Genomic DNA, 121,896 nt, shown 5'->3' with positions numbered 1-121,896 from the left:
GGATGACTTGCTAATACGTAGCTCAGTTATTACAGCCAGTCAATAGAATATTCTGTTGTCTATTTCAGGTCTGCACCCTCTCCTGGATTTGAGGATGAGATAGAGTCTGCCTTATCCACCACATGGGCCGAGAGTAGAGAGTGGCTTTCCTCCAAAGAAACACCAGAGTGTTGCCACTAGAGAAAGTGGAATGGATGTCAGCTCATCACTAGTGATCTCACCTTTACCCTGACCTAAAGCCCATCTTCATTGTTCTATCACTTGAGGCCCAGCAATTCCAATTCTCTTCTCTGGTCCTGGGAATGGCCTTCTAGATATGTGAAGATGCTTCTTGCGTAACTCTAGAGCCCTCCTGTGTCCAAGACAAAGAGATCCTTCAACTGTGCTTTAAGGGGCTGGCTTCTATGGCCTTTATTTTCCCTGTGATTCTCATCCAAACTTGATCAGGTTTATTTGTATCTGTTTAAGAGTACTACCAGAATATTTCAGTAATTATATAACCTCTTTCTTCTGAAAAAAAAAAAAAAAAATCCTTCTAGAACTATTAATCCTAGAGAAAACAAATAACATTAGCACATTTAGAACATTTGTACTAAATGTTCACTGTATTTGTGTCTATAATGGAAACTATATGTGCATCAGTGAGAAACTGATTAATCTATGGTGCATCCATTCAAAACAACACTATGAGATCATGAAAATGGATGAAGAATTTATATAAGGTATCACTTTGAAAAAAGCACAAGATACATTGTTAAGATAGAAAAGGTACAGACTAATATGTATGGCATGATCCCATTTTTACATAAAAGTATTTTGTGTCTATATTAATATGTATGTCTATGTTTAGGGCAGTGTCAGAAAGCTTCCATATCAAACTTCTAGCAAGGAATTGGAATTTTGCTTTTCATTTATAATTAAAACAGAAAATATTGTGGGAGGATTTTTTACTTTCTAATTTATTTATTTATTTTACTCTAATTTCATTTATTCCTCTTTTGTTCTCTCTGCCTTTACTTTCCAATTTAATCCCAATGTTCATCGCAGCATGTTTATAATAGCCAGGACATGGAAGCAACCTAGATGTCCATCCGCAGACAAATGGATAAGAAAGCTGTGGTACATAAACACAATGGAGTATTACTCAGCGATTAAAAGTAATACATTTGAGTCAGCTCTAATGAGGTGGATGAAATTGAAGCCTATTACACAAAGTGAAGTAAGCCAGAAAGAAAAACACCAATACAGTATACTAACGCATATATATGGTAACGCATATATGGGAATTTAGAAAGATGGTAACAATAATCCTGTATGTGAGACAGCAAAAGAGACACAGATGTATAGAACAGTCTTTTGGACTTTGTGGTAGAGGGTGAGGGTGGGATGGTTTGGGAGAATGGCATGTGAAACAGATCGCCAGTCCAGGTTCAATGCATGATACAGGGTGCTCGGGGCTGGTGCACTGGAATGACCCAGAGGGATGGTATGGGGAGGGAGGTGGGAGGGGGGTTCAGGATGGGGAACACATGTACACCCATGGCTGATTCATGTCAATGTATGGCAAAACCAATACAATATTGTAAAGTAAAATAAATAAATAAATAAAATTGTTAGCCTGGAAAAAAAAAAAGTCCTCATCAGAAATAATTGGTTTGATTCATAGAACATAGAGTACAGTTAAACTGTGGAGCTTAGAAAAAATTTGGAATACCTATAAATATATATTTAATTATATTTAAATATTTATATTTCTGGTGGTTGTTGCTGTTCAGTCGCTCAGTTGTGTCTGACTGTTTGTGACCCCATGGACTGCAGAACACCAGGCTTCTTTGTCCCCCACAGTCTCCCAGAATTTGCTCAAATTCATGTTCATTGAGTTTGTGATGCCATCCAACCATCTCGTCCTCTGTTGTTCCCTTGTCTTCCTGCCTTCAATCTTTCCCAGCATCAGGGTCTTTTCAAATGAGTCAACTCAGGGCAAAGTATTGGAGCTTCAGCATCAGCATCAGTCCTCCCAATGGATATCCAATGGATATTCAGGGTTGATTTCCTTTAGGATTGACTGGTTGGATTTCTTGCTGTCCAAGGGGCTCTCAAGAGTCTTCTCCAACATTACAGTTCAAAGGCATCAATTCATTGGTGCTCAGCCTCCTTCATGGTCCAAATCTCACATCCATACATGACTGCTGGAAAAACCATAGCTTTGACTAGGTGGACCTTTTTTTGTAAAGGAATGTTCCTGCTTTTTAATATGCTATCTATGTTGGTCATAACTTTTCTTCCAAAAAGTAAGTGTCTTAATTTCTTGGCTTTAGTTAAAATCTGCAGTGATTTTGGAGCCCAAGAAAATAAAGTCTGTCTCTGCTTCCATTGTTTCCCCATCTATTTGCCATGAAGTGATGGACCAGATGCCATGATCTTCATTTTTTGAATGCTGCGTTTTAAGCCAGCTTTTTCACTCTTCTCTTTCACCTTCATCAAGAGGCTCTTTAATTCCTCTTTGCTTTCTGCCATTAGGAGGGTGTCATCTGCATATCTGAGGTTATTGATATTTCTCCCATCAATCTTGATTCCAGCTTGTGCTTCTTCCAGCCTGGCATTTCTCATGATGTACTCTGCATATAAGTTAAATAAGCAAGGTGACATACAGCCTTGATGTACTCCTTCCTGATTTGGAACCAGTCTGCTGTTCCATGTCCAGTTCTTACTGTTGCTTCTTGACCTGCATGCGCATTTCTCAGGAGGCAGGTAAGGTGGTCTGGTATTGCCATCTCTTGAAGAATTTTCTCTTGAAGAGTTTGTTGTGATCCACACAGTCCTAGTGTAGCCAATGAAGCAGAAGTAGATGTTTTTCTGGAATTCTGTTGCATTTTCTATGATCCAATGGATGTTTGCAATTTGACCTCTTGTTCCTCTACCTTTTCTAAATCCGTCTTGTACATCTGGAAATTCTCAGTTTACATGCTGTTGAAGCGTAGGTTGAAGGATTTTGAGCATTACTTTCCTAGCATGTGAAATGGGTTCAATTGTAAAGTAGTTTGAACATTCTTTGGCATTGTCCTTCTTTGGGAACTGGACATGGAACAACAGATTGGTTCCAAATCAGGAAAAGAGTATGTCAAGGCTGTATATTGTCACCTGCTTATTTAACTTATATGCAGAGCACGTCATCAGAAATGCCAGGCTTTATGAACCTCAAGCTGGAATCAAGATTGCTGGGAGAAATATCAATAACCTCAGATATGCAGTACACCACCCTTAAGGCTGAATGTGAAGAGGAATGAAAGAATCTCTTGATGAAAGTGAAACAGGAGAGTGAAAAAGCTAGCTTAAAATTCAGCATTCAAAAAATGAAGATCATGGCATCTGGTCGTATCACTTCATGGCAAATAGATTGGGAAACACTGGAAACTGACAGGCTTTATTTTCTTGGGCTTTAAAATCACTGCAGATTGTGACTATGGCTATGAAATTAAAAGACGCTTGTTCCTTGGAAGAAAAGCTATGACCAACTTAGCATATTAAATATAAGAGACATTACCAGCAAAGATCCATCTAGTCAAAGCTATGTTTTTTCTAGTAGTTACGGATGTCAGAGTTGGATCATAAAGAAAGCTGAGCACCAAACTGATGAGCAGCAGAATTGAAGCTTTTGAACTGTGGTGTTGGAGAAGACTCTTTAGAATCCCTTGGACTACAAGAAGTTCAAATCAGTCAATCCTAATGGAAATCAACCCTGAACATCCTTTGGAAGAACTGATGCTGAAGCTGAAGTGCCAATACTTTGACCACCTGATACGAAGAACTGACTAATTAGAAAAGACTCTCATGCTGGGGGAGATTGAAGGCAGGAGGAGACAGGGTGATAGAGGATGAGATGGTTGGATGGCATCACCAACTCAATGGACTTGAGTCTGAGCAAGCTCCAGCAGTTGGTGATAGACAGGGAAGCCTGACATGCGACTAAGCAACTAAACTGAACTGAACTTCTTTAGGATCAGAATAAAAACTGACCTTCCCTAGTCCTGTGGCCATTGCTGAGTTTCCCAAATTTGCTGGCATATTGAATGTAGCACTGCAACAGTATTATCTTTTAGAATTTGAATTAGCTCAGCTCAAATTCCATCACCTCCACTAGCTTTGTTCGTAGTGATATTTCCTAAGGCCCACTTGACTTCACATTCCAGGATGTCTAACTCTGGGTGAGTGATCAAACCATTGTGGTTACCTGGGACATTACGATCTTTTTTGTATAGCTCTTCTGTGTATTCTTGCCACCTCATCTTAATATCTTCTGTTTCTGCCAAGTCCACACCATTTTTGCCCTTTATTGTGCCCATCTTTGCATGAAATGTTTCCTTGGTATCTCTAGTTTTCTTGAAGAGATCTCTAGTCTTTCCCATTCTATTGTTTTCTGCTATTTATTTGCATTGATCACTTAGGAAGCCTTTCTTATCTCTCCTTGCTATTCTTTGGAACTCTGATTCAAATGGGGATATATTTCTTTTTCTCCTTTGCCTTTCACTTCTCTTTTCTCAGCTATTTGTAAGGCCTCCTCAGACAACCATTTTGCCTTTTTGCATTTCTTTTTCTTTGGGATGGTTTTGATCACCACCTCCTATACAATGTTATGAACCTCCATTCACAGTTCTTCAGTCCATAGTTCTCCATCCATAATTCATAGTTTCTGGTTACAAAACTAAAATGTATTTTTACTGAAAGGAGCCAACCATCAGATAGGCAAAAATAATAATCACATCTCATCTCAACCTTCATAAATAATTAATCTTAAGATTTATTTTACTTTCTTCCAGTTTTTTTTTTCAGGAGTTAAATTTAATATTTAATTGCAATAATAATTTCATCCCAGTTCCTGGATCATTTACCACCTCTCACCGCTACACAGTTTCTAATCTTTATTTTTGTCTTAAATGTTAACTGTTTTGTTATTTGTTTGTGTATTTAATTGCAAGCTTATTTAGTGTAACATCACAGACGTAAACATACAGACTGAGATGGGATTTCTCATGGCTTATAAATGTAGCAAAATCGAAAGCCAAGAGAGAGAAATTGTCATAAGATGGTGAGAAGCAGGGCAGAATTTTGGCTCTGAGTGGGGCCAAATATGTTGGAGGACAGAAACAAGAAGGAAACAGAAAGTAAGTAGGTGGAGAAGAGAGGTGACACTTGTTGGATCATAATGTTGAGAAATAAAATTCTTTAGATCACCTGTCTAGCTTCTTTCATCTATACCAGCTCATTTTCTTTTGAAACCTAAGGCAGAAGCAAATGGATTTGCATAATGGCCCTCAGGGAAAGAGTCTAGGTGACTGTGGTCTTTTTTGACAGTCAGAAGGTAAGGCAGACCTCAGGATGACTTCCTGAAGTCCTAGGTGCCCAAGGCTAACCGCAGCTCATCCCACGCCATATCGGTTTAGCAGTGCCAACACCAAAGGACTGTGGATTGTATTTTAGGCCAGGGGATTTACCCAGTACATACATACTCTGTACAGTATGGAAATCTCCCCACCCTCACATCCTGCCTAGCTCACAAGGCCCTCTCAGGTGGCATGCTCTTTGAAAAGGCTATATATAGCTGTCTGCTTGCCTTGCTTTTCAAAGTGATAGTTGGGGAACAAAAGTTATTGACTTGAAACCTCTTCCCCATGATAAACAGGTAGACCTCAGCCATCTATAAACTTTCATGTCTATGTTACTCAGTACACCATATACAATATTTTGTGTTTTCATACTTCACGCCTCTTCAATCTTAGGGCAATTAAAAATGTACCCAAAACTGTCCTTAGAATTGTGGTTCTGACAGTTTCTCTTCCTACAAAACATTGTTGGTTTTAGATATTGTGAAGTGAAGTGAAGTCCCTCAGTCTTGTCTGACTCTTTGCGACCCCATGGACCGTAGCCTCCCAGGCTCCTCTGTCCATGGGATTTTCCAGGCAAGAGTACTGGAATGGGTTGCCATTTCCTCCTCCAGGGGATCTTCCCGACCCAGGGATTGAACCCGGGTCTCCCGCACTGCAGGCAGACGCTTTACCATCTGAGCCACTAGGGGATAAGCATTATCATGGCTTTCCAGGTGGCTCAGTGGTAAAGAATCTGCCTGCGAATCAGCAGATGTGGGTTCGATCCCTGGGTTTGGAAGATATCTGGAGAAAGAAAGGACAACCCACTCCAGTATTCTTGCCTGGGAAATCTCATGGACAGAGGAGCCTGGTGTGCTACCCTCCATGTGGTTGCAGAGTCGGACATAGCTTAGTGATTGAGCAAGCACGCAAGTGTTATTGAGTCCATCCATTCATCGCATTCACTGTTACTCTATCATGTGTTTAATTGCCCTACTCTACTGTTCTCTGCCTCTTCAGGGTTCTCCTGACTGATAAGCTTTCTAAAGTTGGGGTGGTGGGTTATACATGCTTCATTATAGTCCTTATTAAGAAGAATTACCAAAAATGTATAAATAGAAAAAAAATTATAAGATAGGTAATGTGTACTTTCAATGTCCTATCAGAGCATGGTTTACACATCTGCCTGAGGATTATGTGATTTTCCAAGAGAAGTAAGTAAGACAATGAGATTGGATTAATAAGACTGAAGTATTGCTTTCTGTTACTTTTAATAGGCTTATTGAGATACATTCCACATACCAAAACATTCATCCATTGAAAGTGTATAGTTCAGTACCTTTTTTCATATATTCACAGTTATGAGATGATCACAATGTAACTTTAGAACATTTTCAGCACTTCAAGAGGACTATCTATTGTTGATTAAAGTCTCAGACTCTGGAAAGTTCTGTAATAAGTTACAGATTTTCATTCAGAAGAGATGTGAGTGATCTCATTTAGCAAAAAGGATAGCCCCAAAGTTTATGATTTTATTGCCCTGTAGACATTTAACCAGTTTTGTGTCTAACCTGGCAATGTTAGTCTAACATCCTTTCTTTAATGCCAATGCCTAGTCTTCGAATTCTCTGAATCAGCTTTATCATCCTGCTGATTTCCTCACTGATGAGTTAATTAAATCTCTGACATGTTTTCATTGTATATTTGTGTGAGAATTATGTTTTCAGATTTTTGAAACTTACAGTTTGACAACCTGAATGTTCTTAGCTTAATGGTAGGCACAAAGCTGGCAATCAATAAATACATCTTGACTTACTGATCTCCACTTTTTTTTGATGGGGATGCAGCAGACTTCCAAACTTTGGAAAGAGAATAATTTTACAGAACTTTTAGAAAAATCAGAAAATGAATTTTGAATGATATTTTGTGTTTTGGTTCTCAAATTCTAAAATTCTGTGCCAGAGAGAGTTAAATTTGAATGAAACTGTTTATTTAATAAGGTCTGAATTGACAAATAGCCTAAGAATATAATTTTACTAGCATAATATTTTTATAAATCTATAAAGTATTATTTATTTTTGTGCAAGTAGTGTATGCAATAGAATAAAATCCAAAAGGTATAAAAGAGAATGTTCTGGAAAGATAAGTCTCTGTCCCACCATTTTCCTCAATCAACAAACTACTCCAAGATTATTCTTGGTACCAGTTTCCTATGCATCTGTTCACACACACACACACACACACACACACATACACACACACATTTTAAAACTTTTTAATTAAACAATATGTGGCATATTATATATGCTCTTTTGCAATTTGCTTTTTTAAATTTATTAATATTTATTGAAAATTGTTCAATACCAGCATACATATGGGTACCTCAGTCAAAGCATGTCTAGTAGCTGATCACTGTTTCCACAGCTCCCACATACATCTTACCTAACGTCGTCTCTTGCAGGAGCTACCTAATCTCCCTTTCTGCCCCCTCACACCTCTACAGTCTCTCTGCAACACGGCAGCCAGGAATGATCCTCCATACATGTAGCTCCACACATGGTCTGCTTTCCTACTGTCCCCACAGTTGTTTCATGGTCTCATCTCCAACCACTTCCCCTCACTCCACCCTTGTCTCTGTGGCCCCCATGGTGTTCCTCTAACACACCAGGCACACTCCCAAATTAGGATCGTGGTCCTTGCTATTCCCTCCGACAAGAGCTTACTCCCCAAACACCTGGGTGCCTTCCTCCCTGACTTCCTTCTTGAGATCTTTGCTCAGAGGTTGCTTCTCAACGAGCCTTCCTTGACCACCCCCTACAGCTCCCTTTCCCATGCACAGACTGCCATCCCACTTGCCTATTTTATCTTTTTCTACAGCACTGGACATATCATTTATTTTACTGCCATTTATTGTCTACATACAAGCTCTGTGAAATTGAGGATATTTTTCTGTTTTGTCCACTGCTGCATGCCTAGCAACTCAAACAGGGCCTGGCAAAAAGTAGGCACTTACTAATATTAATTAGAAGAACTGATGAATTTATGCAGAATAGTATGCGTATATTTGTGTTCTATTTGTGTGATACAATGTAGTGTAGTTTAACCATTGCTGTATTTGGGGACTTATGTTTTTAATGCCTTGTGACCCCAGTAAAGTTACTTAACTTCTCTGAGTCTTGATTTACCTTTCTATAAAATAGGAATAGTAGCTGTGCTTATGTTTTATAAGGCTGTTTGGGGATTACATTTTGAAAAGAACATAAAGTTTTTAGTACTATATGTAAGTACTTTAGGGTAAGTACTTTAGTGTAAGTCCAATGCCTGGCTTATAGAAAGTTCTTAATAATAGAGTTATGATTTCTCTTTTAATCATTCTTATTAATCATTCATCAAAAATTGATTTATGAAATGAATAGGTGGCTGAGAATATAGAAACTTATTTAAAAACCTAATGGTGTTACCTTTTAGTGATTATGTCCTTACAGTAGAGTATAAGCCACTTTATTTTTCTGGAGAAGTCATTTAACATCTTCAGAAAAAATTTTTTTTTATCTCTTCAGAGGTAAGGACCTTTATCTCTGTATTTTTCTTTTCTAGCTGGTCCTGGAAATAGAGCTTGCTCAATAAATTTTGTTGACTAAACAAATGGAATAATGAATCTCAGTGGGCATAAGCAAGTTCATATTTATTAAAAAGCTGCAATTTCCCAGGTATTGAAGCAAGCAGTAGGGATATAAAAAAGAACATTTAGGAGATGAAGTTTATTTCAAGACCTTTACATAGTAATCACTGAGTTTGGGGGATGTATTTTTATTTCAAAAGTAGTCTTCTAACTGAGGGAGGGGGAATTTGGATTCATCACCTTGTGCAAAGTACAAAAACTCCACAGATGTCTTTGCCATAATTTCTCTGAAGAGCTTTTCAAAGAAACGAAACATCAATGGTTTATCAGGTAGACATCAAGAGCAAGGAAGCAGGCAGACCAATATGGGAAATCCTATGGTGATTCAAGACCTCAGTGAATTCCTGGGGTCCCCACACATATTGCTAACCATGAATGATTCCATATTTGATACAGAATGAGAGTATGATAGTGAGCCATGCAGCTTGAGAGAAAGAAAATGCCTGACCTGAGTTGCAAGATCAGGGCAGAATCCATCCAGCTGCATGTTCTGACCTTGAGTAAGATAATCCTGAACCTCAGTTCTTCACCAGAAAATTATGGTTTAAAAACCTTTCCTCCTTTATAAGAATGTATAACAGGAAAAAAATAGCCGCTTCATCAAGTGGTGTTGAGAAAGTTGGACAGTTCAGTTCAGTTCAGTTCAGTCGCTCAGTCGTGTCCGACTCTTTGCAACCCCATGAATTGCAGCATGCCAGGCCTCCCTGTCCATCACCAACTCCCAGAGTTCACTCAGACTCACATCCATCGAGTCAGTGATGCCATCCAGCCATCTCATCCTCGGTCGTCCCCTTCTCCTCCTGTCCCCAATCCCTCCCAGCATCAGAGTCTTTTCCAATGAGTCGACTCTTCACATGAGGTGGCCAAAGTACTGGAGTTTCAGCTTTAGCATCATTCCTTCCAAAGAAATCCCAGGGCTGATCTCCTTCAGAATGGACTGGTTGGATCTCCTTGCAGTCCAAGGGACTCTCATCTTCTCCAACACCACAGTTCAAAAGCATCAGTTCTTCGGTGCTCAGCCTTCTTCACAGTCCAACTCTCACATCCATACATGACCACAGGAAAAACCATAGCCTTGACTAGACAGACCTTAGTCGGCAAAGTAATGTCTCTGCTTTTGAATATACTATCTAGGTTGGTCATAACTTTTCTTCCAAGGAGTAAGCGTCTTTTAATTTCATGGCTGCAGTCACCATCTGCAGTGATTTTGGAGCCCCCAAAATAAAGTCTGACACTGTTTCCACTGTTTCCCCATCTATTTCCCATGGAGTGATGGGACTGGATGCCATGATCTTGACCCTGAGTAAGATAATCCTGAACCTCAGTTCTTCACCAGAAAATGATCATTTAAAAAATTTTCCTCCTTTATAAGAATATATAACAGGAAACAAATAGCCTCTTCAGCAAGTGGTGTTGAGAAAGTTGGACAGCCTCATGTAAATCAATGAAGTTAGAACACACCCTTTCACCATGCAGAAAAATAAACTCAAAATAGCTTCAACACTTAAGTATAAAACATGACACTGTAAAACTCCTAGAAGAGAACATAGGCAAAACATTCTCTGACATATATCCTACCAATGTTTTCATATATCATTCCCCAAGGATATAGAAATATAGGAAAAATAAACCAATGGGACCTAATCAAACTTATAAGCTTTTGCACAGTAAAGGAAGCCATAAACAAAGCAAAAAAACAACCTATGGAATGGGGGACAATGTTTGCAAATGATGTGACCAACAAGAGCTCAATTTCTAAAATATACAAATAGCTCGTACAACTCAACAACAATTAAAAACAACTCAGTGGAAAAATGGGCAGAAGAACTAAATAGACATTCCTCCAAAGAAGACATGCAGATGACCAAGAGGAGCATGAAAAGATGTGCAATATCATCAGTTATTAGAGAAATACAAATCAAAACTGCAATGAGGACTACACCTGTCAGAATGGCCATCATTAAAAAGTTTGGGGACTTTCCTGGTGGTCCAGTGGTTAAGAATCTACCTTGCAATGTCAGGGGATACAGATTCGATCCCTGTTCAGGGAACTACGATCCCACATGCAATGGAGCAACTAAGCCTACATTCTGCAGCTACTGAGCTTGCACGCCACAACTAGGAAATCCATACTCCAGCAACTAAAGATCCTACATGCTTCAATTAAGATCCAAGACAACTAAATAAATACATAAATAAAAAACATTTTAAAAAGTTTGTAAATAACAAACACTTGAGAGGGTATGGAGAAAGGGAAACCCTCCTACACTGCTGGTGGAAATGTAAATTTGTGCAGCCACTATGGAAAATAGTATGGAGGTTCCTCAAAAAAACTAAAAATAAAGTTGCCATGTGATCCAAGAATCCCACTCATAGGCATATATCTGAACAAAACTGTAACTCAAAAAGATACATGCACTCCTACTATGTTGGTAGTTGCACTATTCACTTTTCAACTAAGATATGGAAATAACCTTAATGTCCATCAACAGATAAATGGGCAAAGAAGTTGCAGTACATGTATGCAGTGGAATACTACTCAGCCACAAAAAATGAACTAATGCCACTTGCAGCAATGGGGATGGATTTAGAGATTATCACACTAAGTAAAGTACGTCAGAAAGAGGAAGACAAATATCATATGATACCACTTATATGTGGAATCTAAACTATGGCACAAATGAACTTACCTATGAAGCAGAAAAGATTCACAGATAAAGACAACAGACTTACAGTTGCAAGGGAGTGGGATGGGGGAGGGATGAGTTGGGAGTTTGGGGTTAGCAGATGCAAACTATTATATATAGCATGGATAAACAACAAGGTCCTACTGTATATAGCACAGGGAACTATATTCAGTATCCTGTGACAAGCCATAATGGAAAATGAATCACTTTGCTGTACAGCAGAAATTAACACAACACTGTAAATCAGCTATACTTCAATTTAAAAAGAAAGAAGGAAAAAGGAAAGCCAAATTTGAGGCACCTTTGTGGGAAGGGAGAGAGCTGTGCTTGGGAGGGAGCATGCTGAAGAAGGGCTGGCAGTGTTCTATTTCTTGCTCTGGGCAGCGGCTACAAGGATGTTCACCTTCTTATTACTCATTAAGCTATATATTTATGCTTTGTGCACTTTTATGAGTGTCTGTTATATTTCACAATGAAAGCTGTTTCTAAAACTATAAAGTAAATAAATACAAATAAAACCCAGCCTCCTTGAAATGATTACATGGGTGAGAAAATTCTCCATACCCTGGAAACCACTGTATAAGTAGGACTCTGGTTCTGACAGATAGCACTCTTTGTTAAGTTCCTGTCAAAGAATAACCGTCCCCATAGGATGACTGCCCTTAACAAGCACACTGCCTACTTTCAGGATTTTATCCCCACAGCACAGTATTCAGCAGATGCAGGAAGATGATCATTGCAGGGAGATTTGTAACTACAAAACTGGAAGTCATCCAAATATTTATAGAAGCTGAATGTTTTTCATTAATTATACATCTTAACATTTTGATCAGGAAGAATATCCAGCCTACCCACGCTTATATCTTATCAGGGTCAGCCTATTCCTGATGGAGAAGATGGTTTGTTGTTGGTGATGATGTTGGGGAGGGTTAGTGAGCCTGCCCTGAGCTGGTGGCTGCTTGGAGGCTGAATAAAGGGGTGTGTGTTGGCGACAGGTCACAAAGGACTGTGCAGGATAAATGTGGTGATGCCAAGAGACTTAGGCAGAGCCCTGCAGGGAGATGGGCAGTTGCCTTCACTCCCTCTCTCTCTCAGCGATTCAATTTGTGGCTGGTGGTGCTGTCTTGGAAGAAGAGAACCATGAGCAGTGAGTGTTTGTTACCTTATTACACGGCCAACAGCTACCGTTCAATGGGTGTGTTCAATACCTCCATGGGGGACCTGCAACGACAACTGTACAAGGGAGGAGAGTATGACATTTTCAAGTATGCACCCATGTTTGAAAGTGACTTTATCCAGATCAGCAAGAAAGGAGAGGTGATTGACGTCCACAACCGCGTCCGAATGGTGACTGTGGGCATTGCATCCACCAGCCCTATCCTCCCACTACCTGATGTCATGCTCCTGGCCCGACCAACTAAAGTCTGTGAAGAGCATGTCAGACACGCCCGGACCACCAAGGGGAGAGGTCGCAAGCCCACGAAGACCCTAGAGCTCACCAGGTTGCTTCCCTTGAAGTTTGTCAAGATCTCCATCCATGACCGTGAGAAACAACAGTTGCGCCTGAAGCTTGCCACTGGCCGTACTTTTTATTTGCAGCTGTGCCCCTCTTCTGATGCTCGAGAAGACCTCTTTTGCTATTGGGAAAAGCTTGTCTATCTCCTGAGACCACCGGTAGAGAGTTGCAGCAGTACCCCGACGCTCCAAACTGGAGATGCGAGAATTCTGGAGGGTGACAAAAGCCTATTGGTAAGAACCTACAGAGACTCAAAAACACAGGGCAGATTGCTTTGGGAGAGCAGTACAAAGCTGGTCCTTCAAAGGGGTTTGATGCTCTCTGAGACTCACCTGGGAAATGCCTTCCCATGTCAAAAAGTCTCAGAACCAAATGAGCCATCACTATGGGACTCACACTGGAAAGGTTCCAAGCACTTCTCTACATTGTCCCACAGGGCCGAGTTTCAGAGAGCCCTTAGATATTGTATCAGCTGCACTGGTCTCATCCCAGGGTTATAATCCCCTCTACAGCAATCCTGATTGTCTAGTCTTTTCTTGAGCACTTACCCAAAGCCAGGTAATCTCATCAGCGGTAGAATATTATTCACAATTAGAAGTTCTTCATTGTCTCCCCATGACTCTCATATGCTGACTAAAGTCCAACTCAATTGTGCATCTACTCATGCACAATTCATTCTAATAGTCTCCAAAACATAGAATGTATGTGTCCCTTGACCAAGCAACCCCACTTCTAGGACTCTGTCCTGCAGAGGTAGAAGCACAAGGGTATAAAATTAAATGACCATGGAGAACTGTATTAGTATCAATGCTTTCCCTGGCCTTGGGATTGTTCAAGCAAATGGAGTGGCTGTTTGACAGGGACATGGTAGATGGAATCTTTCATTCAGTGGGAGCTTAGACTGGATGATTTCAAAGGTTATTCTAAAGATAAACCCTTGAACTGGTCAGCTTCAGGATGGGAGAGGAGTAGACAGCTCTGATCTCATTTTCTGTGATCTCTATCTTACCTGTTTCTCCTCCCTTGGCACAGACCGCAGAGCTCCATAGAGAAAGGGATCATGACGCTGTGGGGATTCACAAGCTTGGTGATGTGTCGGGAGCCTCGTCTTGTGCTTATGTTGGTGGAGAGGGAGCCTATCATGCCCCCCATGGCTCAACTACATCCTTGAAAAGTACTGAAGGAGGAGCGGCAGGGACAACCTCGGGCCTGGCCATAGCAGGGACAACAACAAGCTCTGGAGGAGGCGTGGCAGTTGCAGGGGTGGGAGCAGGCTCTGTAGGAGGGGCTGTGAGCTTGGCTGCAACTAGGAGCAGCAGCACCAGCCAGGTGAGCACCACCTTGGCAGGAGCTGCCACCAAGGGTTCAGGAGAAAGTGGATCCGGCAAGGCCACTGTAGGTGCTGCCAGTATATCCTCAGAGGGCACGAACCTGGTCTTGGCGGGTGCTGCCAGCACATCCTCGACGGGGGTGGACAGTGCAGACAGCAGCATGAGCGTGGTGTTTGCAGGAGCAGCGACGACTGGCAAGGCTGCTGCTGCAAGTGCTGAAGGCCGGGTTGTAGCCCCCCTGGTCTCCACCTTGCAGAGTGAAGGCTACATGTCTGAACGAGATGGAAGCCAGAAGGTCTCCCACCCCAGGGATGAAACTCGGAAGGAAAAAAAGGAAAGAAGGGAAAAGAAGGACAAGTCTTCATCTAGGAAAAGTTCCCGTCACCGCAGAACAGGGGAAGGTCATCACAGGACAGGAGGGGACAAGACCCGGAAGTCATCCTCCCACCGGTCCGTATCAGGCCATGGAAACAAGAGAGATGACAAAAAAGAAAAAGGGCAGAGTGGCACCAGGGGCAAAGGACACAGCCCTCACAAGAGTGGCAGCCATAGCTCATCTGGCAAGGAGGGAAGGACAGCTCGCAAACCGGGGAAAAGCAGGTCCAGCACCAGTTCAGGGACTTTAAATAAGAGATCCAGTAAGATCAGCACTTTCTTCAGAAGCTTCAGAGTCATTCCTGGTTCAAAACCAATGGTCGGACATGACAGAGAGGTAGACTTTGTGGCTAAGACGGTAGAGAAACGCAACGTAGAGGCCAAGGTGGAGAAAGCCCCGGTTGGTGAGGACGTGGAGATCCATGGAACTGTGACATCAGAGACGATGGAGACCATCATCATTGAAACAAAATCTGTTTAAATAGGAGCCAGGGCAGGAAGCTTCCATGGAGACCCAACTTCAGGAAAGGATCCCTAGAGAGTCAATTCCAGCTTTCTTTAATAAAGGAAACCATACAACTCCAAAAGAAAAGCGCTGTTCTGTTTGAATTTCTATGTCCTCCTGCCTGGTAGTGACTTCACAGTGGTTTCTGTGATGTGAACTTTGCCGAGACCCGTCAAGCAGAACCCCAGCTCCCACCCATGTCCAGCAGAGCCAGCATTAGTGCCCTTCCTTGCCTCAACCCCTTTCTGCCTTTGGTTTCCTCAAGACTATGGCTGTAAGTCACAGAGTATGTGCTGGGAAGCACCACCACCACCACGTCCCCATGCCCTTTCTCTTCTCCCTGAAGACTCCTGAATAAGGTCATTCAGTCCAGTCCATAGAATAAGACAGGACTCATGTCTCCTCTGGGGGTAATCAGGTGAGAAAAGAAAGGGTGCTTTAGCACTTGCAGGCAATCAGAATAGTGAAGTTTATCATCTTGATCAGGAACTGGCAGCCTGAGGGTCAAATCTTGCCAACAATCTGGTTTTATAAGTAAAGTTTTATTGGAACGTAGCTACATCCATTCATTTCTATATTGTCTAAGGCTGCTTCCCCTGGAGGAGGAAATGGCAACCCACTCCAGTATTCTTGCCTGGAGAATTCCATGGACAGAGGAACCTGGTGGGCTGTACAGTCCATGGGGCTGCAAAGAGTCGGACACGACTGAGCGACTAACGCAACACAAGGCTGCTTCCACATTAAAAAGACAGATCTGAGTAGCTGTGTCAGAAACCACGTGACCTGCAAAGTCTAAGATGTTTGTTCTCTGGTATTTGGCAGAAAAGTTTGCCCACCTGGATGTAATCTTAAAATTCTTCTTCTTCCTGGGTATACACTCTGGAGAAACTCTCATAAACACTTTCCAGGAGACAACTAGGAAAATGTTTACAGTAAAACAATCTGTAATAACAAAATCCTGGAAACTGTCTACATATCATCAAACAGGAGAACTGATCAAATGTGGTGTATGCCCACAGTACATATTACATAGCAGTGAAGATGAATAGAAGTTGGAGAGGTTAGCATGGGTGAGTCTCTTGTAACGTTGAATAACAAAGCATCATAAAAATACATGCAATATAGCACCATTTGCAGAAAAAAATCAGACAATAAGTGTGGGAACACACGTTCACTAAATGTGTAAAGGAAAAACAAGGACGTGATAAATGACAAATTCACAACAGTGGATTTCTATAAGGTGAAAGGAATGGAGGGGTGGCCTGGGAGGTACATATGAAAGCTTCAACAGAGTGGGGATTGTTCTATTATGCAGTGTCCATGGGGATGTATTATTGTGTATATTTATTTTTATTTTAAAATAATTCCATTCGTCATTCCATTCCATTCGTCATGTGCTGGGTCTTTGTTGTTGCACAGGCTTTTCTCTAGTTGCTGGGGACTACTCTCTAGTTGCAGTGTGCGGGCTTCTCATTGCAGTGGCTTCGCTAGTTGAGGAGCATGGGCTCTAGGGTGCCGACTTCAGCAGGCGTCAGCAGTTGCGGTACGAGGGCTCAGTAGTTGCGGCTCCAAGGTTCTAGAGCACAGGCTCAGAAGTTGTGGTGCACAGACTTAGCTGATCCCACAGATGGCATGTGGGATCTTCCCAGATCAGGGATCAAACCCATGTCTCCTGCATTGGCAGGTGAATTCTTCACCAATGAGACGCCAGGGAACCCCTGTGTACATTCTATTTTAGTTTCTCTGTTATTAGGATGGTTTTTATATTGCTGTCAGCCAGGTGGCAGTCAGTACCTTAAAAATATCTTAACCAATGTGTTTCACGTATGTTTCCCTTTTAATATATGTGCAAGAGATAACAAAATATCTAGGTCTGGAAAATAATCTTTCAATAAGTATAAAATTTAAAAAATCTAAGTGACATACTCACTATCCAGGAACACAGGAAAGGCTTGCTATTTTGTCTGTATGAGCCTGGGAATCATCTGCTAGTCTTGCAGTTCTCTGCTCATTCTTCTCTGTGACAACAGTCTACTAGGACGGAAGCTGGGTTTCCAGTGAAACTTAGGGACTTTCTCTGCAAAGCACATGTATGTGATAGAGGTGGAGGAGGTGAGAAATAAGATAGGGAGGAGTGGTGGCTTGGGAGGATGAAGGGAAGCCCTTCTCAGTTGCTCTGGTGGGTGGCTGGAAAATCCCACCTCATGATTTCCGATAAGCAAGATCAATCAATTCTGGGGATCAATGTGTCCTTGGAATTAACTCTTGAAACAGTGGGTCTTGGGAGAAAGAAATCAAGAGGCATGTTCTCTAAGACCTGAGAGGGATTTGGGGGAGGCCTTCTGGAAATGTGAGGGGCAATGTGCCAGAGGAGAGTGATAAAGGGGAACTCTTTCCAAAGCCTTTGACTCTGAGCCCCAAATTTTCACCATGCCAGAGGCCAAATCAGCCTAGTCAAAATTCAGTCTCATGATTCTGCATCCCCTGGCTTTCCCTTTGGTCCTTCTTATCCTGTTTTATGCATTCTCACTCTCTCACTCCAAAGGGCTTCTCTAATGTCAACCTAGTTTGTCCATTATGCAGGACATTAATTGAACAGACACAATGTACACAAATGCCATCTAAGAAAGCGCAGGTGAGGACTTGCCACCACAACATGCCCTGCCTGGTACTTTCTCTGCATTTCCTTTTCTATTTTGACAGTTCATCAAGAAATGCATGTTCAGATACATACATATTTCAATGCAACAGGCATCTTCCTCTGGAGGGAGCTATCAATTGGGGCATCAAGTCAATAAACCCTATCAGATAAAGGCCAATATTTTTGACAGCAATATTCATCTCCATGGTAACAATTTGGCTGCTGCACAGGCAATTAGGCAATGGATGGTTGGTTACTGACTAACTGGCTTCCCAAACTTCAAGTCTAGCGACACACGTACACACTAGAGTTTTTGCCTACAGCAAAGTAAGGTCATTCACAAGATTGTTGTGATCAAGTGGAGTCTTTCAGACAGAAGAAAGATGTGTGATAGTGGGAAGAAACAAGATGCCTCACAATATTGGAAGCAGTGTCGTGGCTGGCAGAGCAAGTGTGATGAGATGCTGGGGAACACAGCAGGGGCCAGGCCGTACAAAGCTTTGTGGTCCGTTTAAAGGATTTTGATTTCAGACCTTGGAGTCATGGAAAGCCATGGGATGTTTTAAGTAGGGGAGTAGCTTGATCAAGTGTGTACTTTGTGGAGGGCCCTGTGGTTTCTGTGAAAAGAAATATTTGGTGAGGAGATCATTAATATGTGACTTTATGTCACTTTCTATGTTGGCCACAGAATCTATAAAATGAGGAGACTGGAGGGTATGTTTTGAAAGATGGTTTTCCATTTGAAATATCCACATGAGGTGGACATTCCTTCAGTGAAGGACCCATGGCCCCACCTGGTGGGGGTGCGGCCCACAGAAAGCCTTCAGCTGGCGGTGAGTTTGAAAGTTGCCTAGGTTCCTCATCCAAAGTGCATAGGAAGAACTGAAGGAGGTAAAGGCCTGGTGTCACAGCCCAAGGTCACTCTGGTTCAGGAGCTGCTGGTGGGACCTGTATCACAGCTCAGTTTCTCCCTCTGTGCATTCCTGCTTCTTCCTGAGGAGGTGCTCCTAGGAATTCTCCTTATTGCTCAAAACTCTATCTCAAAATCTGCTCATTGGATAATACAATCTGTGACACTATGTTAGTGTAATGTGCTGTGGCCACCTCCTCTAGAGAAGATAATAAGGAGACAAAGGAAAGTAGGCTCAGAAGAAAGATAATCAAGTCCTGGGCAAATCACAGAGACCGGAGTCTGCATGGGGTAAAGCAGGCCATAGTGATTTAAATACATAAAACCTGCCTCTGTCCTTTGGAGGCCCAAGGTTCTAGGAGAAGTTTATTTTGGACCTGAGGCAGGAACCAAGTAGGTAAAGACTTTCTCAGATAACTGCAGAGGAGCAACATCTGGGCTTGCAGTGGATTGGACCATACTATTTGCAGCTGCGAGGGCAGTAATTGACATTTAGTAGACGAACAATAAAAAATGGATGAGTAAACGAATGAAATAATTAGAAAAGGAATTCATCATTAAGCTCTAAAAACCTGCCTGAGAGTGTATTGTCCCTGATGCCTTCAGGAAAATAATTCCATTCTTTGAATGACATAGTTTCATGAAAAGACCCCTCCTGTTTAAATGGGTGGTATGTGGGGACTTCCCTAGCACTCCAGTGGTTAAGACTCTGTGCTTCAGGATGTGGTTCAGGATGGGGAACACATGTACACCCATGGCTGATTCATGTCAATGTATGGCAAAACCACTACAATATTGTAAAGTATTAGCCTTCAATTAAAATGAATACATTTATATGAAAAAAAGACTGTGCTTCCACTGCAAGGGGCACAGGTTTGATCCCTGGTCAGGAAATTAGGACCCCATGTGTTGTGCTGCTGCTGCTGCTGCTAAGTCACGTCAGTCGTGTCCGACTCTGTGCGACCCCATAGACGGCACCCAACAGGCTCCTCTGTCCCTAGGATTCTCCAGACAAGAACACTAGAGTGGGTTGCCATTTCCTGTGAGGTAAGTCCAAAAGTTAATAAAAACAAATTCACTTCAGTTCAGTTCATTCGCTCAGTCGTGTCCAACTCTTTGCGACCCCATGAACCAAAACACATCAGGCCACGCTGTCCATCACCAACTCCCAGAGTTCACCCAAACTCATGTCCATTGAGTCAGTGATGCCATCCAACCATCTCATCCTCTGTCGTATGCTTCTCCTCCTGCCCTCAATCTGTCCCAGCATTAGAATCTTTTCCAATGAGTCAGCTCTTTGCATGAGGTGGCCAAAGTACTGGAGTTTCAGCTTTAGCTTCAGTCCTTCCAATAAACACCCAGGACTGATCTCCATCGGGACTGACTCATTGGATCTTCCTGCAGTCCAAGGGACTCTCAAGAGTCTTGTCCAACACCACAGTTTAAAAGCATCAATTCTTCAGTGCTCAGCTTTCTTTATAGTCCAACCCTCACATCCATACCTGACCACTGGAAAAACCATAGCCTTGACAAGACAGACCTTTGTTGGCAAAGTAATGTCTCTGCTTTTTAATATGCTGTCTAGGTTGAACATAAATTTCCTTCCAAGGAGTAGTGAAGTGAAGTTTCTCAGTCATGTCCGACTCTTTGCGACCCCATGGACTGTAGCTTACCAGACTCCTCATCCATGGGATTCTCCAGGCAAGAATACTGGAGTGGGTTGCCATTTCCTTCTCCAGGGGATCTTCCTGACCCAGGGATTGAACCCAGGTCTCCCTTATTGTAGGCAGACGCTTTAACCTCTGAGCCACCAGGGAAGCCCTCCAAGGAGTAGATGTCTTTTAATATCATGGCTGCAGTCACCATCTGCAGTGATTTTGGAGCCCCCAAAATAAAGTCTGACACTGTTTCCACTGTTTCCCCATCTATTTCCCATGAAGTGATGGGACTGGATGCTATGATCTTCGTTTTCTGAATGTTAAGCTTTAAGCCAACTTTTTCACTCTCCTCTTTCGCTTTCATCAAGAGGCTTTTTAGTTCTTCTTCACTTTCTGCCATAAGGGTGGTGTCATCTGAATATCTGAGGTTATTGATATTTCTCCTGGAAGTCTTGATTCTAGCTTATGCTTCCTCCAGCCCAGTGTTTCTCATGACGTACTCTGCATATAAGTTAAATAAGTAAGGTGTCAATATACAGCCTTGATGTACTCCTTTTCCTATTTGGAACCAGTCTGTTGTTCCATGTCCAGTTCTAACTGTTGCTTCTTGACCTGCATACAGATTTCTCAGGAGGTAGGTAAGGTGGTCTGGTATTCCCATCTCTTTCAGAATTTTCCGCAGTTTATTGTGATCCACATAGTCAAAGGCTTAAAAAAAAAGGTGGAATATAAACTGCTGATCCTGACTATTTAAAATTGGAGTGTTTTATCCATGATGGATTTTTTCCTTTAATAGTTGTTTTTAAAATACTGTAATTATTTATCTTGCTTACTGAGTTTTTCTCCTTTTCCTTAATTTTACATCTGAGGCTTACGTTGGTTCCAGCTCTAATGTAATTCTGAAAATTGGAAGCTCATATATGTATACAACTGTCATTTAGGAAACATTAAATTTTTCTCATTTCTTTTGATTTTTGTTCAATATTCATCTTTCCACTTTTTTTTTTTTTTTTGCTACATGGCAAAGTTTGTGGGGATTTTAGTTGCCTGACCAGGGATTGAACCCGGGCCACATCAGTGAAAGTCCAGAATCCTAATCACTGGGCAACCAAGGAACTCTTCACTGATAGTCATCTTTCAACAAAAATATATTCAGCACTGGTTATATTTGAGGCAATGCTAGAAGCTGTCAGAGCTAATGCACAGATAAGTTGGGGACTTAGCTACAGCCACAGAAAAAAAAAAGCAGGTACATAATGACAACTCAAGAGACACTACTTTGGGGAAGATACCTGTGTTCTCCTTACTTGCTACAAGTAATAGATCCTTCCTTTCCGCCATCCTTCACAAAGAGAAAAAATGCAACTTAAGGCAGAGAAGTGCTGTAAGTATAGAAAAAAGGCTGTGAGTGGATATAGGGGTAATTTTTATTTTGGTGAACTCAGAGAAAACTTTTGAAGAAAATCATGTTTGAGTGGACTTTAAAAGGGTTGGATACAGGCCAGATCTTAGAAAATAAATCAAATAGCCAATAAAATTGATAGATTCTATGATGATTCCAAAACAGGTATGATAATGGCGTTTGTGCATACTAAGTCACTTTAGTCGTGTCTGACTCTTTGCAACCCTGTGGACTATAGCCTACCAGACTCCTCTGTCCATGGGATTCTCCAGGCAGGAATACTGGAGTGGGTTGCCATGCCCTCCTCCAGGGGATCTTCCCGCCCAGGGATGGAACCCTCATCTCTTATGTCTCCTGTGTTGGCAGGCTGGTCCTTTACCACTAGCATCACCTGGGAAGCCCATGCTCATGGCACAGCTACCTTTTCCTTGGTGAAATTTCACATAGTAATGTAAATGTAGATTTTACATTGTAATGACAGTAATAGTGTCAACAAAAGTTCAATAACTGTAAAGTTAAGAAGAAAATAAAGAAATTTTATTTGAGCCAAACTGACGATTATAACCCAGGGAAGCATATTCTCAGGAAGCATATTCTCAGAAAGCTCTGAGAACTGTTCTGTTAGCAGTCAAAGGCATTGTCATATACATTTTTGAGACAAAGGATCATACATCAAAATCATATACTGATATTTTACATAAAATTCATCAAGGATACATGGTCCAGGTAAACACATAAAAGCAAACATCAAATCACCATGACCCCCTGTGGAGCTGGAAAAGTGCCGGGGGCCAGCGTGAGGAATTCCGCCCATGGCAAAGGTCATGAGGAAGGAGGCTTGGCATACGCAAAGGCGTGATCAAGCCTCAGGAAATCCCCTGTTCCCGAGCATCTACCCCAAAACCAGAGTCTGTTTTATGCTCTCACCTACACCTCTGACTTTACGGGGGGCTCTCCCCTATAACCGTTTCTCTCTGAGAAGGAGTAAACGTGCAGCTCCAAGGCAATAAAGGTTCTTGGGCGTGACAAGAGTGTTTCAGCTTACGGACTCCTCTGAAGGTTATCTAGCCCACCTGTATAGGTTTGTCCGGCCATAGGTGATTGTTTACAGCCTCCCAATCTGAGAGGCACGAGATGTTTTAGACTTATTAAAGGCGAATTCTTTTGGGGAGTTAGAAATTATTAGTATAATGGGTTGGTTAGGAATTATTTGGTGAAGGGTTCTTCATTTGTTGTGTCAATAATTGCTGCTAATTCCCTGCTCTGGGTGGGACAAGGATGTCTCAGGTCAAACCTCTCTGCTGACAGACTAGCTTGTGTGACAGGATTATCCTTACTGCTGCCACTAGGCACATGATTGTTTATTACCTCTCAACCATAAACAGCACAGAGAGTTTTGGAGTATTTTGAGAGTCTTAATTAGCATAGGACTTTTTCTTCTTGTTGAGTCAATGATCGCCGCCAGGCCTCTATATCCTTAGGCACCTGGGAATATATTAATCAATGTATTTGGAATATAGCAAAGGAAATATGGTGGCTTTTGATGTTAGCAATACTAGACTTTTTGAGTTAATGGATTTTCTCTTTTGTAATAGATCACTGTACTTATAAATCGCTGTGTCCTTGCTATGTAAAAATGTAACTATCATATCTTAAGACTAAACAGATCTTAAGAGAAGCATTGGTGAAAGGATTTTCATTTGTTGGGCTGATGTTTGCTGCTAAATCTCCATGTTCCCTACTGTTATAATGAATATAACTAACATATAGGAGAAATAAGTATTAACCTTTAAGCATATAGGAGAAATAAGTGTTAACCTTTAAGACTAATCATGTTAACCTTGGGTTAAATAAATTCCTTTCTTGCTTGTAACTCACTACACCCTCACCCTATAGGAATGTAACTTTATTTGGAGGGTGGTGCCTGGTTTAAGAAAAAACACCCTTGGAAGAAATAAGTTTTTTTGGTTATCAGAAAGAAAGGATCATAAAATGTAAGCAGGTCTCACTCATGGCCAGAAGATGATGTAATATTCCTAAGACCTTTTTTTTATACATTTATGTGAAGCACCTGATTTTGATAAAGGTCAGGACTGCTGACCCCCACGTGACTCTGTATTCAACCCTATGTGTAACAAAAGGTATATAAGCAAACCCCAAAATAAAGAAATCGGATCAGTTTCCGGAAAGACTGATTCCCCCATGTCGCTTCTTTCTTGCTCCCATTTTTCTGGCTGAATTCCCATCTGCAGCATGATGCTATTCCACGTAATCCAAGTTATTCAGCCTCCTTTTCTCCACTAATCTTCCTACTACACTATCCATTTCTAATCTCTGTATATCTGTGATTAAATATGTATTTTTCCCAAGACGCCGACTCCGTCCCCACCTTCGAATCACCCTGGATCCACCGGGGCTGGACCCCGGCAGGAAAGAATACCATTCTTTTAAGAAGTTATATTGCTAGCATCAGAAGAAAGAAGAAAAGATGTTCACTGTTGAGCAGGCACTCTGAGCGGCATTCCGGTCTTTGAGGAGCTCTGGTTAATGTATAATGGGAATGCACACTGCACATTAGCAAGACCCAAAGAAACATACAGAGAAAATGCCATGTTTAAGTTTCTGTCCTGCCTTAAAATATAAATTTTATTAATATTTCATCAGTAAGTACAACAAATAAATTAAAAGACCGTCCCTGCCTTTTTGTACAGGATTCTACATCCTTTTAACTGACGTTGTTTCTCAGTGGGATGTCGTATGTGGCACACTGATCTTTCTGTTACAAAATAAGTGTAAACTGGCGTTAGTTCCCCAACGCAAGGGTTAATGCTGCCCTCTGCTGCTACAGAGAGGTGTAGCAGCCATAACAAACTAGAGACCTCCTTCTGGCCCATCTGCTGTACACAGGTCTGGGTTGTTGAGACTATTATTAGTGATAAGGTTATTAGTACCCATGAGACAACAGCAAGAATGAAAACAGTGATTAGGAATTAAAACTACACAGCAGACTGCAGAGAACAATATATTAGCGATGATTCTCACTCAAAGTGCATTGTTTAAACAGTATAGACAAGCTGATAAAAATCTTTTGACAGGAATAAGCAGGGGCTGGAGATGAAGAATTTAACTTGCTAGCTTCCATGTTTTTCTGTATGGGCTTATTAACAAGTAGAGACACAATGTAATTAATTAATAAGAGTTCAGAGATTACTGTTTATGAACCTGTCTACCAATGACAAACATAGCAAGACCAACGTAATGAATAGGGTAAATTTTCTGGAATATTTGGACTTCCACATGCTAAAAAAATATGCTAGAAGAGGGGAAAAAGCCTCTGTGACCTTGAATTAGGCAAAAATTTATTGAACAGGGCATAAAATGCATGACCCATAAAAGAAAACAATTGGTAACTAGTATATCATCAAAACTAAAAGCGTCTGCTCTTTGAAAGGCACTGTAAAGAAAGTGAAAAGATTAGCTACAGGAGAAAATCAATAAAAATAACAAAATACATTTCTGACCAGGGTCTTTTATGCTGTGTGTGTGTGTGTGTGTGTGTGTGTGTGTGCATACACATGCATATGTGTGTGCTCTTACAACTCAATAGTAAAAAAAAAAATAGGTTAATTTAAACATTTCAAATCCTAGAAGACGATGCTCTGAAAGTGCTGCACTCCATATGCCAGCAAATTTGGAAAACTCAGCAGTGGTCACAGGACTGGAAAAAGTTTTCATTCTAATCCCAGACAAAGGCAATGCCAAAGAATGTTCAAACTACTGCACGATGACACTCATCTCACACGCTCCAAGCCAGGCTTCAAAAGTATGTGAACTGTGAACTTCCAGATGTTCAAGCTATATTTAGAGAAGCCAGAGGAACCAGAAATCAAATTGCCAACATCCGTTGAATCATAGAAAAAGCCAAACAGTTCCAGAAAAAATCTGCTTTATTGACTATGCCAAAGTCTTTGACTATGTGGATCACAACGAACTGTAAATTCTTCAAGAGATGGGCATACCAGACCACCTGACCTGCCTCTTGAGAAATCTGTATGCAGGTTGAGTTCAGTCACTCAGTTGTTTCTGATTCTTTGCCACCCCATGGGGGTTGCCAGGCCTCCCTGTCATTCACCAACTCCAGATTTACCCACACTCATGTCCATTGTGTCGGTGATGTCATCCAACCATCTTATCCTCTGTCGTCCCCTTCTCTTCCTACCTTCAATCTTTCCCAGCATCAGGGTCTTTTCCAATGAGTCAGCCCTTCGCATGAAGTGGCCAAACTATTGGGGTCTCAGCCTCAACATCAGTTCTTCCAATGAACACCCAGGACTGATCTCCTTTAGGATAGACTGGTTGGATCTCCTTGCTGTCCAAGGTATCTCAAGAGTCTTGTCCAACATCACAGTTCAAACGCATCAATTCTTTGGCATTCAGCTTTCTTTATAGTCCAACTCTCACATCCATACATGACCACTGGAAAACCATAGCCTTGACTAGACGGACCTTTTTTGGCAAAGTAACATCTCTGCTTTTTAATATGCTGTCTAGGTTGAACATAACTTTCCTTCCAAGGTGTAAGTGTCTTAATTTCATGGCTGCAATCACCATCTGCGGTGATTTTGGATCTCTGAGAAATAAAGTCAGTCACCGTTTGCACTGTTTCCCCATCTATTTCCAATGAAGTGATGGGACCAGATGCCATGATCTTCGTTTTCTGAATGTTAAGCTTTAAGCCAACTTTTTCACTCTCCTCTTTCACTTTCATCAAGAGGCTCTTTAGTTCTTCTTCACTTTCTGCCATAAGGGTGGTATCATCTGCATATCTGAGGCTATTGAGATTTCTCCTGGCAATCTTGATTCCAGCTTGTGTTTCTTCCAGCCCAGCGTTTCTCATGATGTACTCTGCATATAAATTAAATAAGCAGAGCGACAATATACAGCCTTGACATACTCCTTTTCCTAATTGGAACCAGTCTGTAGTTTCATGTCTGGTTCTAACTGTTGTTTCCTGACCTGCATAGAGGTTTCTCAAGAGGCAGCTCAGGTGATCTGGTATTTCCATCTCTTTCAGAATTTTCCTCAGTTTATTGTGATCCACACAGTCAAACTTCCTGATGTTCAAACTGGTTTTAGAAAAGGCAGAGGAACCAGAGATCAAATTGCGAACATCCGCTGGATCATGGAAAAAGCAAGAGAGTTCCAGAAAAACAATATTTCTGCTTTATTGACTATTCCAAAGCCTTTGACTGTGTGGATCACAATAAACTGTGGAAAATTCTGAAAGAGATGGGAATACCAGACCACCTAACCTGCCTCTTGAGAAATCTGTATGCAGGTCAGGAAGCAACAGTTAGAACTGGACATGGAACAACAGACTGGTTCCAAATAGGAAAAGGAGTACATCAAGGCTGTATATTGTCACCCTGCTTATTGAACTTATATGCAGAGTACATTGTGAGAAATTCTGGAATGGAAGAAACACAAGCTGGAATCAAGATTTCCAGGAGAAATATCAATAACCTCAGATATGCAGATGACACCACCCTTATGGCAGAAAGTGAAAAAGAACTAAAGAGCCTCTTGATGAAAGTGAAAGTGGAGAGTGAAAAAGTTGGCTTAAAGCTCAACATTCAGAAAATGAAGATCATGGCATCTGGTCCCATCACTTCATTGGAAATAGATGGGGAAACAGTTGAATAGTGACTGACTTTATTTCTCTGAGATCCAAAATCACTGCAGATGGTGATTGCAGCCATGAAGTTAAAAGACGCTTACTCCTTGGAAGAAAAGTTATGACCAACCTAGATAGCATATTCAAAAGCAGAGACATTACTTTGCTGACTAAGGTCCGTCTAGTCAAGGCTATGGTTTTCCTGTGGTCATATATGTATGTGAGAGTTGGACTGTGAAGAAGGCTGAGCGCCAAAGAATTGATGTTTTTGAACTGTGGTGTTGGAGAAGACTTTTGAGAGTCCCTTAGACTACAAGGAGATCCAACCAATTCATTCTGAATGTGATCAGCCCTGGGATTTCTTTGGAAGGAATGATGCTAAAGCTGAAACTCCAGTACTTTGGCCACCTCACACGAAGAGTTGACTCATTGGAAATGACTCTGATGCTGGGAGGGATTGGGGGCAGGAGGAGAAGGGGATGACAGAGGATGAGATGGTTGGAAGGCATCACTGACTCAATGGATGTGAGTCTGAGTGAACTCCGGGTGTTGGTGATAGACAGGGAGGCTTGGCATGCTGCGATTCATGGGGTCGCAAGAGTCAGACATGACTGAGCAACTGAAATGAACTGAACTGAACTGAACACAGTCAAAGGCTTTGGCATAGTCAATAAAGCAGAAATAGATGTTTTTCTGGGACTCTCGTTTTTTTCGATGATCTAGTGGATGTTGGCATATGATTTCTTGTTCCTCTGCCTTTTCTAAAAGCAGCTTGAACATCTGGAGTTTCATGGTTCATGTATTGCTGAAGACTGGCTTGGAGAATTTTGAGCATTACTTTAATAGTGTGTGAGATGAGTCAATTGTGCCATAGTTTGAGCATTCTTTGGCATTGCCTTTCTTTGGGATTGGTATGAAAACTGACCGTTTCCAGTCCCGTGGCCACTGTTGAGTTTTCCAAATTTGCTGACATATTGAGTGCAGCACTTTCACAGCATCATCTTTCAGGATTTGAAACAGCTCAACTGGAATTCCACCACCTTCACTAGCTTTGTTCCTAGTGATGCTTCCTAAGGCCCATTTGACTTTACGTTCCAGGATATATGGCTTTAGGTGAGGGATCACACCATAGTGATTATCTGGGTTGTGAAGATCTTTTTGTACAGTTCTTCCGTGTATTCTTGCCACCTCTTCTTAATATCTTCTGCTTCTGTTAAATCCATACCATTTCTGTCCTTTATCGAGCCCATCTTTGCATGAAATATTCCCTTGGTATCTCCAATTTTCTTGAAGAGTTCTCTAGTCTTTCCCATTCTATTGTTTTCCTCTGTTTCTTTGCATTGTTCGCTGAGGGAGGCTTTCTTATCTCTCCTTGCTATTCTTTGGAACTCTGCATTCAGATGCTTATATCTTTCCTTTTCTCCTTTGCTTTTCACTTCTCTTCTTTTCACATCTATTTGTAAGGCTTTCTCAGACAGCCATTTTGCTTTTTTGCATTTCTTTTTCTTGGGGATGGTCTTGATTCCTGTCTCCTGTACAATGTCATGAACCTTTGTCCATAGTTCATCAGGCACTCTATCAGATCTAGTCCCTTAAATCTATTTCTCACTTCCACTGTATAATCATAAGGGATTTGATTTAGGTCATACCTGAATGGTCTAGTGGTTTTCCCACTTTCTTTACTTTCAGTCTGCATTTGGCAATAAGGAGTTCATGATCTGAACTACAGTCAGCTCCTGGTTTTGTTTTTGGTGACTATATCCAAAAACAAAGCTTCTCCATCTTTGGCTGTAAAGAATATAATCAATATGATTTCAGTGTTGACCATCTGGTGATGTCCATGGGTAGAGTCTCCTCTTGTATTGTTGGAAGATGGTGTTTTCTATGACTAGTGCATTGTCTTGGCAAAACTCTATTAGACTTCGCCCTGCTTCATTCCGCATTCCAAGGTCAAATTTGTCTGTTACTCCAGGAGTTTCTTGACTTCCTACTTTTGCATTCCAGTCCCTTATAATGAAAAGGATATTTTTCGGGGATGTTAGTTCGAAAAGGTCTTGTAGGTCTTCATAGAACTGTTCAACTTCAGCTTCTTCAGCGTTACGGGTCAGGGCATAGACTTGGATTATGTGATATTGAATGGTTTGCCTTGGAAACGAACAGAGATCATTCTGTCATTTTTCATCCAAGTACTGCATTTTGGACTTTTTTGTTGACTATGATGGCTACTCCATTTCTTCTAAGGGATTCCTGCCCATAGTAGTAGTATAATGGTCATCTGAGTTAAATTCACCCATTCCAGTCCATTTTAGTTTGCTGATTCTTAAAATGTCGCTGTTCGCTATTGCCATCTCCTGTTTGACCACTTCCAATGTGCCGTGATTCATGGACCTAACATTCCAGGTTCCTATGCAATATTGCTCTTTATAGCATTGGACCTTGCTTCTATCACTGGTCCCATGCACAACTGGGTGTTGTTTTTGCTTTGACTCCATCCCTTCATCTTTCTGGAGTTATTTCTCCACTCATCTCCAGTAGCATATTGGGCACCTACCGACCTGAGGAGTTCATCTTCTGGTGTCCTATCTTTTTGCCTTTTCATACTGTTCATGGGATTCTCAAGGCAAGAATAGTTTGCCATTCCTTTCTCCAGTGGACCACATTCTGTCAGACCTCTCCACTATGACCTGTCCATCTTGGGTGGCCCCACAAGGCATGGCTTAGTTTCACTGAGTTAGACAAGGCTGTGGTCTATGTGATCAGATTGGCTAGTTGTCTCTGATTGTGGTTTCAGTCTATCTGCCCTCTGATGCCCTCTCAGCACCTACCATCTTACTTGGGTTTCTCTTACCTTGGACATGGGGTATCTCTTCACGGCTGCTCCAGTAAAGTGCAGCTGCTGCTCCTTACCTTTGACATGGGGTATCTCCCCATGGCTGCCATTCCTGACCTTGGAAGTGGGGTAACTCCTCTAGGCCACCACTCCTGACCTTGGACGTTGGGTATCTCCTCTCGGCTGTGGCTCCTGACCCTGGACATGGGAACTCCTCTCTGCCGCCGCTCCTGACCTTGGACATGGGGTATCTCCTCTCGCCGCTCCTGTGCCATGCAGCCTCCTCTTCTGCGCCGCGCAGCAGGTTAAGAAGCAACAGAACTGGATATGGAACAACAGACTGGTTCCAAATTGGGAAAGGAGTATGTTAAGGCTGGATATTGTCACCCTGCTTATTTAACTTAATATGCAGAGTACATCATGAGAAGTGCCAGGCTGGATGAAGCACAAGCTGGAATTAGAATTGCTGGGAGAAATATCAATAATCTCAAATATGCAGATGACACCACCTTTATGGCAGAAAGTGAAGAACTAAAGAGCTTCTTGATGAAAGTGAAAGAGGAGAGTGAAAAAGTTGGCTTAAAACTAAACATTCTTAAAACTAAGATCATAGGATCTGGTCCCATCACTTCATGGGAAATAAATAGATGGGGAAACAATGGAAACAGTGACAGACTTTATTTTGGGAGGGGCTCCCAAATCAATGCAGATGGTGACTGCAGCCATGAAATGAAAAGACGCTTGCTCCTTGGAAGAAAAACTATGACCAACCTAGACTGCATATTAAAAAGCAGATACATTACTTTGCCAACTAAGGTCTGTCTAGTCAAAGCTATGGTTTTTCCATGTATGGATGTGAGAGTTGGACTATAAACAAAGCTGAGCACTGAAGAATTGATGCTTTTGAACTGTAGTGTTGGAGAAGACTCTTGAGGGTCCCTTGGACTGTAAGGAGATCCAGCCAGTCCATCCTAAAGGAAATCAGTCCTGAATATTCATTGGAAGGACTGACGCTGAAGTTGAAACTCCAATACTTTGGCCACCTGATGTGAAGAATTGAGTCATTGGAAAAGACCCTGATGCTGGGAAAGGTTGAAGGCAGGAGGAGAAGGCAATGACAGAGGATAAGATAGTTGGATGGCATCACCAACTCAATGGACCTGAGTCTGAGTAAGCTCTGGGAGTTGGTGATGGACAGGGAAGCCTGGCGTCCTGCAGTCCATGAGGTTGCAGAGTTGAATATGACTGAGCTACTGAACGGAACTGAATTTAAAAAATGGGCAAAAACTTTTAACAGAGCATTCACTAAAGAAAAGATACATATGGCAAATAAGTACCAAAAAGATACTCAACACTAGAGAAATGCAAATTAAAACCACTACTTAGCCAGTAGCATCACAAAAAGGAAAATAGCAGAGCAGGGTACAGAGTAACTGAAATTCTTATAGTTTTCTGGTAGAAATGAAAAATAATGTATCTTTTATAGAAAACTGCTTGGCACTTTCTTATGTAGTTAAATATATACCTATATTATAAGGCCTTGCAATCCCTTAGTTATTCAAAGAAAACTTTATGTCCATACAAAGATGTGTATGTGATACATAGGACTGGAAATAACCCAAATGCCCATCAACCGATGAATGAATTATGGTACATCCATACGATAGAATACTCCTTCTCTGTAAAATGGAATAAACTATTAATACATAGAACAATGCTGATGGACTTCAGAAGTTTTAAGCTAAGTGAAAGAAGTCAGACACAAAAGTCTACATACTACAGGATTCCATTTATACGATATTCTGGAAAAGATAAACTTATGTGAATGGAAATCAGATCAGCAATTACCAGGGGCTAGGGATGAGGGAGGGGAATGAATACTGAAGGGGTACAAAAGGAATTGCTTGGGATGATGCAAATATTCTATACCTTGATTCTGGCGATAGTGTTTAGAAGGCAGAATATATTAATCAAAACTCATTGAACTGTCCACCTGAAGTTAATTTTACTTTATGTGAATTATGACTCAATAAACCTGTCAACTCAATGGACATGAGTTTGAGCAAACTCTGGGAGATAGTGAGGGCAGGGAAGCTTGGGGTGCTGCAGTCCATGGAGTCACAAGGAGTCAGACATGACTGAGCAACTGAAGAACAAACAACCTTAAAAAAATTGACAGGGTGTAGAAAGAGGGTGACTATTTCTGCTTGCCACTTAGGGTAAAATTATAAAAATGATATTCTTTACAATGTGCCACACTCCTAAAAACAGCCAAGATGCTAGTTACCATGGACTCCTGCCCGTAACTGCCCCTTCATCTCCTCCCACTCTCCTTTTGCTCTTAGTTGTGAAACACATGGGTTCCCTTCCTGTCTAACTCAGAGGATCACAGCAGCCTCAGACTCTTCACACTTGCTGTCTACAAGATATTTGCACAGTTGACTCCTTCTCATCACTCGTCTTAGCTCCAAAGTACCTCTTAGCAGAGGCTACCCCAATCACCTTCTAGAAAGTAGCTACCCATCCACCTACATAGCTATCACTTTATTTTGTATTATTTTTCTCTCCATAGCAACTTATCACTACTAGAATTATTATTTTTTTCTTGTATGCTGCTGTTTGTATCTCTCTATGAGAAGGCAAAGCTTTTGTTTGTCATTTTTACCATCCAGAACAGTGCTTGGCATAATAGATGCAATAAAGACTTACTCAACAGGTGTAGCCCTTATTGGGCTTCCCTGGTAGCTCAGATGGAAAGAATCTGCCTGCAATGCAGGAGACCCCAGTTCAATTCCTAGGTCAGGAAGATCTTCTGGAGAAGGGACAGGCTACCTACCACAGTATTCTTGGGCTTCCCTGGTGGCTCAGCTGGTAAAGAATTTGCCTGCAATGTGGATGACCTAGGTTTGATCCTTGGGTTGGCTACCCAACTCCAATATTCTGGCCTGGAGAATTCCGTAGATTGTATAGTCCATGGGGTTGCAAAGAGTCAGATACAAATGAGCGACTTTCACAGCCCTTGTTAAGCTAGAAAAGGCACCTTTAAGAGAGAAATTTTCCATTCAGATTCCAGGTGTAGCCACATAAGCGAATGTCTATTATACACCATATTTTCACTAGTTCCTCTCATGATGTGAATTTTACACCATTATTCATTTGTAGCTTATTGTAAAGAACACTAGACTAACAGTCAAGAGTCCCAGATTCTAGCCTTGATCCTCCCTTTAACTGTAAGACACTGAACTTTTGGGTCCAAAATTTCATTTCTAGAAATTTATCTCAAGGAAAACATTGAACAGGTACACAAACATATACATGTGCACCAAGAACTAGGGTACTCATCCAGTATATTCACAATAGTAAGAGTTGGAAGGAAGATAATTTCACATAACAGGCTTTGGCTATATAGACCCTGGTTTATCCATTGATGTCACACTGTGAATTCATTTGAAAATGATTATATTCATTTTGTTACTTATTCAGTGGACGTTCATTGAGTACTGGCCAATTCCAGGTATTGTTCCAGGTACTGATGCAGAAGTGAATGAACCGAAGACCCTATGATGATGAATCTTTTATTTTGATGGGGAAAAAAAGACAATGAATGTAAACAAATCATATACTACATAATATGATATCAGATGGTAACACATTCTATGAAGGACAGATAATACATAGTAAGGAAATTAGGGACATTCCCCAAGAAAATGATTGGGGCATGCCACTTTTGAGTATCCAGGAAAGACCAATCCGACAAGGTCACATTTGACCAGAAACCTGTATGAAGTGAGGAGGTGAGGCATGTGAATATCTGTGGAAAGAGAGTCCTAGGCAAATGCAATGGCCTTTAGGCAGAAGTAGACTTGAAAATTTCAGGGGAAAAAAAGAAACCTTGTATGTGGAGAAGATTGAGCATAGAAAAAAATGGTAGGAAGTATTATTGGGGAAGTAGCCAAGGACTAGATTTTTGTAGCATTTCCTATAGGCCATGGTAAGGACATTAGATTTTATTATGAATGTGAAGCCTTGGAGAACTTTAAGAGTGGCCAGATCAGTCATATTTTAAGACAGTATGATAAAATAGGCTTTGTTGTTGTTGCAGTTCAGTCGCTAAGTCATGTCCAACTCTTAAATAGGCTAAGGAAGGACAAAAGTGGAAGCAAGGAAACTATTGACATTTAGGGGGTTATTTCAGAAGTCAGGGGAAGATTATGGTGGCATGGATGAGGATGGAGGCAGTGCGGATGGTGAAAATTAATATTTTGAACTTTTACTTATTTCCACATAGAACTAATACAAAAGACTGATACCTTAATTTTGAATAGAGTATGGGAGAAAGAGGAGTGAAGATGAACTGTTATGTTGGAGACTTTGCAGTCGAATAAAGATGTGTAATACTGTTGGTTAAGAGGGTCTGAGTGCAAGGGACAGGGTGTTGCCAGGATCTAGATACCACTTGAGTATTATCACCTGGATGACATTAAGAGGAGAACTCAGTCCGGGGGCAATTCAAATGATCAAGTGTGCCAAATGCTGCTGAAAGTAGACCAAGATGAGGACTAAAGAATGCCCACTGGAGGTCACAATTTATGTAACATTGGTCTCAATGGAGAAAAGCCTGACTGGGGTATGCTCAAAAGTGAACAAACTTCTTCAACAAATAAATTGATTGTGGGTGGGGGAGAATGAGGTAGAGGAAAGAAACTACAGATTAAAAGATGATTAATAGATACATCCAGTATCAGACTGATACAGACAGTCACAAAGGGGTGGACTTTACTGGATCCTCAGATAATTGGTATCCAAATACTGACTTGATTTTCACAATATTAAATAGCTGTCGTGTCTGACTCTTTGCGACCCCATGGACTGCAACACGCCAGACCTTCCTGTCCTTCACCAACTCCAGGAGCTTGCTCAAACTCATGTCCTTTGAGTCGGTGATGTCATGCAACCATCTCCTCCTCTGTTACCCTCTTCTCCTGCCTTCAATCTTTCCCAGTATCAGGCTCTTTTCCAATGAGTCAGTTCTTCACATCAGGTGGAAAAAGTATTGGAGCTCCAGCTTCAGCATTGGTCCTTCCAGCGAATATTCAGGAAAATAGAAAAAGAAAGCAAAGAATAGCTACTTTTAATAGTAACACATTCTTCGCGACCCCAAACCCTGTGGCTGCTGCAGAATCACGGAAGGGTGGGAGGTGCCAGAGGGAAGGTAGGAGGAAAGGGGTGGCTGGGGAGAGGGAGTATGCGCCCGCGAAACGGTGAGCCAACCGTCACAGAGGCGGGACTAGAGCCTCGGTTAAAGGACAGCTCTTTCCAGCCAATCAAAGGACAGTATCAGTGGCTTCTTCCTGGAAGTGGAGGCCGGAAGTTGGATTTCGGCTTGAGGTGGAGAAGGCGGCTGCTAGTGTAAGCCCAGAGCTGAAGTAAGTGGGCGGCGACGGCTTGGGCCTCAGTTCCTCGTACATTTCTTTTTCCGGACCCCGCTGCTTCCTTTGGGAGGGCTGGGAGTCCGGGGAGGCCTGGTGCTGAGTACGTTCGTCCGCCTTCCTCTCCGGCGTTCCTCAGAGAGCGCGACCTTCCCCGCAGCTCGCGAAGCCGGGGTCAGGGGTGGGTGGGGGTAGTTGGCCTCTCGTGGGAAGGTACCCTCTGCGCGGCGGGCTCTAGGCCGCCTCCGGGGGGAGGCCGAGCCCGGCCGGAGGTTGGCACACCTGAGTTCTAGACCCGCTCCGCTGGTTTACCGAGCTGTGTGGCCTCGCCACGTCTTCTGGCCTCTCTCTGGCCTTGTCCCTAACCAGTCTCGCCCTTCTTCCTCAGGGAGCATTCCTGAAATCAAAAGATTTAATGGGAGACGGGGAAGGAGGTAGGTCCCAGGCGTCATTCATTAGATCTTCTGGGGAGGTTTTAAAGCTACATTCCAGCAGCTCCGTTTACAGTAGATAAACGAGTCGAACGTCTGGAGATAAGACCCTACAATACCTTTCTTTTTTGGGTTAAATCCGTCAGAACGGAACAAACACTAGAAGATGATCTTGAGTCTGATAATCAGCTTTGATGCTTGACGCATGTCTTAGGAAAAACCTCCATTGCCTTTGACAAGTTTAGTCTGGAGAAGTGGTATAAACAAACATGATTTCTGTTGTATGTCAGTTTCCATTTGTACTCTAAGATGCTTCATTGTTTACTGATTTAAAGGAGCTTGTGCTGTGCAACCATAACAGGCAAGGTTGAGAGTTCCTGCTATGCCATTTCCTGGCCGTTTGATCTGGTTACAGATACTTCTTGGTGAGACAGACTTGGGACCCTCATCTCTAAAATGAAATTGATAGTAGTAGTAACTCATAGAATTAGTTTGAAGCTTAAGTAAAAGAGAATATAAAACAATGATACCTGTCATTTAGTTGCCCTTTGGGGATTGGCAGTTTAAGTAGAGGATTACACAAGGTTCTGGGAAGCACAAAACAGGAATTCCAATCTGAAAAGGCTTGAAGGGGTGAAACCTAGGCTGTATGAAATTTATTTTGAAGTACCAGATGATTGCTAATTCTCTGATTTTGTTAATTATGTGGTTCTAAGAGGACATTCTTATTTGGGTCTACCCACTGAAGTATTTTAGATAAAGAGATGAGAGACCAATAAGGCAGATGAGGGAAAATGTTAACATTTGAAGAATCTGAAGAATATGGAATATTATTCATAGACTGAAAAGTCTGAATTTTTGAAAGTTTTAAAACATTGGTTATAACTATTTGCAACTATCATAAGTGTGTTGTAAATAAATGAACCAGTACACAGTATTTATAACCCTCCATTCCATGTACTTTCACCCCTTTTTTTCTTAGTGGCCATATTGTGTATATATAGACATTTTATCCAAGGCCTCATATGGGTGAAGGTATGGATGAAGGTATGGGTTATTTCCAGCTTTTCCTGCTCTTTTCAAACAGTGCTGCATTAAATATCCTGATACACAGATTTGTGTACTTCTACCAATATTTTTGTAGGATAAATTTCTAGAAATAGAATTGTTGGGTCACCAGTCAGTCCTAAAGGAAATCAACAATAAATACTCATTGGAAGGACTGATGCTGAAGCTCCAATACTTTGGCTACCTGATGCAAAGAGCTGACTTATTGGAAAAGACCTTGATGTTGGGAAAGATTGAGGGCAAGAGGAGAAGGGGGAGGCAGAAGATGAGATGATTAGATAGCATCACTGATTCAGTGGAAATGAATTTGAGCAAACTCTGGGAGATAGGGACAGGGAGGCCTGAGGTGCTGCAGTTCATGGGGTCGCAAAGAGCTGGACACAACTTAGCAACTGAACAACAGCAACAGTGTTGTTAATCAGCTATACTTCAATATAAAATAATAAAAAGGATTGTTGGGTCAAAGAAATCAGCATTACAGTGTTTGATACTGTCACATTAATTCCAAGTAAGCATATTTGTTTCCTATCAGTTGTGTATGAGAATTCCCCATATTCTCTTGGTGATACTGGCTTGCCACCTTAGAGTGTTATGGTGGCTGTGATGGTGTTTAGTGGGACCTCAGGGCAACGGATGTTTTCCACTGCAGAAGACTTCCCTGCAGGGCCAGATTAGCTAAGAGCTTGCTTGTAAAATTGGCATGACCACTCTGAAGAAGCTGAAAGGTAGAGTGTGATCTGTGCTGGAATCCAGCACCTGCCACATAGAAAGTGTTGTTTGTTAAGTGATGGAGTATTTGAAATCTTGATAGTCTTATATGGATAGGATCCTTTTTTAGAATTTATTTTTAATTGAAGGATAATCGCTTAATTGGCAACTGTGAATCAGCCATAAGTATACATATGTCAACTTTCCCTTGAACCTTCCCCCCGACCCCCACTCCATTTCACACTTGTAGGTTGTCACAGAGTACCAGATTTGAGCTCCCCATGTTATACAGCAACTTCTCATTAGCTATTTTACATATATGTGGGGATTTTTTGCCTTTTTTTTCTTTTTTTAATTGGAAGATAATTGCTTTACAGTATTGTGTTGACTTCTGCCATATATCAGAATCATGAATCATGAATATATCATGAATCAGCCACAGGTATACATAAATCCCCTCCCTCCTGAACTCCCCTCCCATCTCCTACCCCATCCCACCCCTGTAGGTTGTCGCTAGGTTGAGCTCCTTGTGTCACACATCAGATTCTCACTTGCTATCTATATGGTACATTTACATATTATAATGTACATGTTTCCATGCTGTTATCTCAGTTTGTCCCTCCCTGTGCTTCCCCCACTGTGTCCACAAGTCTGATCTCTATACCTGTGTCTCCATTGCTGCCCTGCAAATAGGTTAATCAGTACCATCTTTCTAGATTCCATACGCATGCATTAACATACAATATTTGACTTTCTGACTTCACTGTATAATAGGCTCTGCTGCTGCTGCTGCTAAGTCTCTTCAGTCTGTGGGCTACCCCACAGACGGCAGCCCACCAGGCTCCCCCATCCATGGGATTCTCCAGGCAAGAACACTGGAGTGGCTTGCCATTTCCTTCTCCAATGCATGAAAGGAAAAGTGAGAGTGAAGTCGTTCAGTCATGTCCAACTCTTAGTGACCCCATGGACTGCAGCCTACCAGGTTCCTCCGTCCATGGGATTTTCCAGGCAAGAGTACTGGAGTGGGGTGCCATTGCCTTCTCCAATAATAGGCTCTAGGTTCATCCATCTCATTAGAACTGACTCATACGCGTTCCTTCTTATAGCTGAGTAGTATTCCATTGTGTATATGTGCCACACCTTCCTTATCCAGTCATCTGTCAGTGGACGTCTAGGTTGTTTCAATGTCCTAGCTATTGTAAAAAGGGCTTCAATGAACACTGGGGTACTTGTGTTTCTTTCAATTATGGTTTTCTCAGGATATATGCCCAGTAGTGGGATTGTTGGGTCATATAGCAGTTCTGTTCCTAGTTTTTTTAAGGAATCATGCTGTTCTGTGTAGTGTCTGTATCAGTTTGCATTCCCACCAGCAGTGCAGGAGGGTTCCCTTTTCTTCACAGGCTTTCCAGCATTTATTGTTCATTGATTTTTAAATGATAGCCGTTCTAATTGGTATGAGGTGATACCTCATTATAGTTTTGATTTGCATTTCTAATAATGAGTGATGTTGAGCATCTTTTTATGTGTTTGTTGGCCATCTGTATGTCTTCTTTGGAGAAATACTGTTTAGGTCTTCTGCCCACTCTTTGGGTTATTTGTTTTTCTGGTGTTGAGTTGCATGAGCTGCTTGTATATTTTGGAAATTAATCCTTTGTCAGTTGTTTCATTTGAATTATTTTCTCCCATTCTGAGGGTTGTCTTTTCACCTTGTAAAAATTTTCCTTTGCTATGCAAAAGCTTTTAAGTTTAATTAGGTCCCATTTGTTTACTTCTTTTTATTAAATTTTCATTACTCTAGGAGATGGATCAAAGATGATCTTGCTGTAATTCAAGTCAGTGAGTGTTTTGCTTATGTTTTACTCTAATAGTTTTACAGTTTCTGACTTTATGTGTAGGTCTTTAATCCATCTTGAGTTTATTTTTTTTTTGTATGGTGTTAGGAAGTGTTCTAACTTCATTCTTTTACATGTAGTTTACTGTCTGGTTTCCCCAGCACCATCTATTGAAGAGGCTGTCTTTTCTCTTATGTATTCTTGCCTCCTTTGTCAAAGATAAGGTGCCCAATAGGTGTGAGGATTTTTATCTGAGCTTTTCTTCTTGTTTCTTTCATCTGTATTTCTGTTTTTGTGCCAGTACCATATTGTTGAGTATTATAGCTTTGTGGTATAGTCTGAATTCAGGAGGGTTGATTCTTCTAACTCCATTTTTTTTTCCTCAAGATTGCTCTGGCTATTCAGAGTCTTTTGTGTTTCCATACACAAACTGTAAAATTTTTTGTTCTAGTTCTGTGAAAAATGTTGGTAATTTGATAGGTAGTGTGTTGAATCTGTAGATTGCTTTGGGTAATATAGTCACGTTCACAATATTGATTCTTCCAGTCAAAGAACATGATATATCTCTCCATTTATTTATGTTATCTTTAATTTCTTTCATCATTGTCTTATAGTTTTCATTATACACGTCTTTTACTCTCCTAAGGTAGGTTTATTCCTAGGTATTTTACTCTTTTTGTTGCAATGGTGAATGGAATTGTTTCAAAAAGGATTCTTTTAAAAATTTGCTCTTAGCAGGGTATTATTCTGAATATTTTCTTGCTTTTATTCAGCATTTGCATTTTCTTCATCTTTTGCCTATTTTTCTGTTATTTTTTTTAACATCAGTTCAGTTCAGTTCAGTTGCTCAGTTGTGTCTGACTCTTTGCGACCCCATGAATCACAGCACGCCAGACCTCCCTGTTTATCACCAACTCCCGGAGTTCACTCAGACCCACGTCCATCGAGTCCGTGATGCCATCCAACCATCTCATCCTCAGTCGTCCCCTTCTCCTCCTGCCCCCAATCCCTCCTAGCATCAGTCTTTTCCAGTGAGTCAACTCTTCGCATGAGGTGGCCAAAGTACTGGAGTGTCAGCTTTAGCATCATTCCTTCCAAAGAAATCCTAGGGTTGATCTCCTTCAGAATGGACTGGTTGGATTTCCTTGCAGTCCAAGGGATTCTCAAGAGTCTTCTCCAACACCACGGTTTAAAAGCATCAATTCTTCGGCACTCAGCCTTCTTCACAGTCCAACTCTCACATCCATACATGACTGCAGGAAAAACCATAGCCTTGACTAGACGGACCTTAGTTGGCAAAGTAATGTCTCTGCTTTTGAATATACTATCTAGGTTGGTCATAACTTTTCTTCCAAGGAGTAAGCGTCTTTTAATTTCATGGCTGCAGTCACCATCTGCAGTGATTTTGGAGCCCAAAAAAATAAAGTCTGACACTGTTTCTACTGTTTCCCCATCTATCTGACATGAAGTGATGGGACCAGATGCCATGATCTTCGTTTTCTGAATGTTGAGCTTTAAGCCAACTTTTTCGCTCTCCTTTTCACTTTCATCAAGAGGCTTTTTAGCTCCTCTTCACTTTCTGCCATAAAGGTGGTGTCAGGTTAAAAAAAACTCAGTGGATCCTTATTGAGGATTTAGCTTCTTCTAGCCATTGTTTAAGGTACTAGAGGTAGAGTTGTGAATAAAAGGCAATATGAAGTCAGTGCTTTTCTTCTCATAGGGATGGAATCAGAAAATATGTTTTAAAAAATCATAATTAAATTTCTAGTATTTACCCCTGTTAGCTTGCATGCATTCTTCTTCCAGAAAAATAGGCTTATCTTTTAATTTTGCTTCTGATGTATTTTCCCATATGGAATTTTTAGATTGATTTTTGGTGGTCAGATCTGTGGGTCTTTTGTAGTACCCTTAAAACGTACAGTTATTTTTTGTCCGTTTTCCTTGATAGATTGTAAGGAACACTAAGATGGAGTCAGTGTTTCTTATTTATCTTTGAAAGATAGTATAATGTAGTGTTTGAGATCTTTTGGCTCTGGCTACTTCCTTTACACAAGTTGATCAACCTTTCTGAGCCACAGTGACCTCATCCTTGAAATGGAAAGCTCACCTTTCTTTTCTCAGATTTCTCACAACCGTGAGAGAAGTTTAGAACAGTCCCTGGCAAGTAGTATGCACTCAAGTATTACTTGTCATCATAATCATTATTGTCATATATTAGACAAACATTAAATACTTGCAGCAGGAAATACACATTAAAGATGTTTGTACCTGCTTTCAAATTCCCTTTGACTTGAAGCTTTTGTGTAATGAATGGAGCTACCAACAAATACTTATGAAGCTTATGTGCGTGGTTTTGAACCCAGTGAGAACTGTGATAGTCATAGTCCTTCCCTTCATAGAGTTTATAGTCTGGTTGGGGACACAAATCAGATACTGATGAAGAGAATAAAAGGGGGAAGACAGGTTCTGCTTTTGATGAATAATCAGAGAAGTTATATCTTTAGAAGTGACATTTTTAAGCTAGTGCCTGAAGCAGGAGGAAAATCACATGAAAAGACCTAGAGGCAGAAGAGGTTGGTATAAAGAATTGTATGAGAATACTTGAAGACAGTATTGCTAGGATATAAGTAAAAGGGAATGTGGTATGAGAATTAGACTGGCTATTATATGGACGAACTGTAGTGGAAACAAAAAGATCCCTGCGAAGCCACTGTGTTCCAGATAAGAGGGAGTGGTGTCATGGTCAGAACCGATGAATTTGAGATAGCAAGGGTTTGGAATCAGCATGCCTGTGTGCATGCTTGGTTGAGTCCAGCTCTTTTGCAACCCCATGAACTGCAGCCTGCCAGGTTCCTCTGTCCATGAATTTTCCAGGCAAGAATACTGGAGTGGGTTGCCATTTCCTACTCCAGGGGACTCTCAGGACTTGGCAGTGATGGTGAGGAGAGGAGGTTAGTAAAAAAGGAGCATTAAGATAAACTTTAGGTTTCTGGCTTGGAATACTAGGTGGAAAATGGGGACATCTTACTGAGATAGGAAAGATTAGAAGCTTTAGAAGCTATGAGAGGAGCAGATTTAGAGGGTATGTATTGTAGATGGAATCAAATTTTTTTTTTTTTAAAGTTTGCATGCCCTATGAAGTATCCACAGAGAGCCCAGAGGCAGTCTAGACTGGAGATCAAAACTCATGAATCAAGAGAAAGACAGATATTATATGATATCACTTATATGTGAAATCTAAAAATAATACAAATGAATATATAAACAAAATAGAAACAGACTCACAGACATAGAAAACAAACTTGGTTGCCAAAGGGGAGAGGGAGAAAGAGGGGTAAATTAGGAGTATGAGATTAACAAAGTCTTATATATACAATAAATAAGCGGCAAGGATTTGGTATATAGCACAGCACATTATATTCATTATCTTGAAATAACATATAATTGAATATAATCTGAAAAAAACTGAATAACTTTGCTGTATGCTTGAAACTAACACAATATTGTAAATCAAGTATACTTCAGTTAAAAAAAAAACAAACCCAAGACTCAAATAGAGACCAAGATTTTTCCACTTTGGCACATATATTGACACTTTGGATGGGAAAATTCTTTGTGGTGGGGGACTCCCTGCTGCATTATATGTTTACAGCATTCCCAGCCTCTACCCATTAGAAGCCAGTAACACCCCTTTTCCAAGTTGTGGCAACTAAGTATCTCCAGACCTTGCTATATGCCTTCTAATTGGAGCTGACTGTGGCTCAGATCATGATCTTTATTGCCAAATTCAGACTGAAATTAAAGAAAGTGGGGAAAACCACTAGACCATTCAGGTATGACCTAAATCAAATCCCTTATGATTATACAGTGGAAATGAGAAATAGATTTAAGGGACTAGATCTGATAGACAGATTGTCTGATGAACTATGGACGGAGGTTCATGACATTGTACAGGAGACAGGAATCAAGACCATCTCCAAGAAAAAGAAATGCAAAAAAGCAAAATGGCTGTCTGAGGAGGCCTTACAAATAGCTGTGAAGAGAAGTGAAAAGCAAAGGAGGAAAGGAAAGATATAAGCATCTGAATGCAGAGTTCCAAAGAATAGCAAGGAGAGATAAGAAAGCCTTCCTCAGTGATCAGTGCAAAGAAATCGAGGAAAACAATAGAATGGGAAAGACTAGAGATCTCTTCAAGAAAATTAGAGATACCAAGGAAACATTTCATGCAAAGATGGGCTTGATAAAGGACAGAAATGGTATGAATCTAACAGAAGCAGAAGATATTAAGAAGAGGTGGCAAGAATACACAGAAGAACTGTACAAAAAAGATCTTCATATCCAAGATAATGATGATGCTGTGATATCTCACCTTGATCCAGACATCCTGGAATGTGAAGTCAAATGGGCCTTAGGAAGCATCACTACAAACAAAGCTAGTGGAAGTGATAGAATTCCAGTTGAGCTATTTCAAATCCTGAAAGGTGATGCTGTGAAAGTGCTGCACTCAGTATGTCAGCAAATTCAGAAAACTCAGCAGTGGCCACAGGACCGGAAAAGGGCAATTTTCATGCCAGTCCCAAAGAAAGGCAATGCCAAAGAATGCTCAACCTACCGCACAATTGCACTCATCTCACACACTAGTAAAGTAATGCTCAAAATTCTCCAAGCCAGGCTTCAGCAATACGTGAACCGTGAACTTACAGATGTTCAAGCTGGTTTTAGAAAAGGCAGAGGAACCAGAGATCAAATTGCCAACATCTGCTGGATCATCAAAACATCAAGAGAGTTCCAGAAAAACATCTATTTCTGCTTTATTGACTATGCCAAAGCCTTTGACTGTGTGGATCACAATAAACTGTGGAAAATTCTGAAAGAGATGGGAATACAGACCACCTGACCTGCCTCTTGAGAAACCTCTATGCAGGTCAGGAAGCAACAGTTAGAACTGGACATGGAACAACAGACTGGTTCCAAATAGGAAAAGAAGTACATCAAGGCTGTATATTGTCACCCTGCTTATTGAACTTATATGCAGAGTACATCATGAGAAACGCTAGGCTGGAAGAAGCACAAGCTGGAATCAAGATTACCGGGAGAAATATCAATAACCTCAGATATGCAGGTGACACCACCCTTATGGCAGAAAGTGAAGAAGAACTAAAGAGCCTCTTGATGAAAGTGAAAGTGGAGAGTGAAAAAGTTGGCTTAAAGCTCAACATTCAGAAAATGAAGATCATGGCATCTGGTCCCATCACTTCATTGGAAATAGATGGGGAAACAGTTGAATAGTGACTGACTTTATTTCTCTGAGATCCAAAATCACTGCAGATGGTGATTGCAGCCATGAAATTAAAAGATGCTTACTTCTTGGAAGGAAAGTTACGACCAACCTAGACAGCATGTTAAAAAGAAGAGACATTACTTTACCAACAAAGGTCCATTCCATCTAGTCAAGGCTATGGTTTTTCCAGTGGTCAGGTATAGATATGAGAGTTGGACTATAAAGAAAGCTGAGCACCAAAGAATTGATGTTTTGAGCTGTGGTGTTGGAGAAGACTCTTGAGAGTCTCTTGAGAGTCCCTTGGACAGCAAGGAGATCCAATCAGTCTATCCTAATGGAGATCAGTCTTGGGTGTTCATTGGAAGGACTGATGTTGAAGCTGAAACTCCAATGCTTTGCCCATCCGATGTGAAGAGCTGACTCATTTGAAAAGACCCTGATGCTGGAAAAGATTGAGGGCAGGAGCAGAAGGGGACACAGAAGGTGAGATAGTTGGATGGCATCACTGACTCAATGGACATGGGTTTGGGTGAACTCTGGGAGTTGGCGATGGACAGGGAGTTTGGCGTGCTACAGTTCAAGGGGTTGCAGAGTTGAACATGAATGAGAGACTGAACTGAGCTGGCAAAAATCACACCTGGGCGAGAACCACTGATAGAAATGCTAATAAAAGCTATGCAGTTGACTGAGGTCATCCCAAGAAGAACATAAAACAGAGGCCTAAAACTAGTGGGTCGCAGACCACAGAGGTTGTTAGAGATAAATTCTTTTTGACTTCACAGTACTTGACAGATTCCAGAATTAATTGCTAGTATTTTTAAAAACTGAGAAATTCCCCATAAAAATCTGGATTTTTCCTTCCTTTCTTGAAAAATCAAGACTAAGGTGCAGTGAATCTTAATTCATGAGTGAATGGTAGTGGCTGGAGGCTTTGAGGTCTGGCTTGGAGTTGCTCTGTTCTCTCTAATCCCTGCCCCTGCATGTGTAACTCTATATTCCGTGTCTTTTCCCTTTGGCTTTTGAGTTTGTGACTCTGTAGGACACTCCTCTATGCATGCCAGCATTAAAACTTGGATAGAGAAGGAGGAGCAGTAAAGGAGACTGAGAGGGAGCCTCCAGTAAGGTAGGAGGAAAACATAAATGTAAGATCACAGACGCTGAGGGAGAAGGGGACTTGGTTGAAAAGAAGAAAATGGTGCTGAGAGATTAAGATCACCTTAGAAAAATGTCCATTGAATTTGGTCATGTGATTGTTGATTAATTTGATTAGTATTTGTGGAGGAAGGAGGTTGATTCCAGATTGGATATTGATAAAAATGGATAAACAGAAAGCTAGTAGAGCAGTGAAGTGTAGCTTGGTATAGTTAGAGTAACTCATCACAGTATCCAGTTGACTCCCAGTAGTATCCAGTTCACCACTATAGGTTGGTGGAAACTCAGGACTGCCCCATAGTTGCCCTTAGTAACTCAGAAATTCCAAGTATGAATCTGCCTCCAGTATATTACTTGCTATCTCTGATGTTGGATTGTATAATTAAATCTTGAAAATCTGGTAAGATTAGTCGAAATGAGCACTCAGGATCTTCTCATTTTATGATATACCTAAGCTTAAAATGGAATAGATAGAGGTTATTGTGGTTATTGAAGATATATTTGAGTTTGAAACTTCTGTAGTGGATGTAGAAAAGTTAGTGAATCTATAAAAATTTGTAAAGTATATTGTAGAAAAAAAAGAAGTTGAATTGGATCACAGAAGCTCAGATGATGTGAGTTTGTTTAGACTAGAGCAGTGTTAATTTTGTCAGTGTTCCTTAGAGTTACAGGTGTTTGTTTTGGAAATCAATCTGTAATATAAAACAAGTGATTATAACATGGAGATGGGGAGACAGCATGTGTAGTTTGGCTGTAGAGAGGATAGAGAAATGAGGCATAACTGGTGAGGGGTGTGGAATCCAGACTGTTTCACTTATAGATGAAAATATAGTTGACCCATGAACAACTGGGAGGTTAGGGATGCCCAGCCTCTGCACAGTATAACTTAGAATTGACCTTTTGTATCTGTCATTCCTTCTTATTTGTGGTTCTGCATCTGAGGATTTAACCAAACATGGGTCTTGTTTTTACTTATTTACTAAGTCATGTCTGACTCTTGCAACTCCATGGACTAGCCCGCCAGGCTCCTCTGGGATTTCCCAGGCAAGAATACTGGAGTGGGTTGCCATTTCCCTCCCCAGGAGATCTTCTTGACCCAGGGATCAAACCCACATCTCTTGTCCTGGCAGGTGGGTTCTTTATCACTGAGTCACCAGGGAAGCCCCATAAATCTTGTAGTACTCTAGTATTTACTATTGAAAAAAATCCACATGTGAGTGGACTTTTGCAAGTTCAAAACGATGTTGTCCAGTGATCAGCTATATCAGTTCAGTTCAGTCGCTCAGTCGTGTCTGACTCTTTGCGATCCCATGGACTGCAGCACACCAGGCTTCCCAGTCCATCACCAACTCCTGGAGCTTACTCAAACTCATATCCATGAAGTCGATGATGCCATCCAACCATCTCATCTGTCGTCCCCTTCTCCTCTTGCCTTCAATCTTTCCCAGCATCAGAGTCTTTTCAAATGAGTCGGTTCTTCACATCAGGTGGCCAAAGTATTGGAGTTTCAGCTTCAGCATCAGTCCTTCCAATGAATATTCAGGACTAATTTCCTTTAGAATGGACTGGTTGGATCTCCTTGCAGTCCAGGGGACTCTCAAGAGTCTTCTCCAACACCACAGTTCAAAAGCATCAATTGTTCGGTGCTCAGCTTTTCTTTATAGTACAACTCTCACATCCATACATGATTACTGGAAAAACCATAGCTTTGAAGGTCAGCTGTATACTACAGTAGTTTTTTGTGCTGATGAAAATGTTAAGTAGAGCTGGAAAAATACTTGAATGATTGAGTATATAATGCTAATTAGAGAAGGATAGCAGCTTTTCCCTGTTGTAAATGTTAGTTTTAGAGATGACGGAGATAATTTTTGTCTTGGGCACCGAACAGCCATGGGAGAATAGGGAAAATATTCTGTCATTAATCACTGAATGTGACAGGTTTGTTTTGTAGCTCCACTCTCAATCTTTGGTCTCTTTGTGTGTGTGTGTTTGTTATGTTTTGTTTTCCTCTTATTTTTTGTTTGATGGTTTATTTCTGTAGGTTCTTGATCTTCCACAATGGGTGAGCCACAGCAAGTGAGTGCCCTCCCACCCCCTCCGATGCAGTACATCAAGGAGTATACAGATGAAAATATTCAAGAAGGCCTCGCTCCCAAGCCTCCACCTCCAATAAAGGACAGTTACATGATGTTTGGCAACCAGTTCCAGTGTGATGATCTTATCATCCGCCCTTTAGAAAGTCAGGGTATTGAACGACTTCATCCTATGCAGTTTGATCACAAGAAAGAACTGAGAAAACTCAATATGTCTATCCTTATTAATTTCTTAGACCTCTTAGATATCTTGATAAGGAGCCCTGGGAGTATAAAACGAGAAGAGAAGCTAGAAGATCTTAAGCTGCTTTTTGTACATGTACATCATCTCATAAATGAATACCGACCCCACCAAGCAAGAGAGACCTTGAGAGTCATGATGGAGGTGCAGAAACGTCAACGTCTTGAGACAGCTGAGAGGTTTCAAAAGCATCTGGAACGAGTCATTGAGATGATTCAGAATTGCTTGGCTTCTCTGCCTGATGATTTGCCTCATTCGGAAGCAGGGATCAGAGTAAAAACTGAACCAATGGACGCTGATGACAGCAACAATTGTATTGGACAGAATGAACAACAAAGAGAAAATTCAGGTCATAGGAGAGATCAGATTATAGAGAAAGATGCTGCCTTGTGTGTCCTGATTGATGAAATGAATGAAAGGCCATGAAGGATGTTTCTTTTCCTTTCCCGTTCAGTGAATGGTAAACACATTAGTTAATTCACTTTTAGAGAGTTTCAAAAGAGAGATAACTAGAAAGAAGTCTTGCAAGCAGCTTGATTCTCCAACTTTCTCAATTGTGAGAAGTCATAGCAGTAATTTCACCTTATGGCAAGCATAGGTAAATGAGTGTGCCTACATTAATTAAGAGTGATCCCCTTAAAAAGCAGAGTGCAGGTGTTTGTGGCATATCCTTGTTTCCAGAGTTGCAGTGAATTTTGAAGATATCTTCAGTGATAGCAGGTTTCAACCCTGGGAAGTAGATTTGTCATTTGCTTTAAGAGTGATAGATAATAAAAGATATCAGACTTTATAAATGAAATTATGAAATCTTTGTTTCACTTAAAAACTTGCTTAATCTCTAAAAAAGAATAGTGTAACATGTTTAAAGAGAGGAACCCCAGAGTTGTAAAAGTTTCATTTTTTCTCTTGGCTGTTCTTGCAAACACTGTCTCAGCCTCTTACCCCTATCCTGGATGGGTCCTGGAACTTTTATCCAGTCACTAAGAAGTCCTTTGATCACTTTTAGTTACAGACATTCATTTTAATCATTAAAATGTCTATGTAAATTATCTGTACTACATTTCCTAGATTCAGACTTGCTTAAGGGTGGAAGCCTGCCATGGAAAGGGGGTTTGGTGGCAGAGATTACTGGATGTCCACCAGAGATTCTTGCTCCCCTGAGACATGCTGCCTTGCCAGAAACTGCGGTTCTCCATTCCCTGTGCATCTCTGTGAGTCCATGTGACTGAATTCTTAGCAGTGGAATATGATGTAAAAATCCAGGCCTGCCCCATAAAAGTTTTTTATATCACCCACCATTCTCTTCTCATCTGGTTTGATGATCACACCCAGGAAAACTTTGGAAGCCACTTGAAGATGGCAAAAGTTTGGTCATTTTGGGTCCTTGAATGCCTGAAGACCAGGACCTCCTTTCATTTTAACTCCATCCTCCCCACCGTCCCACCCCTTTCCTTACCCCTGCTGATTTAACTTCACCATGTGAATAAGAAGTCAACTTACTGTTGTTATTTTGTTGTTACTGTTGTTTTGAGCACTGAGATTTCATTTCTGCACTTCTCTTTTCTCCAACCCCTCTTCCACTGAAATCTTGATGGAGAGTCTGCCTTGTATATGAGGGTTTCTCCCAGCCTTTCTCTTAATAAAGCATATTTAGAAATATGCTTTGAGTGATTCTCAAAGCATAGTGCTAGACTGGCAGCATTGACATCACTTGGGGACTGGTTATGCAAATTCTCAGGTCCACCCCAGGCATGTTAAAGTGAATTCTAGAAGTGGGGCTCAACAAACTGTGTTAAAGAGCTCTCAGGTGATTCCCATGCAGGCTCAAGCTTAAGAATCCCTGATAATGATAAGGCTTTTGCCCAAATAAACAGGCGAAGTCCGGTTTAAAGTGGCCATGGGTCAATTCTGTGTGTGAAACACTCATTTATCCTTTTCTTTAAAATTCTGGGGCATTTAGGCTGTTCCCAAGTAGATAGCCTGTTCTGCATACTCTCTTGGACTGGGCCTAAGCCATGCCAGATGAGGGACAGATGTTCTTGGCAAGTGGGGCCAATCTGCTGTTTCTGTCCGTGGGCCCCTTGCCTGTCAAAAAATATTTGGCTTCCCTAGTGGCTCAGTTGCTAAAGAATCTGCCTGCAGTGCTGAGTTTGATCCTTGGGTCAGGAGAATCCCCTGGAGAAGGAAATGGCAACCCGCTCCGGTACTCTTGCTAGGAGAATTCCATGGACAGAGGAGCCGGGCAGGTTACAGTCCATGGGATTACAAAGAGTCAGACACAACTGTGTAACTTTCAAGTAGATAACCTCTCTGTTAGGCAGATAGTTGGCAAGTCTCATTTGTTTTTTCCTCATATGTGTTTGGTATTGATTTTTTGGCTCCATAGACTCCAGGAGACACAGTCTGGGCTCTGTTAAGTTTAAATTGAAGGGGGAAGGAAACCCCTTCATCTCCCTATGGCAGAATAAGGTATAACACTTTGGCAACTCTCCAAAGGAATCTCCTTTGAACACAACCCTCTTATAACACTGAAGTACAAAACCAATTTTGCAAATCCTTGCATGGAAAAAACTGAATCACATTATCACTATCACATCCTTAAGAGAGTCACAGCATTATTTGTATATAATGTTTGTTGGAGAGAAAGAGTAAGAGATTAAAATTTCATGTGAAATCTTAAATTCTGACTTTGAAGGGATATGATCTTGCAGATCTGTCAGGGTGGAACTTGACATAAACTAATGAATTCTGATGTGAACTCCTGCTGTTACAATGGAAAAAACACTGGTGAAAAAACACCAGTGGTCTGATAGTTGTTACAGATTTCAAAGTGTATGTAAAAACTCTAAGTATTAAAATACATCTTTGCACACCTGATCGTAATGAATATTCCTTATAAATTGATACCTTGAAGTGGAATATCTGAAGGTATAACCAGGGCAACTCTTGAGATTACCAGTGCTGGGACCCAGACTACAAGGATTCTGGTTTCATTGCTCTGGAGTGGGGCCCTGAGATTGGGTTTAAGAAGTTTGTAGGTGACTGCTGTGCCATAGGATAAAGGATTGCATTACTCAGTACTCTATACTTGTACTAGTTTAAGCAAAAGATGAATTTGTTGAAAGGATTATGAAATCCTTTTAAATTTATGAGATGAAGGATTTATGAAATCCCTAACAGGATTATTGAAATCACGTGTTACATGATTGAGGGGTAAGTTAAACATCCAAACCATGAAGAGGACTTGGAGGTTCTTTAGGGCAAGTGGGACTCAAACCTGACCCAGAACGCTTTGTCCCTCCTTTCTGATTTTTCTGTTAATTTCATTCTATACAAACCAGCTTCTTTGATGGTATGAGTGGAGAACATGTGTGCTAACAGTTCCTGGGTGTTAAGTCTTTCTGTACTACTGTCTGGGAGTTGTCTCCAAAAAAAAGGTAATTGACCAGCTGGAAGGGAGAAGTTAGGGGTGGCATTCCTGACTTCAGCTGGGCCATTCAGCTGGCGGGGGACGGGCGGGGGGGGGGGGGGGATGGCGTCAGATTCTGTAAGAATATGACAGATCCAAACATGTTAATGTATGGAAGGAGGTCGTCCACCCCTCTGTTTAAGTCCATTTATTTGCTCTAGTCATTTAGTGGATATTGTGGTCCTCTTTATTCCTGACACTGGTTTAGTTCCTGGGGGTATGAAGAGTGGGAATGAAAATGAAAGAAACAGGATCACAAATAGGTTAATTTTTGAAGGCATAAATTCTTGCATTAACCAGCCATTGTAACAAGAATCTTGCTTCCAATATATTTCTATTTCCTACTCAAAATGCCTTGTCCACATTATTTTCTCAAGTTGTTTCTGTGTTTGAAATTGTTAAGGGTTGTGGAAGACCATTTCAAATGTGCTGTGTTGTAGTTAAGAGAAAAGGCCTGTCCTGAGGTCACAGGAAACAGCAAGTACGAGTGTCTCTTGAGACAAAAGTTGGCATGATTTTGAGGGAAAAGGCTGCTAGGGCCACACCATAGGGAGGGAGGCGGTTGAAGTTAGAGAAGCAGATGGTGGTAGGTTACAGGACTTAGAAGGCCAGGGAAAGGAGTTTGCTCTATCCTAAATCTGATGGGAAGTGTTGGGGAGAGGGGAATTTCCCCCTCTACCCTTCTTGAGTTCTTGAGATTGGACTGATAATAAAACCGACACAAGACAAATTGATAAGAGAAAATTTTAATTCCTATACACAGAGGTCTCAGCAATGGGGCCTAAGAAGTAGCCAGAGCATTTATATTCTTTAGACAAACACTGAATTTGTGAGGAATTGGCATGTGCTCAATGAAGAATCTAAACAATTTGGGCTTGGAGTAATAAAGAGGTAACAAAGTTTATTTATATAGGCTTTTGAGTTCAAATTCCTTATCTCTGGTGATAAGGGTGTCCTCTTCCCTTCACTGTGGTGAGTGCACCTTTCATGGGAGAGGTTTGTTTTTTGCTTTGGGGGAAATCATGCAGGGGTGGGTTGGGAGAGGGTGGTCAGAGTGTCGCTCTTGTATTGGCCACTTCTTAGTTCAGTATGCCCTTGGAAATATTTTGGGGCACCCTGCCCTAAGTTGTAACATACATCAATAGCATGCATATAAAGCGCTTAGTTGGCACTGTTCTAATCAATATACAGAAAAACATTTTATCCTCAAAACAACCCATTAAAATCATGTTTTTTACACCATATTTCAGATGAGGGAGTGGAGACTCAGAAGGGTGTCATTTATCCAAAGTCACCAAGCTAGTGAGTGGCAAAGCCAGGATTGAAATATTCTAGTTTCAAAGCCTAAACCTTCATCCTTTATTACCTTTCTGCTGCTGTTGCTGCCCCATCATGTATTTAATAAACCATAGGTAGTGAGTAACAGAGTCAAAAGTGGAATCTGATATTTTAACCCCCAAGTTCTTATTTTATACATCACATGGTATTAAACTGAGGAAGTTTGCAGATGGAAATTATGAGCTCCTTTTGAACATTTTAAAGCATTTATGTCAAATTTTGCTGCTGTCTCGAGATACTGTGCATTTAAGCCCTAACCTTCCTAAAACTCGCTCTAAGTAGGTATCACCCCCACTTTATGAAAGTGGGGATCAGTTTTGTGGTTTGCACAAGTGGTGTATCCAGATTAGAATCTAGGTCAGGAGTTGACATTTTTTAGCCATTGTAATTACTCCTCTACTGCGGTACAAATGCAGCCATAGAAAATACGTAGATAAATGAGAATGCTGTGTTCCAACTTTAGATATGGAGATTGAAACGAGTTTAAATAATTTTTACATGTTATGAAATATTCTTTTGATTTTTTCCAAACCATTTAAACATGTTAAAAATAATTCCTATCTTGTGGAATGTACAAAAACAGGCAGCCAGTGAATTTGGCCAGAGGGTCTGATCTAGGTGATTGGATTCTTAACCCTGGAATAGTTTCATAAAACCACTTAATAACTGCAAAATAAAAATTATAGGTTTGTTCTAGGGCTGAAGTGAGATTATGGCTACAGAGCACTCAGCATAATTTCTGGTACTTTGTAAGCTCAGAGGTCGACTGTTACTTTTCCTGCTAATTGCATTTGGCATTTAGAATTCAAAACTGAGGAGCTGGTTTCAAACTGTAATGTGATGAGTCTAACAGTAAGTGGCACTGTTACCTCTTGTTTAGGGACTGCAGCCAGGTGATAGAAGAGGGAACTCGGAGAAACTAATACTGAACTTTGTATTTAACGAGTGAGATGCTGTATCTGCTGTGGCCTACACATTTTTTTCTCATGGAGAGAATGGGGTATAGATTTTTCAAAATAATCAGTACTATGTTGTGAATAAGAGTTCTTTTTTTTTTTTTTTTTTAATTGATTAGAGCTTTTCTCTCAGGGCTGCCCGGACAAGACCTGAGGAAGACCTCAGACACTGTTGGTTAGTTCTGAGTAGATGATGACAGAAAGATGCTTCTCACATCTGCTTAGCATCAAGCTGTGAAGCACCATCTGTGAAGCTGCTGGTTCCCTGCTGTTCTGTAGGTTGGGAATAAGGGAGGACATTGAAAGGATGGGAGTCAGGCATTGGGAAGGGGAGACATGGCTGGCTTGGAATATACTGTATCATAACTACAAGGAAAGGTGCCTTTGGGTCTTTATTTTCACAATTTTTCAGTCATTCAATAAGCATGAAGGTATACTATGAATACCATACACTCGTTAAGAGCCATTAAGAATGGGAGTACTTTTGTGAAAGTATATTCTATATATAGCAACAGCAAGTTGCTGAGTATAGTCTGAGTTGCTATATGTGTTTGTCTGTCTGTCTGTCTCTCCATACTCAGATTGGAAAAATGTTAAAAACTGTTTTACGGATGAAGATGTGACTTGCTACACATTGAAGACACTTTGGCTAGTAAATGGCTGATTTAAAAATAAGGTTTAAAAGAGAAGAGAGAAAGAGTAAAACATGGTAGAATTTGAGCTCTTGTATGTACTAGCACTGTAGCCTTGGTTTGAAATACTAACCACCATGACATTCAGTTTCCTTAGCTATGATAATTGTAGACCCATCTCATAGAGTAGTTGGGAAGCCCAGGTGGTACAGTGGTAAAGAATCTGCCTGCCAACGCAGAAGACAAAAGAGATGTGGGTTCTATCCTTGGGTCGAAAAGATGCCTTGGAGTAGAAAATGGCAACCCGCTCCAGTATTCCTGCCTGGAAAATTCCATGGGCAGAGGAGCCTGAAGGGCTACAGTCTGTGGCGTTGTAAAGAGTTGAACATGACAGCACAATATAGCACACAGGGTATTTACCCTCTAAAGTCAAAAATGAAGGCCCATGCTAATTCTTTCTGAAACTTGTTCATCCCCAAGCAACATACTCAGGTTTTAGGCTTGCTAGTCATCTGTGAAGAAGCATCTGATCTGGAGGGGCTGAGTGGGTGTCAGAAAGGCATCAGTGGTGCATGAGCCTGGGGTTCTGACTCATTACTACCTAAAGGGAAGAGTGGCTAAAAAAGAGGAAGCCATAAATAATGAGCAGAAATGAAAAAGGGACATCACTATAGATTTGATAGACAATAAGACAATAAAATATGGATAACTTTATACCAACAAATTTGATAATTTAGGTAAAATGGATAAATTCTTATAAAACTATCCGGGCTTAAGAGTAGGAAACTTGAATAGCTTTCTAATGATTAAGAACAAAGTTGTCAAAATCTTAGAAAACTTTAAGTTCAAATAGTTTTGCTGACAAGTCCTATCAAACACTGTTAGAAAAAAATAAATACAGACTTGGAATAGAAAAAAGGGAAATGGAAGAGTCCCCAGTTATTTTTATGAGACCACAATAAGTAAAACTAAAATGTGATCTTTATGGTCAATCCATGTTTATTTTAGAAACATAGAATAGAAAATGTAGTCTGTTGCAAAAAATATATAAAATTTAGTATCCATTCATGAAAAAGAAAAAACTTAGAACATTTAGGAATAGAAGAGAACTTTCTTAATGTAATAAATAATAGCTGTATAAAATCTACAGCATGTATTATACCCAAGGTGAAAGGTGAAACTTTTTCTTTGAGAGCTGTAATGAAACAGAGATGTCTGCTATCAAAACTTCCATTAAATATGTACACATTGCCTAACATTTGGTAAGAAAAATGTAGGGTTGAAGAAAAAACTGAACTGTCATTATTTGCAGAAAATATGATTAGCTACATAGAGAATTCAGTATAATTTACAGATAGTTGTTCAGTCGCTCAGTTGTGTCTGACTTTTTGTGACTCCATGGACTACAGCACACCAGGCTTCTCTGTCCTTCAACATCTGGAGCTTGCTCAAACTCATGTCCATTGAGTCAGTGATGCCATCCAACCATCTCATCCTCCGTCATCCCCTTCTCCTCCCACTTTCAGTCTTTCCCATCATCAGCGTCTTTTCCAGTGAGTCAGTTCTTCGCATCAGGTGGCCAAAGTATTGGAGCTTCAGCTTCAGCGTCAGTCCTTCCAATGAATATTCAGGACTGATTTCCTTTAGGATGGACTGGTTGGATCTCCTTGTAATCCAAGGGACTCTCAAGAGTTTTCTCCAACACCACAGTTCAAAAGCATCAATTCTTTGGCACTCAGCCTTCTGTGTGGTCCATCTCACATAGCTTAGACTATGGTTTTATTAATAAATTATCTACATGTAAATTATTAATTGCCAACAAAGGTCCATCTAGTCAAAGCTATGGTTTTTCCAGTAGTCATGTATGGATGTGAGAGTTGGACTATAAAGAAAGCTGAGCACTAAGAAAAAGAAAGCTGAGCACTGAGGAATTGATGCTTTTGAACTGTGGTATTGGAGAAGACTCTTGAGAGTCCCTTGGACAGCAAGGAGATCCAACCAGTCCATCCTAAGAGAAATCAGTCCTGAATATTTATTGGAAGGACTGATGCTGAAGCTGAAACACCAATACTTTGGCTAGCTGATGCGAAGAACTGACTCATTGGAAAAGACCCTGATGCTGTGAAAGATTGAAGGCAGGAGGAGAAGGGGATGACAGAAGATGAGAGGGTTGGATGGCATCACTGACTCAATTTTTCTAGTAAGCTCGGAGAGTTGGTGATGGACAGGGAAGCCTGGTGTGCTGCAGTCCATGGGCTCACAAAGAGTTGGACATGACTGGGTGACTGAACTGAACTAGTCATTAATAAAAAAGTTCATTGGTTGGAAGAAAAAAGCATTCAAAAATAAAGTGCATTTCAGAATACCAGCAACAAACAAAAGTTTTAAATTAACACAACATTGTAAGTTCATTATGTGTCAATAAAATTTAAAGATTAACATAGAAAAAAGAAGATACTATGAAAAACAGCATCTATTGATAATAAATGCCCAGGAAAAAACGTTAAGAAATCAGCTGAAGACCACTAAGGAGAATATTTTAAATTTTTATTGAGGCATTAAAGAAAATCTAAATGTAAGCAGAGATAAAGCATGTTTATGGAATGGAACACTCAATGTAAAGAGATCAAATTTCCTCCACATTGATTTGCAGAGTCAATGCAAGCTAGTCAAATTTTTACCAGTTTTTGTTTTGTTTTGTTTTGTTTTAATTTGATGTGATGGTTCTAAAATGTGTAGGAGAAAAGTACAAGAGACCCAGATAGCCAAGATACTCTTGATAAAAGAACTAGGTGGAGGATTTGCCTTATGGGACATCAATATGTCCCATAACGCTGCAGTAGTTAAAATAATGCTTTATACTGACAGAAGGAAAGACAGATATACTATTGGAACAGACTTGAAAACCAAAAACCAGATTCATGCCTATATGATTTTTCAAATATAACAGAGATGGCATTGCAAAGTAGTGGGAAAATGCTGGAATTTTCAATTAATGGGGCTAGGACAAAAATATATGCAAATCAATTCTGGCAAAATTAAAGGTCTGCCAGTAAAAAACAAAACTATAATGTTAGGTGAACATTTTCATCATCTCTGGATAAGAGAAGTCTTCTTATATAAAATACAGGAAACATAACCCACCAAAGGAAAAGCTAGTAAATTTTGCTACATTTGAATTAAGAAATTGTATTCAAAAAGCATACCATTAATAAGTGAAAAGCCACAAAGTGGGAGAACATTAATAACAGATTAAACCAGCAGAGGACTGGTATCCTGAGTATATAAATTACTCATATGCATCAATAAAAAACTGAGAAGCCCAACAGAAAAAATAGGCAAAGACCCACATAATCATTTGTGCCCCTCCACTCCCTAGATCCATGTGGTTCATAAACCAAAGAAAAAATGCTCATTAACCTTGTTAGTGACTATTTCTCTGGTGACTCAGATGGTAAAGCGTCTGCCTGCAATGCAGGATACCCATGTTTGATCCCTGGGTCTGGTAGATCCCCTGGAGAAGGAAATGGCAACCCACTCCAGTATTCTTGCCTGGAAAACCCTGTGATTGGAGGAGCCTGATAGGTTACAGTCCATGGGGTCCCAAAGAGTTGGACCCGACTAAGCGACTTCACTTTTCACTCACAACCTTGTTAGTAATGAGTATAATGCAGAGTAAAGCTCTAGTGAGAGGCCATCATATCCTTTACCAGTTTGGCTAAAAAAAAAAAAAAAAATCTCTCAATACCAACTGTTGAGAAGGATATGGAATAGGAGAAGCTCATACACTACTGGTAGATGTCTTGGAAACAGGCCTTATCTAGTATGGCTCAAAACATATATACCCTCTGACCTGCTAATTCCACTGTCAGAAGAATGCTCCAGAGAAGCTCCTGTGTGTCCACCATGAATTCATAAATGAGAATGTACAGGGTGACATTGTTCCTGAAAACTGAAACAAGATTAAATGTTCATTTTGAAATTAATAAACAATTTGAGACATATCCAGTTCCAGGAAAACTGTTCAGTAATAACACCCCACAGAGATACAAAGCAGCATGAATGGATCTCACAAGTACACTGTTAAATGAAAAAAGCAAGATGCAAAAGCCTATAGACAATTTTTTTTTGGGGGGTTTTGTTATTTCAGCTTTATGATGTTCAAAAACAATCAAAATTATACATAAAACTTTAGGATGCATTACCTAAATGGTAAAGCTATTAAAAACAAGCAATTACTGAAAAATTTCGAGTAGTAGTTACCTATAGGACAGGAGGAAGGTTTTGTGCTTGGGAAATGAGTAGAGGTCAGAGGACTTAGGAGATTGGCTATGTTTTATTTTTTGTTTTGGGTCCTGGTTACTTGTGTGTTTGCTTTCTAAGTATTGGTAAACTGTAAATTTAAGTTTATGCAGTGTTCTGTACATCTTTACCGTTTTCCATTAAACAGAGTAGTTTAACCTTAAAGCCATACTGTGACATCATCATACACTCAGGAAAAAATTAAAAAGTGTGACAGTCCTGATATTGTCAAAGACGTAGGGCGTTAAGAGTTCTCACTGCCAGTAAGAATGTAAACTGGAATAAATACTTCAGAAAACTGTTCAACATTCTTGTGTGAAGTGGATGCCCATGAGATGAAAGAAATGTGATTGTGAGTCAGAGACAAAGTGGGGAAATAGTGAAATGAAATAAGAGAGAATCCTCACTGGGACTGATGAAGAGTATGTCTGTTAAACTGAGAAGTATGATTAGCTTTAGTGTCTGAACCTGGAGCAAAAAAATAATGAACACAAAGAATTGCCATATTGGAGAACATGCTTGGGGTGAGCAACCACTCACCACTTCCCCACCAGCATCACACTGGAGGAGACTGGGACTGGCATTTTCAAGTTGAAACCTCAGATAGGAGTTCCCACAGTGACTCACACGTAGCTCAATAGAATTTTCTTGATGGTTTTCATGCTTTTCAGTTTCGTCACTGGGAGCCTTGATGAGTTATCAAGGGTTAATTATTTCACACCCCTCCCATTTCCTCCTCTCTGAAGAGGTTTGATTACCTGAGCAGGAGCAGCACGGAGCTGACTGACATTAGTTTGAGTGTGACCGCAAAATCTCTCTGGCACTCATCCAGTTACTAAATATAAAAACTCTAGAGACAAGAGAGCTCTTTAGCATCTCCCTGGGGTCGTGAAGAATGTGTCCTTTTTAAGTTAAAAAACACTAGAAAGTGAAGTCGCTCAGTACTGTCCAACTCTTTGCGACCCCATGGACTGTAGTCTACCATGTTCCTCCGTCCATGGGATTTTCCAGGCAAGAGTACTGGAGTGGGTTGCCATTTCCTTCTCCAGGGGATCTTCCCGACCCAGGGATCAAAGATGCTTTACCACCTGAGCCACCAGGGAAGTCCTTAAAAAGCACTATGTTATTAAAATACCCTTTTTGTAAGAAAAAGAGCCATCCACATTTGGAGGATCAAGGTTTCTTTCCCCATCTCCCCACCACCCCATCTCTTTCTGGGAAGCATTTGCTTCTGCTATAGTGGATATTTGCTTCTGCTGCCCAGCATCCATTTCTCCTGTTAAAATGCACCACACTTTTTTCTTTAGGGTCACCACCCTTCTCTCACTTTCAGAGCATGAGATTTGGTGACCCAGGCCTTACCCAATTAGTCCTTTTTGACCCTATGGACACAGATTGTTCAAGAATGAGCCTGTAACCCAGTTTTGGTGTTTGAAGGAATGTGCATCCGTGGGCTTGTGGGAGAGTGGCCAAGAGATGTTCTTGGTGTGCAGATATGTGCTCTGAAGGGACGGGAGAGGGACACTGTAGGATCTGCAGAAGGCACCAATGCCAGGACAGCTAGAAATGAGGTCCCTGATGTTTTCACTGGGGCCATTGAGCCAAGCATTGCCTGAAGTTAGACTTTTCAATAACATCAGTCAATAAATCTATAGTTTAAGCTAATTTGAGTTGCATTTTCAGTCATCTGCAACATAAGTAAAGTATAGGGTCTTTGGTGAAAGAAGTCTTTGTTGGCAAAAGAACACCAAGATCATGCTTTGAGAGGTGGGCAGTAGCAAGGAAGAAATTTGCCTTGTAGCTAACCCTAAGAGACCTGGATGAGAGAGATGAAGTAGCTCTGTCAGTGCTGGGACCAGGTGCAGAAGGCAATATTGAAAGCACTTTGATGTGAATGAAAGCACTAAGACCACACAAATAAAAGTAAAATAAAAAGGCTTTCATCGATGCAGTTTGTAGACTGCATCTCAGATGATGCAGTCTACAAACAGATAGGTGATTTAATGGGGAATTTTGTACCTTTTCCTGGCTCCCAGTGAATTCAGGATATTCACAATTGTCCATGAGTAAGACTTTCTGAGTGGTGATAGACCTACCAGAGGTATGGCATTAACACATTGTATATCTAGAAAGAGAAATTTATAAAAAATATATGAAAGGAGAAAAACATTACTGTTATGGTGATAGTGGATATTTCAAGGTACCGGGGTCTGGCCTTTATTTTATTTATTTATTCTTATTTTTCACAGTTTTCTACAGTGACTATGACTTATATAATGAAAGTTTTTCAAGTATTGTACAGACACATAAGGTTATAGTCCCTTTAAAGGGAAGTCACATGGCTAGCTGTAATCTGTAGGTCAAGATCAAGTTCAGAGTTGCTTAACTTCTTACCCTTTATATCCAACCTTGTGTCTGCCTTTGCAAAATTTTGGCACTAATGGTACATGGAAACTAACTGAGATGCTGTGATTTAAATGAGAGGATTTTTGATTCAAACTCAGTGTGTATAGGATTCCAGCTCTCGTGGGCATTACTATCTCCCCATTATCTAGTCAATTGCAGTTCTCCCATTGTATAGGGTAGATTCTAAGTGAACTGAGTTTTCCAGGTTTATCTCTCTCACCCATGTTTTCCTATCTTCTGACCTGAGTAAAATTCTCTCATTTCCATTTTATAAATTTTGTCAAGTGGCCCCTTGTCTCTTGTCATATGTCTGATTCTTTTGCAACTCTCTCAATTGTAGCCCACCAGGCTCCTCTGTTCATGGGATTTCCCAGGCAAGAATACTGGAGTGGGTTGCCATTTCTTTCTCTAAGGGATCTTCCTGACTCAGGGATCAAATCCATGTCTTCTGTTTTGACAGGTGGATTCTTTACCACTGAGTCATCTGGAAAGCCCATCAAGTGGCCCCTTAATTGTCTATAAATGGGTAATTCTAATTACACATAATTCCAGTGTTTCCATTTAGTGTTTGGAGGATATCTTCAAGGAGTCTGAGATTTTCTGCCACGTTTCCTACTGATAGAGGGAGAAAACAGAACACTTAACTTCTACAGTAGTATCATATGTAGTAGTTTTATTTTGTAGTTATTCCTTCACGTAATTATAGCCAACTCTCAACAAGCCCTTAAGAAAATTCATGATATGAGTTTTTATTAATAAACAGAATATAGAAAATATTACAATATGGAAGACTTCTTTACCAAAAATACATTCAATGGCTCCTTTCAAAAAGCAAACTTCTCTTGTACATAATTAAAGAATCATAGACCTTCATGGGTCTTTTATGGTCATCTTTATAAATAAATTGAGACATGCTGTATTCCTTTCAAAAGAATAATCATTATTATTTCCACCCAGTGTTTTCACCCAATAAGATCTATGTTGCCATAATAAAGAACAAGAACATTCTATATGAGCTGAAATGGAGAAATGCTCAGAATATAACATGAAGTTGAAAAAGAAAGATACAAGCTAATTGATCTTAGCATCTCTAGATGTGGCACAACCAGACAATTGTGATGGAGTAGCACCAGCTGTGTGTTCTTGCCAAAGAATTAAGCCTAAATCTAACCAAATCTCTAGAGCTAAGTTACATTTATAGGAAATATAAAGAAAAGAGGAATACTTTAAAAGAAGAGACACAAGGAAACAAACCCAGAATGTGGAACAGCACATTGTTTTGTACAACTTGTCAATGGCAGGGGGAAAGGAGGGAAGACTGGCCTTGATTAAAAGAAACTTAAGTGTTATAACCTATGGAGGAGGAAATGGCAACCCACTCCAGTATCTTTTTTTTTTTTTTTAAAGGTTTTCAGGATTTATTTAAGCGTATTTTTGGGCCAGTACGTACCATTGCTGACTTATTTTTATCTTGGTGAATGACACCCTCATTCATCTTGTCACTGAAGCCTGAAACTTGAATGTTATTATCCACTCCTCCCTTTCACTCACCCCTCTGGTCCCGTCTGGTCTTGCTTTTTCTACGTCTCAAATAGAGCTTGGAAGCAATTTTATTCATCTTCATGACTGTGTGGACCACAATAAACTGGAAAATTCTTAAAGAGGTGGAAATACCAGACCACCTGACGTGCCTCTTGAGAAATCTGTATGCAGGTTAGAAAGCAATAGTTAAAACTGGACACAGAACAACAGACTGGTTCCAAATAGAGAGAGGAGTATGTCAAGGCTGTATATTGTCACCCTGATTATTTAACTTTTATGTAGAATACATCATGAGAAATGCCAGGCTTTATGAACCTCAAACTGGAATCAAGATTGCTGGGAGAAATATCGCTAACCTCAGGTATGCAGATGACACCACCCTTATGGCAGAAAGTGAAGAACTAAAGAGCCTCTTGATGAAAGTGAAAGAAGAGAGTAAAAAAGTTGGCTTAAAACTCAACATTCAGAAAACTAAGATCATGGTGATCTGGTCCCATCATTTCATGGCAAATAGATGGGAAACAGTGGAAACAACAGTGACAGACTTTATTTTTGGGGGCTCCAAAATCACTGCAGATGGTGACTGCAGCCATGCAATTAAAAGAAGCTTGCTCCTTGGAAGAAAAGTTATGACCAACCTAGACAGCATATTAAAATTCAGAGACATTACTTTTCCAACAAAGATCTGTCTAGTCAAACCTATGGTTTTTCCAGTGGTCATGTATGGATGTGAGAGTTGGACTATGAAGAAAGCTGAGTACCTAAGAATTGATGCTTTTGAACTGTGGTGTTGGAGAAGACTCTTGAGAGTCCTTTGGATAGCAAGGAGATCCACCCAGTCCATCCTAATGGAAATCAGTCCTGAATATTCATTGGAAAGACTGATGCTGAAGCTGAAACTCCAATACTTTGGCCACATGATGCAAAAAACTGACTCATTGGAAAAGACCCTGATGCTGGGAAAGATTGAAGGCAAGAGGAGAAGGGGACGACAGAGGATGAGATAGTTGGGTGGCATCACGGATTCAATGGACATGAGTCTGAGTAAACTCCAGGAGTTGGTGATGGACAGGGAGGCTTGGTGTGCTGCAGTCCATGGGGTAGCAAAGAGTGAGACACGACTGAGCGACTAAACTGAACTGTACTGCCACTCTTATTCAAGTTACTGTTATCTCTCACATGGAAATCTGTGAACACTTTTTAACTGGTTTTATAATGCAGCAGCTGAAGTGATTAAAAAAATTAGTGTATTTATTTTAATTGGAGACTAATTACATTACAACATTGTGGGGGTTTTTGCCATACATTGACATGAATCAGCCACTGGTGTACATGTGTCCCCTATCCCCAACCCCCCTCCCACCTCCCTCCCCATCCCATCCCTCTGGGGTGTCCCACTGTACTCCAATATTCTTTCCTGAAAATTCCCATGGATTGAGAAGCCTGGCCTACTGTAGTCGAAAGGGTTGCAAAGAGTCAGACACGACTAAGTGAGCACACAGAGCACAAGGATTCTAACAACCAAATGCAGTGTAGGGTTACAGCAACCAAAAGCACAAGGGTTATAGCAACCAAATGCAGTGTTTAGATCTGGACTTAAACCTATTATAAAAGGACATTTTTGAGATAATCAGGGGAATTTGATTATGGACTGAAGAATCAGGTGCTGCTAAGACATCATTATTAATTTTGTCTTATGTGATAATGGTAATTAGCAGAATGTCAATTTTTAAAAAATAAGATGCACATTGATGTCTGTAAGGGTGAAATAACATGACATCTGGGATTTGTTTTAAAAGAAAAATTTGATAATTTTGAATTTGTGTATTGAGAGTGTGTACTATTTTCTCTGCTTTTGATATGTCAGAAAATTTATATAAACTAGTAAATGGAAAATGCAAATTGTGAAATGTGTTATGATATGCTTTTTTGTCTGAAAAAGGAGAAATAAGAATATATACTTTATTTTCTTGTGTTTGCATTGGGAGGATACACAAAAGATTTAAGAAAATAGAAACCTATAGGGTGGGTGGGGGAAACTGGTGAACTTGAAGGGGTGAGAATGAAGCTTCTCAATATAAGTTTTTTATATTGCTTTAAACTTTAGCCATTTGGATGTGTTGCCTAAACAGTTAAAACACCAAGAAATAAAAGTTAAGTGAAAATGACAATATTCAAAAAATGTCCTGTATACACAAAGAAAAAGAAAGGGGTTAGAGTAGATTTCTAGGCACCTTCATGTCTAGACTTTGATGAATTAATACATTGTTAATTATTTTTTAAAGCCTCACTAGTAAGTAATTTCATTTTAAAAATAATTTTATTTATTTATTTAGGCTGTCCTGGGTCTTTGCTGCTACATGTGGGCTTAGTTGTTCCACGGCATGTGGGATCTTCCTGGGCTATGGGGATTGAACCTGTGTTCCCTTCATTGGCAGGTGGATTCCTAGGGAAGTTCCCATTGTTAAACTTTTATTAAGCTGGATCCAGTAATAATTCTAGAGATGGATAGAGGACAGAGTAATAATGATAAGAAACAAAACAAACCAAAATCAGAACATAAAATGTGAGGCCTGAAACTTTTAAGAGTTTTGCTTGGACTCATGCATGCTGTTAGTAAATCTAACCTCTGACCCCATGTTTAATCATATCTACCTTACACTTGAATATGTACATTTGCTTGTTGTTATTAGGTGTGTGGGCAGACATAGTAAGGGCAAATATGAAATTTATAAAACATAGTTTACAGTGGGAAAACAATCTGGTTCTTAGGGAAACTCGTGTTCTTGCTTGAAATGAACAGTCATATACCTTTGGGCAAATTGGTCTTTTCAGGCATCAGTTTCCTTGTCTATACCATAAAGAAATTGAACATGATCTCTTGAGTCACCACTAACTTTGTGGCACTATAAAGGTACACACACAGAATAAGCTGGATATTTATAATAAATGCATTTAGTAACATTTAAAATGAGTGACAAGGAAATTCAGACAGAGAAGACAGAGGAAGACCACAGGGTTTTCAGAAACTGTTCCATCTGAGAGCTCACTTCCCTTTTATAAATAGATGTTTGCTTTTAAGATTTCCAGACAAAAGTCATGCTCCCAGAGTTGAGAGTGTTTGAGATGTTAACCTCAATAATGGAGAGTGTGGATCAACAGTTTCTGACAATTGATGCCCAAAGCCCCTGAGATGGAAGGAAAGGGGACATCTAGTGTATATGAGAGGAAATAGAATATTGAGGTGCCTTCGGTTCCCCCAGAAGGAGAGGGAAAGAATCATTGCAGGAGGGAATGCAGTTTTCCTTGGTGGAAGAGTCTGAAAGTTCAGGTCAAAGTCATGTTAGAGCAGCTGTGCCTATGTCACCTAATACAGTTTCCTCATGTTATAGATTTTATAAAGGGGGAGGCCAGCCTAGGAAGCTTACATGGCATGGCTCAGTTTGTATTAGAGCAAGGCTAAGAATTAGTTTCATGATTGGAGTAGAAAGGGCACCTAAATGTGAGGATAAGGAACAGGCCAGGGATTTCCCTGGCAGTTCAGTGGTTAGGAATGCACACTTCCAGTGCAGGGGGCATGGGTTCGGACCCTGGTCAGGGAACTAAGATCCTACAAGTCATATGGCATAGCCAAAAACAAAAACAAAAAGAATCAGGCCATTCATTCATGGTGGTATTTCCCTGCTCCTAGTCCAGTTCCTGACAAATAGTAGATGCTTCATAAACATTGGTCACAGAACTCACCAGCTGACTGACTTGACTGAATGAATGTATGAGTGATATATTTCTACCTGTGTTCCCAGTGAACACTCTCCATTTCAGACAGAGGACTATTATTTCACTGGAGATAGTAGAGGGCTCACTCTACTTGCCAAGAGACACTTGACAGAGTAACACTGTTCTTCCTCTGAGTATTGCTTCCTCTTCGATGATGAGGACAGGGTAAATGTCAGTCTTCACAGGATGCGTGTGGTGTAGCATGAGAGAGAACTGGTATTTCCTTTGCTGTCATCATAGATGACAGTGTTAAGAGAAGAGTGATTGGTGGTCAAATGCCTGCTGTGCTGGGCCAGCAGTCTGGAGAGTGGCCACTGCTCCTGTGACTTGGGAGGAGAGACAGTTGCAGGAAATACTCAGTTTGATTGGGGAATTGAAACTGCAACCTAAACAGAGCCATTGTTTGACTTTCTTCTTCAGAACCCATGTTTTCACATCTTTTTTTTGACTGTGTCCTGCTCATGCTGCTACTGCTTACAAGTAAGTCTGGATTTTTGCCGTTGGATAGTGCAAGATAAAGTTGCAAGGATGGTCATTGTAATAAGCAAAAGTTTGGCAGCAATCTAAATGTCCACCAGCAGAGTAGTGGGTAAAGAAATTGTGATATATCCATGATACAAATAGCAAAGCTGATGAAACATAATGATATGAGATGTCTTTAAATCATAATGTTAATTGAAGAAAGCAAGGAGCATAAAAATGGATATATTGGACTTGTTTTTGTGTGTGTCACAGGGGAGTGGGAATACATGAATGCTTCTTTGGGAAAGGAAGCTGGAACATGGAAAAGAGCAGGGTATGGGAGAGTTGTCATATACTTTTTATACTGTTTGAATATGTGTTATACTAGTGTGTAGTTTATATAAAATTTAAACCTCAGAACAGCCATACATTAACTTCTTATTCAGCCAAGGGTTTTTATTCATTATGTGACTGGTGCTTGGTTAAGAAAAAAAGGAGAAAGAGTTTTGTGTTAGGATAACTGCCCTGAGTTTGTGAATAGACGACTAGCCTAGATGGGTGAGCTCTTTTCCTGGCTGACAGTGACCCACTGCTGATTATCGTTTCCATCAGCAGTGCCCTTCGATGTTCACAGGACCAGGCCACGATTCTCTCCTTGGGCACTGGTTCTCAAAGTGAGGTTCTAAGATGAACCATATCCTGAGCGTGTCCTGGGAACTTGTTAGAGATATAATTCTTGGGCCCCACCCGAGAACTGTTGAATGGGAAACTCTAGCAGTTGAGCCCAGCTCTCTCTGTTTGAACAAGGCTTTCTGGTGATTCTGGTGCCCCTTGAGTCTGAGAATCATTGCTATAGTGAACTGTTCTCCAAGCAGGACAGCAGCAGTGGTTTCCTCTTTATTCTGCAAAGCATTGCTTGCAGTTTTCTTGAAATGGACCAACCTCTTTCACTGCTCTCTTTTCCTCTTTATGCAGGTTCTTTGAAAGGGGCATATGTGTCTCAGGTGGGTCAGAATGCTGATCTGCCCTGCACCTACTCTCCAGCTACCAATGAGAATCTCGTGCCTGTGTGCTGGGGCAAGGGACCCTGCCCTGTGTTTGAATGTTACAGATTGGTGCTCAGAACTGATGGAAGGAACGTGACCTATCAGACATCCAGCAGATACCTACTAAAGAGGGATTTGCACAAAGGAGACGTGACCTTAACCATAAAGAATGTGACTTTAGCTGACAGTGGTACCTATTGCTGCCGGATCCAATTCCCAGGTCTAATGAATGATCAAAAATCAAACCTGGAGTTGATCATCAAACCGGGTGAGTAGACTTTTGCATACCTTCTTTCTGAATGAGATTTACCTGTAGATCATATTAAATACACTGACTGATCTCACCTTTGGTCTTCCCAATTACAGCCCTCCAGTTGGGTCCCTAAGACCTAAAGTTTAACGGGTACAACCATGTTTAATTCCCTCCATCTATTTTGAACCTCATGGCCATAGAATGAAGGAAAGTGCTAGATCAGTGGTCTGAGTACCTGACTGGTCATTGGAATCACCTGGGGAGCCTTTTGACTCCCACAGATGCTTGGGCTCCAGCCCTAAACCAGGGAAATCAGCATTTCTGAAGGTGGATGGAGCCTGAGCATGGGAGTTTTACAAAGTCTACTCCCAATGATTCTCTCCCATCTGTAGCCAGGATTGAGAACCACTGGACTCTGCGTGTGTGGGGAAGAGGGGGCATGTATGCATTCATATTTTAATGCTTATAGAGTGTGTGCTTAGTGGTTGATGGAGCTAAGTTCAAATTTGACACTGCTTCTTACCAGCTGTGTAATCTTGGTCAAGTTATTTAAACTCTGTGACCTCTTCCTCTATAAAATATAATACTACCTACCCTAGAGGCCACTGGAAGGATTTTATGAGATGTTTTGTGGAAAGCATTTATTGTGCCTGTAAGTTTTATTATTAACAATTAGACTGTGATAATAATGATGTAACACAGCTCTGTCAGACATCCTGAGTGTCATATACTATCAACGAAGGTGTTCAGGTAGGTTTGGAAGTTTAGCATGTGTTTCTCTTCTATTGTTGTGCTTACAATTTTTTTCTGTTGCCACTTTTCTGCTGTCAGAGAAGCCTCATCCTTATGTTGGTTTCTGTCTTTAGCCAAGGTCACCCCAGCTTGGACTCCATGGAGGGACATCACTACAGCCTTTCCAAAGATGCTCACCACAAAGGGACCTGTCTCAGGTAATTACATATGGTGTATAGGAGGAAACCTTTAATTGGTTTCTGAGTTCAGAGGATTTAAAATATGGGGGAAATATGAGAAAATAGTTTGAGTGGAGGCACGAATATTTCTGTGCACCCAAGATAGTGACAGGGGTAAGGAAGGGGTGAAGGTAAATTTATGCTGGGAAAAAAGAGCCCCAAGCTAGGATTCTGAATTAGTCGTGAGTAGACCTCTACCTGAGCCAAAACCTTTCACTTCTGATAGCATCTTCTTCTTCTGTCTGAGGAATGAGTTCAGAGACTTGGATTTCACCACCCAATAATTCCTGACTCCTGAAAAAGATTTCTGATGAGCTTCGTATTTTGCCAAACAAGGGAAAAAAAGATTTCTATATTGACATCCCTGTGTTTTTTTTTTTTTAAAGAGGATACTCTTATATAAGTTTAATGAAAACTCATTATGTTTCCTTATTATTTTCTGACTTATACTCCTGTACTGATGATGTTTTGTCATGTATTGGCCCCAGTCCATGTTTGGGATAATTTGGATTAGGCTATTTCAAGAGTTCCTTCTAACTGGAATAAAGTCCATCATCTTCCTCAGATTCTCACCTTAGAAGGAGCAGCTAAATCCTTCAAGTATTTCAACAAGTATTTTTCACAGTGCTCTAGGAAGAAGATAAGGTTGACAGAGCAGACCTCAAGTCACATTGATCATGGAGGAGTCCTGGTCTCTCTAAACTCTCCAAAGCATAGTCTTTGATTCTGTAAAATGAGGTTGTTATTGTTGTTTAGTTGCTAAGTCATGTTTGACTCTTTTGCAACCACATGGACTGTAACCCATCAAGCTCCTGTCCATGAGATTTCCCAAGCAAGAATACTAGAGTGGGTTGCCGTTTCCTTCAAGGGACTCTTCCAGACCGAGGAACTGAACTCATGTATTCTGAATTGGCAGGTGGACTCTTTACCGCTGAGCAATCAGGAAAGCCCTAAAATTTAATAATAGGTAAATTCCAATCCTAATCTATTAAATCTCTCAGATTTAAATAAGGAAGTGTGTCTAAAGTGCTTAGCCCAGAGTCTGATCATGGTACATACTCAGTACATGTTAGTTATTGTCATTTTCAGTAAGATCTAGAGGCAGAATGAAATTGCAGTTAAGTACTACTTCAGTGATGGGTTTCCCAGGTGACTCTGTGGGTAAAGAACCTGACTGAAATTCAGGAGACACAAGAGATGAAGGTTCAATCCCTGGGTCAGGAAGATCCCCTGGAGAAGGACATGGCAACCCACTTCAGTATTCTTGCCTGGAGAATCTCATGGACAGAGGAGCCCGGCAGGCTATGGTCCATATGGTTGCAGAGTTGTACACGACTGAAACAACTGAGCAGAACGCAGCACTTCAGTGATAGGCAGAATGGGTTCTAATGTCAGCTTTTTGTGTTAGTTTTATAAACTCAGTTTTGTTGCTCAAACTCTGTGAGGCTCAATCTCCTTACCTCTATAATGAGGTTAATTTCCAGTGCCTATGTCATAAGACTATTGTAAAGATCGTTGTGATGGCATATGTAAAGCACTAAGCATAATGCATAATGCCCTGCCCAGAGAAAGCACTCAAATGTTAGTTATTTTAAATATTAATGTCAGTTCTCTAGAGGTTGAATCTTTTTGTTGGTTCTTTAGTCACTGGATACCAACATCTCTCATGCAGTTAGTAAGGAAGTTAAATATGGTAGAAACAGATGATCACCCAAATAGTGAGCTAATCAAATCATACCAAGTGTTTATCATATGTCATTGTTATATTTTAAAGAATTCCACGACCGTAGACCTTGAAGGGAATGGTGGGAATCCCACTTACCCATCATCGGTTTCAGTGCTCTTTACAACATCATGCCCAAGTGGACATTTGCTGTGTGACCACATACCTTCCCAGATAGAGAAGGGGCTTCCTCACAAGGCAGTGCACATTTTTTGAGGTGTCTGTTCCATAACCAGAAGTGGACTTCATTTCAGATTTTACTTGTTTGTTCCTTCCCTTTAGGGCAACAGAATGGGGCCATCTTTTGTACCTGGGAATATAGGCAGAGTGCCTACAATCTCTGAGCTTTTCAAAGGCTTAAGAAAATACTTAAACAAAAAAAGGCAATGGCTCCAAACTACAGAAATAAAATGAAAAGTTGAAATTAATTAGTCTTTAATTAGTTAATTAATTAGTATTTAATGGTATGACTATAATATGTAACATTATACCAGTTAATTACCTGCAAGTCAACTTGTGTGTAGTTGTACACACCCTTTCTTTAATGTGGAATGTGGGTACATATAATATGCTTACTATGAAGTGGAGAGGAGCCTTTACAAGTAAGAGTTCCAAGGGTCTTTGAGATTCCTAAACCAACTTTGAACATTAGACAAATGAAATCTCTCTTCCACCTGAAGAAGGCAGGACTGGATCACGGATGAATCCTTAGCTCTGGAAGTAGACTTGATTTGAATCTTGGGTTCTCCAGTTAATAGCTCTGTGATCTTGGACAAAATACGTCTCTGAGACTTCTTCATTTGAAAAATAGGAAAATAATAGTACTTGGCACACAGTGACTGCAGCCATGGAATTAAAAGATGCTTGCTTCTTCAAAGAAAAACAATGACAGCTCTAGACAGTGTATTAAAAAGCAGAGACATACTTTGCTGACAAAGGTCTGTATAGTCAAAATGGTTTTTCCAGTAGTCATGTATGGATGTGAGAGTTGGACCATGCAGAAGGCTGAGCACTGAAGACCTAACTGATGCTTTCGAACTGTAGTATTGGAGAAGACTCTTGAGAATCCTTTGGACAGCAAGGAAATCAAACCAGTCAATCCTAAAGGAAATCAACCCTGCATTTTCATTGGACAACTGGTGCTGAAGCTGAAGCTCCAATACTTTGGCCACCTGAAGTGAAGAGCTGACTCATTGGCAAGACCCTGATGTTGGAAAATATTGAGGACAAGAGAAGGGGTTGCAGAGGATGAGATGGTTGGATGGCGTCACTTACTCAATGAGTTTGAGCAATCTCACAGAGATAGTAAAGGACAGGGAAGCCTGACGTGCTGCAGTTTATGGAGCTGCAGAGTTGAACATGACTTAGTGACTGAACAAGAACAGCATTGTGGTGAAGGTGAAAAGATATTGTGCATGTAGAGTACTAAGCATTGTGTCAGGCACGTAAAACATGCTAGATGGTAAATGTTAAGTTGGTAAACTTTTAAGATCATTAACCTGCTCCACCAGTCTTGGGTCCTCTAGGGAACACACTGTAACTTCCTCCATATGTCCCATCCATCTTGGTTGATGTCAATCTATGTGAAAATAAGCTGTGATAACCCAGTAGTGCTCTAGTTTATTGATCATTTTCACTGTAAAATGAAGTTAAAAAAAAGTTAGAAGTCAGACAGTCTTATCATTTAAGCCAAGAAAAGTAATTATATGGAAGCAGAAACTAGATTTACACTAGAAAATATTGTATGTGTAGTTTACTTAGTAGTTCCACCAGTGTGGTTTTTAAATTCCTTTTTGTAATAGGAGCAAAGGTAAATGGGAGATAACGTCTTTCCTTTTCTTAAAAAATAAACAAAACTTTAGGCTGAGAATACGCTTTTATATTAAAATCAGAGTCTGTATGCCAGGAGTTTTGCATTAAAAGGCTTAGACTTTGAAGCTTGCAGAAAGTGACCATGGCATTTAGGAAGTTTCAGAGCCTCTGACTCAACCAGAAAAATGAGTTTGCATGCTTAATCTTCCCAAGGCTGACGATTTGTTGGTTTTTAAAATGCATTGTTTATGAGATAAGGGCCTGCGCCCATCTTGTTCACTGTTCTGTCCTCTGTGCCTGGCATAGTGTGGGGATGTAATATATGTTCATTGAATGGATAAGCAGATAAATAAATAAGTGCCTGAAAAGGAAAGAAAGTGAGCTGGGATCTGGGCAACGTGATGAGCTTAGTAATCACAGGGCTGGTGTGAGCATTGTTGGAGGCAGCATAGTTAAGAGTGTGTACTTTAAAGCCATGCAGACCTAAATTGGAAGGCCATTCCTGTTATTCGCTAAGCTGTATGACCTTGTGTAAATCATTTAGCTTCCTAATTCTCAGCTTCTTCCTCTGCGTAATGGGACAGATAGTCCCTACTTTAAGATAGTTGTTTTCAGTGCTAAATGAGATACTTCACTTGAAGAATTTAACACAATGCCTATTCATAGTAAATTATAGTTACAGTTATTATTATTTTCATTTTTTAGGGAATAAAATACCCTCTCTCTTAATGAGTAGATGTTAAATGGTTTTGAGAAAATCAACTTTCCTTACCTTTCAGAGTCTAGTCATGCCACATCTTTAGTTTGTTGATGGACATGTATATAATGGAATATTACTTAGTTATAAAAATGAAATAATGCCATTTGCAGCAACATGGGTGGACTTTGAGACTATCATACTAAGTGAAGTAAGGCAGACAGAGAAAGGCAAATGTCATATCATATTGCTTATATGTGGAATCTAAAAAAGATTGTACATATGAACTTACTTACAAAGCAGAAATAGACTCATAGACATAGGAAACAAACTGATGGCTACCAAAAGGAAAAAGGGTGAAGGAGGGATAAATTAGCAGTTTGGGATTAAACATATAAGAGGCATCTCAGTTGGCCCTAGTAGTAAAGAATCCACCTGCTAATGCATGAGATGCAAGAGATGGGGTCCAATCCCTGGATCAGGAAGATCCCCTGGAGTAAGAAATGACAATCCACTCTGGTCTTCTTGCCTGGAAAAGTTCCATGAACAGAGAAGCCTGGCAGGCTACAGTCCATGGGGTCTCAAAGAGTTGAACGTGATTGAGCAACTGAGCACACAGATATATAAAATAGATAACCAACAAAGATCTACTGTATAGCACAGGGAACTATACTCAATAAGTTGTAATAACCTGTAAGGGAAAAGAATCTGAAAAAGAATATATATATTCTGAATCACTTTACTGTATACCTGAAACTAACACAACATTGTAAATCAACTATATGTCAATTAATAAATGAACAAAATAAATATTAAAGAGCAGTCATTTGATCTAAAAAAAGTCTAATTATAATGCCTGCTTGTGTATTGTCAATTTTGCAGACTGTTTTAGGTCCTACGAACACAACAAACCACGTATTCAAAATATGTCTTCCCAGAAGTCTCCATTTCATAGAACATAGGTAGTTTGGTTTGTTATCTGGGTGAGAAAACGTCATCCTAGAGTTGATTTGTAACTGTTCAATAAATTCTGTTGGTTTCTCAGTTAATTTTTGTGGAGTATGAAGTAGAATTAATTTCAAATAGAATTATAGGCAGCTTAAAAAAAAAAAAAACCTCATATAAAAGAGAGTTCCTAACTATTTTGGCTATTTTTCTTCTTTGTGGTAGAGACACAGACACTGGAGGCCCTCCATGATAAAAATCAGACAGTAAGTAACTGTGTGTGTGAGCTGAGCTTGTGCTCAACTCAAAGGAAAAAAGCATGGCTTTAGACTTCCTTCCTGTCCACTCTTTCCTTGGGGAAAAATACCTAATCTCCCTTGGCTTTGGGTTCCTTGGCTATAACATGTTGCTGTTAACAATTGAAACTGCAGAGGCCTGTTGTAAGGATGGAATGAGATGATGCATATAAAAGTGCCTGGCACATAGTAGGTGCTGGAAAACCAAAAGGAAGAAGCACTAGCATTTTGTTCTTATCCTGAAATTTCATAACTGTATACCACTGTGGCGGGTTCAGATACCCTGCATCTCCTGAGAGTAGTGTTTTTCCTTGTTAACATTTCTACCCTAATGAGAAAGATTGTTTGTTTGTTTAAATTTATTTATTTATGACAAGTCACCAGTCAGGAATATTCTAAGGTAAGAACTTACATATCTAACCAAAAACAAAGCAGTATTTCAATCAACCACCATTTTAATGTCTCCCACCTTCTCAGAATGGAAGGGAAAACCACTAGAAAACAATCTGATAGCGGTGACTGGGGAATTGTTTGAGGACATACCTGGGAGTCTGCATTCATTTGACTCAGTCTGATTCACTCTCAAGTATTTTTGTGTTTGTCCTGTGGTCTTTGCAATCCAGGACTGCCTTTTAAATACATCTTTGTGCCACACTGCTTAGGGCACATTTGCACAGTGCACTTGCAGTAAATGTATGTTGAATAAATGGAGGACTTAATTACTTAATGTTGTTTTACAAGTGTTCACCGTTACTATTTTTAAAGGGGGAACATGAACTGAAATTTTAGAAGCAGGATGTAGAGCAATAGCAATAAAAGCTACCACTGACTGAACATTTATCCTGTACCAGGCTCTTGCCAAGCGTTTTCTGTTTTTTGTCACTTAATTTTCTCAATAACTTTACAAGATGACTCTGCTCTTTGGTGACAGAACTGGGATTTGAACCCAAGACTGTCAGGCTGCAAATTCCTAGCTTTTAAATCACTATCTTTCTGTAGAAATTGGGGTTTCATGGTACAACAGAAAATTTAGACCTCTCTGAAACTCCCTCCGGAAACACGAGGGAATCTTATATAAGTAGGGTTCCACTTTAACGTTCATTTTTTGTTGGGGAAATTGGGAGTCCATTTACTAAGGCTACTTCTCCACCCACAGCACAGACAAGCATATCTTATTCTCTTGCTAAGTCCAAAACTTCAGCTAATCTCTTTCTTTGGGTGCTTTGAAGCTTGTCTAGAAGGGGACAAATCATGAGTCATTTCAGGGTCCCTGCATTCCTGGGACACTGTGAAAGGGCTGGTCTGATGCATAAGTCGTGAGATTACCTGGGCAGACAATGGGTTTCTGGCCATTTGCTGTAATTCTGTTTGCGTTTCCACAGGAAATATCCACACTGGCTACTGAGTCACAAGACATGGGTGCCGCCACCAGAACAGGCCTCTACATAGGAGCAGGAGTCTCTGCTGGGCTGGCTCTGATTCTTATCTCCAGTGGTTTAATTCTCAAATGTAAGTCATTTGATGGTGCTTCTCTCTTCCTCTGATAAGGAACTGTTAATATAAGAACCAACCCAAACCTAGACATTATAATTATAAGGTTATATTGATTAGAATGAATACTCTTTAGTCCTTTCAAATCACAGGATTAATAATAGCTTGTTTTTATTTAGTGCTTACCATGTAACACACTTGTTTTTATATTTATCGTTGTCACCATCTTATAAGGTAGGTAGTACTGTTATCCCCATTTTTTATAGCAGAGAAGAGTAACACTTAGAGTTCAAGGTTTCAGAATTGGTAAGTGGCAAAGCTGGAATTTAGATTCAGGCAGATTAGATTCTAATCTAATTAGATTAGATTTTGATTATAGTACCTATTTTCTTATTTTGTAAAGAACATAAATATTTTAAATTCATGAATCAGCAATCTCTTCCTTCTAAGCATTTTCTATCTTATTTATCTCTTAGGTGTGGTTCTTTAAAGAGGGGTAGCAGGTTCCTTTAACACTGGGTCATGGTTAAGGTTGCAGCATTTGTTATTTTCCTCCATTGCGGCACTCAGCAAATGTTTTACTTCTAAGTTGCTTATGTTTATTAAAAAAATAAGTATAATTTATATGCAATAAACTGTATATGTAAAATGTGTTCAGTTTAATGAATTTTTGTAGATGATTTCACTCAGGAAACCATCACCACAATCAATGACCAAACACTTCCATCACTCCAAAAGCCTCACGTACTTTAATAATTGTGATATATTCTCTTCTCTTTGGGGCAGAGGCTAAGGCCTTATACCTCTATTATTTTAGTAGCCTTTCTTATTCATCTGTAAACATCAACTGTGTGTAGGATTACAAACCATTTCGAAACTTCCCAGGACTGAAGTGGTGGTGGTGGGGAGGTCCGAATAAGTGGGTTTTCAGTGCTAAAACTGGGACAGTCCAGGGAAAACTGGGATGAGCTGCTCATCCTGTGTGGCTTAAAGCTTTCAAGTGCTTTATGTGCATTAAATCCTCATAATTACCCTGTTGAAAAAGGTACCAATGTTCTCATTTACCAATTGGAGAGCCATCGTGTTGAAAGTTTAAGTAACTTTTAGTCCAACGTGACACTGTTAAGTGATAGAGGATTTGAAACCAGGGCTATTCTGCTTACCTTTTTGTTATTCTGATAAATGAATTGTTCAGAGGAAGAAGCTACTCACTCCCACTTACCTGAGTTTATGGAGAGGTAGCAGTGGAGTTTGGGAATTGACCACATGAATATGGAGTCTACAGGTTGACAAGGAGCAATGATAGCACCCACATTTTGAGTTCTGCCAAGGCCTGGATATTAGGGACCACTGTGGTTTGTGAAAAAGGGTGTGGAAAGAGGTTGAGGAGGAGTGGGAGAAGTCATGTTTTATACACACATGATTACTGCCAAAATTCCAAACATGACTACTTAGAAGAATAGATGGGAAAGCTGTGTACAGTTTGCAGTCTTTTCCCTAGAACCTGCTAGAGAAAATCACACAACGAGGGTGACAGGTTTTTAATCATGACATCAAAGCCATAAATTGGCACTCAGAAGTGTGCAGCAATCTTGTATCTTCCTAGTGCAGTGTCTGAGATGAGCATCACATATTTCACTGCTGCTCAAGCCTCCCTCCCTTCTCACTACACTGATTGAGTATTAAAAGCCTGTTTCAACTACTTTGCCATAGCCATGACTTCCTTCTTCCTTTGATCGCTTTCTCCAGAATCGTCTCTTTCTCCATTCCTATTTATGCTTTTTCTATTAGCATAAAAATAAGATCTAGTTCACACATTTCTCTCCAGCTACTCCCGTTTCTCTCCTCTCCTTCACAGGCATATTTCAGATGAGTTATTCCTACATTTCATTCCTCTGTACTCTTCAAACACCCCCAGCCCCATTTAGCTTCTACACCTGAATTGCCATGGAAGTAGCTTTAGTTCAAGCTCAGTGATCTCCATTTTGACAAACCCAGTAGATGCCTCTGTCTTCATTGCAGTACATCCATCTTTCAGTAATATTCAACTAAGTTGACCCTCAGTCATTCCAAAAAAGTCTTCCTTCTCTTGACTTCTGAAACACCACTCTCATCTGACCACTCCTTTTCAGTCATTTTTATTATTTTCTCTTCTTCAGCATGTTCTTTAGGTGTTTAGATTCCCCAGAGCTGGTGTTTTTCATGTCTCCATACCCCCTGGATGATGATAACCTATATTTCCATAGACTTCAATGTCATCCTTACTTTCTGTCTTTAGCACTCAAGGGTGTTGGTACTGACTGTCCAGCTGTTCAGGTGTTATCTCCACTTGCTTGTCTCCCACCTTACCGTGTCCAAAAAGGAGCTCTTAGAGACTATATTCCACCTTTTAAAACCCTACCCCACCTTGCTGGGTCTTCATCCTAGTGTTTCACTACCATCCAACTGGTTGCCTGAGCTAGAAGCCATCCTTGAATTCTCTCCTTCTTCACTCCCTACACACAATCCCAACTACACACAATCCAGCTTCACTTCCTGCACTTTTCCCAAAACATATCTAAAATCCATTCATGATTCTGTGCGTCTCTGTCACTACCTTATTCTGAGGCAGCTCATGCCTTACCTGCTCTTTCTTTCATACCTCCTTTTAGTTCATTCTCCACATAGCAACAAAGTGATTTTCTTGAGACCCAGTTATATCATATTTCTGGCCTTCAATTATTTCTTATGTCTTAGGATAAAACCCAAGCTCCTGATTATGACTTCTAGGGTCCTATAGTATCTAGCCCAGGCTCCACTTCAGATCTTATCTAGTGCCACTCTTTTATTCCAGTCATGCTTTCAGTTTCAGCCACTTATCACCATCTTTACCAGGGCTTTACTCAATCCAGAATGCTCACCCTGGTTCTTCATTTGCTGACTCATTCTCTTCTTTCAGAACTGAGCTTAAAGATCATCTTAGTGGTATGTATCTGTTCATTCCATACTCCTAATTTATGTCTCCTCCCCTCTCCCCTTTGGCAACCATAAGTTTGTTTTCTGTGTCTGTGAGTCTGTTTCTGTTTTGTAAATAAAGATATCTGTAATGTTTTTATCTTTCACATATAAATGATACAATATGTGTCTTTCTCTGTCTTATTTCACTCAGTATGATAATCTCTAGGTTAACCTATTTAGCTGTAGTACTTTTCTTTCTGTCCCATCAGAGTTTGAAATTATTTTATTTTTTCTATTTACTTTTTTTTCTTAAATGCCTCCCCACTGGAAGATAAGCTTAATGATGTCAGGCTCATAATTCATTTTTTGTGCCCCTTGTGCTTAGCATACTACCAGATATGTAGTAGGCACTCCCTATAATTGTTAAATATGAAAATACATCCCTATTACTTTCTACCACAGTTTATGTAATAAACCAAGACACACATCAGTGGTTTGATGTAATTCAGTCTTAACCGGTAGACCAGATTTCCCTAAACAATCTTTGCCTCCAGTTAGCCCGTTTTGTATTTTATCTCATTTATTTTATTAAAGCATTTTAAATGGACTTTTCTTTGCCTTTCTACTTAGGGTATTCTGATAGGAAAGAGAAGATACAAAATTCAAGGTAAGAATCATGAGTAGGGTAGGAGAAGGTAGGGATTTGGGGTGACCCTTCAGCTGATTGAGCACCTACTCTACCCAGGCTCCAGGTGGCCATTGGTTACAGAAGTGAACAATAAGCTCAGCGTCTACTCTCAGAGCTTTTCATAACCCAGCCTGGTTCTCCTGAACTCTGATTGCCTGGTAGAATCACCTAGGGCACTTAAACATATTTGTCTACCCCAGAGCAAATGAGTAGAATCTTTGGGGATGAGGTCTCATCATAGTGAAAAAGTGAAAGAGTTAGTTGCTCAATTGTGTCCGACTCTTTGTGACCCCATGAACTGTAGCCCGCCAGGCTCCTCTGTCCATGGGATTCTCCAGGAAGGAATACTGGCGTGGGTGGCCATTCCCTTCTCCAGGGGATCTTTCTGACTTGGGTCTCTTGCATTGCAGGTGGATTCTTTACTATCTGAGCCACCAGGGAAGCCCTTATTCTTATAAAAAGTTTCTAGGTAATTGTAATGTACAAACAGAGTTGAAAACTGCTTGCCTGTCATATTGCAGAATTAGTCTCCATTCCTAATTCCACTACACTACACACACACAAAGCTTATATAACTTTTACTGGGTTTCTGTGACCTTTGGGACATGGGCAGAATGAAATATATTTTAAGAAAAAAGTGATTCTGTCCATTGAATACTATCTGAACCACTAATAATTTTAGACTAAGTCTAGGTGGTGCTAGTGGTGAAGAACCTGCCTGCCAGTGCAGGAGACATAAGAGATGCAGGTTCACTCTGTGGGTCAGGAAGATCCCCTGGAAGAGGGCATGGCTTGGTTGCTAACTCTTCAGTAAAACCCATTCTCTCAATTCTATTACATGATGTCCAGAAAATGCTTAACTCAACTGCTATTCTTTATTTCCACAGCCTCATCACTTTGGCCAACCTTTCTCCTTCAGGGTTGTCAAATACAGCAGCAGAGGGGATGCACCCAGAGGAAAACATCTATATCATTGAGGAAAACATATATGAAGTGGAGGATCCCTACGAGTATTACTGCTCCGTCAATGGTGGGCAGCAATCCTAACAACCTCTGGGCTGCTGTCACCTTTCAACGCCACCAGACTCAACCACTTCATTTTGGGGCTTGGTGTTGTCTTCTTTGAAAACATGAGATGGCTCAGCTGACTGATATGAGAAATTCTGTCCTTGGCCACTAAGCAGAGTTTTTCCATATTTTAAAGATAACTAGCTCACTCGGGGATTGAGCTGGGACCTGTGTGGTAATACACAGGCACTACATTGCCTCTGCGTTCCATCCACCCAACTCAGAGACTGCTAACTGGGACATTAGAGCTCAAGTGGGCTTTTATAGAGAGTAAGAATTCTTAATATGGGATCTCAGGAATTCTAGATATTCGATTACATGGTGTGTCCATGAAACTCCTGAAAATACAGGGGAAATTATGTGCTGAGATATATGTGTGTCTTTTTGAATACAGGAAGTTTAAAGGGGTCGCTGATTCTCAAAGAGCTCCGTGATACACAGAACAGGTTAGGAAACTACTGGGGTAGGACTAGATGGTCTTGATTCCCTAAAAGACTCCAAGTTTATACTTCTTTGAATGTTGAGTCTGCAACAGTAAGTGCCAATGCCCAGCTCTCCTTGGTCTCAGTTAAGAAGATGGCCCAGCAAGGCCTGTGGTGTAGCAGATGCTCCTGGAGAAAAAGGAAGTACACTCAGTGTGTGTTGACCAGTTTTGCTTGGGGTGTACTCAAAGGGAAAGATCTCTAACCAACTTCTCCATTCATGGAAAGAAATGGAGCAGTGTTTTTCACAAAAGAAGAAGCAGTGACTGGGACACAAATTCTGTCCCCTGGTGGAAAGTAGGTGAAAGTCTCTAGCCGTCTTTATTTTTCAGAGTCAGATCCCTTTGTGCCTCGACAATGGTCCTTAAGCTTCAGTGCCAAGATGGTGAAGAGTAGGTCCATCTTGCCTGTTTTTTCCCTCCCCAGTTATGGCACAACTCTGACACATAATAGAGATTTACTTAATATCTTTGGAGTGAAAAAATTAAACAAGCAGAAAGGTACATTTCTGGAAAAATTTTTCCATTGGAGAGTTCAGATAGAGCTCTACCTTCACCTTGTGGGGAACTCAAAAATACTCTTAATCCTCTGTTTCTGGTCTTGTCTAGCTCTTAGTTTCTCAGCATCTTCTTCCAGCTCAGGCCCTGGAAGTGTATTACTCTGCTGTCTTCTTTCTCCTTTCTGCTGGATGAACCAACAGTAGAGACCTGCCTGACACGGCCTTCTCCGGGCGATGACTAAAGTGCTACTGTGTTGCATATAGGAGTTTTGGTCACCGAGGATGCAGGCAGCTGGTGTTACACAGTTCAGGCTGCATCTAGACAGGATTGGGAAGCATTGGTTTTCTACTGGAGATTTGAAAGGGAGATCATTTTGCAGAGTTCCAGGCAGTGGCTTTTAAACTAATTGAAAAATTAATCTTAAGTGTTTTTAATTTATGAAATTCTAAAGGGAAGAGGTTTCAAACACGTTTAAACCAGGTCAATGATTGCCCCACAAAAGGGATTCTTATCCTAAAAAAATCTTTAAATAGGATATATATATATAAGAACAACTATTGCAACAGTGTTTGTGAGAGACTTTTTCCATGAATTGGGGAATAGCTGGTTAGGTGGTATTGCTAACACACTGGAACAGCTAAAAAAATAAAATTAGGCGGTTTCATCATTGAGTTGTTTTGCTAGTTCAACAGATACTAAGTGCTTACCTTGTACCAGGTACTGTGGTGCTGGGATCACAGAGACCAAATAGACACATCCCTGACCTCATGGAACTTCTCATTGATCTGACAGGAAGGAGGATTTCATTCATTCATTCAGTGAATGTTTTTTGGCACCTACTTTGTGCCAAACAGTGTTTTAGTTCCTAGAAATATAGCAGTGAAGGAAACAGACAAAATCCCTAGTCTCAGAGAGCTTGTGTTACTTTTCAAAGGAGAAATCTATGTTGCTAATAAAAAAAAAGTTTCTAGAATAGTATAATTTTCTTATTTTACTGTAAAATATTCCAGAAGCATATTCTAAATATAGTTATTTCACAGGGACAAATAGTGAAAAGAGTTTCACTTTTTCCTTTTATGTGCTTCTATAAGTGTTTTAATCATTTTTCCATATTTTTGTAATAAAAAAATTGATTTAAGTATGATCGCAATGTTTTCTTGTCCACCCTCCTTGTCATAGAGAGAAATGAAGACTTTGGATAAGTTCAGGGTCCCAGCCAGTGGTAGTGTGTAGCATCACTCTAGATGTGTCAAGAGTGGTTCCAGCAGGGATTGGGACCCTGGTTTTCAGGGTAGGATCAACTCTGTATCAGTGATTTGTAATGAGGAAGATGGCAGAAAGATAAACTATCAAGGAACCCCCAAAGTGTCTGGGTGATGACAAGTGGTAACTTAATTAAAAACAACATAGAAAGATTGGATGTGTTAGAAGTGCCTTAGAAATTTTCCTAGATCTCTGCCATAGACACCCACAGGGCCCGAAGAGGCTCCCTGGTCTTTTCAGACTGAAAATTTAAGATCTTGCCATGTTTTATCTGCCTGTCACTTTTAGTGTTAGAATTCCCAAGGCAGAAATTCCAAGTGGTTTGACTTGTCATTCATTTATTTGGGAACATCCCCCTATGCTTACTCCCATTTAAATTTGATTTTCACATAAGTTTGCATCTTTTTAACTGAATACAAATTAATTTTGTCCCCAGATTTCTATTGAGAAATTCTTTCCAGAGGTAAGTAGAGATGCCCTAGATCTGTAATTTTAAAGATTTTCATCATTCTTTTCTGGAACGCAGCTGGAAAGGGGAAAAGGAGAGAGGCAGCTGGGAGACTGGGTTGGAGAGTTTTCAAGCTTAAGGGAGCTCAGATTTTAGCCAGTTTTCAGTGGAAAAGCTGTGTAGCAGAGAATGCGTTAGAAATGTGACTTTCAAGATTCTAGATCCTCTACATCTTTTTGTCAGTTGTATTGCCTGTAATTATAAAGGTCACTCATTTACATAGTAGCAGTTTTCTTTCGTAATTCTTAGTCAAGCTCCTTCTGCTTATGATGTGACTCTTTTTCCAGAGAAAGTAGTGATGTTTAAAAAAATTATTTAAGTTTTGCAGGTGTGGTTGTGGTGGTAGAATGTCTGTTTAAATATCCACATTATTTTTAATATAATTGTTTTGTGGGTGGGTCATCTTTGGAAAATATTTTGTTACAGCTTTATAGTCTATACTTAACAAGATGCCTTATGACAATCTGACATGTTGTCTTTTGTGATGTCTACATTTCATGCCTTTTAAACCTACTTCATAAAACGAAAGTATTTTACACTCCAATGCAGTGTTTAAATTTATCTTCATTTGGCCAGTTCTGAAATAACCATATACCTATATATCTATATCAAATCTGTTTTAAATTTTGTTATCCAGTTTTACCTGCCATTCCTACTCATTTGCATGCTGAGTTTAGTTCTTGTTCTAGAAACGTTTAAGTATAAAGTAACACCTGTATAAATATAGGTGAAGGTTTTTATACTAATAATATTGATTTTTGATTCATTTTTTAAATCTCAAAGTTCATGATGAGATCTTAGCAAAAATCTTTTGACCTTAGTGTTCGTTTAGTCTGAGGGCTGCAGCAAAGGAGCCGATGAGGGAGCAAGGAGCAAGTGAAGGGGCTTTGAAAACTTCTAGCTGCTCAGGCCTCAGTGAATTCCTTGGAGAGGTGGCACCTTTCCTGTTCTCTGAGCAAGCCTCCTACTCCAGCAAAAATTCCTGGTACCTAAGCAGCAGCCTGGTACCTAGTCACCAAAGGAGAAGGGAGTTTTCTGAACTGATGGAATTTCAGGTGGGAGCTAAGGAATATGATATTTAGTAATCCTAGCTGCCTTGTTTCAAGCAAAGCTGTTTACAAGGAACTGTGGGTAGGTGAGTTACTTTACAGTAAGTACTTTGAGACTCCAAGTAAGAATCTCTAAGCAGAAGATACGTCTTGTTAGAGTGCTTGTTTCCCTCATATTTTTTTTTTTAGGTTTTTATTTTGAAATAATTTGAGATTTGCAGAAAAATTGCAATGATAGTACAGAATTCCTGTATTCAGCAGATTTTTGCTTTTTGTTTTTTTGGTTACCAGCTTACATAACCATGGTACCATTTGTGAAAAGTAAGAAATTAAGACTGACCCATAATATTGACTAAACTATAAAGTTTGCTTGGATTCCTACTGTGATTTTTAAAATTTTAAATTAAGTGCTTTCTGAAAGTAATTAAAAGTGGAAATGCCCATTTCCTGTCCTCTCCATCAAAAATTTTCCCCAGTCCTACTCCCCAGGAACAGTCCTAGGTCAGCACTGTCCAGTAGAAATGCAGTGGGGGTTTTTTTTTTTCCCCCTTAATTATAGGTCTTCACAGTTCAGTGAGTATTTTCCATTTAGAGGACATGTGCATTCTGACCAGTTACTTTTTAAGTGCTCAATAGCCACACGTGGATAGTGGCTCTAGATTTACCAAAGTTCTGGGCTATTCTCTTATTTTCTGTCTCTCTCACTCATATACACACACGGTAACCTAATTTTCCCCATTACTTACAGAAGCTCATTCCCTGTGAGAATGGGACAGCAGCCTTTACTTAGACAGCTCTGTAGTATTACATAGAACAAATGTGCTTAATCTATTAAATCACTTCCTCACACATAGATGTTTAGTGTTTTTTTTTCTTCTGCATTTCAAATATACCACAACCTATGTGCATTTGTATACTTCCAACATTTATGATTGTGGACATAGAATTGTTGTGTCAAAGGATGTGATTGTATTTTAAGTATCATGACAATAGAGCAATAGTATATCTTTAAAGAAATATACCATTCAGTATATTACTAAATGTATGTTTTTTTCTCAAGGCAGTCATTTTAGAAAGCAATTTATTTCAATAGTGTTCCTTTTACTCAAAATAATTCATTTTTGATTTTTGACATTTGAAGTTTTGAAATTTTAAAATGTCAACATTCTTTAGCAACATAGGTAGTTACCAAACAGAGGGTTCTGTTGTCAGTGTGGTAAGTCCCAATGCTCACTGCAAATGCAGTGCCTTGACAAAACTTTTGACAACGCTCAGCATACATTTTGAATAACTTCTACTAGCACGGGAGTTCAACTGGTGCCCGAGTCTTGCTGTGGGCTTGGTTTGGAAGAGTACTGAGTCCTTCAGAAAATTCCCTTAACCTTATCTGATGAAAGCCCAGTGCTATCATGTATTTAGGTTTTCTGACCCACCCATCTTCCCTAAAATGGATGCAGAGGAAATGACTTACAATCATGTGGTAATGCAGCAAGGCACATAGCTAAAAGTGAAATTTTTATCCCCAAACAAATTCTGATGTCAGTGTTTTTAAGTAGAAAACATTGTTTTGGTTTTGGGGAGGAAGAGAAAGGACACATCATCTCATAACTTGGGGAGATGTTCTGTTTTACACTAGGCAGTGCCCTCTAGCTGTGTGAACAGGAGCTCACTTAGCTCACATTCCATTTTCTGACATCCTCTCACTCACAGCTTCAAAAACTGGAACATCTATGGACATGGCATTATATGTGAGAGAGGTATATAAATTATATTGGGGCACAATGTAACTTGATGCCTTTATTTTAATTAAAGGACAGTTGATTTACAGTATTATGTTAGTTTCAGGTGTATAGCAAAGTGATTCACATGTGTGTGTGTGGATGTATTTCAGATTATTTTCCATTATAGTTTATTGCAAGATAATGAATATAGTTCCCTATAGTGTGAAATGTAAGTCACTGAGTCTTGTCTGCCTCTTTGCAGCTCCATGGACTGTGGCCTGACAGGCTCTTCTGTCCATGGAAGAATACTGAGAGTGGGTAGCCATTCCCTTCTCCAGGGAATCCTCCCAAGGCAGGTATCTGCCCTGGCTCTCTTGCTTGCAGGCGAATTCTTTACCATCTGAGTTACCAGTTCCCTATGCTATACAGTAAATCTTTGTTGCCTGTCTATTTTATGTATAGTAGTGTGTATCTGTTAAACACACACACACACACACACACACACACACTACTATAAAAACAAAAGAGTCTGAAATGCAGTATTTGGACGCAATCTCAAAAACGATAGAATGATCTCTGTTTCCAAGTCAAACCATTCAGTATCACAGTAATCCAAGCTTATGCCCCAACCAGAAACACTGGAGAAGCTGAAGTTGAATGGTTCTATGAAGACCTACAAGACCTTTTAGTACTAACACCCAAAAAAGATGTCCTTTTCATTATAGAGGACTAGAATGCAAAAGTAGGAAGTCAGGAAACACCTGGAGTAACAGGCAAATTTGGCCTTGGAGTACGGAATGAGGCAGGGCAAAGGCTGATAGAGTTTTGCCAAGAGAACACACTGGTCATAGCAAACACCATCTTCCAAGAACACAAGAGAAGACTCTACCCATGGATGTCACCAGATGGTCAACACTGAAATCAGATTGATTATATTCTTTGCAGCCGAAGATGGAGAAACTCTATACAGTCAGCAAAAACAAGACTGGGAGCTGACTGTGGCTCAGATCACGAACTCCTTATTGTCAAATTCAGGCTTAAATTGAAGAAAGTGAAGAGAACCACTAGATTATTCAAGTATGACCTAAGTCAAATCCCTTATGATATACAGTGGAAGTGAGAAATAGATTTAAGGGACTAGATATGATAGAATGCCTGATGAACTATGGATGGAGGTTCATGACATTGTACAGGAGACAGGGATCAAGACCATCCCCATGGAAAAGAAATGCAGAAAAGCAAAAAAGTTGTCTGAGGAGGCCTTACAAATAGCTGTGAAAAGAAGACAAGCGAAAAGCAAAGGAGAAAAGGAAAGATATAAGCATCTGAATGCAGAGTTCCAAAGAATAGCAAGAAGATATAAGAAAGCCTTCAGTGATCAATGCAAAGACGTAGAGGAATACAACAGAATGGAAAAGACTAGAGATCTCTTCCCGAGAAGGCAATGGCACCCCTCTCCAGTACTCTTGCCTGGAAAATCCAATGGATGGAGGAGCCTGGTGGGCTGCAGTCCATGTGGTCGCTAAGAGTTGGGCACGACTGAGCGACTTCACTTTCCCTTTTCACTTTCATGCATTGGATAAGGAAATGGCAACCCACTCCAGTGTTCTTGCCAGGAGAATCCCAGGGATTGGGGAGACTGATGGGCTGCCATCTATGGGGTCACACAGAGTCAGACACGACTGAAGCAACTTAGCAGCAGTAGCAGCAGGCAGAGATCTCTTCAAGAAAATCAGAGATACCAAGGGAACATTTCATGCAAAAATGGGCTCCATAAAGGACAGAAATAGTATGGACCTAACAGATGCAGAAGATAGTAAGAAAAGGTGGCAAGAATACACAGAAGAACTGTACAAAAAAGAGCTTCATGACCAAGATAATCATGATGGTGTGATCACTCACCTAGATCCAGACATCCTGGAATGTGAAGTCAAGAGGGCCTTAGAAAGCATCACTACGAAAAAGCTAGTGGAGGTGATGGAATTTCAGTTGAGCTATTTCAAATACTGAAAGATGCTGTGAAAGTGCTGCACTCAATATGCCAGGAAATTTGGAATACTCAGCAGTGGCCACAGAACGGGAAAAGGTCAGTTTTCATTCCAATCCCAAAGAAAGGTAATGCCAAAGAATGCTCAAACTACCACACAATTGCACTCATCTCACATGCTAGTAAAGTAATGCTCAAAATTCTCCAAGCCAGGCTTCAGCAATACGTGAACAATGAACTTCCAGATGTTGAAGCTGGTTTTAGAAAAGGCAGAGGAACCAGAGATCAAATTGCCAACATCCGCTGGATCATGGAAAAAGCAAGAGAATTCCAGAAAAACATCTATTTCGGCTTTATTGACTAAGCCAAAGCCTTTGACTGTGTGGATCACACGAAACTGGAAAATTCTGGAAGAGATGGGAATACCAGACCACCTGCCCTGCCTCTTGAGAAATCTATGCAGGTCAGGAAAAAACAGTTAGAACTGGACATGGAACAACAGACTGTTTTCAAATAGGAAAAGGAGTACGTCAAGGCTGTATATTATCAACCTGATTATTTAACTTATATGCAGAGTACCTCATGAGAAACGATGGGCTGGAAGAAGCACAAGCTGGAATCAAGATTGACGGGAGAAATCTCAATAACCTCAGACACTCAGATGACACCACCTTTATGGCAGAAAGTGAAGAGGAACTAAAAAGCCCCTTGATGAAAGTGAAAGTGGAGAGTGAAAAGTTGGCTTGAAGCTCAACATTCAGAACGCTAAGATCATGGCATCTGGTCCCATCACTTCATGGGAAATAGATGGGGAAACAGTGGAAGCAGTGTCAGACTTCATTTTTTGGGGCTCCAAAATCACAACAGACGATGACCGCAGCCATGAAATTAAAAGACACTTACTTGTTGGAAGAAAAGTTATGACCAACCTAGATAGCATATTGAAAAGCGGAGATATTATTTTGCCAACAAAGGTCCATCTAGTCAAGGCTGTGGTTTTTCCAGTGGTCATGTATGGATGTGAGAGTTGTACTGTGAAGAAGGCTGAGTGCTGAAGAATTGATGCTTTTGAACTATGGTGCTTGAGAAGACTCTTGAGAGTCCCTTGAACTGCAAGGAGATCCAACCAGTCCATCCTAATGGAGATCAGTCCTAGGTGTTCATTGGAAGGACTGATGCTGAAGCTGAAACTCCAATACTTTGGTCACCTCATGCGAAGAGTTGACTCATTGGAAAAGACCTTGATGCTGGGAGGGATTGGGGGCAGGAGGAGAAGAGGACGACAGAGAATGAGATGGCTGGATGGCATTACTGACTCGATGGACATGAGTTTGAGTGAACTCTAGGAGTTGGTGATGGACAGGGCAGCCTGGCATGCTGTGATTCATGGGGTCGCAAAGAGTTGGACACAACTGAGCAACTGAATTGACTGAGTGTGTATCTGTTAACTTTATACTCGTAGTTTATCTCCCACATTCCCCTTTGGTAACCAGCAGCTTGTTTCCTATGATGACTTCATTCATACTGAAAGTAGGCTTATTTTCTTAAACTTTCAAAGGTGGAGATTGTGGGTTTGCTTTATCTACTTAAAATGTTCCATTGCTTAGTATGGGATGCTTGATGAATATTTGGTGAAATAAATGCGAATTCCATGGCAGTCCACTGGTTAGGACTCTGAGCTTTGATTGCAGAGGCTGTGGGTTTATATCCCTGGTTGGCGAACTAAGATCCCACAAGCTGAGTGTTGCAAACAACAACAACGAAAAACACTGGTGAAATACTGTTTGTTGAGGAAGAGGAACAATGGAATAGGGGTAGGTGAACCTGGCTTTCACTTCTGCATTGGTCCCAAGTGACTTCTGTGGGTCCTCTCGTTTATTTCTTTCTGGTCCTCAGTTTATTCACATATGTATCAAGAGGATTGGCCCCAGGTAGTTAAAGTCCCTTCTTATATAAACAGTCTCAAAGTTCATATGACTTTTCAGGCCTAAAGTCTGACCCTAAATCAAGACCTGTACTGAATCTTTTAAAAACAGCGTACCTCAGAAAGAATAAAATTCCTAGAATATTTATGTGGAAATTTATGTAGAAATACAAAAGACCCAAAAGGCCAAAACAATATTGAGAAAGAACAGAGGTGGAGAAATCCCATTCCCCAACTTCAGACTATATTACAAAAGCTACAATAATCAAAACATTATGGTACTCGCTCAATAGACACACAGATCAATGGATGAGGATGGAGAATTCAGAATCATATACTTTTGGTCAATTAATCCATGACAAAAGAGGCAAGAATAGACAATGGAGAAAAGACAGTCTTCAAAAAAGGGTGCTGGGAAAACTGGACAGCTTCAGGTAGAAGAATGATAGCTCAGCTGGTAAAGAATCTGCCTGCAATGTGGGAGATCTGGGTTTGATCCCTGGGTTGGGGAGATCCCCTAGAGAATGGAGAGGCTACCCACTCCAGTATTCTGGCCTGGAGAATTCCATGGACTATACAGTCTATGGGATCGCAAAGAGTTGGACACGACTGAGCGACTTTCATTTACTCACTCACTCAATATCACATAAAAAAATGGGTTAAAGACATACATAGACCAGAAACCATAGAACTGCCAGAGGGAAACATGGGCAGAGCACTCTTTGATATAAAAAGTAGCAGTGTTCCTGGTCAACAACCATGACCACCTGGAACAGCTGAGTGACGACTGGGGCAGCAAGACAGTGTTCGAAAACTTCCTGATGCGGCTTCTGGCCATCCAGGGCATGCTACAGAAGTTCATGGATGCCCTGTTCCAAACCATCTTCAGCATCACTGGGGCTCAGCCCTGCTGCTGGCCATCGAGTACATGTTTGATTTACTGGACAGGCAGGCCACTCGGCACCAGATGCACGATGCAGATATGCATTACACCTGGAAGAAAAACTGCCTGCTCCCGTGCCCCTGGTTGAACATGATCAAGAACCAACAGGTCCTATTCAACATCTACAAGAGCAGCAGCACTGACGCCTGCCTATCAGTGGTGGCCTAGGCCTTCATGGACTCCTGGTCCACATCTGAGCACAAGCTGGGCAAGGACTTTTCCTCCCAGAAGCTGCTCTACACCAAGGACATCCTTAGCTTCTAGAGCTAGGTGAAGATTTACTACGCCTACATCACCAAGATGGCCTGCCATCAGCTACCAGGACACAGTGCATATCTCACCTTGGACCTGATTCAATTCAATAGCGTGAGTATCCTGCATGAGATCGACTCTTACATCACCAAGTACAAGGGCGAGACCCCGACACAGCCCTGGAGAAGGATAAGCAGACCTGGTGGCAGCTGCTGTGGAGCAAGCTGGAGCAAGTAGTAGACACTGTACCCCTGAGTAGCTGAGTCATTGGCGTATGACCATCTGACCAGGGGGACTTGAGTGAATTTGGGGCTGGCCCTTATTTAGCAGCCAGAGCTGGGAGATCTGTAGAAGAGGCCTGGTCCCAACTGTGCCAGGTGCCCTGTGCTAGGGGCCATGTGTCCAGTCCTGGTCCCCTTGGCACTAACCCCATTGGAGCCTGCCAGGGTCCCAGTTCTTAATTGGTGTGGATGAGATGATGCATGAAGCACCCTCCATGCCCAGAATTGCTTGCCATGTGGTTGGGGAAACCAGGTGTGACCAGGGGCCTTCTTGGGACAATAAGGTGGCTTCTCTGGTGGCTCAGATGGTAAAGTGTCTGTCTACAATGCGGGAGAACCGGGTTTGATCCTTGGGTTGGGAAGATCCCCTGGAGGAGGAAATGGCAATCCACTCTAGTACTATTGTCTGGAAAATTGCATGGACAGAGGAGCCTCATAGCCTCATAGGTCACAAAGATTGGACATAACTGAGTGACTTCACCTTACTTAAGGCTCTGGAGGTGAGGCTGGACCTTCTGGGAGGGAGAGACCAGGTTGCCAATGCCAGGGCTAGGCCCACGGACTTGGAGGGTTCAGCTGTGCATGGCTTCCTGGGCAGAGTCTGAGGACGGGGGCCACACTGGTAGCCCAGGTGAGGAGAGTGAATGCCCAAAGTCTGGGCCATCACCCGCCACCCGCTATGTTTCAGCACCCCTATGCTCACTGCTACACACCCACAACCACCATCCTCTTGATTCAACACATGCTGTCCATGGCTAAAGTTGGAGTGACACATTGACCTCACCCAGAGAGAGGCCTGGGATGCATCCTATGGACGGTTGCAGGATGACTCCACCCAGGGCCCAAGTGACTTCCTGTTCTGTCCTCGGGGCTGTGCCTCTGGGAGCTATTGGGGCCTGGGCCTCCTGGTCATGAGTATAAGTTTATCTCATTTATTCCCCCTCACCATCCCCCACCAGCCCTGCCTCAGGCTGAGCTCTCAGCTGTAAAGTTCCCAGGAGTAGTCATGACCACCCTGCTCCCTATTCCCTGACCCACCCCTAACTTTCAGAGGCTTCACTCTGGCTCCCCAACAGCATGCTGGCCCCTTGCAGCAAGGGAACATCTGGGGGCCATTGCTCATTTTTTAGGGAAATAATGGACTCCTGCTTAGTTTGCTCAGGCAGCTGGGAGTGTTGAGGTCTCAGGTCACACCCAATGGCCTGGTTGGCAACAGGATGTAGTGACCAGAGGGTCTGGAGGTTGGGTCTTCCCATGTTGCAATCAGCAAGGAAGAGAACACATGTTGAATTAGAAAACCTGTACATTAAAAAAAAAAAAGTAGCTATGTTTTCTTGCATCTGCTCCTTTTAAAGCAAGAGAAATAAAAACAAAAATAAATTGGAACTAATTATAATCAAAAGCTTTTGCACAACAAAGGAAACCATCACAAAACCAAAAGGCATCATAATGAGAGGTAGAAATTATTTGCAAATGATATGACTAATAAAGGGCTAATATCCAAAATATATAAACGGTTCATACAACTCAACATCAAAAGAACAACCATGCTACAAGATGGACAGAAGACCTGAGTAGACATTTTTCCAAAGGGGTCATGCAGATGGCCAACAGGCACATGTTTGACATTGCTTCTCTTCAGGGAAATGCAAATCAAAACGTCAAAACCACAATGAGGTATCACCTGACACCTGTCAGAATGGCTTTCATAAAAAAGAATATAAAACCAAATGTTGGCAAGGATATGGGGAAAAGAGAACCCTTGTACACTGTTGGTGGGAATGTAAATTAGTGCAGTCTTAGTGGAAAACAGTATGGAGGTTCATAAGAAAACTAAAAATGGGACTATGGTATGACCTAGCAATTCCACTCCTGGTTATATATCCCCCCCCCCATGAAAAAGCAATAATTCAAAAAGATATACGCACCCCAATATTCATAGCAGCTTTATTTACATTTGCCAAGATCGGAAATCAACCTAATTGTCCATAAACATGATAGGATAAAGAAGTTACCGTGTGTATATATACATGCACAGTGTTGCCATTTGCAACAGCTTGGGTGGATTTGGAAGGTGTAATCCCAAAGAAAGGCAATGCCAAAGAATGCTCAAACTACCACACAAATGCACTCATCTCACATACTAGTAAAGTAATGCTCAAAATTCTCCAAGTCAGGCTTCAGCAATTCATGAACCGTGAACTTCCTGATGTTCAAGCTGGTTTTAGAAAAGGCAGAGGAACCAGCGATCAAATTGCCAATGTCCGCTGGATCATGGAAAAAGCAAGAGAGTTCCAGAAAAAACATCTATTTCTGCCTTATTGACTGTGCCAAAGCCTTTGACTGTGTGGGTCACAATAAACTGTGGAAAATTCTGAAAGAGATGGGAATACCAGACCACCTGACCGGCTTCTTGCGAAACCTAGATGCAGGTCAGGAAGCAACAGGTAGAACTGGACATGGAACAACAGACTGGTTCCAAAAAGGAAAAGGAGTACATCAAGGCTGTATATTATCACCCTGCTTATTGAACTTCTATGCAGAGTACATCATGAGAAACGCTGGACTGGAAGAGACATAAGCTGGAATCAAGATTGCTAGGAGAAATATCAATAACCTCAGATACTTAGATGACACCACCTTTATGGCAGAAAGTGAAAAGGAACTAAAAAGCTCTTGATGAAAGTGAAAGAGGAGAGTGAAAAAGTTGGCTTAAAGCTCAACATTCAGGAAATGAAGATCATGGCATCTGGTCCCATCACTTCATGGGAAATAGATGGGGAAAAGTGGAAACATTTTCAGACTTAATTTTTTTGGGCTCCAAAATCACTGCAGATGGTGATTGCAGCCATGAAATTAAAAGACGCTTACTCGTTGGAAGGAAAGTTATGACCAACCTAGATAGCATATTGAGAAGCAGAGACATTACTTTGCCAACAAAGGTCTGTCTAGTCAAGGCTATGGTTTTTCCTGTGGTCATGTATGAATGTGAGAGTCGGACTGTGAAGAAAGCTGAGCACCAAAGAATTGATGCGTTTGAACTGTGGTGTTGGAGAAGACTCTTGAGAGTCCCTTGGACTGCAAGGAGATCCAACCAGTCCATTCTAAAGGAGATCAGCCTTGGGTGTTCTTTGGGAGGAATGATGCTAAAGCTGAAATTCCAGTACTTTGGCCACATCATGCGAAGAGCTGACTCATTGGAAAAGACTCTGATGCTGGGAGGGATTGGGGGCAGGAGGTAAGGGGACAACAGAGGATGAGATGGCTGGATGGCATCACCAACTCAATGGACATGAGTTTGGGTGAACTCTGGGGGTTGGTGGTGAACAGGGAGGCCTGGTGTGCTGCAATTCAACGCAAAGAGTCGGACACGACTGAGCAACTGAAGTGAACTGAACTTATTCTTAGAATGTCAGCATTCGCTCTTGCCATCTCCTATTTGACATCTTCGGATTTGCTTTGATTCATGGACATAACATTCCAGGTTCCTATGCAATATTGCTCTTTACAGCATTGAACCTTGCTTCTATCACCAGTCACATCCACAACTAGGCTTATATCCTATGTTAAACTGCATGTGGAAGGCTTCCCAGGTGGCTCAGAGGTTAAAGTGTCTGCCTGCAATGTGGGTGACCTGGGTTTGATTCCTGGGTCAGGAAGATCCCCTGGAGAAGGAAATGACAACCCACTGCAGTATTCTTGCCCAGAGAATCCCAAAGATGGAGAAGGCTGGTGGGCTACCGTCCAGGGGGTTCACAAAAAGTCGGATACGACTGAGCGATTTCATTTTCACTTCAAACTACATGGGAAGCATTTCAAATGGATGGTGATACACATCCTTAGGCTATATTGTACGGGGGTGGGCCAGAAATGTTTTAGATACTCTGGAAATTATTGGAATTCCTAAGAATATGGTATGTCATAATAAAATGTTATTAGTCTTAATTCTGATGATTATCTTAAAATGTTCTGTCACAGCAGGAAAGAAGTTTCTTTTTTAATTGCATCACAATCGGATCTTTAACCATGTATTTAAAAATCCTTGTTGTTCATAGACAGTTATTGTTTGATCCTGATGCCTTTGCAAAAATGCTTCGTTTTCAAGAAAATTCACAGAAAGGATTTTTGACAAGTGCAGGCTTTTAAAAGCTTTATGAAACTGTTAACAAAAGATCAAGAATTAGTTATGTAGGACTGAGTGAACTGATGAACCTGGATATAGATTTTATGGGGTTTTTTGGTCTGAAATATTACTCTTTTTAATCTGTTTTCCAGATATAAGGAAACCTTTCCCCTTAAACTAATTATTACTTACAGCAATTTGGTTGTGATACCTTTGTAAGAAAAATTGAAACGTATCTTTTCTTTCTACTTGATCTCTCTAAAATTGTAAACCCTTAGGTTGCTAGCAGATTTATGAAGTAAATGAGGAAGTCCACCTCCTGACAGTTGCAGGAATCTGAAGACACTTTGGAACTCTGAGAAGAGAGAAATTAATTCAGATCTTTAGGTATCACAGGTGGGATCTGATGGCATGCCCTTAGGATGACTTTTCTCGCCTTGAGAAAGAAGCCTTTTAAAAATTCAATCTGAGATTCTTTATAAAAAGTTCCACCTAAACCGATTTTTAAAAGGACTGTATGATCAATTACACTTATATAAGTAATCAGGCCAAGTTTACTGAAAGCAGACTTATTTTTGCAAGCAAATTACTCTTAATTTGATTATATTTGATAGAAGTCAGCATAATTTTAGAGAAAAATTACACATATGGATATTAAATTCTAGTATTGTTAATTTAGGTCTGTATTTACTGCCCAAGACTCACTTCCGAGATAGACCCCTGTTGTTAGGTTACATTATTATAAAGTTTAATTGAATTATTAAAAGGACACTCTATGTTTGTTTCTGAAGCTTATTACTGTATATTCGATGCCCCATGACCTATAACCAGAAGATTATGCATTTTGGAATGGCATCATTCAAAGGACTGTCTCCAACCTACATCAAAGGATGCTTGTCAGATAACCTTGATTAGCTCATGCACAGAACAAATGAAAGAAATTGACTTTTGGATTTGTATTTTCCACTTTTAGAAAGAGTTCTTGCACTAGAGCCCTTAGACTCACCTTAAAACAAAGTTCAAACAGCGGACAAACTTCACTCCTATCAAGATAAAGAGAAGACAACATCAGAAGTGGACAGCTATCCCTAGATTACTTATAGTGTTTTCAGCATAATAGTTACATTCGATAATAATGTCATATAATTATAGAAATATGGGTATAATTATATATTATAATTATTTTTGATAATTTCTTGGACTTTTCATAAACCCATGTGTTTTTTTTATCATGGTGTAAGTCTTACACAGAGTTTAAAAATTAATCTAATTGTTAGGCTTATGATCAGTTACCTATATCTAGTACTTCTGGGTTATCTTGGTGGATTTCTCCTCTCCACAGGTCTAATTGGATGACCCTTAGGAAATTTATTCCAGAAGAAAGCTATAGTTCTGTCTGAGCAGATATTGTATTGATATTACTAGATTGGACTCCCTCACTTGGACAACTAATGGTGCTTTCTCTGTCCATGGCTATAATATGAATTTTCTTTTAATTTTACTCAAGCTCAAAAATAAATTTCAGTCAGCAAATACAACTTCCTGATTATTAGGAGGGACCCACCTTCAGTTACAGGGTGGATTTATATGACTCCCACCAGATTGTTTAAATCATTTAAGTTTAAAAGCTCCCTTACATTGGGAACAGTTAAACTAAGGATTATCAGCCTAATAACACTAGGGAATTAGGCTGGATGCCTTGTGAACAATACAAGTTTTTCATTACCTTCAAGATAGTGATTTGTACAGGACAGATTGAGTCAGATGAGCTGGTAATATACTGGATCACACCTAGTGGAAACTCTTGGCTTAAATATTTACTTATGACCCTATTAATGCTACTAGCTATGTTACTTGTATTTGGCCTATTTTACAAGATTGTGATTTCTTGCATTACTAAATGTGTGACTAAGCCTCTGATAAAAATGATGCCTAGGCAACTTGAACAGGTATAGTTGTTTAAGAGCTATACATGTATATATTTATTTATGAACTCAAGATTGTAATAGTGTAGCTCTACATATGGGAAGAAGCAACACAGGGGATTTTGCTTGGACCAAAACAGATTTGAAAGACTTGTGGTCCAAAGACTTTTGGCTACTATTAGCAGTGCCTAGTCCAGTAAGAGCACACTGAAGATCATCAAAATACTGGCCTGACTGAGAAAAAGGTATTCTCTGCACTATGAGATAAAGTGGTCATGAACTGCCTCCTAAATCATAATTGAATTTATAACCATGAGGGGGCACTGCCAGCTAAGGAGTGTCCCTAGCCATCTGGTCTGTAAGAATTAAGTCACTAGCCATTGTAGTCACTGATACTCAATATACCCTGAAAGAAATTCAGTGCAGTGATCCAAAATGAAGTACTCTGTGCTCTGGGAAAACTGGTAAAACAGGCCTTCAGATAGTTTGATGTATACAGGAGAAATTTTTATGAATCCAAGTTTCATCTTCTGTACTTAGGAAAATGCCAAAGGCATTAATTGAGGTATTTGTTTCTTGTACCTAGTGGGGACCTTCTACTGAGATGTTTGATTGTACTTCTCCAAAATCACATATAAGCTTATCTCTCCACCCTTCTTGGGCGTGGTTCCTCAGAGCTATCTGAGAGGCAGTCTCCTGAGCCATAAGTGAAACTCACAGCTCTCAGTTCTTAGCTCAGTGGACATTTGATAATTTGACTAAGGCTGGGGACTCGCCATTGTGACCACAAGGGAAGAAGTACCCTCCTCTTGCCGGAAAGCCAGGTGACTCATCTTCAAGGCTAAGGGTAAGTGTACCTTTGCTGTGGGAAGTCTGGTCTTTGATCTGGCGTTCCCTGCTAAGCCTTCCTCTCATTTCCTTCACGTTTGCTCCCTTTTCTTCTCTGTTTGGACTTTAAGTGTAGGAAAGGAGCTGGGTAAGTAGGGACTGTTTCAGAGGACAGCTTTGCCTGTATGTTGGAAGGGGCAGAGCTCTCAGTCACCTGGAGCAGACAGAGAGCTGAAGCCTTTGTAAGTGTGTTCTTGCTTCCAGCAGGCAGGCTTATGTGATTCACCCTGTAAGGGTGAAAGGAGAAGTTGCAATCTGAGAATTAAGACTTGTTCTGATACCATCTGATTGAGGGCCACACCAAGCAGTCTGCTTTCTCTTTCCTTCAGGCCAATAGCATCATGCATCCTTGGGTAGCCATCCTGGGCCTCCTGCTCCTGCCAGGTAAGTGAATAGGTGGATTGTGCTTTGGAACCCCAAGGAAGTAGGGGATGTGTAGGGGGTGTGTGGGCATGGTGGAGAGGCACTTTGTCAAAGGCAATGGGAGAAGGCAATGACACCCTACTCCAGTACTTTGCTTGGAGAATCCCATGGATGGAGGAGCCTGGTAGGCTGCAGTCCATGGGGTTGCAAAGAGTCGGATACGACTGAATACTTCACTTTCACTTTTCACTTTCATGCATTGGAGAAGGAAATGGCAACCCACTCCAGTATTCTTGCCTGGAGAATCCCAGGGATGTGGGAGCCTGGTGGGCTGCCATCTATGGGGTCACACAGAGTTGGACACGACTGAAGCAACTTAGCAGCAGCAGCAGCAGCAATGGGATCAACTAGTGAGCAAAGAACCAAGCTGAAAACTTAAGCCAAAGGAATTGCTTAAATTCTAAGAATTAAAAAATCTATGGGTAGGTGAATAAGGCATGCTACAGTACAGTACAGCTTATGCTGCCATTTGTGTTTAAATTAAAAAAAAAAAAGTAGGTAGATGGATGTGTATGCATGAACTACTCAAGTGTATGTAAGAAAGAGTAACCATGGACGAGGGTGGGAAGAAGAAATGGGGATGGGTAGGAAGGAGATAAGTCCTTTATTGTACCATTTTGTATTTTTTGATATTTTTAACCATTTGTAACTCTTTCTTTTAAGAAGAAAATATTTTAACTTCTCTGGTTTTCCAATGGTTAAAACTTTGTGTTTGCAATGCAGGAATCATGAGTTCTATCCCTGTTTGGGGAACTAACATCCCACATACGGTGCCATGCGGCCAAAATTTTTTTTAAGTCAATAAACAAAAAAATTAAATTTTTAATAAAATAATTTAATTTATCTCATATTTTAACATTCTATGAGATAGGAGAAATTTTTAGGAATAGACATAATCCTAAATTAAAAAAATCTATAGAGGTAGGAATATGAGGAAAAGTACATTTTAAAATTATATTCTGTAACAATTTGTATAATCAGCATAAATTACCTTTATAGTTCAAAAATGATATTAAGCAAAATGAAATATAATCAGAATTCCAGTATTAAAAACTAGACTTATTTTATATAATAATGAGTGTTTTATTCCCAGAGCATTTCCCAGACTTACAGCCCAGTTCTAACTATGACTGGTTGTTGAATCTCAGATTTCTTTTAAGGACCACTCAGACTTCATTTGGCAATACAGTTTTTTAAACCACTGCTGCAGGAGAGAGTTTTCCTGCCTGTTTGTTTTTAAGAGGTAAAGTTTAATATTTGATTGCATATTGTCCAATTTTTTGGTTTCACCTGGCTAACAGGACAGTGCTCCATTGCAGGGCAGTCATCAACTCACAAGAAGGGATCCCTGCTTGAATTTTATTTTAATGGATCTTAAATCCCATGATGGGCTTCCCAGGTGGCTCATTGTTAAAGACCTACCAATGCAGGAGACATGGGTTTGATCCCAGAGTCAGGAAGATCCCCTGGAGAAGGAAATGGCAACCCACTCCAGAATTCTTGCCTGGGAAATTCCATGAACAGAGGACTCTGGTGGGCTACAGTCTGTGGGGTTGCCAAGAGTCTAATATAACTTAGCTACTAAACAAAAACAGCAAAGCCCATTATAAGCCTCAGTTCCTTCTGAGAGTATTATAAACCCTTTTTTCTAAAAACTGATTTCTAAAGAGTTTACTAGGCTTCTGCCTTCTAGCCAATGATGCTGTAAGTAGGATATTAGCTGTTTTTTCTTTAACTTAGAGGTTTGTGAGGTGAAATTTTTTGGATAGCCATTTAAAAAATTGCAGTAAAATTGAAAATCAAAATTATAAATGCAACACAGTTTTAAAATCAGATTTCAACTGAGACAGTAATTGAATCTAGGGGAGAGGAATAGCTACCTGTATGTATTAACATTTAGTAAGCAGATACCTGTCAAACACAGGATAAAATGCACACACACTGATGCATTGCTGGAGTGTCATTTGTTTCAAACATTTTGGAGAAGAATTTGAATCATATTCACCAAAAGACTGAACATATTTCTGCTTTTTATCTTGATACTGTCTCTCCATAAACCTGTCCTATTAGGAAGTAATGCTGAATACAGAAAAATATTTATCTGATCTTTCATCCTCAAATATCAGTTCAGTTCAGTTCAGTTGCTCAGTTGTGTCCGATGCCTTGCGACCCCATGAATCGCAGCACACCAGGCCTCCCTGTCCATCACCAACTCCTGAGTTTACTCAGACTCACATCCATAGAGTCAGTGATGCCATCCAGACATCTCATCCTCTGTCGTCCCCTTCTCCTGCCCCCAATCCCTCCCAGCATCTGAGTCTTTTCGAATGAGTCAGCTCTTTGCATAAGTTGGCCAAAGTACTGGAATTTCAGCTTTAGCATCATTCCTTCCAAAGAAAACCCAGGGCTGATCTCCTTCAGAATGTACTGGTTGGACCTCCTTGCAGTCCAAGGGACTCTCAAGAGTCTTCTCCAACACCACAGTACAAAAGCATCAATTCTTTGGCGCTCAGCTTTATTCATAGTCCAACTCTCATATCCATACATGACCACGGGGAAAACCATAACCTTGACTAGATGGACCTATGTTTGCAAAGTAATGTCTCTGCTTTTGAATATGCTGTCTAGGTTGGTCATAACTTTTCTTCCAAGGAGTAAACATCTTTTAATTTCATGGCTCCAATCACCATCTGCAGTGATTTTGGAGCCCCAAAAATAAAGTCTGACACTGTTTCCACTGTTTCCCCATCTATCTGCCATGAAGTGATGGGACTGGATGCCATGATCTTCATTTTATGAATGTTGAGCTTTCAGCCAACTTTTTCACTCTCCTCTTTCGCTTTCATCTAGAGGCTTTTTAGTTCATCTTCACTTTCTGCCATAAAGGTGGTGTCATCTGCATATCTGAGGTTATTGTTATATCTGGTTAATAATAATACTGCTAAAGTATATAATTTACCAGAAAAATGCATATATTAAACTCAAAAACTCAAGATATAGTTAGATAATTTCAAACAACATAAACTATATAAAGAAGAAAATGAAAATAAAATTAAAGTTAAATTTTTGAGACCTCATGCTCTGGTTTCTCGTTATTTACAGATGGTGTAATCGCTAACTATCAAGTGACTGGAGTGGCAGGTCAGAATGTCACTCTACCCTGCTACTATAATGGAGAAGTCACAAAAATGTGTTGGGGCCGAGGGGCATGTCCTTGGTCTCATTGTGGAACTAACATCATCTGGACTGATGGATACAGAGTCACCTATCAGAGCGATGGACGTTATCAGCTAAATGGAAATATTCCTGGAAGGGATGTGTCTTTGACCATAAACAATGCTGCCGTGTCTGACACTGGCTTGTACTGTTGCCGAATTGAGATGAGAAGGCGGATCAATGACATAAAAACCACCCTAGAGTTGAGGGTCAATCCAGGTGAGCTTGTCTTCCTACTTCTTTGATCACTTCCTGTGGGTTCCCAGAAATAAGAGTTTTCTGTTTGATACTAACTTTCTTTTCCTTTAGTAGGCAAAGAAAACTTTCCTATGATCTTGTTTTCTAATAACTCTTCAACTGAATACCTTGTATTTGTGTAGAGTGAAGTGTTAAGACTAACCTTGATTCAAGACCATAGGCTAGAGGATCTTCCTAGTCAGCAAACTGTCTCCTGAAGCAGTGCTTCAGGAATACTAGTTGGTTCATGAAAAAGCATTCACTGTTCCACACTGAGATATAGTGAATATTTTTATGGAGCTGAATTTCTTCTTCTTGAAAATCTGACCTTTCCTGTGAGGTAATTTCTTCGGAGAATTTTCAAATGTCCTTTCTTAACATTTTAAGACTCATAGAGAGTTTCACACATATAAAACAGGTAATATAAGGTCCTGTCAAATAGATGTATCATTTGGTTTAGACAACTGTCAACTCAATTTTGTTGCATATACATTGAAAGAGTCTATATAGTTTCATCCCCTCCCTCTACCCTTGAATTTTTTGAAGCAGAATTCACACCATATCATGGCTCAGCTGGTAAAGAATTAGCCTGCAATGCAGGAGACCTGGGTTTGATCCGTGAGTTGGGAAGATCCCCTGGAGAAGGGAATGGCTACCCTGTCCAGTATTATGGCCTGGAAAATCCCATGAACTCTATAGTCCCTGGCATCGCAAAGAGTTGCACACAACTGAGTGACTTTCACTTTCACTCACATCATATCACTAAATTGCTTGTTTAAAAATTAAAATCACCCTATTGCAATATGAGAACATTTTCATCTCAATAACTATTTCTTTTGGCTTAAGAATTGTGTGGAATCCAAAAGTCTAGGAAGTTTATGTTTTTCTATCTTGATATAGACATTTTAATTTTTCTTACCACTTGGCGAAAGGAGCAGGTTCTAAAGGATTTCCTGGTTTCTAGTGCTCTAGCATAGTAAGTATTTTCCCACTAAAGTTTCTAATGAAAACACAACCCAATACTCAGAGCCTTTATAAGCTAGTTCTCTTTTTTAGTTTAAATGAACTTGATATTTCAATTTCATAATTTTTCCTACTTGATCAAGGACACTTAGTTTATTTTATGAAGGCAAGTAAAATAAAGTCAATTCTGATACAGAAAATAGCTGACTCTGGGAAAACATCTAGGAGGCAATTTAAGAAAGCCCAAAGATGCTGGAGCTATACACATGTGGCATGAGGCTGTGTGTGGAGAAGAGATTATTTTGGAGTTGCAAAATTATATGATTGGCCTGGAGGAAGAAAGAAATGAGTAGCGGACATTTATAGTGCTTATAAATTCTTTAACAGATGAATATTTGCAAAGTCACTGCTCTGTCCAGTGGAAAACAGGTTCATAACTGAGCCAAAGTGACTCTCTGCCTCCAACCTGATACTTAAGTTTTCTTGAACTTTTCACAGAATGAGCTTACTTTCAACCCCTCTTAGGGCTCTTCCTCAGCAGCTTTTCCTAGGCTTAGTGTCCTAGCTTCTTCCCTAGGAAATATTTATTGCTGAGCAAGACACATTAGTGTAACAAGCTGATTAAATTGCCTCCTTGCTATACTCCTTTGATCAGATGTTTTTCTTGCTTCCTCTTTTTCTTAGGTTTCATTTTAAACTGAAGGGAGGGGATTGAGTCTGCACTGTTCTTCAGCATCTTTAACTACACTGTTAGACCCAGGTCAGCAAACTGTAGCCATACGACCAGATCAGATTATAAAAGAAGCTCACCAACAGGGTTTTTTTTTTTTTTTTAAATGAATAAAGGTTTATTAGAACACAGCCCCATCCATTCATGTGTATACTATCTATGACTGTTTTCAGGGCTTCCCAGGTAGCATATGGCATCTGTGTTATCCAGCGTATGTTAATGATGTGAATTAATCCACATTTAGGATGCAGATATGTTGGGAGGGTACCCTTAGAAGTGACAGAAGTGAATGCTATTTATTTGGTCAATATTCTGGTTCTTGGGAACTACTATTTGGGTTCTAGTCATGTAGTGCTGAGAGGAAAAGGACAGCTTCAGGCTCTAGACACTTTTCCCTCCCTCACAGATGTTTATGAAGATATGTGAATCTGATATGTATGACTAGTCTTTACAAAGTGCTTCAACACAAATCCCATGTGTCATTTTTTAATAGCAACACCTCCCAAAATATCATCCTTTAAATGCCACTGTTGCCTTGTTGTGACCACGTGTTCACTCCCTCCTCAGTCACAGATTCTAGTTGAACAATGACAAGAACTTGGAGTTCCTGGGAGATAAGTGCTGAGTTCTGCCGGGGACAGTCTCCTTGGTTGTGTTGGTGCACAGGCCCAGCACGAGTCTCTTGTTTCCTGCTGCTTGATGAATCCCTGCTTTCATGTTGATTTCTAGCTCCACCTACAACAACAACCACCACTACTCCAACAACCACCACCACTACTCCAAGAAGAACCACTACAAGAAGGACTCCAAGGAGAACCACTACAAGAAGGACTCCAAGGAGAACCACTACAAGAAGGACTCCAAGGAGAACCACTACAAGAAGGACTCCAAGGAGAACCACTACAAGAAGGACTCCAAGGAGAACCACTACAAGAAGGACTCCAAGAAGAACCACTACAAGAAGGACTCGAAGAAGAACCACTACAAGAAGGACTCGAAGAAGAACCACTACAAGAAGGACTCGAAGAAGAACCACTACAAGAAGGACTCCAAGGAGAACCACTACAAGAAGGACAACTACCACCCCTAATCAAAGAACAACCACTACAAGAGAGACAACTGCCACCACTACTCCAAGAACACCCACTACAAGAAAGACAACCACCACCACTACTCCAGGAAGAACCACCACTACAAGAAAGACACGTGCCACCACTACTCCAAGAAGTACCACTACAAGAAAGACAACTACCACCTCTACTCCAAGAAGAACCACTACAGGAAAGACAACCACCACCACTACTCCAAGAACACTCACTACAAGAAAGACAACCACCACTACTCCAAGAACACCCACTACAAGAAAGACAACCACCACCACTACTCCAAGAACACCCAGTACAAGAAAGACAACTGCCAACACTACTCCAAGAACACCCACTACAAGAAAGACAACTGCCACCACTACTCCAGGAAGAACCACTACAAGAAAGACAACTACCACCTCTACTCCAAGAAGAACCACTACAAGAAAGACAACTGCCACCACTACTCCAAGAACACCCACTACAAGAAAGACACGTGCCACCACTACTCCAAGAAGTACCACTACAAGAAAGACAACCACCACCACTACTCCAAGAACACCCACTACAAGAAAGACAACCACCACCACTACTCCAAGAACACCCACTACAAGAAAGACAACTGCCACCACTACTCCAAGAACACCCACTACAAGAAAGACAACCACCACCACTACTCCAAGAACACCCACTACAAGAAAGACAACTGCCACCACTACTCCAAGAACACCCACTACAAGAAAGACAACTGCCACCTCTACTCCAAGAAGAACCACTACAAGAAAGACAACTGCCACCACTACTCCAAGAACACCCACTACAAGAAGGACAACCACCACCACTACTCCAGGAAGAACCACCACTACAAGAAAGACAACTGCCACCTCTACTCCAAGAAGAACCACTACAAGAAAGACAACTGCCACCACTACTCCAAGAACACCCACTACAAGAAGGACAACCACCACCACTACTCCAGGAAGAACCACCACTACAAGAAAGACAACTGCCACCTCTACTCCAAGAAGAACCACTACAAGAAAGACAACTGCCACCTCTACTCCAACCACAATGGTCACCACTGCTCCAACAACCACCACCACTGTTATGCCAACAACAATCAACACCATTACTCCAACCATGACAGTCCCCACTGCTCCAGTGACAGCGAGGTCCTCTACTTCTGGTCTTCCAATGCCAGCACCCAAAAAGGACGTCCAGCCAGGTAAGCAAAAGTGCTCCTAAGTGCAGAAGTTTTTAAAGTAAGGATACACACCATCCAGGGCACTGTGTTAACGCAGATGTACAATCTAGGATAGGAATTCTTAACAGGTTTCCAAAACAGAATCTGTGAACCACTTGTACCCTCTTATATTCATCTTTTGTATCTCTAAGCATTTTAAGAGTGAGAGGGACCTATGGTTTTTATTAGATTCTCAAAGGAATCATTAATAGCAAAAAAAAAAAAAAAAAAAAAGCCAGACCGCTGGTCATGGACATCTTAGAAGGATGGTGCATTCGGCCCAGTTTAACATAGAATTATGAGGAAAATCTGAATAGAGATCATTTAATCCATTTTGAAGCCTAATCCAACACTTGAGGATAAGATTTCAGTGAAGCTAATACTTACTCTGTTTGCTGTGTCAGGAAACATGCTAACTGCTTTATATAAGTATTAAGCCCCTTAATTCTTATGACCACCCCAGGATTGATGCTAAAGCTGAAGCTCCAATACTTTGCCCACCTTATGCAAACAGCTGACTCCTTGGAAAAGACCCTGATGCTGGGAAAGACTGAAGGCAAAAGGAGAAGAAGGTGGCAGAGAATGAGATGGGTAGACAGTATTGCTGACTCAATGGACATGAGTTTGAGCAAACTCCAGGAGACAGAGAAGGACAGGGAAGCATGGCATGCTGCAGTCATGGGGCTGGAAAGAGTCGGACATGACTTAGCAACTGAACAACAAAAGAAGTATAGAAAGTGGAATAATTCTGTTGTTAGGCTCTCAGATCATTATCTAAATCAGATTTGTTCATGACAATGAAATGCCTACACAGCAGGGTAAGATGTGCATACCTCAAGGACATCTATTAATACATTTCTAAGAAAGAGTCAAAGGGTAATTTCTGATTTAGTTTTGTTTGTTTGTTCTTTCTGCTGGGGGTGTAAATTTTCCTCCACTAATTGAACACTATTTTTCCGTTCTTGTCATTCCTATAGCTTCTTTATCTTCTCCAACTCAGACAGCAGAAACCCAGCCTGCTACCCTGTATGAAACAAACATAACCAGCTCACCATGGCACTCTTGTTCAACAGGTAACTTCAGTTTCTTTTCTGAACACCTGGGAGCATTCAAATTTTGATAAATATTAGCACATTGTTCAGAGCACATATTCTGAAAAAAGACAAGCGTGACTTGAATGCCAACAATGGCTATTCCACTCAGCTATGCAACTTGAACAAATGTCTTATTACCCTCTTTGAATCTGTTTTTATCCTTTGGCAAATGGAGGAAATATTACTTATTCTTACAAGCGTTATTTGAGATAAAGATCTGGGGACACAGTTACAAGGTAAGTGATAGAGTGGCAATTATGACTGTTACTTAGAATGTCCAGAAATATGTACATTTGTGTGACATAGGCAGCTTGTATGATTTGGGACCATCCACATGCGTATCCACATTTCTCTAAATAAAATGAATCACACTGGTCTTTAAACTTATTTCTAGGCATACTTCCCTGGACAGAGCCTTAAAACAATTAAATCGAAACTGGTCCAGACCAAACTGGTCACCTCTAAGCGCCAGAAACTACACAGAGCCAGGAGGCTCCCCTGCTGCCTTGTTGAACTTTCATTTCACATGGATACTTTGAGTTTGGTTGAGAACATGGACACCAGAACCAAAGAGGCACGGCTTGCTAGGATTGTGCTATTCTACTCCAAAAGTCTCCCGGTTCTCCCTAGTTTTGGAAAGTCCATGTTCTTTTGAGATATAAGATTAGTCTGTTTTTCCTGTAATGGAGAAAGATGATATTGAATTGTCATCTTTCCCAGCTAACTCTGTTAACCATGGTGGTAAATTTGGAGAGTGCTACATGTGAACTCCTTTGTAATGCAGAACTGGTTTATTTGTCCATGTGCCTGTGAAGCATCCAAATAAGGTCAGATTTTGTACGATTTTGAAGACTTTTGTGTATGATTCATCATGCTCAGGAGTTGCTATTCTGTAGCAAACACCCAGGGTAGCCTACTTTGCCAATCATTCAAGGAAGCTCTTAACTGAAAATGGACATGCAGCGGGACTCAGAGAGGGACCAATTTAACTGAAATTAGCTAATAGTGATATTTGGTTTTGAAAGTGGAATCCTTGGTGTGAACTGTTTCTTGGCACAGAAACAAAGAGAAAGCAGATAAAAATACAGGTAAGAGCAGTTGGAGCAACTGCACCCCACACTTTTAGGCTAAGAGGAAGAACAAAGTAGAAAATGGGAAATTGTTCCCTAAAATATGTCACTAAAACCTGGTCAAGTAGACTTGCCAGCATGGAACAGACGTTGGAGCAGCTGTGTCCCCACGACTTCTCTGACTGTTGCCGTCTTGGCAGCATCTCTGAGGCCCTTCAGCCAAATCCTCACCGTGCCCGAGTCACACTTCAGTGGGTTAAAGCCTCACAAAGCAAAGAATGTTAGTCCAGAAGGAATCTTGGTTTTCGCAGGGCCTGCACCTACCTTTCCAGATGCATGTGCCTGCAAATTGTTGTGCGTTATCTCATTTAATTCTTTCAAGGCAGGTTTATTTCTTGCCATTGCCAGACTGAGGAGGACATTCAGTTCTACTTCGGAGACAACAGCTTCCAATTCCACTGCCCGCCAATGGCAGTTTCAAGCTGCACGCCCATGGGCGAGTTGTTTCATTCCTCACTACATGTTTGTAAGGAATGAAGGACATGATATTTGGAAAATCCGTTGCATGGTGTCCCTTGCCCATTGCTCCTATTGTTATATAGCAACATAATTGTGATATCTGGTATTTGTTTAATATGGTGTTAAGCACCTTACATGCATCATCTAAAGTGATAACTTTATGAGATGGGTGCTATCAACAGCTTTAGTTCAAGGTTACCCCAGCTGGAAATGTAAATACATACATTTACATGCATATATATGTAATGTGTATGTAAAGGACATTGGTCGAGGTCACATTGGTAAGTGACATGTCAGCACTGAAGTCAAGTTTCATCTGGCTCAAGTCCTTGCTATTTTTTTTTACAAAATCACTCATTCTATACTTAAGGATTTAAGGTTATAACATAAATCATACACAGAGACTAGACTTAGACACTGTCTTTGTCTCTTGAAGAAGCAGTGTCAGAATGTTTAATTTGTAGATACAGTAGTGTAAAGTGTGAAACTTAGGGGGAGTATGGTTGCTTCGTTTTTACTACCATTAGAAAATGATGGTTTTATAGCTCTGTCAGTAGCATGTGAATCTCTGAGACCTGCAGTATTTTCACTGAATGGAAACATAACGTGTGCAGTTGTTATGAGCTGAGGCTCTTGTCCTTTAGTAGAGCTGGAAACTTCAACCATTTCAGCACCTCATCTAAAATTTCGGATTAAGAAAGTTGGTATAAGGATGTAAAATGCTTGTGTATAATAGATACTCAGTAAAGAGAGAGTCCTGTATTTGACCTATAGTTGCTTAGCAGGGCCAACAGTATATGTTCTGTGGGACAAAAGAGATATTTCAAAACACTATTAAAATTTGGACATTGAAAACTTTTAAGGCATAGTATCCTTTTATATTGGGAGTTTAGGTAGTATGAGGTACACTGGCCTTGGGAGTGTTGTAACATATTTTCTAAAGCACTTTTAGATCAGTATCTGGGCACATTAGCATATAATATAGGAGTTGGATGCCACCTGTTGAGGTATCTTAGTGCATTTCACTCACATTTTGAATGTAAAACCAATGTAATGCTCATTTTGAACAGAGTGGTTCTGCTCTTTGGATGTGTAATGACCTCTGAGCACTCATTGGAAGTTTCTGAGCTGCCATGAAAGTATTGATTATTTATCTGTAAGTGGTAATTTTTAATCTAGTTCTGAGAATGGGTCACTCTGACTTGTCTAAATTGTCAGTAAATTTTCTGTGAGCATGCATTTTTCAACCCCATAGGGAGAAAAAAAAAGGTTCATCTTCAAACGGTCCATGACAAAATGGTTAAGAAATACAACCTTACTACTTAAAGTAACAGATGTTATTAACTTGGTATTATTCTTGGGATGCCTACAGCATTAGGCCATATGATTATTCAACTTTCCCTTCATTACCAGAAGGCAGTGTGAATATATTTGGTGTTTGCAGGAAAGTTCAATATCTTTTTGTAATTCTCATTAATTTTCTTTCTTTTTGAGCAGAGGGAGATGGCACTGTGACCCAGTCTCTGGATCCCCATTGGCATAACAATCAAACTGTAAGCATAGTCCTTCCTATTTTATTAGCCTGGTCCACTTATATGTCTCTTCTGGAATCAAGTTACATTTAGAGATTATTATTGTCAGACTAGTCCAAAGATTGATTCTTTCTAATTTAAAAAATAGAGGAAAAGAATTTGACTCTTACATAGGGATAGTTTAATTAATTTTAAAAGTCTATATAGATGCACTACTTTGTTTGAAATACCTGAAAAGTGATATTTTACTCTAGACACACATATACACCCAAGACAGAATTTCTCCCAACCAGAAAATAAGAAAAAAAGAATGAATTAATTCAGGCATAGTGACTTAACATTACATAACAAGAAAGACTCAGATCATTGTTAGAGAAATACCATGACTTGAATTAATGTAGTGGAATGGGGGCCATCCCCACCAAAAATATTATGTCAATAAAAATGTGGTTCCTTAAGCATAGGCCCCCTAGTATCCTTTTCCAATCCAATTTTCCTCCTATAGAAAGATTTTGAGGTCACTGCTGAGTCTATCTATATATAATCCTCCCCATAAGATGACATATTAAGGTCCTATGGTCTTCAACAACTTTGTGATTCTGTAACTTGTTCTTGCACTTTTCCCACAGTTGGCTTGGGAAAAATCCAAGGGACTATAGTCTTATGATGTTCATCAAAGCCTCATCTTTGTGTGTAAGTTAGAAGATATTATCAGTGAGATTTTTGCTTTTGGCTCCCTTGGGTGAAACAACTTTCCTTGCACTATCTGCAAATAACCCTTAGAAGCAAAAAACATGACCAGATTCAGGTATGAGAGTAATCTTGATTACAAGTGGGGAGAAATTGCAGCATGGACATTGTAAGAGAAATTCAAGTTCAAGTAAAGTGGGGTTAATGTGACGTCAAATGGCCTTATTTTGCATAACTTAGTGACAATGAGAACACTACCACGTAGGAGTGATATTAAAGATTAATCACCCTGATGATATGGGTACTGATTGATCTGATGGATATGGGCTGAATTCGTTGTGCTTGTTAAATAGCAGAACTGCCACCATGTAAATATCATGTCAGTCAGACTTATGCTAGTTTTAAAAAAAGAAACAAACACTCTGAATGAGGAGAATGTTTTTGACCTCAGTTACCTGTAGGACAGGTATATTCAGCAGCTATTAATCTCTTCTATATAATGTAAGCAATATAGAAGCAAGTTCACAAATGGTGGCAGCACAATCATGGGATTTATGTGTCTTGACCATGAAGATGTCAAGGTGTCTTTCAGGTATCTTGAAACCAAGGAGCATATATATCCACCCAGTAGGTCAACTTCTTGAGCTGTATCTTAAGAGGAGAATGAACATATACATAAAGATGTATAAAACAAGATATACATTGCTGCTGTTTATAATCATGAAAATGTTATAAACAATCTAAATGTTCAATAATAAGAGATTGATAACATCAATTAAGCATGCCCATTTATTGCCATTGAAAGTGTTGTCACTGCAGTGTACTTACTGTCATGAGAAGACAGTGTCAACTGTTAAATGAAAAAACTAACTCTTCAGATAACATTGGGACCTCCCTGACAGTCCAATGATTAAGACTTCATGCCTCCGATGAAGTAAGTAGAGGTTTGATGGCTGATTAGGGAACTAAGATCCACATGCCATGTAGCATTGCCAAAAATGAAAAAAAAAATTATTATACATAGGTTATAGACACAAAATTAAATGATGTATATATTGTAGTATACATTGGATACAGTAACTGTGTCTGTTAAGAAAAGTACTAGAAAGATAAAATTCTAGAAGAGTATGTAATGAAAAATGGTAATAGTAACTATTTCTGGCTATTGAAATTATGGTTGATTTTTGTTTTCCTTTCTTTATCCTGAGCTGCACACTCTAAAATGAACTTCCAGTTTTATGTAACATAATATTTTTTAAAAAGCAAGCAAAGACTGCTTCCTGTAACCCTGTGTTCCATCTAACTGCTTTCCCTCCCACAAGTAAGGTGATAACACAGCTTTTCCCTCCCAAGGCACTGACTGTTTTCCATTTAGGCAAGGACAGCTCAGAGGCTAGGTCACCCCTCTCTGTATTCCTCAGAGTGTTTATCAGGAGTACCTGAAGTACCTTTCCCAAGAACCCTATTTAATCTGCATTGGACAGAAAAAGAGGTTTGAAGAGGCTAAATAACTTGCTAGGGCCACAGAGCAACTAAATAAAAGTTAATCTGGGATTCTGACTCCAGAGATTAAACTCTTATGCAGGAGGAGACTTGAGAGTTAATCTTTTTCTCTGATTTTCCACTTCCTTTCTGTTAAAATACCTATGTGGTGGGACATCTTTTGAATTAGAATTAAGCTATGTAAAGGAGACAAGCATGATAGCCTGGTATATTTTGGGTTTACTCTAGGAAGTGATGATCTCTCACACTAGGAATTTTTTTCCCAATTGCACAGCATTTTAATTGTTAAGCAGAACCATGAATCTGAGCAGCTACTTCCATGCCCATTTATAAAGATATAGAATCTTGAATTCTAGCTCAAAAAAATTATTTAAATTAATGGCCAGTTTCAGTAACTGAGCACATTCAAATAGCAAAACCATGGTAACTTACATAGGAACCAAAATTGTTTTTTATAAGTAAATAAGAGGATTATTTATGCAAAGAGCTTATTTTTTTGTAATATGTAAAATTATAATAATAAAGCACATTCATTTGAAGCATACAGTGTGAGTTTTAACAAATCTGTACCCTTCTCTAAATACCACTGCAAGTAAGATGTAAACATTTCACCAATCCCAAATACACTTTGAATTTTGAGTTGTCTTAGAATTTCATCATAAGGCTTTAACTCTACATCATTTGGTATTACCCCTCATGATCCAGAACTAGCCAGAGGCCAGTAAACCATAACGTGTCTGGGTATATTATTTTCTGAAATGTTTTCTGCCTATAACTCTAACAAGATTGTTTTATTTTTCTGTTTTGTGTTTGATCTGCTGGTGTTTCTGTAGGTTGTGGTACTGGCACAAGAAACATGGATGAGCACCAGCAAGGGAGTCTACATTGGCATCTCGGTTACTATTTTGGCACTGTTGGTCATGTTTGTGGTTTTCTGGATTAAGAGAAGTAAGTCACCTCAGGACTGAAATATTCAGAAATATTCTTGAGCCCACAGGAGTACTCTTTCACCAAATGCATGTAGCTGTACATTCTATAAGATATCAGTTTCACATAACTTCCTTGGTTCTTACCTTGTGCTTTTTTAATTTTTTTATTTATCTCAAATTTATTGTTCCATAAACATGATACTTAAATTCTCCATAGGTGAAATTAAATATGGAGAAATAAGCACTGCTTGTGTAAAGTTGAGATTTGGAAGTCAAAAGCCGCTGTAAAATACAAGATTTGTGCCCTCCCATTTTCTTCTTTTCCCATTCCCTCAATAACAAATTTTTATTCCTATTGGGGGTAAAACTGTTGATGGTTTTATAATACCCACTTAATAGAAGAAGCACAAGAGACATTAGGAGGGCACATCATTTCAGAGCTAGGAGAACAAAGGGCTTCACACGACAGTCATCCAACACCTCCTAGTCTCCTTCCACCAGCTGTGTGAGTATGTGTGTGTAAAAGCTGTCTTCTATGGGAGAAGTGCAATATTCAGGGTTTTTTTTTTTTTCATTGAATATAATGGCATTAAAGTAAGCTAGGGCATGTAGGTCAATACACTAAACTTATGAATCACAAGATACACTATACCAAGGGGCTTACTTGTCTCCTGGAGATTTAAGAGAAGTTACCTGGAGTTATCAGATTAGGGTCCAGATTGATTTTTTTTCTCCTTCTTTTTAAAAATATTCTTTCTTCAAAATTAATTATTTTTTAGACTCTGAAAGCTATACTGATTTTGCTCATATTAAAGTAATAATCATAATAATATACTGGTTTGGAAAAAAAAATCTCATGAACTCTTTGGCTTGCATGTTTAATTTTCTCTTCATTTCCCCCTCAATTTAGGATATTTTTGCCTGGGTAGCAAGGCAGAGCTACTACGGTAAGTTTGAAATGGTTTGTGTTAATAGGCCTTTTGATGTTCTTCCTCTAGTAAACATAAGGAAAATTTCTCTGTCCCTCTCCTCTTTTCCTTCCAGTTCTCCATTTTATACTCTGGATCCTGGAAAATCAAGTATATAGAGCACCTCCATTGCTGTTCAATCTTTCAGTGATAATTTTAGCATCTCTATGCTGCTGCTGCTGCTGCTAAGTCGCTTCAGTTGTGTCTGACTCTGTGCGACCCCATAGATGGTAGCCCACCAGGCTCCTCCTTCCCTGGGATTCTCCAGGCAAGAATACTGGAGTGGGTTGCCATTTCCTTCTCCAAGCATTTCTATATTTCCCTGGAATTGTGTCATAACTGCTACAGAGATAACACTTCAAACCTTATCTCTTAGAGCAAGAGAACTAAATTGCAGATATTGTTTCAGGGATCATTTGAATGGGTTGTTTAGTTTGTTATTTGATTTCATTCAGTGCTTTGTTTATTGCATGTCTATTGAATCTCTATTATATTCCATAAAGATGAGCAGAACAGACAGAAAACATATAAATGAATAAGCAGGGCCTTATAGAACTTCCAGAGAAATACCATGGGGAGTACTGGAGCAGCGCAGTAGGCTATGTGAGTGAGCCCCAAAGAAGCAGAAGGCAGCTCTGAAAAAATCTGGAGGAAGACACCTCCAAGCTGAAGACTGCAAAGGCAGGGCTGGGGACATGCCTCCAGCTCCCTACGGTTCCCACCATCCCCTATTATTCCATACCCAGCCTGCTCTGTTCATTTACATTAGTTGTCTGGCCTCACAGGCATTTCAATTTACAGTTTTTGCAAATTTACCCCTTCACCCAATAAAAAATTAAATCTTTGTATGCATCCCTGGGGTCATTTTCCCAGGCATCTGTAAAGGTAGGAAACCACTACCTACTTCCAACAGAATAAACTGCTTCATCTGGTCCAGCTTGGGCTTTAAGCCAAGTCTTTCTTTGATTGTGAATTTGTCCCTCTTTAACTGCCATCCATTATTCTTAGTTCTCTTTCGTTGGATGTTTGTACCCAATCTTTCCTATATCTGAGTTAATCACATGAGCCAGTCCACAAAATACGCCTTGAATAATCTCCAGCATATTGCAAGTGTTCCATAGATGCTGGATTTTATTATTGAGACATGCCCTTCACAGCAATAAACCTGTGAGACAGGCAGTAGTAGTATTCTCAGTTTACTAATTAGAAAACAGGTTTAGAGATGTTAAGTGACATCCAAGGTCACATCACACAGCAGGTCTCTTAGAGTCCTAAACCAGACTTTTAGGAGTTTTTGATGTCAGCTTCCAAGAGTGGAAAATAAAAAAGTACTCCCTACAGACAGAAAACCACACATGATCACATCCTTTTAGTTCATTTTTGTTCTTTCAATGTTTGCTTTTTTAAAGTTTCAGTTTTAATCACCTAATTAGAAAAGAAAATATTTATTATAGAAGATGCTGTATAATATAGAAAAGCAAACAAAACAAAAACAAAAAGGTCTATTTCCTCATGATGTTATTTTTGGGGCAGCTATATCATGTTAACTCATTGTGAGCTACTGACCCCTAACCTGTTTCCATACATGTATGACTAATCTGTTTAAAGATCAGAGCTGAGTGAAGATTCAGTGAATTTCATATCATTTCTGGGCAGGCTTAGGTAATAAAAATAGTGCCTACAGACAACCTGTAAAAAAGCATTGATATCAAAACTCCACAAATGACCTTTGTGTACACTTGATGTGTGAGCATTCATGTCATAAAACTCACCTAACCCATGGCTTCTAATTTTGACTGTTAAGGCAGGGTGTGATTTTTGACTCTGGGATCTAGAACATGCTTAGGTGAAGCAATGCTATTTTGCTACATCTGATATGCTCTGATATTTTGTATACATATATATATTTATCTTAAATACAGGATACATACCACTAAATACCATTCACTAAAGGGTCACAGTCCTCGGGTAGAAAAACACCAGCCAAACCATTTCCTGGCCATCTTTGAGACTGTGCATCCTGGTTTAATACTTCAATTTGATGTGTGGTATTTGTCTTGTTAGACTATAAATTTTTTGTGTTCTATTGCACGAGTGTCTTGAAAGAGACCAGTGTGAGATTTTTGAAACCAAAAGGTGTGACTTTCTACCTGCTTATTAAAAATAATTTCCTGTAACTTCATATTCACAATTCTGGAAGCTTCTATTCATTTCATAGGATGTTTGAATGGGGCTCTGAGAAATGCAAATACTCAGGCTTGAATGAACGTAAACAAATATGCTGCTCATACTTGAGAAGTGATCTTTTTTCTTACTCATGTTATTCTTTCTACAGTATGATTCCCTTGAAAGAGTCTCACACTGGAGCTTTGAAAAATGCAGCTCTGAAGCCTATCCAAGCAGAAGACAATGTCTACATTATTGATGACTATCACTAAGTCCTGGATCCAGAATCTAAGGTTTTATGGTCTTGACTGTAGAAGACAGTGACAAAATACCGTGTCAGAGTCCTCTGAATCAGCTGCTGAATTTTTCAGTCAGTTTCCCATGGCATTCCTATGAGTCAGGGACACTGGGTAGAGTCATGCTAGGTCGACTGTGAAAAGTCAACCTCTGTCACAGAGTCCTAATTTTTTATACTAAATTGGCTCAAACTTGCTGATCATTGCAGAGGTCTCTTCAAAACATGAAACATAATTCTTCGAATTGTACATTATCTTCAGACCTCATGAATCTTGTTTTCCATCAAGAATTCTCATTGGGAAGATAGAAAAAAACACTTCTACCTCAGTTACCAAGGCTGTCAAGAATACCTGAATACAACTTAAAATCAGCACATCTAAACTGGGACTTAGAGGACTTAACATGCAAGCATTTGATGATTGTCCCCCCCACCTTTTTTTTTTTTTTTTAATAAAGTGACTCCAAATGTGATATTGCTTAGGGTCCCCAAAGTTTCAAATCATGGTGTGCACAGGTTTTTATTTACCCAATAGAAAAATAGAGGTGAGTGTGATTTTTCCATTATAGACAAATTTGTTTTCTCAGGGTTCTGGAAATACAAGGCATTAAATGCTTTCTTTGGGAGGAGGATGGTATTTTAGCAGTTAGAAGAAGCAATGGTGTTGAGTAGACCATGAAGACACCAGGAGAAGAAAATCAATAGCCATATAATTTATGATATTTTTGCTACCTCAGTGCCACAGTTCTAGGTGTTTATGTTGACAACTGGCAGGCTCTGATTTTTAGAACAAGGCAGGGCAGAAATAAATACAAGGGAAAAAGAGGGAAAGAGTAGCAAAAAAGGCTTTCTTTTTTAGACAAGAGTTTGCAAATATAATAGTATTGTTTGAGAGTGTTACCAATTTCTACAAAATGCTAAATTGCCTTCAAACCACTTTGATTTTTAAAATTGTTTTGGAAGGATAAAAGGTCTTTTTCATATTGAATCAATACCTGTGTTATATTTCTTTTCACAACTCAGTTAAATGTTGGTTTTCCCAGAAGAATTAGACAAAGGCTAAATGTAAGTATAATTGTAATCATTTAGAAGCATTTCTACATGAACAGTTAAAAGACTGGAGATTAATTTCACTTTGAGTAAACCCTGAAATAACTCATGCTTAAGTAATTTGGGGGACATTCAGAGCTACTCAACCAAAGTGGTCCATGAGGGCTGGATGCTTGTTTTTTTTTTTAATATAAATTTATTTATTTTAATTGGAGGCTAATTACTTCACAATATTGTAGTGGTTTTGCCATACATTGACATGAATCTGCCATGGGTATACATGTGTTCTCCATCCTGAACCCCCCTCCCACCTTCCTTCCCATCCCATCCTTCTGGGTCATCCCAGTGCACCAGCCCTGAGAACCCTGTATCATACATTGAACCTGGACTGGTGATTCATTTCACATATGATAATATACATGGTTCAATGCCATTCTCCCAAATCATCTCACCCTTGCCCTCTACCACAGAGTCCAAAAGACTGTTCTATACATCTGTGTCTCTTTTGCTCTCTCGTATACAGGGTCATCGTTACCATCTTTCTAAATTCCTTATATATGCGTTAGTATACTATATTGGTGTTTTTCTTTCTGGCTTACTTCACTCTGTATAATAGGCTCCAGTTTCATCCACCCAATCAGAACTGATTCAAATGTATTTTTTTAATGGCTGAGTAATACTCCATTGTGTATATGTACCACAGCTTTCTTATCCATTCATCTGCTGATGGACATTGAGGTTTATTCCCTGTCCTGGCAATTATAAACATTGCTGCGATGAACATTGGGGTACATGTGTCTCTTTCAATTCTTGTTTCCTCAGTGTGTATGCCCAGCAGTGGGATTGCTGGTGATATGGCAATTTCCAGTTTTTAAAGGAATCTCCACACTATTCTCCATAGTGGCTATACTAGTTTGCATTCCCACCAACAGTGTAAGAGGGTTCCCTTTTCTCCACACCCTCTCCAGCATTTATTGCTTGAAGACTTTTGTATAGTAGCCATTCTGACTGGCATGAAATGGTACCTCATTGTGGTTTTGATTTGCATTTCTCTGATAATGAGTGATGTTGGGCATCTTTTCAAGTGTTATCCATCTGTGTGTCTTCTTTGGAGAAATGTCTGTTTAGTTCTTTGGCCCGTGTTTTGATTCAGCTCAGTTCAGTTCAGTCACTCAGTCGTGTCCGACTCTTTGCGACCCCATGAATCGCAGTACACCAGGCCTCCCTGCCCATCACCAACTCCCAGAGTTCACTCAGACTCATGTCCATCGAGTCAGTGATGCCATCCAGCCATCGCATCCTCTGTCATCCCCTTCTCCTCCTGCCCCCAATCCCTCCCAGCATGAAGATCTTTTCCAATGAGTCAACTCTTTGCATGAGGTGGCCAAAGTACTGGAGTTTCAGCTTTAGCATCATTCCTTCTAAAGAAATCTCAGGGCTGATCTCCTTCAGAATGGATTGGTTGGATCTCCTTGCAGTCCAAGGGACTCTCAAGAGTCTTCTCCAACATCACACTTCAAAAGCATCAATTCTTCGGCACTCAGCTTTCTTCACAGTCCAACTCTCACATCCATACATGACCAAAGGAAAAACCATAGCCTTGACTAGACGGACCTTAATTGGCAAAGTAATGTCTCTGCTTTTGAATATGCTATTTAGGTTGGTCATAAATTTTCTTCCAAGGAGTAAGCGTCTTTCAGTTTCATGGCTGCAGTCACCATCTGCAGTGATTTTGGAGCCCCAAAAAATAAAGTCTGACACTGTTTCCACTGTTTCCCCATTTATCTGCCATGAAGTGATGGGACCGGATGCCATGATCTTCATTTTCTGAATGTTGAGCTTTAAGCCAACTTTTTCACTCTCCACTTTCACTTTCATCAAGAGGCTTTTTGGTCATTTATATTCCTGGAATTGAGCTGCAGGAGTTGCTTATATATTTTTGAGATTAACTATTTGTAAGTTGCTTTATTCGTTATTATTTTCTCAAATTCTGAAGGCTGTCTTTTCACCTTGCTTATAGTTTCCTTTGTTGTACAAAAGCTTTTTATTTTAATTAGGTCCCATTTGTTTATTTTTGCTTTTGTTTCCAATACTCTGGGAGTGGGTCATATAGGATCCTGCTGTGATTTATGTCAGAGAGTGTTTTGCCTATGTTTTCCTCTAGGAGTTTTATAGTTTCTGGTCTTACGTTTAGATATTTACTCCATTTTGAGTTTATTTTTATGTATGGTGTTAGAAAGTGTTCTAGTTTCATTCTTTTACAAGTGGTTGACCAGTTTTCCCAGCACCACTTGTTAAAGAGATTATCTTTTCTCCATTGTATATTCTTGCCTCCTTTGTCAAAGACAAGGTGTCCATAGGTGTGTGGATTTATCTCTGGGCTTTCTATTTTGTTCCACTGATCTGTATTTCTGTCTTTGTGCCAGTACCATACTGTCTTGATGACTGTAGCTTTGTAGTAGGGCATGAAGTCAGGCAGGTTGATTCCTCCAGTTCGATTTTTGTTTCTCAAGATTGCTTTGGCTCTTCAAGGTTTTTTGTATTTCCAAACAAACTGTGAAATTATTTGTTCTAGTTCTGTGAAAAATACCGCTGGTAGCTTGATAGGGATTGCATTGAATCTATAGATTGCTTTGGGTAGTATACTCATTTTCACTATATTGATTCTTCCAATCCATGAACATGGTATATTTCTCCATCTATTTGTGTCCTCCTTG

The 121,896-nt window shown here is 40.2% G+C and overlaps 4 protein-coding genes across 6 annotated transcripts; all 4 read left to right on the top strand.

Moving 5' to 3' along the window:
* The first annotated feature begins 12,872 nt into the window (after positions 1-12,872).
* Positions 12,873-15,435, top strand: GARIN3 (golgi associated RAB2B interactor family member 3). The gene is made up of 2 exons (XM_004009018.5): positions 12,873-13,481; positions 14,281-15,435. The coding sequence occupies exons 1-2, from the start codon at positions 12,873-12,875 to the stop codon at positions 15,433-15,435; spliced, it is 1,764 nt and encodes a 587-aa protein (XP_004009067.1).
* A 20,512-nt stretch (positions 15,436-35,947) lies between these two features.
* On the top strand, positions 35,948-51,686 carry MED7 (mediator complex subunit 7). 2 transcript variants are annotated; one of them, XM_027970450.3, is made up of 3 exons: positions 35,948-36,000; positions 36,392-36,437; positions 48,517-51,686. In XM_027970450.3, the coding sequence occupies exon 3, from the start codon at positions 48,534-48,536 to the stop codon at positions 49,233-49,235; it is 702 nt and encodes a 233-aa protein (XP_027826251.1). In that variant the 5' UTR covers positions 35,948-36,000; positions 36,392-36,437; positions 48,517-48,533; the 3' UTR covers positions 49,236-51,686. The 2 variants fall into 2 exon arrangements, with proteins under 2 accessions (XP_027826251.1, XP_027826250.1); XM_027970449.2 differs by lacking the exon at positions 36,392-36,437.
* HAVCR2 (hepatitis A virus cellular receptor 2) lies at positions 35,948-84,917 on the top strand. 2 transcript variants are annotated; one of them, XM_060416593.1, is made up of 9 exons: positions 35,948-36,000; positions 36,392-36,437; positions 48,517-67,711; positions 68,669-69,007; positions 69,859-69,942; positions 75,366-75,406; positions 76,819-76,945; positions 80,495-80,531; positions 81,440-84,917. In XM_060416593.1, the coding sequence occupies exons 3-9, from the start codon at positions 67,657-67,659 to the stop codon at positions 81,597-81,599; spliced, it is 843 nt and encodes a 280-aa protein (XP_060272576.1). In that variant the 5' UTR covers positions 35,948-36,000; positions 36,392-36,437; positions 48,517-67,656; the 3' UTR covers positions 81,600-84,917. The 2 variants fall into 2 exon arrangements, with proteins under 2 accessions (XP_060272576.1, XP_027826249.1); XM_027970448.3 differs by lacking the exon at positions 36,392-36,437.
* A 14,890-nt stretch (positions 84,918-99,807) lies between these two features.
* LOC121819701 (histidine-rich glycoprotein-like) lies at positions 99,808-114,655 on the top strand. The gene is made up of 6 exons (XM_042250831.2): positions 99,808-99,850; positions 102,992-103,314; positions 106,132-107,345; positions 108,341-108,436; positions 111,544-111,599; positions 114,605-114,655. Exons 1-4 carry the CDS (start codon positions 99,808-99,810, stop codon positions 108,393-108,395), a joined length of 1,635 nt encoding a protein of 544 aa, XP_042106765.1. The 3' UTR covers positions 108,396-108,436; positions 111,544-111,599; positions 114,605-114,655.
* The last annotated feature ends 7,241 nt before the right edge of the window (positions 114,656-121,896 follow it).

Source organism: Ovis aries, chromosome 5, assembly GCF_016772045.2.
Source record: "Ovis aries strain OAR_USU_Benz2616 breed Rambouillet chromosome 5, ARS-UI_Ramb_v3.0, whole genome shotgun sequence".
NCBI lineage: Eukaryota > Metazoa > Chordata > Mammalia > Artiodactyla > Bovidae > Ovis > Ovis aries.
Note: the sequence above shows the minus strand (reverse complement) of the source record. Positions and strands in the feature narration are given on the sequence as shown.

Coding starts and splice junctions, on each gene's coding strand:
- GARIN3 (XM_004009018.5), top strand. CDS start 12,873: ATGAGCAGTGAGTGTTTGTTACCTTATTACACGGCCAACAGCTACCGT. Junction 13,482..14,280: donor AGGGTGACAAAAGCCTATTG/GTAAGAACCTAC, acceptor CCCTTGGCACAG/ACCGCAGAGCTCCATAGAGA.
- MED7 (XM_027970449.2), top strand. CDS start 48,534: ATGGGTGAGCCACAGCAAGTGAGTGCCCTCCCACCCCCTCCGATGCAG.
- HAVCR2 (XM_027970448.3), top strand. CDS start 67,657: ATGTTTTCACATCTTTTTTTTGACTGTGTCCTGCTCATGCTGCTACTG. Junction 67,712..68,668: donor CATGCTGCTACTGCTTACAA/GTAAGTCTGGAT, acceptor CTCTTTATGCAG/GTTCTTTGAAAGGGGCATAT. Junction 76,946..80,494: donor CAGTGGTTTAATTCTCAAAT/GTAAGTCATTTG, acceptor CTTTCTACTTAG/GGTATTCTGATAGGAAAGAG.
- LOC121819701 (XM_042250831.2), top strand. CDS start 99,808: ATGCATCCTTGGGTAGCCATCCTGGGCCTCCTGCTCCTGCCAG. Junction 99,851..102,991: donor GGGCCTCCTGCTCCTGCCAG/GTAAGTGAATAG, acceptor CGTTATTTACAG/ATGGTGTAATCGCTAACTAT. Junction 107,346..108,340: donor CAAAAAGGACGTCCAGCCAG/GTAAGCAAAAGT, acceptor TCATTCCTATAG/CTTCTTTATCTTCTCCAACT.